Below are 144179 nucleotides of genomic sequence, written 5' to 3' on the forward strand. Positions count from 1 at the left end.
ATTAACCCATCTTTCAAAATAGAGCAGAGTGAAATTTGATATGGGCACATTAAGCGTTCGTAGAATGATATCACCCACAAGGGGTAATCTTACAAGCCTGAGCTGCTAGTAGGCAGCCTTGTCTGATGGCAGCATATAGACTCATAAAGTTACGCCTACAGCGTCAGGCAAAATGGTGAAGCCAATCATCTGTCGATAAAAAGTAATTACTATTGAATGCACTTCTCACAAAATCACTGGTTACAGTGTAAGCTGCAATGAACTTTATCTAATTTTTATCACCTGCAAAAAAAAAGCTTAATGTAGCAACCAAAACTGTTGCAGCAAAGCTGCAGGATTTAATTTGGCAGTTTATCGACCATCCTTTGCTTAAAAGAGAACCAAGCCCAACCTAACTACAGTGCTCAGTAATGCAAGGCTGTCTTTATATTATTGTTCTCGCCGACTAAAAACTAGATGCTACAAGCTTTGCTTTCAATGGAGCTAATAAACCAGGAGGTTAAACTAACAAACTTAGTATGATGTATGAAAAAAAATCTGTGAATTGAATTGTAAACAATGCCAGTGGCAGGTGCTGTCCCAAATTTGTTCCAGATGGAATTATTTGTTTTGTAGCTAAGTTTTTGAAACTTCTTTGTGTAAGTTAAGACTTCATTGTGCAGGCTAAATGAAGGCAACCCCCAGGCAAAGTTTGCTGCAACAGGTGTTTTAGAAGGCCATTTACACCTAACACTTTGATATGATTGGTGAATGACATCAGTCACCCGCAGAACAGGATGAAGAGCAAAAAAAAGTGTAAGAATTTGAGTGTTTCAAGAAGCTGTTTACAATGTCTACTGTATGATTTAGAGTAAATGAAGGGGACTGGGTGCTAAAAGTACAGTGCCTACTTAGAGATATTGTTGAGTGTAGACCTCCTTCCTCCTTTTTGTTAGTGAAAACTTTTGAACAGTGCTAGAAGTTATACACTTATGGGGAAAAAATTCGACTGGGCCTATTTTTTTGGCAAGGGAACATGATTCACAATCTGCTCACACCCCATTCCCTTGAGACAGGCAGCATGCAAGCTTCATGCTGCCTTCTCAAATCCACGCATTCTGCCTGTAGCCCTGGGCGACCCACGCTGCCAGCTGACTGGAGGCTACATCTGTTGCAGCTAACCTGCAACTCTTAAAGGCAGTCTTCCCTCATTAAGAGGCAGCTGCACTGATTCAGTGGAGCTGCTAACTGCCAATGTTCACCATTGGATACCAACAGGTGATCTACTGGCTCCATCAATGTCTACGGCATTTTGCGTGGCTTGCCTGTCCCCAGTGCCAGGGAAAGCGCTGTTGGGATTGCCTTTGGTGGGACCAGAAGATCCTGCCAACCGGAAGGGCTGGAAAGCCCCACCCAAAGAGTTTGATGCCGATGACTTGGCAGCAATGCTTGAAGAAGTTTAATGACCTCACGTAGATAATCAGTGTCAGTGAATGCATCCTTGCACAAAACCCCATCGCTCCTACACCACCAACCTCCCACCCTGCCCAATATACGTTTTCACCCGTCAGCAGTCCTTAGCATTCAGGACTAATATTCAGGTGTTCCGGCTCATCTTCAGACATCTTTCAATGATGCCAGCCTCACACCCACCTCTCACTTCCTGTACATTAGCTATTCAGTTACGTGGGTCACATCACCCAAATACATTACAGCTCATTAGTTGTCGTACTTTGCTCTCTCCTACAGGATAATAAGTTGTGGTGAAATAAAGGGAAGCACCAGCAAACTGCGTTGCGGAGGCCAGGCACACCTTCATCTCTGAGCCTGATGGAGGAAATTGTGCTCTATATCATGGCAAAGCCCGTCGCATCTTGCACCACTGAGAACTTTCAGGAGGGTGAAATGTTCCTGCCTTTTGCCCCTTCTCAATTCCTAGCTCACTCTCATCCTGGTATCTGACATAATGTCCAATCTGTAGCTGTACCACCTGCTCTACACCCCATCATCAATGCCCACCCCAACAACACCACTGACACCTCCCCACCCTGGCCCTAACTCTGATCTTATACTTGCAAAAATTCAGGAACTGCTGGCAGGCCAGTCACAGCAAATAATAGCGTCGCAAACACCTTGGTGGCAGCATAGGCACTGGATCAGCATGTGGTGAAATAGTGGGCATTAATGGGCTAATGGGCTGTGGCAAGGCAGTGGAAAAGAATAGCTCACTGGAGGGCGAAGTCCCTGACAAGTGTTGTTACATATGTCTCACATGAGGAGTTCAGGGGCAGCATCAAGGAGAATGTTGTTGATGATGTACTTTGAGATGCTTGGGTACATTGGCTAGCCTGCCAGACAGCCTACTGCAAATATCAGGGAACATAGGGGAGTTCAGCTCCATCAGACAGTAGCTGTCAACTCCGCATTAACACTAGCAGACCCAGATGTGATGCTGTGTCTGTTGACTGCTGTCTTAGCTTCCTCTGCAACGCAAGTGGAAGCTATCCAATGTCTCTGTGATCTATGTGTTGCAATCAAAACTAAGACCAAGGTCATGACATCCATGTTGCTGCTATGCAGATTCAGAATGCTGCTATCGTGACTGTAGATATCAGTCCTATCGTGGCGAACAGCCTCTCACATCAGTCCAGCAATCTGTGCTCCAGCAGATTACTAGAATTGCTGAGATGCTGCCCTGTGAGAGCAGCACATGTGGCATTAAGGAATACAAACCTCTCAGAATGATAGTATTCATGCTTCCACTACTGCCTTGCTGTTGCCCCTCAGAGAACCAGCCCAGAATACTGTTGCCAATGCCAAGATGTGCTTTCCAATATCAAAAGGCCACTGTAGTGATAGTTCGGGGATTGTAGTGGTTCACTATCAGACCTGTCAGTTTATTGAAGGATTTTAAATCTGGAGCTGCCAGGTAGAGTCTACTCTTCATGGTTTTGGAAGTTGGGGCCCTACAAGCTGTCAAGAGGATGATCTTCTTTGCTGGTCATCCCCATCCATCCGTTTTGCCTGGAAGAAGTACTGGGGCCTATCCTCCTCACCTACATCATACTTTATTTATTAGTCACAAGTAGGCTTATATTAACACTGCAATGACGTTACTGTGAAAGTCCCCTAGTCGCCACACTCCGGCACCTGTTCGGGTACACCGAGGGAAAATTTAGCATGGCCGATGCACCGAGCCAGCATGTCTTTCAGACATGGGAGGAAACTGGAGCCCCTGGAGGAAACCCGCACAGACACAGAGAGAATGTGCAGACCCCGCACAGACAGTGACCCATGTCGGGAATCGATCTCAGGTCCCTGGTGTAGTGAGGCAGCGGCGCTAACCACTGTGCCACCGTGCTGCCCATGGTTCCAACTTTCCGAAGCGGCATTTTCAAACTTCCCCATTACTTACCAGGGTTCGTTGAAAGGCAAACTTAAATGAAACGTTCCTTGTTCCTTGTCACCAATGTAAAACTCAAGAAGTATGACTGGAAAGGAATGGTATTTACTGTTAAACACAAAATTAAGCCACTGCTCCATGGCGTACATACATAAATCCCAACCGGGACAATAATTCTGCAGACCTTTCCCAGTCCCTCCCTTATCAAGGGTTCTGGTGACGGGTTCCACCAGGGCAGGCCATTGCCTCTTACCACGGGAACTTGTATTCACTGAGCCTCACAGGGCGATCAATTAGAGATTCCCCATGGAGCTCATGGGGGTTATCACACCTTCCCGCCGTGAGACTCCGCACCTACCTGTTCCTCACTGGGCTCCTGCCTTTAGTCCCAGCAGTGACCATCGCTTCTGATGCGGCTGCTGAAACTACAGAATTGCCAGCCAATCGGATAGGCCGGATGCTCTCTGAGGCAGGACTTTCTCCTGATTGAGGTGCAGAAATCCTACCTCGACTCAATCAACAATCCTAAATGGCTATGGGGAAGCTAGCATCAGAGTTCCCTGCTGACTCTTTGGGTGATGGGGTGGGAAACCCCACCATCTGTAAAATTCTGTTCCTGGTATTTAGCAGAAAATTTAGAAACTTGGCGTGTGGGGAATTAAAATGAATGGAGACAAAATGATCAAATGAACCATTTATTGGGATTATTGTCAAAGATTCATTCCAGCAACTCAACTTCCCAAGCTGCTTCTTTTTTACTCATTCAAGGGATGTGGACGTCACTGGCTAGGCCAGCATTTATTGCTCATCCCTAGTTGCACTAGAGAAGATGGTGATGAGCCACCGCCTTGAACTGCTGCAGTTGATGCGGTGCAAGTACACCCACAATGCTGGTAGGGAAGGATTTTGACCCAGTGACGGTGAAGGAACAGGTTATATTTCTAAGTCAGGATGGTGAGTGGCTTGGAGGGCAATTTTCAGGTGTTTCTGATCCCATGCATCTGTTACCCTTGCCCTTCTACATGGTAGAAGTCATGAGTTTGGAAGGTGCTGTCTGAGGATTCTTGGTGAGTTTCAGCAGTGCATCTTGCAGATAGTGCATATTGCTGCCATTGTGTGTCAATGAGTGCGTGGCATGGTGGCACTACTGCCTCATAGCACCGGGGATCTGGGGTTGATTCCTGGCTTGGGTCACTGTACATGAAGATTTTGCACGTTCTCCCCATGACTGGATGGGTTTCCTCCAGGTGCTCCGGTCTTCTCCCACAGTCTGAAAGATGTGCTGATTAGGTGCATTGGCCATGCTAAATTCTCCCTCAGTGTACCCGAACAGGCACCAGAGTGTGGCAAGTAGGGGATTTTCACAGTAACTTCACTGCGGTGTTAATGTAAGCCTTGTGACACCAATAAATAAACTAATAAACTAAACAGTGGTGGAGGGATTGAATGTTTGTTAATGGGATGCCAATCAAGTGGGTTGCTTTGATATGGATTCCAAGCATCTGACCTACCCTTGCAGCCACAGTATTTAGATAGCCAGTCCAGTTCAGTTTCTGGTCAATGGTAACCTCTAGGACGTTGATAATGGGGGATTCAGCCATGGTGATGCCATTGATTGTCAAGAGTAATGGTTAGATACTCTCTTATTGGAAGTGGTCATTGCCTGGTACTTGTGTGGCGCAAATGTTACTTGGCAATTGTCAACCAAACCTGGATATTGTCCAGGTCTTACTACTTGGATTGCTTTAGTGTCTGAATGGTTGCGAATGACGTTTGTTATAATCCAGGTCAGGCACTCCAAGGTATTTTATGAAGTCAGCCTAGACCATAAGTTTTACACTTTGAATGTGGCATGCATAAGCTTAAGATGCTTCACTGCAGATGTGATTCAAATAACCCACTAAGGAGCTTTACTCAAAGCTTATTTAAGAATACAGTTAATACACAGAAGGAAAGTTAGCAAAAACTTTTAACAATTACAAACAAGAAAAAGAAACATGATATTGTATAAACCTTAACAGCTAAGTGCACTGTTCCAGCACAGCAAACCTCCTATAAACATACACCTGTCCCTTAGGCTTAGTCCAGAAAATAGGAATGTTCACATGATGCTGAATTTTCTAGCAGTGCAACACTTGCTACAAGTTAGTCCTGTGGATAGAGAATTGAAACTCTTGACTTCCAGTCGCTGTAGCTACCAGCCCACCTCGAGGTAAAGATAGTGCCACTTTTGCCTCTAGCTAGCAAGCCACCACGAACAAAATTTTCACTCCAAAAAGTAAAAAAAACTACTTCCAAATTCGCCAGCAGAATTTCTGATACCAGGGAGACACACAGAAACACTGTTGTCAACTTGGCTTCCACACACCTTCTAACTGGCGAGCAACCAGACCTGAAATTAAGAACTCATGTGAAAGGAAACCAAAAACTGTCCCACCTGACCTGTCAATCAATTTTCCCACAACACTTCAAAAAGGGCCCTGAAGTCCCAGAGAATGCATTAGGTCCAGGTTAAAAATAAACAAAACCCCATTTAATTCATTTAGCAGCAATAAAAGGATATCTAAGCAGGCAGCTGGTGCCACAATAAAAAGAAACAAAACTGCTTATAACTGCAGAGAACATGATTTAAAAAAATACATTTCTTAAAGGCACAGTAGTGTCACATGCTGAACATCGCGCAATCATCAGTGAACAACCCACTTCTAACCTTATGATGGAAGAAAGGTCATTGATGAAGAAGCTGAAGGTGGTTGGGCCAAGGACATCACCTTGATGAACTCCAGCAGTGATTCCTGAAGCTGAGAAATTGGACCTCCAACGATCACAACCATCTTTCTTTGGGCTAAGTATGACTCCAACCAGTGGAGAGTTTTCTCCCTGTTTCCTATTAACTCCAGTTTTGCTAGATGCCATACTCCTTGATGCCATACTTGGTCAAATGGTGTTTTGATCTCAAAGGCAGTCACTCTCACCTCACCACTGGCTTTCAGCTTTTTTGTCCATGTTTGAAACAAGGCTATAATGCGGTCAAAAGCTGAGTGACTTTGGTGGAACTCAAAGTGAGAGTCAGTGAGCAAGTTATTGCTAAGCAAGTGCTTCTTGATAGCACTGTTGCTATCTGTTCTATCAATTCTTCTATCAGTTTGCTGATGATCGAGAATAGACCAATGAGGTGGTAATTGGCCTGGTTGAATTAGGCCTGCTTTTTGTTTACAGGAAACATACGGCCAATTTTCCACACTGCCAGGTAGATGCCAGTGTTGTAGCTATTCTGGAACAGTTTGACCAGGGGCATGTTCTGGAGCACAAGTCTTCAACCAGAATATGTCAGGGCCCATAGCCTTTACAATATCCAGTTCCCTCAGTTGTTTCTTAATATCGTGTACTGTGAATTGCATTGGCTGAAGACTGGAATGTGTGATGCTCGGGACCTCCAAAGAGGCTGAGAATGATTATCCCCTGGGCACTTCTAGCTGCTTGTTGCAAATGTTTCAGCCATATCTTTTGCACTGATGCACTAAGCTGCCAGCTTTGTGGAGCTGGGATAAAGGTAAACATACAATCTCATGTGGACTTACGACATTAACGCAAGCAACATTGCTTAGCCCTAAACTCATATATACCATAACTGAACGTCTGATCCCACTGAATAACTTGTGGACCAGCTTTCCAATCTGGTGTTGCCTTAATTTTGTACTGCCAACCATCATGCCGGTTTGGCATCGCAATCCTGACCCCAAGTTATTTTTAGACAGGCTAGATTGGGGTTGCATTGGCTGCTGGCCAGCCAGTGGCAGGTAGCTAATTAGGGGGAAATTAATTATGGACCTATGAAGGCCCTGTTACTGCACTAACTGGGATTTCCGGTCAGCAATATGGGTTAGAAACACCGGCCCTGACCACAGCCAGAAAGCTGGAGGGCTCACGTTGGGAAAATCCGCGATTGATCCCGTGAGGGACCTGCTCATCCCACACACCCTCCACCCACTCCTTCCCACTGCTGTATGCTCCCTCTGCACACACGACTCCACCTGCCCCATTCAGGGCACCCAAGCTACAGCTGCAGCTGCTGGCTATGCCTTGGAGAGGTTGTCTTTCTATAACCATGGCCAGGCAGCTATAGCCATTTTAAATTAAAGAAGAACGGACCTCTTCTTCAGAAGGCACATTCATGTTAAGGCTCCATTTCTGTCCTTGTCACAACATTCAGCTCCCATCTTGGCTGGTGCTGGATGGCTTCTTATTGCCCTGCCAGCCTGGCAGACCCAGGAGAATCTGGTCTCTGCCATTAATTCATCAAACCCTTTAACAATCCATTCTTGGGACACTCTCTGCAGGTTAAGACCCCGAAACAGGTCCCAACTTTGGGTTCCCAAATCCTGACTGAAAATCCAGCCCCTGGTATCTGCAGAACCTCCACCTTAGTTATGGCGACTCATTGCCATTTGTCTTGATCATCCATTTTCCAAAATCCATTGTAATGGGAGAGGAAAGTCCAAAGACTTTGAGTCACATTGTACAAATTAAATTGAATTGAATTGATTTATTATTGTCACATGTATTAGCATACAGTGAAAAGCATTGTTACTTGTGCATTATACAGACAAAACATACCGTTCGTAGAAAAGGAAATGAGAGGCTGCAGAATGTAGTGTTACAGTCATAGCTAGGATGTAGAGAAAGGTCAGCTTAATGCAATGTAGGTCCATTCAAAAGCCTGATGGCATCAAGAAAGAAGCTGTTCTTGAGTCGGTTGGAACGTGACCTCAGACTTTTGTATCTTTTTCCTGACAGATGATGGTGGAAGAGAAAATGACCAGGATTCTTAATTATGCTGGCTGCTTTGCCAAGACAAAGGGAAGTGTAGACAGACTCAATGGATGGGAGGCTGGATGGATTGGGCTACATTCACAACCTTTTATAGTTTCTTGTGGTCTAGGGCAAAGCAAGAGCCATACCAAGCTGTGATACAACCAGAAAAGATGCTTTCTAAGGTAGCATCTGTAAAAGTTGATGAGAGTCGTAAGGAAAAACATAGGATAAAGATGTTGATCGTTTGGTAGAGAAACTAACAGTCAACCCAAATTTCAAGTGTGATTTTAATGAAGATTTCCACTTTTCCATAATTGTCTTCTGCTGAAAATTCTTGCAAAGGTGACATTTTGTGCGGCTTTAAATGTGACTGTTTTGATGGGAAAATGTAAGAGGTTCAACAAGTGCTGCCTAAAATGCAAGAATTGGAAAGTGCCTTGAAAGACCATATGCAGTGTCTGTTTACCATCGCAAACCCAACGTGAGACTGTTAAGACTGGCCCAGTGTGAGATTCAATTTTTTAAAAATTACTCTGCTAAAATAAATGGTGTCAGTAACAGGAAGTCAGAGCAACTGTGTTGACAGATGTCTGAGTAAAACAAAATGATGAGGGTTCTTGTCTCGTGACTGTCGCACTAGCTTTTAGAAATCGAGGAGTAATGTAACAAAGATAATGTAATGTAACACTAAGGACCACTGACTTACTGAATTGATAACCATTCTGATTTATTTTTTGTCAAACAAGTATGCTGGCAAGCATAAATCTAAACTGAAATGGCTCAAGTGTGTAGACCTTGCTGCCATTTTTGCCACTTCCCGTGTTACTACCACTTAATGCACACTGACCAGTCTTTTCCAGTTATATTTATGTGGCTGGTGACTGGTCTCAGGAAATTTTGGTGTAGAATTCTGAGAGTTTTTTTTCCTTGAAATAATTGATGATGTTTTTCTTTTCTAAAACAATTGAAAAGTGCTTGTAGCTTCTGCTGGGTATTCTGAACTGAAAAGGGGCCTTGCACATTTTATTTCTTTCTTCATGGGTGTCCTCCTAGGAATTCCACTTTGGGAAGAAGAGTAGGAAGGCAGAGAAAACGGAGCCCTAGCCAGAGAGAGAAAATAGGCGAAGGTGTGCTCTCGGGAATTTTTACCCTCTCAACAGAGTTGACGGACCCAGTACAGCATATCTGTAGTTCTTTGAAAAGCAGTGCGTAGGGAAGCTGCGTTTCTTTAAGGAACCTGCAACGAAATTGGTCACCTCCTGCAATATTAGCTACAATCGGCTGCCACAGCTAGTGCAGCATTGTCAGCTCCAGTCAAGGTCACAATGGTCCTGAACTTCTTTGCCTCTGGCTTCTCTCAGATTGTCAGAGGAAATATTGGCAAGGTCAGTTAGTCTGCAGGCCATGTTTGCATGAAGCAGGTGACTGATGCTTCATTTTCCAGAGCAATCATATTCATGAGTTGCCTCCTCAATAAGCACTGGATAGTGCTCAGGGCTTTGCACAGATTACAGCATTTATCCATGCCCAGGCATCATCAACTGGACCCGTGTGATTTTACACACTCCTTCATACAAACCAACCATCTTCATGAATCGTAAGGGCTTCATTGTCAATTAATGTGTAACTGGTGATTGATCATCAGCAATGCTACCATGACCCTTATATACTGTATGAAACTTCAATCTTTCAACCTCTTGCCTCTGTGCAAGACCGAGAGTCCAACTGTGTGGACACAAGGGCTATCACCTGCACACTGAACCCATGGCTCCTGTTAGGAATCCGTGTTCAGCTGCAGAATGAATCGATTAGTCAAAGGTCAGTTCTGATGCCTGACATGTCTAGTGACAGTCTGCAGTACAGCCCAGAAGAATCCCTTCTGGGATGTCGTGATTTGCTGTGTGCCACACAGCTTTGATCCACTATCGTGACCTTCAGCGTGACAAGGAATAGGGCATTGATGACTTTAAGAATGTCCAGGAATTGCAAGTGAGAGCTTTTTAGAAGCAATTCATTTAAGAGTACTAGAATTTAGCAAATCCATCCTCCCTGCATTAACAATTGTCTGTCATCTCTCAGTCCTTTCAACCTCAAATCAACTGCATTCACCCACCAACTAACATTGATATTCATATTAACTAACATTGCAAGGTCACCAGCTATGGCAAAAACACTCCCTGTACAATTTTTTTTTAAAAATTGAATGTATTGGCTTATGGCAATACCCTATTTGTGAATTAGCTTCCTGGTGAGAACTACCAGTGCGAATATTTCCTCTTAATTATTATGGTGCTTGCCTCAAGCATCAAGGTGTTTCCCTCATGGCTTTAATGTGGTCATTGGAAGAGTGCTTTGGCTCTCATGAGATGTGCTTGGTAAGGATTCCTAGATACTCAGACTGGAGAGGACTTGGCCTCAGACAGCAGCAACCTTGGGCAGAATCTTCCACCTCCACCAGGAGTGAGAAGGTTTGTGGATGGGGAACTTAATTTTGCATGAGGCCAGGGATCAGTTCCAGATTGGCAAGGTTGGCTTGTTCCATGATTAGCAGTGAGTTGCAGTGCATTATCCTCTTTAGGGAGCACCTGTAAGTGCCAGCCTAGGCTTCAGACCTAGGTGGTGGTGGCAGTAGAGGATGACCAGAGGAGGGAGGCCTAATGGGAAAGGGTGGAGCAGTGGCCAAGCAAAGGTGGAAGGGATAGTGCAGGCTGTTTGGGGAGGGAGAGTACAGATTCTCCAGTGAGAAATAATACAGAATGCCTATGGCTAGGAGATCCACTCAAGCAGACATTGGTCATACTTTTGGCTGGGAGAGTGGCTGTCTGGATGATGGTAGTAGTGGCAGAGGAAAACATTTAAAGGATGGATCCATGGATGATCCTGAGAGTTAAGAGTGGAGTACTGGAGGCAGAGGGTATAGTTGGGGTGACAACAAGGGTGTCAGACCCAGGAGGGTGGCAGTGGCGAGGTCATGGTCAGGTATTGTGAGGTTTCATGGGGGTGATTGTAAAAAGTCAGGTTAACAGTGACCTCAAGGATGGAGGGGTCACGATCAGAATGGGCATCTAAATTTGGAAGGTTACGGGCTCGGGGGAGAGCAAAGATAAAGATATAAAGTATAATAGGGTGAAAGGTAACAGGAAGAGCTGCAAGACAAATGGGGGGAGATTAAGAATAATGGGATGTTAGTGAAGGAAGATAGAGGGAACTTGGTGGGTGACAGCAGGAGAGTTGAAGGTGCTGGACCTTCATCTATGGGAAACGCACAGCATTGTTTAACTCACAATGTCGCAATGCGGTTCCACGCTAAGTGTCAGGACTCAAGGTGAGAGGAGGTCTTCAATGATGAGTGAAGTTACTGGCATACTTAGTGGGCCAACTAATGGGGCGCTTAATAATCATTAGTCAGCTAGATGGAAAACCATGCTCAGGTGTGATCTCAGCTCAATAGTCAAACACCTGAGACAACAGCGTTCTTCCATAACTCATAGCTGTTATTCCAGCATTATTCCAAGGCAGGTACAGCTATGGAAGTGGGAAGTAGAGTTCAATGGGGTCCAGGTGGGGGATGGCCCAATGTGCCAGGCTGGGTAAATAATGGCAAATAATGGATTGGAAAGGACAGGGTCGATCAGAAGTGTCTCAAGGGTTTTGGAGGGCTGCTTAGTAGTGTCTGAGGGAGGGTGTGAGTACATAGCTTTCATGATCCTGGTCCAGGCAGCTTGTATCCATGCACACGGATGTGTTAATGAGAAGAGCACTGATATGTATCCCTCGAGTAGAGCCTTCACCATGCTGGGTGGGTGCGTGTGGTGGTGAGGGGATGGAGTTGAATGGGGCGTGGGCGGGTGGGGTGGTGATACAAGGGTAGAATGATGCGAGATACAGGCTTTCCAATTTGCTGAATTGATCAGGGACAGAAGGCAAGTTTCAGTCAATGGGATGACTACATGAGTCACTGCAGTGTGTTCACAGAGCACCTTAGGGATCCCTTGATGATGGCCGAGGGCAAACTTGGCATTTTGCTGTCCCTGGTTAACTGAGGAGAAACTGGCTCAGGCTGGACCAGCACCAAGAGCAGCAACAGCTGGAGCAGCAAGAGGCAGCAGTGGATGCTCTCAAAGCATCCTCAGGCCTCACCAATACCTAGGCCTCAATTCAAGATTAAGGATGCCTCCTACACAGCTCAGGAGTCCTGCACAACAGATGATGAGACAACATATGGTGATCACATAGGCCCACATCACCCATGGTTGCTTGGCAATGAGGTGCAATGGCCATAACCGCACAAGATCATTTTAGCAATAAGCAGCATAATGAGACTGCCACAAGCATAAACATGGTACAATTATACATATATTTACAATTTTGGTTGATATTTACAGTGTTTATATGTGTGACTGTTTGTGCCTTTAATGTTTCTTTATTTTTCTTTTCCTATTACTACATTTAGGCGCACTCCTGACATCCTCAGCTGAGTTGGAGGCAGCCTGCTGACTGCTATATCCTATTCACTGTGATAACTTTGGCTGGCATCCTCTGGTATCCCGAGGCCAAATGGGCCCTGGCCTGCTAGAAGTGATGGGTAATGGAGTCACTGTTAGCAGGGAGGTGGAGCAGCAGGACACTCTTGGAATATCTTTGGATGAAGGCCCTGTGGTAACTGGCTGGCCATGCTCCTCCTTGTGGGTACCCAATGTCACTTCTCTGACTCCTTGAGAAGGGGCACATGAAGGGTCGAGGTGCCTTGTCCTTGTCTCTTCTAGCCACTGCTGCATTGCATTCATGGCTAGAACGACAGAGTACAGGTCTGAGCACATATCTGGACACCACTGTGCGTCCTGCTGGAGTTGGGTCTCCAAGGGTGGCTGTCACCAGAAAGCACACCAACGCTTCTGCTTTCTCAGGAGGCTAAAGAAATTCAGCACGTTCATTACAGATGCACCATAGAGAGCATCCTTTCCATATTTATCACAGCTTGGTATGGCTCCTGCCCTGATCAAAACTGCAAGAAACTACAAAGGGTCATGAACGAAGCCAGTCCGTCATGCAAACCAGTCTCCCATTCATTGACACCGTTTACAGTTCCCTCGGTGCCTCGGAAAAACAGCCAGCATTATCAAGGACCCCATGCACCCTGGACATACTCTCTTTCACCTTTTTCTGTCAGGAAAAGGATACAAAAGTCTGAGGTCACAAACCAACCGACTCAAGAACAGTTTCTCCCCTGCTGCCATCAGACTTTTGACTAGACCTACCTTATATTTCTCTGCACCCTAGCTATTTCTGTAACACTATACTCTGCACCATCCCCTTTCCGTCTCCCCTAAGTACTCTATGAACAGTATGTTTTGTCTGTATAGCATGCAAGAAATAATACTTTTCAGTGTATTCCAATACCTGTGACAATCAAATCAAACCAAATCATCCTTTCCATGGAGGCAGTCAGACACTCCGATGCCTGGTCATGACAGCAGACAGGATGTGGATGGACTCCTCCAGCCTTTGGTCAAGCCTATTCAAGGCTTCTTGTATCTCTGCCTGGTGTTCCCCAGCCTGTCCCTGCATCACCATCAAGTCTCTAATGGCTGAATCCAGAGGCTTGTCATCTGTATTAGGCAGAGCAGAGGCTTGGTCTCCAGCAGTCCTCCATGTATCAGCAGTGTTAGTGATGTGCTCACTAGGTTATGACTCTGAGCCTACTGTGAAACATGCACCCATCGAGATGAATATCTGTGTTGGTGGAGGATGCTGGTGAGTGGTGCATCCTCTGAGGATTCAGAGGCAACATCCTCAGGGCTAGTCAGTGACTGGTCCAAAGATGTGTGAGTTAGGTTGATTGGCCATGCTAATATTGCCCCTTAGTGTCTGGAGATGTGCAGGTTAGAGGGATTAGCGGGTAAATATGTAGGGATATGGAGGTAGGGTCTGGGTGGGATTATGGTCGGTGCAGACTTGATGGGCCAGATGGCCTGTTTCTGCACTGTAGGGTTTCTTTTTATGGTCTTCCTTGTGGTCTCCCCCTTTTTCTTGCTGCTACCTGGAATAGAGAAATGGGAGATTTAATGAGTACAGGTTTCGTAATTAAAGCAATGTCTCAAATTATGGGCATGGCTGACAATGTCAGACTGGAGGCACCTTCACTAACTTCTTGATGAAGTGCTGTCTCACCTTCAACACAGGAACTGTCCAGCTCTTCCTCAGCTATCTCAGCAACCAATTCCTCAGACGGAATAAGGAATCTAATCTCTGGAATTCCACCTCCAGCCTTGGACTGCTCTTGCTTATCCTGGGTTTTTCTTGTCCTTTAGTAAGGCAGAAGGATTGAGTGTCATCCCAATGTTTGCAAGAAGCATGCGAGTCTATGGCAGCTTGCGAGTCCTTCCCAGTAAGTGATTAAGAGGCAGCATGCCCTGCAATTCATAGAAGATTAAGAGCATGAAGTGGCTGGCACACAATCAGTGCCAATGTCCCATCTGCTGGTGAGTTCTGCAACCCAAATTCTTATCTGGCATGCCTGTGCATGCACACACTTACACTGCCTAATGCCCTTATGATGTCTGTTTGCAGTAAGAGTAGACAATGCCAATTATCCTAACAGAGCGCAACAGATCATTCACCCTCTACTGACACTGCTTGGCTTTTCTCGAGTGGACTCCATAGTTGTTAATCTCTGCTGTGATGTCCATCCACGGCCAGATGGGAGTGAGTGCCTACTGTTGCCACCCTGGGGAGAGAGCACCAACGGCCTTTCCTGGATGGCCCGGAGGAGAGATTCAGGGAGCTTCGTTGAACTGTGGGGCTGCACTTTGTTGTGTTCTCTGGGTCATTAAGCACAGCCGAAGCTCCTGGCATGCAGAGTGATTGGCTATCCAGGTGCCCCTAACAGGTGACGTGGTGGCACAGTGGTTAGCATTATTACCTTACAAGTCCAGGGACTCTGGTTTAATTCTGGCTTTGGGTGACCTGTATCAGTGTGGGTTTCCTCCAGGTGCTCTAGTTTCCTTCCATACTCCAAAGATGTGCAGGTGAAGTTGATTGGCCATACTAAATTGCCCATAAGTGTCAGGGGGATTCACAGGATAAACATGTGAGGTTACAGGGATAGTCCTGGGAGGGATTGTGTTGGTGCAGACTTGATGGACTGAATGGCCCCCTTCTGCACTTTCAGGATTCTATGATAAACATGGCTTTCAAACCTTTGAGCCCATGAAGTAACAGTGGGGGCAGCAGTTTCCTGCCCGCCTGCTCCCTCCCTCCCACACAAGATTTGCCTGCTCATTGATGCATATGAAATGAGCTGACCAGTGGAAGATCGCACATGATCAGCTGTCTCACCACCTTTGCCATCTCCAGCAGAAATTACTCCACACCCGCCATTGAACTTGGACTCCAGAGTGGAAGATTCCACCCTTTGCCTTTGCTGTACAGTCTGGAATATCCGGCTTTCTAACATCAGGAAGACATTGGTGCAAGATATATAAAATCTACAAGTCTTCTTGTCATGAAAGGTGCCATCATGTTCTGTTCTGCCTCTGTTGTTAAGTTTCAGATCAAGAAAGTGTAGTCTTTGGGAAATCCAAATGAAGCCGCTATCCATTTAGTCCCGAAGCTTGTCAAGCCAGAAGATATGCTACTTATATAAGTAAGCCTGAGAATTGCTATTTGTGATGTAAGGACACCCGAAGTGGGGAAACTTAGTTGCTGCGTCCAGTGATGTGACTGCAAGCTATATGATTAACTGCAGAATGTTGATGCCATGTGCAGGATTCTGCCATACTCTACAAAATGTTTCTGAAATTTCCTGATAGGCAGTCCAATAAACTCAGCAATCACTGATGACTTGAAACCACCTTTCTTCTAAAGGCTAGACCCATACTCTGTGTCCTGTCCAGCAGCTCCTGGGCTGTTTTTGATGCCACTACCTGCCCCTGTTTACTTGCGTTTAGTGAAATCTGCTGTTCAGATCCTTCTAGTTCGCTAAGGCAGTCCAATAACATCAACCTGTTGAGCAATTCCTCTATTTTAAAATTCTTATCCTTGTTTCAAATCCTATAATGGCTTTTCTCTTCCCTATCCCTGTAAGCCTCGCCAACCCCACAAACCTCCACAATATATGCACTCCTCCTGGCCTTTTGGGCATCCCCGATTTGAAATGCTTCACCATTAGTTGCTGTGCCTTTAGCCGTCAAGGCCTTAGGCTCTGGGATTCCCTCCATAAACTTTAGCACCTCCCTTCTCTTTCCTTCTTTAAGATGATCCGTAACACCTCCAATGTTGACAAAGGTTTTGGTCATTTGCCTTAATATCCCCTTATGTGGCTCAGTGTCAATTTTTGCTTTATAATGTTTCTTGAAGTGTCTTGAAACATTTTATTTACACTGAAGGCATTATATAAATGCAAGCTATTTTTGTTTCTTCAGTCACTGCATAAAACCTATTATTTGGACCAAGCTTTTAGTCATAGTCCTCATATCTTCTAATATATCTTGATGTTTGATCAGGCTGTTGTGAAGTATAGGTCGCACCCCATCAGGTTACCACATGAAAATGCCCTTCAAATTCCTTAGAACTTATAGGAGATATCTTTCTTCCTATTGTAAAGAACAATAAAGATAGAATGCATGGTATCATTAATGATTGTAGTGTCTCATCAATAAATTGTTGAATGTGACTTTATTCTAGATTGTTAACAAAAGGCAGAGCCACAGGCAAAATGAAAGATAATTCCATAAGAATCATACTTGATATGCGAGATATGTTGAAGCATTTGCAGTACTACACATTGCAACAAAACATTACTATCTAATCCTGGTTGCAAAAGGAGAATATACATCTTAATTTAAGGCAGAATTTTGATTGCTTTAGCCTTCAATCCTGAACTGACAAGCCCTTTTTCTCCTGAAATGGTATTGATTTAGGACAATTGCCCATGGTATTTCAAAAAATGTTAAATAAATCACTTTTAGTACTAAGTAGCCTTTATTCTCAAGGCCTGTAGCAAATTTGCAATTCCCACTTCCTTCCATTTCAGAAATTACAGTTAACGATATTGGCGGACTACCAGTTAACACATTCCTCTGTATTATTTTCGCTCAGATCTTAACTTATTTGTTTTAAATGAATGGATGCCTGTATTTAGATATTGGAAAAAGGGATCGTTTGTGTTTGTTAATCATGCAAACTGTTATTTGATGGCTTGGGGATTTGAAAGTTAATCTGTATGTGGCTTGTTTATTTTGTTTCCTTTATTAATGTAATCCTTTGCGTTTTAGGGTTGAAATTGATCAATGCCAGGTAGACTGATTGTGATTCTACTGCCCATCTTATACCTCACCCAGTTTTCATTCGCTGTTGACTTCAGTGGAAATGAAAATCTGACATTGACCAATTACATGTTTCTTCTGTCTGAGTATGTTTTTGGAAAATGTTTCACACTGTCCATCATTGTTTTTAACCATATACTGGTGGGTTTGTTCCAAGATTGATAAGTGGAATTTCTCTTGGTGCTGGCTGGCTTCACGTTATCTCAGATAAGTGGAAATGGATTCGCGAACCTCATTGACACATTTGGGGCAAGCGACAGAGCTGCTTGCCCATCCACTCGAGGGAGATCGTCAAGTTGCTGTTAATTATGTCACCAAGCCTCCCCTGGTCTAAGAAACCTGAAGGTGACAATGCGAATTGGGCTGCCTTATGAAGTCTGTGGCCAGGGGCATCAAATGGCACAAGATACGCTGGGGATTGTTTTCCAAATGGCATCATTGAAAAATTAGCACCTTTTGTGTACATTCCAAATCACCATGACCAAAGATAAAATTCAGACACTGATATTGTTAAAAACCTTTTGTAATTTATATAGAGAACATTTCATATCGATTAAATTTTCGTAATCTAATATATTAAAAACAAAGCTTTTGCAATATAAATGTTTTGTAATTATCTGAACACAGAGACAACTCTTCATGGGACTCCTTAAAATTAGTTATTCACGCACCACAGCTGTTTTAGAATGTTCCATTTTCCTACTCTGAACTACTTTTCTTCCCAAACTTTTCATGATGTCAAAGCACAAATTTTCGCTTAGGTTTTCCACTTGAATTCTAACCGTCCGATCAGAACTCCTCCTGGATCTGGATAAATCAATTACAAATTATTAACTCCTCCCACACACAAATGATCCTAATAAGAATCATTGAAGAATCATAGAATCCCTACAGTGCTGAAAGAGGCATCTTTCTGCACTGTGGGACTTCCCTCCACCCAGGCCCTATCCCCGTAACCCTACATAGTTACCCTGCTAATCCCCCTGACACTAAGGGGCAATTTAGCATGGCCAATCCACCTAATGCGCGTGTCTTTGGAATGAGGCAAAAATTTGGCAGAGTTTTCAACTGAGGTGTGAACCATGCAAATTGGATCCAGCTACCACTAATGCACCCAATCCAAATTTTATTTAAAGGGATTTTAAAACATGTCTTATGCCCCCTGCCAAAGTTGAAAGTCCCAGCCTATGAGCATTGCAGATATGGATGAAATCATCAGGGCGTATCATGGTGTCAGTGAAATAAGAGATCATAATGTTCTTGCTTGCACTCAAACACCATGAGAAAATGTCTCAAAAACAATGGGCCAAATGATCACATTACTGAAGACTGATCCTTAATATTAGTGTCGTCTTGTAAGTTGCTTTAATGTGGTTAGTGCAGATCAGGACCTCTGGTCTCAGGAAGTCCTGACAAAGGTTGGTTTTTAAACAGAAGGCGCTTACTAGACCTGATCTATTGAAGCCCTGGGTCTGGCCTGTCAGTCATATCTAGCCCCTGAACTAGGCCTCAAGCTGAAGATAGTCAACAAAAGTTGGGATAGGTGTCAAGACCTATCCCTTAAAGGCTGGGCAACTCACTTCTATTTGTATTAAGATTTCATATTCTCTGGTTCTTCAAGTCAAGAAAGGGCTATTCTGTCATTTGTGAATAAATTCTAAATCAGGACAGTAAGATCAATTATTATCAACAACTTGATGACTTCCCTTGAGTAGATGGGCAAACAGCTTTGTCATTCCCCCAGATGTGTTGATGAGGCCTGACAATCCACTCCCAATTATCTATAGGTCCTTTAGTGTGGATATGTGCTGCTCATGAAAACGGCCCCAAATAAACCTCTACTTAAGATAAATGCAAAATACCGCGGATGCTGCAATCTGAAACAAAAACAGAAAAGTGCTGGAAAATCTCAACAGTTCCAACAGCATCTGTGGAGAGAGAGTAGAGCCAACGTTTCGAGTCTAGGTGACTTTTCATCAGAGCTGATCCTTGTTTGAGGCAACAGATACAGGCATAATTCTGTTTGTGTTCTTGTCAAGCAACTGTGATCTGGCATTATTAGAATGTACTGGAAATACACAGCATGCCCATCAACAGCTATGAAGAGAAAAGATAGGTCAACATTTCAATCAAGCTCAGGTGAGAAGTCCACATCCAAGTTATTCCGTCTTTTCACGTGCTGACAAACTTAATTGCTTCCAAACTTTTTTTTATTCTTTTCTTTGAAATTTTCAACTTTATTTTCATTTCTGCAATGATTTATCACACTCAAGGGCAGGGTTTTCCACGCAATCTGCTGCGCTTTTGGAGACAGTCCGCCATTGGCCAGCTCTCCTAATTCCACCATTGTCAACAGAGTTTCCTGTTGAATGCACCTCTCGCCACCAGGAAACCTGAGGCAGAGGTGCCCTACGAGCGGACCTGGAAGATCCTACCCGCAGGAATGGCAAGTAAGTTTCTGCCCGAGTTTCTCAACGTGGATTGTGTTATGAAGATTGCAACATCCCTCCAGAGTGAAGATTGGGTAAAATTATAATTGTACTTTTCATTCTCAGACCACAATGTGTTTTGACAAGAGCATGAAAATAAATTGTCCCATTTTGAGACTCAGTACCATGGCAGTGGCAGAACTATGGAGAGTTTCCCGTTATGGAGGCCAGAAGGAAAAATAGGTCAAAACCTCCAACATCGACCTCATTAATTACGCACCAGGTGTTTTACGCCATATTCAGCGGTGGGGCAGGCCTGGATGATGCGTAGTCTGCTGTCATGTCTGGGTGCCATATTGAAAAGACGTCCAACATCACCGACCCACTATTGAACAAAATGGACCACCTGAAAATAAAGATAGATCTCCAGGAGCACTCTGAGACCAAAAGGTGAACCTCCTGAGAATGAAGGTGTATCTCCGGAACGTTCTGAGGCTGGAAGATGGAACCCCTCCAGCACATCTGTTGGTGCTACCCCAACCACTGCTGTAGTGTTCCAGGGTCCTGGGTTGTGGGCAGCCTCTAATCTGAGCTTTGGAAGCAGCACCAGGCATTATACAGATGAGTCCCAGCATCCACATGCCACATTATTCCAAGTGTATTTCATGTTTCTGTGTTTTCCCGTTGGCATCACAGAGAGTCTGGCATGGAGGATTAGGTCTTCACCTGCATTCCATTAACGCAATGCAAATGAGGTTCACGTTGACCTCTGGCATGTTTTCTACCCACCGTGGCAGACACCAGCCAAAGATCCCACCACAAATTCATGCTAGCGTAAAACCAAATTCTGGGCCTCCCTCCATATTCTCCCACTGTGCCCACCATCAAACACACCGATGGGGGTTTGAGAGAATTCCGCCTTTTAAATAACAAAGTGCCTTGACAGGACTGTGAAAATAAAATGTCAGGTATCAGTGAACCTTTAGAAGACTCCTAAACATTAAAGCATTATAGCCAAAACAGAATGCTTGTTCAAGAAATAGGTTTTGAAAATCATAGTTTAAGGTAAAACCAGATACGTTTTAGTTCCACATCCGTACCTTATCATAGTTGAAACAGCTTTACTTGTTCAAAATTTTAACTTGCATGTTTTTTTAATTTACTTCAGTGATTAGTATAATTGTTAGTTATGGTCTTAGGCGTATAAAGCACTATTAAAAAATATATAGCTCTATCCTGAAAGTGCATTAGAACACAGCACTTTAGAGAAGGAACTGGCTTCAGTACAGTTGTGATGAATAATTCATGTTGTATTTTGAGTGCCTTCTGCTAAAATGGATAAAAGTGGTAGCTGCGTTTAAGAATTTGAATAAATTAGAGATCTGAGAAAGGAACAGTATAAAAATAAGACTTAGAAATCAAATGCTGGTCGAACGAAAAGGGCTATCATTGTGGAACCAGAGTGATACTAAAAACTTGAAAAGTACCATTGCACATAAAATACAGCATAGAGAGTAAAAGTACTGCACAAACATCACAGAGGAGGAAACTGTTGGAATACTAGCTCAGCATAGCACCTCTGCATAAAGTACTTTCACATCACAGTACAAGGCAGAGTGTGATTTGCATACAGATGCCAAAATCTCTGGCTCGGTTAAAGTTGAGAGTTGCATGTGTGGCCACCTAAATCCCCTGTAGTACATGAGCGTGCTGACTCAGGGTGTCCAGGTGGCTGGACAATGACCATTCATTTGGAGGCATTATTTTCCCTGGGGTTCCCCCTTGCTTGTAGTTGGTAATCCTAAAACCCAAGATGAACACATGGCGAGGCATTATGTTTTGGTCTGCGCTGATTGCTCTAGATTTTTATCGCGGGGAGGGGAGGGTGGAGAGAATGGGTGGAAGGCGGTGGTTAGTAGGAAGGAGACGTTGTTGGAATAATTGTCATTGGCTCGCAGGCTGACAGTCTTAATTCACTTTCTTCCATGACTGAAATTTAAAAGAATGCAATTTTTTTTTCTCTCTGAAGTGTGCCACCATTACTTTAGGACATCTGCTAAGCTGATTTATGGGGCTTAACTGCAAGACTATCAAACAGATTACGTGTCACTACAACTAATACAGCAGCAATTTCATTCTTTTATATGGGAGCTGGCAGCAAAAAGTTTGGTTCTTTCTAAGCACTGTGGTAATTTTCTAAAAGTACAGTGCATTTACTCTTGCAGAACAGTAATTCATTTGCCCTTGCAGTGCTTGCTTCTTTTAGAAAAATCAAACATTCATTAAAAAGATAGACAAGCTATTCAAAGAAATACTTCCACTACAGTTAATTCAAAAATTGGCTTGGGAGAAGATTCAATGGGTATGCATCATTAAAAACTATCTCTTTTATAAATAACAATTGGATAAAATATTTGCTTCATTTTTAAATCATATGGATATGACGGCTATTCAAGTTTATTCAGCCTACTTGTCACATACATACAGCAAGTGACAGTTTCTGCCCACGGTGAGCCATGTTAAACCCATACTGTGCTTTATTCCTAAAGTGCTGATTTGAGTAGTACCCTTGACCAACTAAATTTTCTTAGTCTCTTCTGATTTATCATTGGGCACAATCGGTAAATTGTGCTCAATTCATTTGTTTTTGTATTAATTGCTCCCTTTCACTGGCTGTCCTTAAATCCACAGTCTGGATCATTTTGCTATTCTATAGTGACAGCTGGTAATGGAAGCCTAGGCTTCTGTAGAAAGCCTATTAAGTATGCCGCTCACTCAGTGGCCTGTGGTCCGGGATAGAGAGCTCCTCCCATAAGTGTGGCAGGCTTTTGTCATTGTAATTGGGCACTGTTTGTAGAGTGCTGTCTGTATTTACTCTTTGCCAAGGCTCATATTTACACAGCCTGTTAGGGGGCTTGATGTCTCCCTGCCATGCCACAAATGCATGCAAATGCTGCTACAATGCCTTTCGGCACTTCTGCTTTCTTGTAGATCTGCTAAGTTACTCTGTCAAAGGGTACAGTATGTGTGCAGTAGGGGTAAAAGGCCTGGAGGGGTTGGGGAAGTTAAGAGGTTAATGACCCTTAGACTTTGGGAATAATATTAGAGGTGCCGGGCGTTATGGGATTTAAAAAAAAAGCTATCCAGATACATTAGCTGGCCATACCTCTTTCACTGAGCTCATTCATTCAGGAAGCAGAAAGCACAGAGCTAGCAAATTTAATAAGCGCTGCATCCATTACACATTTAGCTTCTGCCATAGCAACAGAGTCAGGGCCATTCAATCTCCTATGCTCAGCCATCATTATCTCCTGAGCCATCTGTTGTAGAGGAGTACAATTCCATCTTATTTAAATGAAGTGAAGCTAGCATCTATTTAGCAGGACATATGTCACAGAAAGCATGCAACTAGAAATGTAGCTGCATAGACTTGGCTTGTCCTTTCTCTCAAAATGTTTGCGTGCTATTGTATTTCACCTGACAGTCCGAGAAGAAATTTCAGGAGTAACTCTATTATAGTAAGGTGTTCATATACTGACGTAAAGTGGAATGTAAAATGAGTGTGTGGTGACTTTGCATTTAACTGTGGTGTGTGTCAAGTCCTGGGGAGTTGTCGTGTGAGCCCTTTGTAAACCTAAAAATCAACAAACAGCAAAATAGGAGAAGGGAAGTTTTTTTTAACGCCGATGGTGAGGCTGAATGTAGTTTTTGTATTGTATTCTTCTTGAATGACAATTGTGTTGTGTACACAGCATTGCTGCAACATGATTGGCTCCTGTGTGTTGCATTGAATTTTAATTATGTGCAAAATTGGTTGTGATTGGTGCAGCTGTCAGGCTGCGCTGCCCCTTCAACTGATAAGTTGCATGCACTTGGCAGTAACTTTCCAGGAATGATACTCACTTCTGTACTGTTCTTCCAGATATACAGAGACTAGCAAGAATGAAGCTGTGTGGAACATTTCTTGGTTTGTACAAAACATAACTTACTTACTTTTCTTACAGCTGTTTCTCTTATAACACAGCTGATAATTCAAGGTATTGGTCAAACTGTGATGATTAATTGTGCATTTGTTTGCAATTGCTTAAAGAAATAATTATAATTTGTTTTATACGGTTGTTTGCAAAACAAAATATGTACTTTTGATCTATTTCTTACATTAATTTATAGTCGCTTAATGATACATTCCAAATTCTTTTTGTTTGCACTTAAGAGTAGTTTGAAGTATATTAATTTACATTGGAGTGTTAGATTCTGTAACCTTGTGCTGTGGGGATCTGCAAAAATTTACTTTAAACTTTAGTTTTCTTAAAATTAATCCATGTGTTGAAATAGAAAAGGATAAATATTGTTCTCGGACTTTGGACAAAGAAGTTTTGTTTCTTCAGTGATGCTGATATGCCCCTGACAAGGATCATTAAGACAATGTTAGCCTGAAGGCTTATTAAAAGTTTCTGTATGCTGCTTCCATCTGCCAGGGTCTGCCACAGGCAGGTTTCACTCCAAATGCTCAGCTGTTACGTATACAATATTAATGCTGACCAGTTGCATCCAGCATACAACAGGACTGATTGTAGTCTGGTGAATTAGGGTTGCCCATCTGCATAGGTTCAAAATCTGTTGTGAGACCAACATGAAAAATGAGTTGAGTCCCAGCTGGTAATTGAAGAGTTACCTTGATTGACTATGCAAAAAGTTTAACTCAGAACTTGCTCAAAGTAAAAGTTCTATTTAGCAGTTATAGAACTGAAACTACTTCAGTTTATTTTAGCTGTAAGCAGATTAATCTCCATGTCAGTTTCTTTTAATTTTAATATTATGTATAAAATAATGTTTTTTCTATATGTATCAACTCTTTCACGATTACTATTACAATAGTGTGTGTAAAATATTCCATTCTAGCTACTTTACTGTGAAAACATTGAGGGAAACCCAAAAAGTAGCAGATTACTAAGAGTGGTTCAGAAGAGCACAATCTACTTTTGAACTATTAATTTAAAAGTATAGCCTAAAAATTACTACGGATAAAGCTACCATATGAATGCTTAAAATACGTAAATTAATTGCTTTCTCTTTCTAATAGAAGTATTAATCCATTTATTGTAAATATTATTTAAAAGTATTGTGATAATCGTACAATAACTAGTGAAAACTCATGTAACTTGAGTTTTTGAAAAGTTTGCGCAGCAGCTTTTCAACAAGTCTTCATAAAGTACTTTCACTTGTATTTTCACGATCACCCTTCAATAATTGATGGATAGCAATATTCATACTTTCTTTTTTGGCAATATTTCTGAAATTGAAGTCATGTGTACGGTAGCAAATTGAGGCTGGTGCAGGAAGTAAAAATCCCTGGAGCTGACTAAAGTGCTGAACTATGTTTTTGGCTTGTGCCGATCATACGGACAGAAAGGAGCTGTCCAAGGTGTCTGTCTGGCAGGCATTCTCTTAATAGGGATTCTTGTTTAAAAAACCGGTCTGGTTCAGTTGATACAATTAAAAGGCTTGCCGATTTTGTTGTAATTATTTTCATTTAAATTCATGGCTCATTTCAGACTCCTTCCTAAATGTGATATTGTGTGGAAATATGTGTACTTTGTCTCTCTCTGTGCTTTTATCGCAAACCGTGGTTTGTGTAATTGCACAGTCGGCAGTATTAATGTGAGTTAAAAGTATATTGTCGGAAACCAAAGTTTTCTTGCATCTAGAGATGTCCTTTGGTTGAAGCTTGTCTCTGTGCTTAGTGCTTTGTGGTCTCTGCTAGTTGTTTGTTTCTTTGTTATTCTTTTTTAAAATGGCATGATACAGCTGATCCACACCAGACACTGCTGATTGATTTCAGCCATAATGCATAACAAAAGAAGTGCAATGTATAATACTGCCTGGTGCTTTGAGATAAGAATTTAATAGAATTTTGGCAAGAGGAGATTGGCTTGTAGAAGCTTACTATATGCACAACCTGGTAAAGTGAGATAGAAAATGACATTTGAATGCAAATCTCAAATGATCTTAATGAATGGCTGCTGTCCTTTGCCTCTAATAAGGTTTGAAGCCAACAAAGGAAGTAGCTTTGATAACCTAGGGCATCTGTCATATCCTGGGCCGCTTACAGTGTTTCTAATAGGAATCCTAGGACTCTACCACAAGTATGGTTAGAGGGGGGAGGTTGACAGTTGTGACATTAACAAGCTTTAGTTCGAAGCATAAATTAAAGTAAGTAATCTTACCCATTAAATTTTAATCAGACTGGGTGCGTTAACCGGCGATGTGTGGTGTTCCTTTTTAGCACAGTGGGCACAGGAATATTTGAAACTCTAGCTCCGAGATGTTTAAATTTCAAGGACCACCTATTAGATAGTATACAGTAAATTCATTTCTCCTCATAGAGTAAACAGATATATTGCAACCCCAAGGGTTTATGGGTAGTGTATTTACACAGAAAATGCATCAAGCCTTCTCTGCCATCTAACTAATGAGACTGGTCATTAAGTAAATGACACACAGCCTTTAGCAGGCTTATACGACACACTGGAGTATCAAATATTTAATTCAACCACCACATGCCTCATACTCCGTTGTGGACTGCCGTGGCCCAGCCCCTGCTGTAGATTTCATTATTGCTTTCCGTGATGTCATTTCACCGAGGTGGACAATAGCTGTGGGGAAAAGGTAAGTCAATATTAATGTTCTCCTCCTGACAAAGGAAGACAAAGCTTGTGTTCTTGCCCTCTGTTGAAGTCTGATAAATATAACTGAAACTGCTTGTCCTGCCTTGTTGGGAAAAACTATTTGTTTAACTGGGACAGCTTGGAGAGAGCTTAATTTACAGCTACATCCAGTATGTTGTTGGATCTCTTCTGTTCTCTAAGCTTTGTACGAACACAGCTGATCTGTTTGTCAATAGAAGCCACTTCAGGTTGAATTTACATCACTTTAGCTGTATCTCGTGAACCTCCTTTTCCTCATCTGCTTCCTTTATCATCATCTTCCATATGGTCATTTTAATTTTGGAAACAATAGCCAACACATACTAATTCCAGAATTACCCTTTCAACGAAGTTGATCTGTGCACTCTGAAAGTAAAATAAAAAGGATTATGGTGCCGTTGTGATATGTCAGCTGTTTATTTGAACTATCAGACTCTTGATGCTACAAAAACTATACAACACAATGATAAGTTGCTTCAGTGCAGAATCAAAGCTGACTTTTTGATGTTCTTACTGTGAAGGACTTTTGTATTTGATGAATCGGGGTCTACCCGATTATATTTCAAAGTAAGGCAGAATAGTAGGGATCTCAGATAAACCTCGAGTCCCAGTGTTGGATTTTCTTCTCGGTTGTTCTCCGTGTTTTTGTTTGACTCCCTGCTCTTGGAGAAGTCATTCTGTGCAGTTTTTAAGCAAGATAGTAATGTCTGTTCAGATAAGAATTCATGAACAGATTCTGCATTTCTGTTGTAGTATTTGAAAAGAAAAGCTCCTTGGGAATTAGGCTTGAATTTAGGAAAACCTTGATGCAATCATGCAAAAATTTAATTTAGTTGACATACATTTCCTGCTTCCTGTAAAATGAATACATTTAATACATAATACATTTAATTAAATGTATTCTAAATTATTGCAAAGATCAATTATCTACTCCAATTTTATTTTGATACCTTAAAGTTTCACTTTTCAGGTGAACTTGAAATAATATTTTATGCACTCTGATCAACTGCAGTCAGTCTCTCAAACATGCAATGCAAAATCAGTAATTTCATCATGAATTGACACTGTAGGTTGGTCGCTTTTTAGCAAAGTGCAAGTTTCTTGCTAAGGGCTATTATACTTTGCTCTAATGTTAAAAAACAAAGACTGCTTTTATGTGGAAGCCTTGTTCGGTGTAAAATTGCTTGAATGCTTCCAATCTCCTAATTGTTTTGTGTGTTAGTTCAAAGCTATTTGGCAGAATGTTTACAATGCTGACAGATAATTTGGTGGAAGGTGTTTTCTGGGACCAGCTTTGCACAGATTTGTTTGCATGATTTGTGAGAAAGTGCTGATTTCTATCATTGATTACACAGTGACAGGAACAGGTGACTTGCTAATAAAGACCTGGAAAAAAAGCAATTAGCTGTGAGAAAAGAACAGCTGTTTCAAGCAGCTCCTTGTTTCCCAGAGAACCTGGTCAATAATCGGTGAAAAAAAAATAGTTAACCTATAGAAACGAAACCTATCATTGCAGCAAAGAAGCCCTTTATTGCCATTCAACTGCCCCTGCATTTGTCTCTTATAATTAACAAATTTGTTTCCCAAAATCACTTCATTTGCAAATTTCTCTTGAGGGATTTTCATTTTGTTTGGGGCGGGGGGGGTGGAGCTATACGATAGAAAATCCTTCATAAAGCATATAGAAGAAATGAAACTGCTTTACGTCTCAAACAAGCAATGAATAAATAACCATGTAACAAAGTTTTACCGAAGCTGTTTTGAGTGCTCTTAAAAGATTAGATCCTTCAGTTCTAATTTGAACTAATAATTTCACTGCCGCTGATTAAAAAGATTCAAATCCACGATGAAGTGTAAAACATGTGTTTTACTGTATATCTCCTGCAAGCTGTAAAGGAGCCATTTACATTTGTAAGAAAGGAATCACGTGGTTTCTGTGAGTGTAGTCAGCAGGAAGCCTTTGTTTAACCTCACCACTCTTGTCACATTTCAAATTGAAATCTGCCGAACATGAGAAGAGTCACAAAGGATTCATTTTTAAATGTGTACGCAATTGGTCATTTATTTTTAATTTGATCGAGTGATTTGTATATAAATGTTACTATGTTCAGCTGGTAAAAGTTTCCTCTTATATATTAAGACTTAAACTAGCTAAACATATTAACTTTTATGTATACACACATATACACACATGCAACACAGCGTAAATGGAACAACTTAGAGAACTATTATTTATTCCATACAACCACTGAGGAAGCTTGATTTTACAGTGTGAGCAAACTGGAAGGTTTGAACATTATTTATCTCAAACTGAACAGCCAATTTAAGATCACTTAAATCTTGATATAGGTTTGGTTCATCTGAGGATTAATGCTGTGCACATTCCTCCTAATGTCAGAGCTTTTAGATAAAATCAAAAATGTTTCCTGTTTTATTATGAAATTTTATAGCCCTTCACAGGACTTTCAAGACCATAGGTTCGAAGTTTAGCCCAAAACTTCCAAAAGCAGAAACTAAAGGCAGATTATTTTGCCCTCCCCCCCTGGTGAATTTGGTGGCGGAGTAGTATTTTATCAGATGGAAAGGTAGCAGGTGGGGTCCATGAATGGTCTTCCAACCCACCTTTAATTCAGGCCCTTAAGTGGGCCCATTAAGCATCTTAGTCTACCACCACTGGTATGCACCCAGCAGCAGGAGGGGTTTTGTCATTCAGCGAGTTCAAAAAACAAGCCTAAAAACATAAAAGCAAATAAACATTACTTGCAGGCTCCGGGGGGGGTCCCTTGCTCAAAGCTAGTAATGCCTGATCAAAAGACCCAGCATCAGGAAGGGAGTTGGAGGGATCCCATCGAGTGCCATCCTCTATCCTTGCTGTCACCATCGCTCACCTTGATCCAAGATCTCAGGTGGTGTTGTACTGATAGAAGCACTGCTGCTAAAGCCTCTGATTGGCTGACAGCTCTTGGAGGGTGGGAGTTCTACCCCCTGTGGTTCTTGATCCTAAGGAAGGCCCCCACTGTCTAGTTAAGTGCCTGATTGGCATGTTATTTATTGCCCTTCCTGAAAAGAGCTGACATGGGCCTCTCGCCTATCAGCTCCGTCAAATAATGCCCTAAATTTGTGGTTTCTTGCATTGACAGACAGAATCTGCCATTTGTCTGGACAAATTTGTAGATATTGGTTACTAAAAGTATTTAACAGTGACTGTGTAAGATAAAAGAAAATAGACAACAAGATGGAAAAAACTATTGTTAATTGTATTTATTTACATGTATTTGCACAGTATATTTTACCAAATTTTAATCTCCATTGACTAATCATTGGATAAGAAAGCTATATTGCAATCAGTTGTGTGTTTCATTGTGTAAGCACTTTGGTTGTGAGTGTGGTATAATGCATTGTGTTATAGTGGATTGTCAATTGGAGATAAAAGTTCCCTAAGTGGGTTTCAGCTCAGTGCAGATGACCAAATCCTTAATTTCCCAAAATGTAAATCAATACATACCAAAATGATGTTGCACAATAGGAAGATTATAAGTGAGGACGTGATCATCCTCAGTACTGATCAGGACTTGAAAATGATCATTAATTGCAGTGCTTTTAACTTATTGTGCTTAAAATACAACTCAAAAGTAGTGTAGACCGAACATACATGGTGACATGTATTCAGCAAGGTACGAATCAAAAACACATTTTAAATCCTTGTTCTGCAAATTTTCCAAAAATCTGGGTTATCTTTGAACTGCAACTAAAACTACAGAATTGATTCAAATTGGAGAGCATGTTATATTAATCGTAAGGATCAGCATTAAACAATATTGAGTAGTTTACTGTTAACGCTAAGTTTAAGAGCTTGAGTTAAATGCTGTAAAATCAGATAAGGCACAACTTGTTTAAGTGTTGTTGGTGCCCACAATTGTTATGCAGAAGGTGGTCATCAGCTGGGTCTTACTCGTTTCTTGTTTTCTGGGAAAAAGAACAGATGGGGTTGCAGCCAAGATCACTGTTGCATCCAGAAAATTGACCATATGCAATGTGTGAGAAATTATTTCTGGAAAAGTGGTTTACCCTGGAGAGGAACAAGAAAAAAAGTTGGTGGAGGTGTTCACATGGGAAATAAGTGAAGAAAAAGAATGTGGAATTATTTATACACACAACACAGAATGTGCATGAAATGGAGGAGAAAGTGGCCATCCATGTTTTGTGGATCATATACTGTTAATACGATAATTACAACAATATATGTCTACTTTTCCAACAAATTGGATTACTTTGGGGCAAATGTCAAATCTTTATACTGAACATTCCAGATGCACAACAATTGTTTTTAAGGTATATCAGTAAACAAATCCTGTGTATAGAATTTCACTTAATTAGTTGAACAGTGACTGTTGAGATAATTACAATAACTTAAGAAAGGGAAAAACATTTTTATATTTTTGCTAGTTACCAACACTCACTGACCTGTGGGCTTCACGACAAAATGAACCAAAGGGAGGAAAACTGCAAAAAACAAAATAAAAGTAATCCCTGGAAATTATTTCACCCGATGGAAGAAAAACGTTTTTTTCAGTCAGTGTTAATCAATGGAGCTAAATGCTAAATCTATGGAATCATGCATTGTGATCCCCAAACTGGTAAATAGCACAGAATCAAATTAGAATTTAATGTCACTGAATGGAATAATGGTCCTGGGTGTCAACAAAGAAGGGCACAAACAAACTATCCTACTACAATAGAACCAAAGGACATGTTAATTTTGCTATGCAGCAAAACTTTGGTGACTCATTAAGTTCTCCGGTTACTGTTCACCTGTCAAGTCTCATTGTTTTCCTAGAGAGAGTCGCACTTTTTAATTTTGGAAATCTGTAACTTGTTTTGAAGATTCATCATAAATAAACAGCTTCAGTAGTTTCAGCCAAGCTTGAATGTCATCCTGGACTGAGATTTGAACTGATAATGCCTAGGTAGGAAGGCAATGCTGCTATCAAGTGACCTCTCAGTTTGACTGTCTCAAACAAAATGCCAGCTCGAGTCCCATATCAGTTACTTTGTAAGCACTTGTTATTTGAATAGATGTTGACTATAAGACAAGGAAACATTAATTTTAACCTTTTTTTCCCAATTTATATGACATATCTGATCATACTCAATTATATTTGCAATAAGTGGACAAGCTGATTAGAGCTACAGTGGTTTTTAACCAATGAAATACAGTTATTGATGTCTGAGTTATGTCAGAGTCTAGGTCAACTGTATGGTTTCCATTTTATATTCTTCAGAATCGGCAGAAAAAAGCAACGTAAAACTAGAATATTGGAGCATTTCACAAAGAGGTACAGAAGTAACATTTTTATTTTTATTTTTCTTGAAAGCAGAAGGAGACATTGCAGTGAGTTTCCCACCTACAGGGAGCAATTTATAATACTGAATAGACAAAGAAGTTTGCTGAATTCTTCCCTCCGACTATCTGAAAGTTTGTTGATGCTTAGTTTGTCAGTTTGGCTCATGAAGAAACTAGGAAGGCAAATCTCTCAGCAAGAGCTGGAAATGTTGAAAAACACTTTGAATTTCTTATCTTTCTTCCAAATCAACTGTGCATGCCGTGCATCAGACACCTCCAAACAATTGTCTCTTGTGCTTCGAGAGAAATAGAGGTGAAATAGAGAAGTTAACTTTGAACTGAATGCAAATTCCAAGATCAGACTGTGTCTTGGAATTGAGTCCAAAGTGAAACAATCCTGGCCTCCCTGTCATTGAGTACCCCTGAGGAGCAGCCAGCCACAGAATTCATATGCCTCTTTGTCAAAAATCCTTCACTGGAGGACTTAGATAAATCAGTTGGAGGTGAGTATGCTTGGGGTGTGGCCCTGAACTTGGAAATCAGGAAAGTTAAAGGTGACTGGCATGTCACAAGCTGCTCCTTGCAGATTATCCACTACACTGATGCTGCTGTCTGTCATGCACCTTGTGAGAAAGCTCTCAGACTTGAGATGACAAATGGTGGAAAGTGTCACCTACAGATATATGATTAGGCTGGACAAACAACTGCTGCCAAAAGTCCACATCTCCAACTGACAAAACTTGTTCAGTGTGTTATGCTCTATGTCCTTGCTGTGATAGGAATTTGGTGGAAATGTGTGCTTAAAGATTTTATGGCGGAGTTAAGTGCCATTCTTAAGGAGATCCTAAGACAAGTTAAGCAGTTAGCACACTACTTATCAGTTGTCCAGTGACCAGTTCATGACTATCCTCTACTGCCAATGGGAGTTCAGAATTCTGTGGCAGATTCATTAATCCAGTACTTAACCTGGACATGTCTATAGTACTTAAGATACCACTGATTGACCTGACAGTCTGTTTTTCTCTTTAAGGAAAACTGGAAGGAAAATCTTATCACCGCAATCTGAGGTTCTTCCCATTTGTTTCCAGAAACGCTTAATTGTTCTGGTGTCTTGCCATTGCTCTTTGCTGGTAGATTATGTGATTGTAGCTGGCTGAACTGCCCACAACCAAATGTCCCTAAATCTTTGCTCTGCCAACTTGTATCAGTGTTTTATGAATTTGCATATATGCTCTATGTCCTTACTGGAAGAGAGCTGTTCATTCCATCTCAAGCAAATTGAAACTTGTATGGATTTCTCAATAACTTGTATGTTAGAGTTTTAAGCATGGCACTGGATTTAAACAGTAAGAAATCTCACAACACCAGGTTAAAGTCCAACAGGTTTATTTGGTAGCAAAAGCCACTAGCTTTTGGAGCGCTGCTCCTTTGTCAGGTGAGTAGGAGTTCTGTTCACAAACAGATCATATAAAGACACAAACCCAATTTACAAAATAATGGTTGGAATGCGAGTCTTTACAGGAAATCAAGTATTAAAGGTACAGACAATGCGAGTGGTGAGAGGATTAAGCACAGATTAAAGAGATGGGTATTCTTTCCAGTTGGAACAGTTAGTGAGATTTTACATGAGATTTTAATGACAGTTAGTGAGACACTAAGTGTCCTGGCTGGAGACAATACACATCTCTTTAACCTGTGCTTAACTCTATCACCACTTGCATTGTCTGTACCTTTAATACTTGATTACCTGTAAAGACTCGCATTCGAACTATTATTTTATAAATTGAGTTTGTGTCTTCATATGCTCTGTTTGTGAACAGAACTCCCACTTACCTGACGAAGGAGCAGCGCTTTGAAAGCTAGTGGTTTTTGCTACCAAATAAACCTGTTGGACTTTAACCTGGTGTTGTGAGACTTATTACTGTGTTTACCCCAGTCCAACGCCGGCATCTCCACATCATGACTGGATTTACACACATGTTGAACATTCAGCTGTCCGAATGAAAACGTCACATGTGCTTTGTGGCATTAGCAACTTGCAAACTCACTAGCAGAGCAACTAATCAAGCAGATTTTACGGAGTTCCATGTAGCAAAGAAAGAACTTCTGAGTTTTTCATCTCCACAACACTTTTACTTTGAATTACAACTGCCTAGCTTGTTGGAAGATACAATTACAATAGAGAGATGTATTTTGTGGAGCAAATGTCAAATCATGTGAGTAAGTTACTAGTCAATGTTATTGCTTAATATAGATTTAAAATGCTATTTCAATCATTTGTACAATGAGCTGGAAAAATAATTAAAAAGAGATGAGTGATCTCATTAATATTATGCAGGATTCATGGGGTAGCAGCTGTGCCATGATGGACAAATAGATAGTTTGCATGTTACTCACCATACATGTTTCTCTTATGAAGCTTGGCAAGTTTTCAAGATGTGTTCAAGTTGACTGTAAATTGTATTTTGAGCAGTTATGTTGTGATTTTTTTTTAAATCTTACTTTAAATCACACAGAAAATGAATTTAGAGGTGAGCTGCTGAATCAGACTTGGACTCAAGGAAGTGCTGAAAAGCTCAGAACTTGTGAAACACCCAGTAATCTGCATAACAAACACACCAAGGTGACAAAAAGGTTTCCACTCTCTCAGTGAAACATTTGCTGTAGTCATGTTGTAAATAGTAGTAGATAGAGCTCTGCAATGGCCCCTAACTGCTGCTGAGGCAGTCAGGCGCGATATATCAAAATGTAGCATGATATATCAAAATGTATAGTATATGTATTGCATATGATGTCCCTGGTTCCTGGCAAACTGCTGCATGTACTTGCTTTAGAATCCTATACGGAATAGCAATCTTAGAATTGTTGCATCTGCAGCTTTTCCTCCTTCTCATAATGTGGGACCACAGCGCACTGAAAATTGGGAAAGTTTAAAATCTGGGATCCTGATGTCTGACATCAATGAATGTATTATTTCCCATAATTTCAACATTATGCTTTCTTTTACTGTTTTCTCCCAGCCACCCAAAGAAGGATAATCAGTAGAATTGGATATGTAAGCTAATTTAAGTGGGATGCGCTTTTAAATCAGTGGCTCGCTTCCTGCAAAACAGCAGAATTTAAAAGGTCAAAGAGCGTCTATATCTGGAAAGTCTGTGGCCTTGTATTACTAATCTTGCTGCACATATAAACACTTATGACCTATGGAGCGCTTCAATATAAAATCTTTATTAACAACAATCCTTCTCAAAGCTCCTTTGCCTCTATTCCATTAATATTCAGGGAAGGAATGCTATCTTATTTGTTTCTGCCAGATCCATATATACATATAAGTTTAACAGATCGTGCGTACTACACATTAGAGTTTCATGTGGCATTTACTTTAATAATTTATTTGCTGATAACAGCAATTGCCAAGTCATCGTACATATCATTTGCATTGCTGCCAAATTTTGAGCGTATGTGCATAAAATGCTAAACAGAGATTTAGCTGAACTTAGGACTTCATAATGAAAAGTAATATGTCTATTGTGAAAAAAGCCTCTGAGATCACGGAATTGCTGAAGTCCTGTATATTGAAAGCCTAATAAATAGAATTGCAGCCTATCCCACACCTGCTCCACTGCAGTAAGTCAAGCCTTGTCACCAATGGGAATTATCACTAAAAATAGAAATTAATTGTGTTTTCTACTATTGCTGATGTGATAATACAGTATTCTGTCTTTCACATAACATATAACATAACATGCAATAGTATGTCATGTCCACAAAAAGCAGGACAAATCCAACTTGGCCAATTACTGCCCCATCATTCTACTCTTCATCAAAATGACATAAGGTGTGGTTGACAGTGCTATCAGGTGACACTTACTCAGCAATAACCTGCTCACTTACCCTCAGTTTAGTTTCCACCAGGGCCACTCTGCTCCTGAACCTCATTCCAACCTTGGTTCAAACATTGACAAAAGAGCTAAACTGAAGAGATGAGGTGAGAGTGACTGCCCTTGACATTAAGGGAAGATTTGACCAATTGAAGTATCCACAAACCCTACCAAAGCTGGAGTGAATGGGAATCAGGAGAAAAACTCTCCACTGGTTAGAGTCATGCCCTAACACAAAATAAGATGGTTTGGTTGTTGGAGGTCAATCATCTCAATTCCAGAACATTACTGTGAGAATTCCTCTGGGTAGTCTTCAGCTGCTTCATCAATGACCTTCCCTCCACCATGAGGTCAGAACTAGGGATGTTCGCTGATGATTGAACAATGTTCAGCACCATGTGTGGTTCTTGTCTATGTGCAGCAAGACATGGACAATTAAAGCTTGGGCTGATAAATAGCAAGTAACATTCATGCTACGCAAGTGCCAGGCAATGACCATCTCCAACAAGAGAGAATCTCTCCTTGACGTTCAATGACAGTAAGAATGTGATTCACCACCTCTTTCCCAAGGGCAGTTAGGGATGGGAGATAAATGCTGACCTAGCCAATGACACACACATGCCATGAACGAATATAAAAAAAAAACAATCTTAAGAATATCAGTTACTTTGAAGAGTAACTTACTCTGTAAAGTGAGTAAGCCTGAAACTATGTTACCCTAAAAATAGTTTGGAGACAACTGTTTAGATCTGAAGATCTAGAATTTCGGATCTAAATTCATCTGCTCCTCCACCTTCTTCTCCTTTATTACCCTCAGTAAATTCTACCACTTGGTCCAAGTATTGTTTAATCACTGTTTCTAATGCAAAGTGTGAATGTTACTTGCTATTTATCAGCCCAAGCTTTAATATTGTCCAGCTCTTGCTGCATATGTACAAGAGCTGCTTCAGTGTCTTGAACTGCGCGTGGTGCTGAACATTGTTCAATCATCAGCAAACATCCCTAATTCTGATCTCAAGATGGAGGGAAGGTCATTGATGAAGCAGCTGAAGATAGCTGGGCCTAGGACACAACCTGTAGGAATTCTCACAGTAACGTTCTGGAATTGAGATGATTGACCTCCAACAACAAAACCAACTTCCTTTGTGTTGTGGTTGAAAATCTCTTTTTTGCCTGATTACAAGTCTGTGAAGTTCCTTGTGCTGTCTTAGACATTAGCGGCAACTTGTTGCCATTGTTTGTATCAACTTCCTCTTTCTGCTATTTTATCAGATAAATAGATTAGAATAAATCGGTTGATAGCTCCATTAAAGGAGTGGAGAGAGGATTTTGGTATGAGTATCTTAAGCATTTGTGCCATAATAATTTAGAATAAATACTACAGTAATTCCTCTTTTATGTCTTTGGAAACCAATCTGATCATGCATAGTATAAGCTGCATGTATTTGAGGCAAATTAAATCCACACTCCATTAACTGCAGTTTTTTTTTGTTTTACAGATGAACCAAGATGTAGATGAAAAGAGGCTGCGCACCCGCTCAAAGGGAATCAGGAGTAAGTATAACTACCTTTCACTTTCTGTAGTGTTTCGGTAATCATTGGTAGCCGCTGGAAGTTTTGCAGTAATTTTGCTGCAAACATTATTACTGCAGGTTCACTAACCAATGTAGGTACAATGTAATTTAGTACAACTGACCTTACAATACCCTATAAAACCTATATCTACTGATGCTGCATTTTCCATCTTGCTTTGTAATGCAATAGCCCATTGCATAGATTTATCCATCTATTTCAGTGTTACTATTGTGGTACTATGTTTGAAACTTTATTGCATGATTAGCTGTAAATGTCTATTATATCACAATATATTGTATTACTGTTCATTAGCACTTATGTTTCATATCAAGCGCCTGTTAAAATCAAATCATGATTTTTCACTGTTCTTTTTCATCAAATTGCCCAGTACCCGTGGAGCCTGTGGGACAAGATGTAAGGTACGATGAATTCTGAATATTCAGTTGGGTTTTAGTGTGTTAGCTTTTTTTTAAAGTTTCATTAAGATTGTTTCAGAATAGACATGGGGGAGGTTTACACTGGTCCTGTCAAGCTGAAACAGAGCAAATCAGGAAAATCATGAAAATCTTATGGTCCTGTTCCCAATCCTTTATTCTTTCATGGGATATGGGCATTCATTTCTACGCCAACATTTATTGCTTATCCTAATTGTCCTTGTGAAGATGGTGATGATCACCTTCTTGGACCACTGCAGTCCATTGTGTGTTGTACACCCTGTCAGGAAGGGGATTCCAAAGTTTTGACCCAGCAACAGTGAAGAAACGACAATATGGTTCCAAGTCAAGATGGTGTGTGACTTGGAGGGGTACCTGCACGTGGTGGTGTGCCTATGCATCTTCTGCTCTTGTCTTTCTAGGCGGTAGATGTCATAGGTTGGAAGGAACCTCAATTAGTTACTGCAATGCATCTTGTAGAATGGTACTGATTGCTACTTCTGTGTGAGAGTGGTAAAGCAAGTGAATCTTTAAGGTGGTGGATGGGGATGCCAATCAAATGGGATTTTATTTTTCCTTGTATGGTGTCCAGCTTCTGAAGAGTTGTTAGAGCTGCACTCATCCAGGCATGTGGAGTGCATTACATCACTCTTGACTTGTGTTTGTAGGTGGTGGACAGACTCTGGGATTTCAGACCGTGAGTTATTCACCTCAAAATTCCAAGCCTCTGACCTATCCTTGTAGTCACAGTTTTTATATGACTGGCCCAGTCAGTTTCTGGTAAATGATAACTGCCAATGCCAGTAGTGGGGGATTCAATGATGGTAATGCCATTGAATGTCATGGGGAGATTGTCAATATTGTCTGCTCTCAGAATTAAAAAGCCTATTCGACCTATAAAGAAACGTGCTGTAGAGTGGGAAGGATAAAATCTCAGAAATAATAAAAGCCCAGTTTCTCCAATAACACTTTTATAAGATTTTATTCCACGATGCTTTAATTCTGACAAAGTTATGTTGTTAGCATAGTTGTTTGCCAAAAAATAAATTCAAACCTTGATTTGGGTGGATGTGGTAATTTAGCATGGCAAGGGGAAGGAGCCAAGGCACAGGTTGTTACTATAATCTGGAAAGTGAGTTGTGACCTCTTTTTAAGAAAGATGAGCGTAATTCCAATCTCGTAGGTAATCAATTGTCTTGGAGCAATGGCTTTTAAAGGTACAAATATTGCAGCAAAGTAAAACACTTTTAGAGACAGGCTGTATGAAATGTCTCCAAGTACTGTAAGGTATGTAAATAAGTTGTATCTTGGGCAATCATTCAAAACTTCAGGTCTACTGACAACCAAATAGTGGCAGAATTGAAATTTGTGGATTTCCTTGTGTATCAAGGTCCAAAGAATGAACAATGCTCAACACTAAAAATAAAAGGTTGAAAAATGAATATTATCTTTCACACATTTTTGAAACTTATGGCTAGAATGGACAGAGGTGTTGGAAATCCCATTTATATTTATCTCACTTTTCTCATTAAAATTATTGGCTGGAGCATTGCCATTCCCAAGAAGAAGATTGCAATATTGTATTGTTCTCTAACTTGCAAAAGTGTTGATCTTGCAATCATTTTCCTTGTTCAGCTGCCCTACTCCAGGATGTAACGGCTCAGGTCATGCGAGTGGAAAATATGCACGGCACAGAAGGTAAGTCCTTTCTATTTTTCCAAAGTTGAAGACCATGGCCTTAAAATTGCATCATGAGATACTGGTATGTTCAAATCGGAATAGCAATAATAAAAGAGCGGAGATTAGGTCAAGCTAATGTAATTTAGGTGCAATTTCAGATCCTGAGTTTACTGACAAAGTTTCTTCATTATTTAGAAACTTGGAATAACTGTAGAATCTATTTAAGAACATAAGAAATAGGAGCAGGAGTAGGCCATCTGGCCCTTCGAGCCTGCCCCGCCATTCAATAAGATCATGGCTGATCTGTCGTGGCTCAGTTCCACTTTCCCGCCCTCTCCCCATAACCCTTAATCCCCTCTCTTATCAAAAACCCATCAACCCGCTTCTTAAAAATATTTAGCGAGGCAGCCTCCACCACTTCAACGGGCAGAGAATTCCAGAGATTCACCACCCTTTGAGTGAAGAAGTTCCTCCTCAACTCCGTTCTGAACCGCCCCCCCTTTATCTTGAGGCTGTGCCCCCTAGTCCTACTGTCTTTTTTGAGCGGGAAGAGTCTTTCCACCTCTATCCTATCCATCCCATTCATCATCTTATACGTCTCAATGAGAATTTAAAGCAAGTATACTCAAACTTTTGTGTTTTTGAAAAAGAAGTGCCTTTCAAATAACTGAAATGATCTTTTTGTTATAAGTTCACAAGGGTGCCCTTTGGTCAAGAAAAGGAAAATACAAGACATCGATTCTGATCAACCTCTAACCAAAAGGAAATCCCATCCGTTGAAACTTGCTTTAGATGAAGGTTATAATGGAGATAGTGATGGAGTAGTTGAATTGGACTTAAAGGAGGAGTCGGTTGCAGATGAATCAGAAGAAGCACTTGAAGTCGAAGATGAAATAGAAGAAGAGGAAGAGGAGGAGGAGGAGGAAGAAGCAAAAAATATGGAAGAAATTGAAAGCGCTGAATCAGTAGCAGGTGCAGTACAAATTACAAAAATCCATAGAAATATTACAATTAATTTTCATTCAATGCTATAACATCATACACTAACTTCCAGATCACATGATAATTGCCACAAGACCTTGGAGCATTTACAACAGTTTAATGAGCACCTGTTGCAGTCCAGATGTTCCCATTCCTGCTGTTTTTTTTTCTGAAATGGGACCAATATTTTACGATCAGCTACTGTTAGCTAGAATTGCTTATAGTTAGACAGCTTCTGTGGAGTATGTGAGCATTAACCTTGAAGGGGCAGATCAGGCTAAACATGATTCCATTTTGGCAGACCCAAAAAAAAAGTCATGAGCAGCGCTACCAGCTCTGCCAGTATAATGACTTGCTGTAAATTATACCTTGCACCTATAAGAAGATCTGATGACTATTCTGTGCTGAATTGTAAAGGTAACAATGAAAGTCGGAGAGGCGATGGCCTAGTGCTATTATTGCTGGACTATTAATCTTGAAACTCACTTAATGTTCTGGGGGACCCAGGTTCAAATCCCACCAAGGCAGATGGTAGAATTTGAGTTCAATAAAAAATATCAGGAATTAAGGGTCTAGTGATGACCATGAAACCATTGTTGGAAAAACCCATCTGGTTCACTAATGTCCTTTGGGGAAGGAAATCTGACGTCCTTACCCTGGCTGGCCTACATGTGACTCCAGAGCCACAGCAATGTGGTTGACTCTCAACTGCACTTGGACAATTAGGGATGGGCAATAAATGCTGGCCAACCAGCGATGCCCATGTCCCACGAAGGAGTAAAACACTTGCCCATTTTGCTCTGCAAAAATACTTCAAAAGATCAGTGTAATGCTCAGAAACAGAACCTTCAACCTGTTTATTAGATTAATTTAGAACAATACTGCAGTGCATTTTGAGAACTGAACACACGTCTGCCACACTATGGGCACCACACTCCAAAGTGCTGGAAGTGTGAATGAAGAAAGACTGTCTTTCATTGCTAGCTTCTTCTGACCTGGAGCTAGGAATTTACAGTCACCTGACAATCTGAAAATTTTGTTCACCAACTTCTAATTTCTCTAACCCATCCTCAAGGTTTTCAGCATGTTTAAAGCCTTAAAGGGGCAGGCTATTTTAAGCAGTTTCATTTCAATAACAAAGGTAATACAATGCATGGATATCTGATATGACACTCCCATCATTATTGAATGGATATTATTTGACTTGCCACGAGCTGTGTCACAGGTGATTAACCAGTATAAGTGCAATAAACGATTTAATGATAATGGTTTGGGCTATTCTTCTGTGAATACGCAGTCGTAATGGAAACTAAACATGTATCATTTTCCTTTATTGCAGATGCCAGGCTTAAAGGGCAAGATGATAGGCATTATTGGGAGGATGGAGCCAGGAATGTCAGTACTCGAAAGGACGATTTTGTTAACTATCAGGAATTAGTTGCCAAATCACTTCTGAATCTTGGCAAAATAGTAGACGATACCGCAATTCCTTCATTCTCTGATAAAAAGCCAATTAACAGTGAGTCACAACCTACAGAGACTTGCATTTATACTAAAGACAACACACATCAGGAAACAACAGAAGAAGAAAGCGATTCTGGGAAGGAAATTATGGAAAGTGAGACTGTGACTGAAGATTCTGAATGTGAAAAAGAAGTTGACCAGGATCATGATTCGATCGAAGAAAACACAATCGAAAATGTGCTTCCATCCGCTGATGAAACAAATGAAGAAGAGTGTAAAGAGTTTAAGGACACGACTGATTCCTCCCACTGCAGCGAACAGACAATCGTTTTCCAGCAAGAGGTTGATGAGGCTGAAATGAAGCAGGATATGGAGGAGGAGAAGTCCACCGATGTGCAATACAAGGACAGTGCTGAAGTAATAGTGCAACTATCACAAGAGACAGAACAGGAAGTTCACTGTGAAGGACAACCAAAGTCAGAAAGTCCAGCACTTGCAGAGGACAATCTGGAGGAATGCACTGATGAGAGCGAGAGTTTACCTCCAAAGTCTGCAATCACTGAAGAGTTAGAAATTTATGATATGATGACAAAAGGAAATCTTGGGCTCCTAGAGCAAGCCATTGCTCTGAAAGCTGAGCAGGTGAAGATGAAAAGAGAAGATGTAAACCGAGAGCCCAGTAGGATATCAGGGGAACAAATGCGGCATATCCACATGGAAGACAAGCCAAATAAATCTTTGGATTCCATCAGGAAGAACCTTTATAGTAAAGGTAAGTGGCAAGTTGTAGCCTGGATGACAATTACTTGATTATTCTATGTACAGTGATTTAATTTTCAGTGCAGTGTACATTGTTATTCCACCACATTGAGCATAAAACGTGCTGTACCGTATGCATAAAATAACTGATCACACACTGAGCAAATTACACATGCTCTGCAGCTGTGCTAGTACTGAAGCCAGAGCTATTAACCAAACTAAAACATTTCTCTGAATTATTCAACCTAATGCAGAATAAAGACACAAGATATTGTAAAAACAGCAATTGATTCTAGCATTTTGGTAATTTACTTTTGTGAAAAGTGAAGCAAACTTAAAAGTGACTTATTACTTATGCATAACATATCCACCTGGTAGTTCACTGGATGACTTACTGGCTAAGTGCATTTAGTGATGCTGTGTAGATGAGGAATGCTTTGTTTCTCTTCAAAGTTTGCAGTGACCACAGGAAGGGTGGCAGTGGGCCTCTGCACAAGGGGATGCAGGAAGGGTGAGGATTTACCAGAGATCCTGATTCTGATCTCTTCTCAAGAGACCTCTGTTGAAAGTATCTGTGAAAACATTTGCCTATCCATGGTTAAGAGGTCCTGCTAACACTTTTAGTGTCCAGGATCATGCTGTTAAAAAGAAATCCTCACTCTTCGAGATACCAATGACTGTTGCTGTCAAATGCCACTATGAGCCACTGTGTTCACCAACTGAGGACAAATAGTGAGAAAAAATAAATGAAAGGTCCTGAAATTGAGATTGGTATATAGTACAAACCATCTATATTTTTTTTGTTCTGAATTTCCTGATCCTACTATTTGATGGAGTCAATCATCTGTTCAGAATCAATGGAAAGTGCCTTTGCTGAAATAGCAAAGAAGAATACAGACAAAGGCATTAAATGTTTATATGTTAGTGTCACGTTGTAATTTCAATATCAGAGACTCAATGCATAAAGGATAAGCCATTTGTGACTGTGGTTAGAACAATAAATTATTGCAGGAGACTTTGATACAATTGGAAGAACATCAGTAACGTAGCAATGAATAATGCAGCAGTCTATTTATTCCACATGTGATTTATTTTTAAGATTTAAATCCTTCTTGAAATAACCATTAAGTAACAAATTGCTGGCGTGAACTATATATTTTTTTTTAATTTCACGTTGCTGAATAGTGGAATTATAATTCACATCCTTGGAATAATGGACTTTTACACTCATTATTAACCATAATCAACTGCAACCCATGTAATTTTCCATATTTAATTGAATTACATTTTGTTCAGTGAAGATTGTATGAAACAATTATCATTTAAAATGTATCTTCAAATGTTCATTAGCATACAATTAGTTCAATGTTTTCATACTTAACTTGAATCAAACTTCTTAAAATACATTAGCAAAAAATTTATTTATCTTTGGAAATGATTGAGGGGACATTATAGTTTTGTACAAGATAACAAACAGCAGACGCAAGATCAGTACTGAACCCCATTTCAAGTAAAACTCGGATAATAGGAAAAGAGGAAACAAATTCAAGTGAATAAAGGATAAATTCATGGCTGATGTCAGGAAGTTCTTCTTCACGCAAAGCATAATGAACATACAGAATCATCTTCCGGGTAAAGGGGTGGAAACAATAAGCTTGGAATCGTGGCGCATGCCAGTGGGCGAAGAGTTGGGTATTTCTGCATGGATGAGATGACTGAAGAGTTGCTTGCACAGTGGTTAGCACTGCTGCCTCACAGCGCCAAAGACCCGGTTTGGTTCACTGTCTGTGCGGAGTCTGTATGTTCTCCACGTGTCTGCATGTGTTTCCTCCAGGTGCTCTGGTTTCCTCCGACAGCCCAAAAGACGCGCTGGTTAGGTTGATTGGACATGTTAAATTCTCCCTCAGTATACCAGAGTGTGGCAACTAGAGGATTTTCACAGTAACTTCATTGCAGCATTAATGTAAGGCTACTTGTAACACTAATACATGAAAAAAAAGAACGGACTTCACCATGTGAATCTATCTTGTGATCTTCCCGTGGCTTAAACAGTTCCAGTCAAAAGAAACAGATCTTAATATCTTATCAAAAATACCTTATGGAAAGAGGGGATAATGAACGTGACAGGCTCTGCAGCTCTCACAAAGCTGTACTTCTCAAGCTTCCTGTAACCTCAGAGGATAAGTTAATGACGGGGAGCACACAAGGGAATTCTTAATGCTGGTGCTTTTGTACACATGGTTGTATAGATCCCTCAAGATCAGAGAAGAGGGAGATCAAGTGCCCTACGCCAGGCTGTGATGGCACCGGTCATGTGACAGGATTGTACCCACACCATCGTAGTCTTTCTGGCTGCCCGCACAAGGATAAAATACCTCCAGAGAGTGAGTAGCTGCTTTTTTGTGAGATTGCTCCTTGTTTGATTAAACTTCACAGCGCTACCAATCGGTGTTCCCAACCCAGAACTTCATAGCCTTACTTAGGCAGTTTTACATGTTATTCATAATGGATGGAAAAGTATGGGAATTTTCACCCAAAGTCCCCAAATTCACCCCCAGAAGACAAAGCTGTGACCCAAGAGTACCAATTTGTAAACTTACCCTTGTGTGTCCTTGACAGCCGGGAGAACAAAAATATTGGCAACAATTATATTGTGCAAACAAATAATTTTCTCACATTAATTATCTCTCTGGAATTTTCTCTGGACGTGTGAACCCATTTAAAATAAACGAGTTCTTTCTTCCGTTATAATGCTGAAGGAATTTGATATGACAATGCAAAGTACTTGTTCACTTACATTTTGCTGACAGCAATTATAAGATCCAGCTTAGTAATTTTTCTGTGACTCATGGGTTTCAGGTAACCATGATGAATTATTATTTATAACCTTACAATAAAAAGTGTGTAAAAGTCAATACTGGCTCGATTACTGATAATGAAGATCACTTTTAGAACAAAAGCACAAGATTACAGATTAACTGTGTGAAAGCAGCCTGTTTTGTTAAGGAAGAGTAGCCTTAAATCAGCAAGTACTTTTTCATTGGATTACATAAAATGTGAAGCACAGCAACAGGCTATTTGATCCTATCAACCCACACCAGCATTTATGCTTCACTCAGGCCTCTTTCCATTTTCCTAGTCCAAATCTTTCAATTAACCCTTTATTTCCTTCTCCCTCCAGGAAGGAGATGACACAGTGTTATTGTCATTGGGCTAGTAATTCAGAGAACCAGGGTGTATGCTCTGGGGACCCAGGAGGTGAAATTTGAATTCAATAAAAACCTGGGGTTAAAAGTCCAATGATGACCATGACACCGTTGTCAGTTGTCACAAAAACCCATCTGGTCTCACTAATGCCCTTTAGGGATGAAAATCCTTACCTGGTCTGGCCTACACGAGACTCCAGACGCACAGCAATGTAGTTAACTTTTAAATACCCTCCGAAATGGCCTTGCAAACCATTCACTTCAAGGGCAATTATGGACAGCAACAAATGCTGGCCTTTCCAACGACACCCACATCCCATGAAAGAATTTTCAAAAATTTTATCTAACTTCCCATTAAATAAATATACACTATTCATCTCAACCACCCACTGCGACACGTGATAATAGTGAAATGTGCTGTGTGAACTGAACTATTTGGTAGAAGAAAGTAAATTACATCAATACTTATGAGTTTGCATTAACGTAAATGCATTTGTCCCAGTGGCGGACATGGTATTGTCAGTGAGCTCCTGTACCTTGATTAGTGAAAATAATTCCAGTAATGACGGCCATGGAGATATGATTCTCTTTTTGTTTACTTCCTGTTTTTTTAAATTGTTCATAATTTAAATTGGTACAACTCAGTGCCTCCATGGTTTAATTGTATGTAAAATAAGCTTATAACTGAGTCACACAGACCAGAAGGTTCCAAGTCCCCTTGCTAGCTTGTGCTGAGTTCATAGCAATTAGAAGTGATACACTTGGCCTCAGGGTTCCTGCCCTTGATTGCTGTCCAGTGACTCCTGTTGGAAAACTCTAAGTGCGAATCGTATGTGAGGATAGAATCAAATTCCCATTGTGAATTCCTCTTCCGAATGTTAAGTATCCTGCAGCATTCACATACAGGGAGGCGATGGTCCCAAAAACATTCTAGATACCGAATTCATGTGAAAACTGGAGTAACTCCTGCCGATCTTTTTAGCAAGATTTTCGAAATGAATCTCTCACACTCTGAGTACTGCAGTGTGCCCTAGTGAGATTCACACTGAAAATCAGTGGGCGGGGCCTATTCGCACTGGAGAGACCAGCAGCATAGCACTGAGTGGGCCACTGTGCATGCATCGATCTGTCAGTGCCGAGATCGGCGCACGTACAGTGGCCCCGCACTGCTGGCCTCCCAGTCGCTGGCCAGCCCAATCACTGGCCAGCCCCGCAACTCTACGTTGTCTCTGCATAGGCCCCACAACCCCTAGATCGTCCCTATGCCCCACCCTCTGGCACTGCCCGATGCCGAGCAGGCAATGCCCATTTATGGGGAGCAGGAGTAAATCCCGCTGGATTGAACCGTTCCTGGCAGGGGCAGGGGAAGAGACACTAGCAGGCTCAGAGACTTCAGTCTCAGGTCCACTACTGATAGGGAAATTTAAATTTAAATATTTAAATTAGCTATGCATCAGAAATGCCCAAAAATCATGGAGCCGGAAATGTACGAAGGCCTTGGTGCTCAGCGAGGTGCCTACTAAACAGCCTCCGCTGATGTCTCCTGACCCATTGCGCTGGGCTGGGAGAGTCGCCCCCATGAAGTTACCTGATACTTCCGCCATGAAACTAAAGCTCAGATGAAACTGGTCAAAAAGTAAAACTGCCCAAACAACTTACATTTTACAAGCTTCATCTGAATGCCAGCATGACCTGATGATACTACTTGTGAAAAGGCAGTCAGTGTTTGATACTTTTTGCTTTTCAATTGCATATTCAGTTCTTGCCATGCATGAAAATGTTTTGAAGTGTCCCACGCCAGGCTGCACAGGACAGGGGCATGTCAACAGCAACCGCAATACACACAGGAGGTAGGGGCACTCTCTTCATTATACTGATTCATTATACTTTGACATTACTTGAAAGTGAAAGATGCTGAAGAACTGTTGTACTACCTATGTCCTGGAGTGGATGTTAAATCGAGCTCAAATTTACTCTTGAAGTATTTGGTTGTTTTCAAAATCTGAAAAAAGATGGCTTGTGTCAATTCTTTTGGCTTTTTAAGGAGGATTGAACAAATGATTTCCTAATTTCCAGAGCAGGCAGGTAGTTGCCACATTAATGTTTCAGTGCACCACGCCATACAGTCATGGTTAATCTGTCAGCAGCTGCAATGCTGGACAGTTCCCCAATGTAAGGGAGGGGATTATGACCTAACAGCTACTAAAGGCAGAGACTGTCGCCTCTCACCTCAATAAGGTAATGATTTCTGAAAGAAATGAACAATAACATTAATTAAGGCAAAATAGTTTTTGTAGAGAGAGGGGAAAAAAGTGCCTACTCCCAAGACTCTGTCTCAGAACAGAATGATAGAAGCTGTGTAAGACTGGCTGGTTTAGACTTCCCTGGAGTAATTTCTGCTACCTAATGCCCTGGCCAATGTGGAACCCTCATTCTGTTGAATGCACCATGTGTGGCTGAATGTAAGTACTCAGTGAGTAGTTGAGCCACCCAAAACCGCAAGTTCCTATGTGCCTTATCTGGTCTGGCTTACAGAGCCACAGCAATCTAGTTGACTCTCAACTACCCTCTGTACATGGGTAACTAGGGATGGGTAATAAATGCTGGCCAGCCAGTTCCCACGAATGCGTACAAAAGATTACCAGAAGGTGGCAACTTTGATGATACAAATTTGGATCTATCTTATCTTGTGACCAGCCAGTGCGGACTTTGCACATCTCCACCAAGGTACATTTGGCCCCCCTGCCCTAGTTTAGGGGAGAAAGAAAAGAAATAGCTGTTTCTGATCATTGTCCGGTACCTCCTGGGAAGCATCACAACTGAACCTGATCTTGTCCTCACCTAACATTCAAGCACATACATCGGAGCAGAAATCATGGCTACAAGGCTTAGTCAGCTGGCCCAGTTGTAGTACATTCACCTGCATGTCAGAAAGTCATGTGATCAACTTCCCCCTCACCTGACCAGATATCCAGGCTGACATTGAGGGTGTGTTGCACGGTCAGAGGCTGTCTTTCAGGTAAGGACTGTAGTTTTCAGGTAGGGATGAAGGCATGCTGTCGGGGCCCACTTCATTGGGCGGCAGGACTTTTGGTGACATATTGCCTATGAAGTGTTTTGAGGCAAGCTGAAATAATGAAATGTGCTACACAAATAAATCTACTTATTTCTCATTACCATTAAGTTCTACAATTTAATATGGAGTTAAATCTACACAACCTTCAAGTTGACTTAATAGTTACCTTGCCTAATAAAAGGAAATACCGAATACAATCAGTAACAAAATAGTGTTGCAAATTTATTTACTTGCAGTATTCTAGAAATTAAGGAAACTATTTCTTGTCTGGTTCTTTTTTCTGCATGGCATGTTTATAACAAATGGGTTAATCCCTACATTCAAAGAATGATCGATGGATTATGTACAAGATTGTGAAGTGTTTGTACAAGACCATTCTCAAAATGCAGCCAAAATAGATATATCGTTTTTTTTAAGATATCTTTTTGATGAAAAGCTGTCCTCAAAAGTGTAGCTAACTTAAATTGCTGCTTTCTTTGTCCCAGCCTTTCTGGATGTCCCATCGCTGCCGCTGAGAAACTGGCAAAATCTCACGAGAAACAGCATAACAGTGAATCTCCCAAGAGCAGCCAAAGTTCTGACAGAGTGCTGAGGTAGGCTTGCTGCTCCAAAGGGCCTAAGGCAAATCAGAGAAAGCTGCAAAGATTAGAGCAAATTAAAGGAAACACCTTCTGTGCAGTGCTATTTAGATGATTACAAAATCAGATATCCTGCTTACACACACAGATCCTGAGATAAAATGGTCTGCAAATTACTCTTTACGTTTTCCAATGAAGTATTTTTGGCATTATCAAGTTTAACATGGGAACTCTACATAACATTTTGACTCTGAGTTTTAAAAAGCAATGTAAAGGGTATCTTAGAATATGCAAACACATACAGCTATGGGGATTCATCATAGAGTCTATGAAATGCAGTGAATCTATGATATGATTCACTGCATATCAGAATCCTACAGTGCAGAAGGAGGCCATTTGGCCCATCCAGTCTGCACAGACCACAATCCCATCCAGGCCCTATCCCCATAACCACTTGCATTTACCCTAGCTAGTCCCCCGATACTAAGTGGCAATTTAACATGGCCAGTCCACCTAACCAGCACATCTTTGGACTGTGGGAGGAAACCGAAGCACCCGGAGGAAACCCACGCAGACACAGGGAGAACATGCAAACTCCACACAGACAGTGACCCAAGCTGGGAATCAAACCCAGGTCCCTGACACTGTGTGGCAGCAATGCTAAACATTGTGTCACCATACTATCCATTTTTTTCACACTGCTTTACTAGACCAGGAGCACTTAATGGGAATTCGGGCACAGCAATCAGCACATCCTGCAGGATTTTCCATCCATTGGAGAATAATCTCAATAACCTTCATCCTTGAAATGAATTTCCAATATTCATTTCCACTGGGGAAGGTCAGCACCAAGTGTGCAAATTTGTAAAGTACCAGAGCTACAGATATTACAATAAACTCAAATAATAAATCTAATAAAATATGGATGGAGTGCATCAATATCAGCAAGTTTCCGCACATAACATTCACATGGCATTAATTGACTGGAATTAAGAATCCATGAAACTACTGTCGAATGTCGGAAAAACCCATCTGGTTCACTAGTGTCCTTTAGGGAAGGAAATCTGCCATTCTTATCTGGTCTGGCTAACAGAGCCACAGCAATTTAGTTGACTCTCAACGGCCCTCTGTAAAAGGGTAACTAGGAATGGGCAATAAATGCTGGCCAGCCAGTTCCCACGAATGAATACAAAAAAAATTCAGGTAGATTACTACAAGGTGGCAACCTTGATGATACAAACTTGGATCTATCTTATTCTTGTGACAGTCTGAAAGTGAGCTGACATCCGGAAATTTCCACTTCAGGAGAAACTGGCGGGCACTGTCAGCTTGATTGAATTTAAAGGTTATTTTACATTTTTGCACAAACTAATATTGTTTGCGCAAAATGAGTAAAACTGAAGACGACTTTGCTCATTCAAAATGACACCTCCAAATAATTGGAGTGAGACATTGTTTGGACCTTGCTTTGCAATTGAATTTTAACTCTGTGACTTACAGGCCAATGTGCTTTGTGAAGCAGCTGGAGATTCCACACTATAGCTACAGGCCTAATATGCTGCCAGTCACCCCTCGTGCTAACCTAGCGAAGGAGTTGGAGAAGTACTCCAAGGTTACATTTGATTACGCGAGTTTTGACGCACAGGTGTTTGGGAAACGTGTGATTGCTCCGAAACTTCAGGCATCTGAAAGCTCACCCAAAACCTTTAAATGTAAGTATGTATTTTGAAACCCAAAATGATCAAACATCAGGGTTGAATGAAAGCTGGAAACCACAGCCTCTGTCACTTGATATTAGGAGTGACACAAAAGCAATTTATTTCACACTTCACATTAAGCACTACTGAATTGATTGTGTTATTAGCAATTTTAGCATGAAAATTCTGCCAAACAAAATGACAAAGCTGATACTCAAATGGCAACATAAATAGTATCTTAAATATCTGCATTTATGATTATTTCCAATTGCATCTCAATCAGCCACAATTACCTGCATTACACCTGCAAAGGTTAAAACTGTTCAGAATCTAGATCTGCTGAAATCAGCTGTTCTCTTGATATGATCTACATCATTTCGTGAGCCATAGAATTAATGTTGAAATAATTTGAAATTGAATCTTGCCGATTTATTTAATATCCTATATTTTCCCATACAGCAAAACCATTCCCAAAGGCCTCCTCACCCAGTCACAGTATGTCTACTAACTACGTTAAAACCTCATCCTCATCCGGTGGCTACGACTACGCTCATGATGCAGAAGCTGCACATATGGCTGCCACAGCGATCCTCAATCTGTCCACACGTTGTTGGGAAATGCCAGAGAATCTAAGCACGAAGCATCAGGATCATCCCTCTAAGGTGGGTCGCTGCATTCCACTAACACTATTGCTAGATGTGTTGTTTAGAAGAAGGCAGGTATAATTCCAGGGTTGGAACATCTTTGGCGGCAGACAAAACCAACAGCTAAAGTTACCCAAATATAAGTGTTGCAGTTCATTATCATCATCAGCTCACATAGTTAACAGAAGTATATGCACAGGAATGTTTTGAGACATGACTGTCACAGTTGCCACAAATGCAAATTTTATGTCACATACTTAAAAAAAAACAAAATAAGAGCCATCCTGCAATCCCTCTGAGCTTAGGAAGAGCCAAGGATTTGCAAGCTGCCACCCTGTACAGAAACGTACATCCTTCCGTCAACCTCAGCGTAATCCTAAACGTGCCATTTTGACTTGGTGGCCTTTAAGGGATGAAACAGTTTACACACGGTTCCATTGTATGCCAGAATAATACATTGTATGAAAGGTTGTGTCACCTTCATGCCTTATATAAAACATTATAGCCAACAATTTACTGTGAGCAATGTGGAGATCCCATCATAATGTCAAACTATATTAGTCTTGCTGACCAAAGTAACGAAATCATATCATTGAATTTTCTAAGAATATCAGAAAGTAGTTTCAGTTGAAACCCTTATTATTTCTCAGAATATGGATATTGAGGTGGATGAAAATGGAACGCTGGATCTCAGCATGAATAAAAACCGCAAAAGGGAAAATGTGTTTTCTGCAATCAGCTCGAATGTCAGGTCAGCAGACTTACCTTCCTCCTACCTTCATGGAAGCAACAGCACATGTAGCAGCGTAATGGGTTCTCCACAGTCCAGTCAAACTTCCAAACAGGATGAATATGATGGCCCTATTGACTACACAAAGCCAAGCAGACCAAGGGAGGAAGAGAGTGAAGAGGTGAGTTCTTGGACAGGTCACGCTTAATTGACTGCTCCTGAGAAATGTGCTCTTGTTTCCTGGAAAGCCAGTGACACCAACAACGAAAGTTGGAACAAAAACACACCATTTAGTTCATGAACATATTTAGTTATCTGATAAATGAAACAACATAAAACATCACTTGGTTCAGAATACTTTGGATGGAACCTTCTGCTCTCACTGGTGGCGATTCTGGAGACGGGAAGGCCCTGTAATTAGGCAGCATGGTGACAAACCAGAATCCCTCCACCTTTCTGTCTCCACCAAAATTAACTTCTGGGCTGGAAAGCCCATGGTCCCACCACGGGGCATGGTCGCCCCACTGCCAATTAATGACTACTCATCCTGCCACCACTGGGATTAACCCAGCTGCCAGCTGGCCTGTCACCATGTGACATGCAGAACAGGTAAAGCTCGCTTATCACCCACTGGGTGGAGAGTTGGGGGGGGGCGGTGAGTGGCCACTGAGAGTTATCTTTTACCCAAGCTACTGCCCTCCCTTGCCTACCTATCCCTGCGTTCCCCCATATTGCAATCCCCTTCCCCACTCCCCACAGGCCCTCCATGATACTGTGACCTCTGATTGGCTGGCAGCTCCATCAGCTAGTGATCTTGGCAGTCCTCGATTGGCTTGTGATGGGCGGGGCTTTCCAAAAAGAGGCATTGTGGCTCTTTCGCCGCCCCTCCATCTGGCAGGCAAGGCCCTGACACTGCTCATGGATTCCACTCCTCATTTCAGGCCTGCTTTTATCAGTTCCCCTTTTTCCTTTATTCTCCTGCAAGTAATGACTGACTCATAAAGATGACCAATGTTGACTCAACGTCCAATTTCTCTCTCCTGCTTGATGAGTCAGCTCAGATCTAGAACTATCCATGTGGGAAATTTTGATTATTGTTATTCTTAGACTCAGTGCAAACATGTATAAGTGTCTTGCCATATTAGATCATTTTAAAATGTTTTATTTACAAAAAAAAAAGAAGCTTGCTACACATAAGTGAGCCTTAACTCTCTCCAATCCTGTCAGTGGGGAAATGTGGAATATGAAGCACAGTATGTGAACAGGTGCTCTGTTCTTTTCTGAGCCTTCAGTGAAAACACCTGCCAAGTATGAAAATCTCATTTTGCATTTCGACCCAGACCACAGCGGAGGGAAATTGGACCCAAGAGACTGTAACAGCTGGATAGAAGGTGTTTTATGGTGGCATTTACATTGTGTGCTGAGCTAACTTAAATTTCAGATCACAGCACCTCTCAACATGGAGCATACATGAATTAAAAATGAACTAAAGTAGAATCCCAAGAAACATTTAATTTGCAGTAAGCGCCATGAGTTTATCTACACCACAAGATCTGGAGCAGTTCAAAGAAGTGACTGACCAACATCTTTCCAAGGGCAATCAGGGATGGGCAATAAATTTTGGCTTTGATGTGAAGATGCCAGCATTGGACTGGGATGGGCACAGTAAGAAGTCTCACAGCACCAGGTTAAAGTCTAACAGGTCTTTTGGAATCACAAGCTTGCAAAACGCTGCTCCTTCATCAGGTGAGTTAGCGCTCCGAAAGCTTGTGATTCCAAGTAAACCTGTTGGACTTTAACCTGATGGGGTGAGACTTAATCCTGGCTTTGGCAGCGATGCCCACAAATGAACAGAAAATGCATACTGGGAGGATAATGCATGGAAGCCTTGATTCAAGTTTTATACTTGTTCTGTACTTCTGAGTACTTTCATATCATACAAAGCACTTCTGTATGAATACTAACAAAAAAGTGGCAGCATAATTCCATAACCCATCACCAATTGGCCTGCATAACATGTGGTGTATAACATAAGTGACAGGTGAAACCAGGTTTAAGCATGCCATCCTGACCAGCCTTATTGTCTCCACTTCTCTAACCTGAAGTATATTAAATTATTATGCAATATGCACATTGTGCAAATTATGCACATTAACACACAGTTGATCATTCTCTACACCCTAGCTATGACTGTAACACTACATCCTGCACTCTCTCCTTTCCTTCTGAATGAACAGTCTGCTTTTGTCTGTATAGCGTGCAAGAAACAACACTTTTTACTGTATACTAATACATGACAAATGTAAATCAAATCAAATCATTGTGTCCCACACAAATGCCATGTTGAGAATGTGCAGCGGTACGATATATGTATGAATACAGCTACTTCTCTCAAAAAAAAACTTTTTGCAAATTTATTATCTAAAATTGTTCATATTTGGGTCATTAATTGTTAAACATCTCCCTACTTTTACTCATAATGTATTTGTGTTATTTAGGTTCTTAAAATAAATATAGAGAAAGGAAGTACACTAAAAACTTACTGCAATTTTATTGCTTTCAGAATGTGAATACACCCATCTGCATCCTCAAAACATTAAAATCAACCAGTCAGTGAGCAGAGCCCTATTTCACATTACAATATTATTGAAATCAAACTTCCTGTGCTATATAACTGCACCTTAGATGTCACGAAGAGCAGGACCCTGGCACGTTGTGTTATTAAAAGAAAAACAGCCTTAGAAACAATAACATCTCCAAAGAAACTGTCCCAATGCAAATCATATTTAAATACTGCAATCTTAATCGCCTACCGGTCTCCTGAACCAACAGCTGATGTTGTTTGGACTTGGTTCTAGATTGTTTAGATTGTTTCATAGGCTCCTGGCTCCCAACTATCCCTAACCTTCTACTTTGCTCCACTCCCTCTTAAACAGTGTACAATCAATCACATTTCTCCCTCTCTTTTACTCTGAAGGACAGTCACACAGACTCAAAATGCTAACTCTGTTTCTCTTTCCACAGATGCTGTCAGACCTACTGAGGTTTTCCAGCATTTTCTGTTTTTATTTCTGAAGGCAGAGTACTTAGAAGACAATTTTAAAATGGTTTTGGCATCAGTTGAAAATAGGAAGTTTGCATAGCGAATTTCCATTCTGTAATAAGGCTGTTATGTAGCTGTCACTCTGAGAAATTCAAAACTTAATGGATCATCATCTCTGACAAGAGGCAGCCAACTCATGATCATCAGATCTTTATGAAACAAAGGAAGGGGGAAGGGAATGTAGTGACTAATAAAGTACTTTTGAAAATAATTATATTCTGTGATCCTAGATGGAACCTGCCACCTCTTCATTCCCCTCATCAGAGGCAGGAGATCTGGAAGTGATGGATGAAAGTATAGAAGATAAAAAGTACCCAGGAGAGGTCACGAGCTCCAGCCTCAAAATGAAATTTTCATGCAAGGATGCCAAGAAAGAATTAATAACGTAAATAACCGCGCTGCTTGAGAACTTTGTTACCTGCAGACAGTGAATAAACAAGAAGGATTGGCATGCCTGAAATGTTATGTTAAGTTTCTCTGGGTGCCACAGTGATAGAGTGTCTGCTGCCAAAGCAAATTGTCACGGTTCTGAGCCCCTGAACTGCCGTGGTATTTCAGCATCCCTGTCATTGAGACTGAATTTCTACATGCCTATTGCATCACTAATGATACATGGATGTGTTATCATGGAGAAATTGAGATGGGCAGCTCACTGTATAGTAAGCACCTTTCATCAAATCAGTCATAGATATCATACCGTCCACTCATTCAAGCTGTAAGTGATAAACAGCTCTTCCAGTGTGAAAAAAAACGAAGAAAAAATACGTTTTGTATCTACAAAAACATTTTTTGGAGAGAAAAGCATTGTTATGTGATTAATTGGATCAAGAACTGAAGACCCCAATGGATAAGACAGTTTTATTTAGTTTTGTTCAAACACATTTCTTTTTTGCAGTTAGTACAGGTAAAATTCTAACTATTCGGTGTTTCTTCAATTTTTTCTCAGTTGCCCAACCCCTGGATGTGACGGCAGTGGTCATATAACTGGGAATTATGCCTCGCATCGCAGGTATTTTGTTTTCTTTTGCAATGCAGTTACCAATCAGTTATTTACAACGCAGCAAATATTTAGTAAATGACTCACTTGATGTTTAAAAATACATTTTATGCAATTCTGTTGTTTTCTATTGCAGCCTTTCTGGTTGTCCTTTAGCAGATAAAAGTCTAAGAAATCTCATGGCTGCCCACTCCTCAGAACTCAGGTATGTTTGGTGTTTATAACTTCTGCATTTCAGCCTCATCACATCATTTCCTTGTACTTCTTGCAACCATTTGACATTTGAATCATTTTCTGATATCCAGGAAAATATATTTGCTGCAACTCATGACGATTGTAAGTGAGTTACATTCAAATTTGTGTAGGTGCAAATCTAAACTGATCAATTTTTTAATTGATTTGTGCTTTTTTTCAAAGCTCTCATATAAAAAATTGTTCAACCGTTAACATTCATAGGTCTTTTACACATTTTTATTATGTTGTATCTGTAAATGGCATTGCTGTTGTATCAAGCTCCTATTTATAAAGTTTTGCTGAATGGTTAAATGCAGTTTTTCCATAATTTGGCAGAATTGCATTTTACCAGATCAATAAATCCTTTGTGAGTTGAACCTCAGCCATTGCTGTTGTAGCTATTCTTGTGTGATTCAACTTATAAGCAACTCTTTTGTCTGTCCTGCCTGATTGCGCGTAAAAGGATTCTACTAAATATGCTAAAGTAAGTTTCATTTCATTTTAAGGTGCCCAACTCCTGGTTGTGATGGGTCTGGTCATGTGACAGGGAACTATACTTCTCACAGAAGGTGAGGCCCAGAACACTGATCAGCTAGAGTGCTTTAATATCTGGTGGGTTGTCTCTTAACCAGAGATGCTAATGTAGTTCATCAGTTTTTAAAACCATGGTCTGCAAACCCTACGGGATCCATCTGATCATGCGCCAGAAACATTCGAGAGCTCTGAATTCGATATTGTTTTTCTGTACTTGTTGACTGGCTTTTGTTGTTGTATATTAAGAAAATTAATTTCAACAATGAAAGCATTGGTTTCCTTTAGTTAGCTGACACTGTCTTTCCCTGAGGTTAGAGGAGAGGATATCAAAAGACGTGGTCGGTATTTTAAGAGAGTTCCCCATATTGAAACCCCTTTGCAGCTTTAAGTTATGTGTTGCAGACAGAACCTGAATCTGAACTATTCTGTGCTGAACAGTTTAAAATACAAGCGTGAATCAAGAAATGGAAAGAAACCTTCCAATCTTTTCAGCACTGACAAGGTCTAGGTTTTATGGGTGATGATTTTCCTTGAAATTAGTGGTCAATTTTTATGTAAATTCTGTATATATTTTTAAACTGTTCAAGTACAGGATGGTTTAATTATCTTACCAGCCCCTAATCTGCCTTATTAATAGATGTCTTGAATTCAATATTCACTTTTAAATTAATGACAAGGCATTAAAGTAGTTTGGTATGAGATATCTCTTCTGTACAATCTAGGGATCAAAAGCTTAACAGAATGACCGACTACCCTGAAAGGCTTTATGCTGTAACTATGGAGTGGAAATGACTGTTGGCAATAATAGCACACTAACACTGAACGTCATTGTACGCTCATTATTTCAATGGAGATGGCCTGTTTCATTTAAATGGGTTCACACGCTGACAGAGAAATGTTACTCAAACAAATTGGGACCAATTTTAACTTGACCTACTTGGCCTTGATGGCGCAATAGACTGCAAATGTAGGTGCTCTGGTCAGCACATTTGTAAGGGGCCTTCCACTGGGCAGCCAGAGGACACACTGTTTAAGACCATAGGCCTCTTTATCATGCACGTCAAGATACTATGACGTAGTTAGGAGGCCGAGTATTTTTCAAGGACCCATAGCTGACGTGGGTGTCACCCATTTGTTCTGGCGTTCAGCAGACTTAAAGGCAGTAATGCTGTCTGCTCCAAAAGTCTTTAGGTTAAAGTTTTTGCAGGGCCAAAAGGACTTGGAGTGCTCGCCGTGACTCCACAACGAGACTCTGGATCATTGCCCCATCCATAGTCAGTTCCCTGGACTTACCTGTGGGCTAGAGCGACTACTTGACATTCCACTGACCCAGAGTCAGCAAGATGCAGCAGGACGCACATCCAGTACCTGTTGCTCACCAGTGCCATGGATATGAAGCCCGGTCCTCTAACTGACCCAGGCTTTCCGATAGCAGGAATGAGCAAGACATCAAGTGCACGCCACCAGACCGCCACCCGAAAGTTAAAATCTACTCCACTAAGTGTTTATAAGCTGTTATTGCAAACAGTTTCCACCCATATATCTTCTCAACTATCACCACAATTATTCATTTGTGTGAGATGCGTTGGTGTCAAGCAGCAGCAGTTCATACCCTTCACTGTGAGTCAGTCCCATTCTGGTTGTTTTTACAGCTTGTCAGGGTGCCCACGTGCAAAGAAAAGTGGACAGAAATTAACACCGACCAAGGATGATAAAGAGGACCCTGAGCTTATGAAGTAAGTTTTGAACATATTGCTGGCTCTGCTCTCCCGTGGCAGAGGCTAATTCAGTTATGTTTCATAACTTGCCCCCGCTAGAAGCTGAAAAACTGCTACAACTCTGAACTACCTACACATCCTGTAAATAGTTAGAGACCAGTTTGTTTTTCACTAATCACACCAGTGCTAGCTGCAGGTCAGTCAATAATACAACAGCAGCAACTTGAACTTGAACGCGTCACCACTGACATAACAAAATTTCCCGAGGCGCTTTACAAAACGAATCCGGGAAATGAAGAGACGCAGAGGGTAGAGAAAGTGCCCTTAAGGTTAGGTTACTGAGATGGATCTTGGAGATGCACTTGACGGAGAGATGTAGCGCGGTGCAAGGGCTTTACTGAGAATATTCCAGAGTGCAAGGCTGCAGTGGTTGAAATCGTTGTCACCGCGGGGTGCACACAGCGAGCGTGAGTTATGGGAACAGGGCACGTGAGCTAATTCTCATTATTAGAGGAAATTGTGAAAGTAGAATGGAGTGTGACTGTGGAGATTTTTAAATAAGGATGCGGGTTTTAAAGTCATTCTGCTGGTGGACCGTGGCGATTATTTAGTGGTCTGTAAAAATTCCATTGGCAAAAGCTCGTGGGGAGCGAGGGAGAGGGGGTGAAAATGAGAAATGTTTTTAAAAATAGAACTGGTACGTAGAGCATAGCAATACTTGATTTTAATAGGCACGCTTCATGACGATGTTATTGGAGGCCCCAAAGTAAATATAACAATCTTTAGAGGACTGCCACCACATTATATCTTGAATCTTTCTCTGATCCAGTTCCAGCAACTTCCTAGAGATGGTAAGCTATGGAAGGAAAACAGGATACGCTTTACGTCTGGTGAAGGTCAAAGATGAGGTGGAGATCAGGCACAAATAGTTGCATTGCAATTATCACTGAACCAAAACATTTTTAACGACTGAGGTTTTAAATCAGAACACTGCAACGCTTAAAGCTTTGCCCCTTTAAGCAATTTCCCATTGCAGACCGCTGAGAAACATTCACTAGATCCTTGCATTTACAGTTGAATCCATTTTCTCACTAACCTGCATTTCAACCCACGTGCAGGGATTGAAACTGAGTTGCTTGAACATTGTGGGTCAAATTGACAGAAGCTCATACCTGCAAGAAACCTATGGACCACAGTTTAAACATCACACTTGGTAACAGTTATAGAGATATTCAAATCTGTAAAACTGAGCTTTATTATTACCAAAATGTACCAAAACAAACACTGGTTTGTGTCACAATAATGAAGAAGTTGATTTCCTTAGCAGTTCCAGTTTAGGACAGGCAGGAAAGGTAAAAAGAAGCCTGATGTGAAATGGGTTATAAATCATCATTCAGCACCTGGGGCAGCACAGTGGGTTAGCACTGCTGCCTCACAGCGCCAGGGACCCAGGTTCGATTCCTGGCTTGGGTCACTGCCTGTGTGGAATCTGCATGTTCTCCCCATGTCTGTGTGGGTTTCCTCAGCGTGCTCCAGTTTCCCCCCATAGTCCGAAAGACATGCTGGTTAGGTACATCGGTCACACTAAACTCTATCTCAGTATACCCGAACAGGTGCTAGAATGTGGCAACTAGGAGATTTTCACAGTAACTTCATTGCAGTGTTAATGTAAGCCTACTTGTGACAAATAAATAAACTTTACTTTTTTTAGGATAGCCTAGCGGTTATGCTTCTGGACGAGCAAACCCAGGGTTCAAAGTGCCCCATTGTAGGTTGTGAAATCGAGATAGTAAATTGGGACATTTTGAGGCTGGAGGCAGCTAACCAAGAGTGATTGTCAAAAACCTGGGTAACTAGTCCATGTAATTATGTGGCTCAGATTCCACATTATGTGGCACCTCTTAACAGTGTCAGAGCAGCCAGGGCTGCACAATATCCACATACCAAGAGCCCATTTTAAAAGAATTAAGAAAGATGCTCATTTCAGAAAAGGATGGATAATATGGTAAATTAGGTGGGAGTTCAGGTGTTTCCTGCGTGCCTTTGTAGACTCTCCTGCATTGTATAATTCTATGACTTGAGGGTCAACTTTTTCACACAGAGAGTGGTGCATATATGGAATGAGCTACCAGAGGTGGTGGTAGAGGCAGTACAATTACAATATTTAAAAGACATTTGAACAGGTATATGGCTGGAAAGGTTCAGAGGGATAAGGGCCAAATGCAGGCAAATGGGACCAGTTCAATTTAGGAAACCTGGTCGGCAGGGACGAGTTGGGCTGAAGGGCCTGTTTCTGTGCTATTTATGACTCTGGGTCGAATTTTATGAGATTGATTCTAAGTGTCCATTTAATGTGAAAGTGGGAGAGTTCCTGAACCATTTTTGGGTGAGTTTTCACACCCAGTCTTCTGCACTTACTCATTGAAAATATGGCTTAGATTGCTGCAGGCAGTGGGCTGGGCTTAATTTGCCCATCCAGCCTGCAAAGGGAGCTATCACGCATGAACAGACCTCTGAAGCTGCACATGTGAAATAACAACCACAGAGGGAGCTACTGCTCATATTCAGACCTCTGGTGTAGCACATGCGCATTCGAAACAGCCTCACAAACTCTCCCCCCACCACAGCCGTGGGATCCCGTGACTGACGGGAGAGAATTAGGAAGCATTGGTTGGACTAGGAGATTACAGGGACTAGGAACGTCTGAAATGTGGAGTTTGTTCAAGGAGCAGCTACTGTGGGTCTGTGATAGGTATGTCCCTGTCAGGCAAGGAGGAATTGGTAGGGCTAGGGAACCGTGGTGCACGAAAAAAGTTGATTTGTTGGTTAGGAAGAAGAAGGAGGCTTATGTTCGGATGAGGCTTGAGGGCTCGGGTAGTGCAGTAGAAAGCTTTAGATTGGCTAGGAGGGAGTTGAAGAGGGAGTTAAGAAGGGCTAGAAGAGGGCATGAGATGACTTTGGCTGATAGGATTAAGGAGAATCCTAAGGCGTTCTATAGGTATGTCAAGAATAGAAGGTTGGTCAGGGCAAGATTAGGGCCAGTTACAGACAGTAGGGGGAAGTTGTGTGTGGAACCGGAAGAGATTGGAGAGGCATTGAACCATTATTTCTCTTCGGTGTTCACACAGGACGATATGAATGTAGCTGAGGAGGTCACTGGGGTGAAGGGGTGTAAAATAGAAAGTATTGTAGTTGATACAGAGGATGTGTTGGATATTCTAGAAGGGTTGAAAATAGATAAGTCCCCTGGTCCTGACGGGATTTACCCTAGGATTCTATGGGAGGCAAGAGAGGTGATTGCAGAGCCACTGGCTCTGATCTTCAGGTCGTCGTTGGTCTCTGGTATAGTACCGGATGATTGGAGGACAGCGAATGTTGTCCCATTGTTTAAGAAGGGGAGCAGAGACTTCCCTGGGAATTATAGACCAGTGAGTCTTACTTCTGTAGTGGGCAAGGTTTTAGAAAGAATTATTAGGGATAGGATTTATAGTTATTTGGAGAGTAATGAATTGATTAGAGATAGTCAGCATGGTTTTGTAGCGGGAAGGTCGTGCCTTACTAACCTTATTGAGTTCTTTGAGAAGGTGACCAAAGAGGTGGATAGGGGTAAGGCAGTAGATGTGGTATATATAGATTTTAGTAAGGCGTTTGATAAGGTTCACCATGGTATGCTTCTGCAGAAAATGCAGATGTATGGGATTGGTGGTAATTTAGGTACTTGGATCAGGAATTGGTTAGCAGATAGGAGACAGAGGGTGGTGGTTGATGGTAATTATTCATCATGGAGTTCGGTTACGAGTGGTGTGCCTCAGGGATCTGTTTTGGGGCCACTGCTGTTCGTAATCTTTATTAATGATCTGGATGAGGGTATAGTTGGGTGGATTAGTAAGTTTGCTGATGACACCAAAGTCGGAGGTGTGGTAGATTGTGAGGAAGGGTGTCGAAGTTTGCAGGGTGACTTGGACAGGTTGCAGAGCTGGGCCGCGAGGTGGCGGATGGAGTTTAATGCGGAGAAGTGTGAGGTAATCCATTTCGGTAGGAATAACAGATGTGTTGAGTATAGGGCTAACGGGAGGACTTTGAATAGAGTGGAGGAGCAGAGGGATCTAGGTGTATGTGTACATAGATCCCTGAAAGTTGGGAATCAAGTAGATAAGGTTGTTAAGAAGGCATACGGTGTCTTGGCGTTTATTGGTAGGGGGATTGAATTTAGGAGTCGCAGCGTCATGTTGCAACTGTACACAACTCTGGTGCGGCCGCACTTGGAGTACTGTGTGCAGTTCTGGTCCCCACATTACAGGAAGGATGTGGAGGCTTTGGAGAGGGTGCAGAGGAGGTTTACCAGGATGTTGCCTGGTATGCAGGGGAGGTCCTATGAGGAGAGACTGAGGGATTTGGGGTTGTTTTCACTGGAAAGAAGGCGGCTAAGAGGGGATCTTATAGAAACATATAAGATGATTAGAGGTTTAGATAGGGTGGATGGCGATAGCCTGTTTCCTCGGATGGAGAAATCTAGCACGAGGGGGCATGGCTTTAAATTAAGGGGGGGTAGTTATAGGACGGATGTCAGGGGTAGGTTCTTTACCCAGAGGGTGGTGAGGGACTGGAATGCCCTGCCTGCTGCAGTTGTAAATGCGCCTAGTTTGGGGGCGTTTAAGAGATTGGTGGATAGGTTTATGGACGAAAAAGGAGTGGTTTAGTTTAGTGGGTCAATGTTTTTTTTTAAAAATAAGACTGGTCGGCGCAACATTGTGGGCCGAAGGGCCTGTTCCGCGCTGTAATGTTCTATGTTCTATGTTCTATGACCACGAGCCCCACACCACCCAGTATGCAAAACCCACTTCCCCACCCACCATCCAGACTGATCACACCATCCCTCCCTCAATCCAACTGCGTAGCAGAGGACCCCCCTCCCCCACTTCAGGCCCTGCCCCCTTCTGGACGTTACCCCCATAGGCCCCACCCCAGGTAGACAGTGCCAAGGTGCCTGGTGGTCATGACCCAGGTGCCAGGCTGGCAGTGCCAAGACTGCATAAGGGGCAACCCCACGCCCCCCAACTCTCGACCTCCCCATGGTGCCTCAATGGCCTCCAGTCCCACCAGCGAGGCCAACACGCTTATTCCCCATTTGCGGGGAGCAGGTGTTTTCCTCACCGGAGAGAACCTCTACCAGCGAGGCCACAAAGGCAAGCGAGCTTGGATGATTCAGCACCAGGCTCACTAAAGATGGAAATTAACAAATGAAATATATCTCAATTAAATATTATTGAGCCTCTTGCCCATTTCTGGCACGAAGCTGACCACGCCGGAAATCTTGTAAAACCTCGACAGCTGGTAAATTGTGCGTGATGATGACTTCTCGGCTCTCGCGCGATTTTACCAGCTCTCTCTGCCCAGCGATGGGCGGGAAAAGCCAATAACAACCTGGCCTATGACTCCAGTAGGGACTACTTCCTATTATAAGATGAACTGACTCAGGTTGTATCAAGATCATGGGCTTTCATTCAAGATTTAGAAGCAATAGTTGTTACAGAATAAATATGTCATTAGTGAATTGAAACATCTCCTGGCGATCACTGTCTGCCGAAACCAGGGCTGCATTGTCGACTGCCTTTGCTGCTGACGTGTACAACAGGCCCACTAAAAATAAATCAGGATCATTCTACTCACCAATATCAAATCTCAACATAATCACTATCCAAAAAATAAACAATGGTCGGATATTTCAGCTGCTTATACCGGTGCAAAATCGGCAGTCATTTGCATGTGAAGTACATGCAGTATATGCAAAGTGTGGTCCACGTACTTTGAATGTGAATGTGAACTTTTTTAATGTAAATGTAAAACACTTTTATTAACAATAGTATTTGCCTCAAGCATGCGAACGGCCTTTTTGCGAAACTGGCTTTGAGATTATTTTGGGATGGGAAACAAATCTTGCTCTTCTACATAATGTTTGACTCAATCTGCAAAGTGAAAGGTTTTGAAATACGTGCTTGCTTATAACGTGATGCTATTAGTCAGAAGACTGATATTTAATCACAATGCACAGGTAATAATCATTATTTTATAATTTCGCAAGCAGCTGCTGACTCATTCAAACCACTGAACATTTCAATGTCCGTTAACCCAGCTGTGAAGCATGCAGCTGAGCTGTTGTGTTAAAAGATTGAACAAAAGTTGAGTTGAATTGAATAAAACCTGGATTAATCTTAGGAGGCACTGCATTTCCACATATAAAAGGGCCTCACACCTGTTGTAAGGGCAGACAGATAAGTGGTCTCGCCCATTATCAGTGCAGGCATCTTTCAGGTCATCATGAAGCGCAGGATTGGTTGCCCCCATCAATTGGCCCATCTTACATTCTTTCTATACCATCAAAATGTAATCAGATTCCACGCTCCACACACACACACACACACCGACCACACCACCACCACCACCAGAGCACACACTTTCATCAAATCAACACTTACAGAACCACTTGTTCTTTTGTTTGAGAGGTAAGTTAGATTACTTCCACGCTGAACATGTTCACCGCAAGACTCACCTGTTCGGCCCTTCGACAGCAGCTTGCATTTTTATGTCCACGCTTTTTTTTACATTTTCTGTGGTTTGTATCTGTGCAGTTGACGATAATGAAATAGGAATACCGTTAATGTGACCTTCACACCCAACATTTCCCCAAATTAATGAAAGTGGTTAATAACTGATTCGAGACTCCAGCCTTGAACTCGCTCCCACTCTGCTGATTGATGAATTTCATTATTAAAATTCCATTTTGAATTATACTGTTAGAGTTACTAAACTGCATGACCAAACGTTCCTGACCAAATTATATTCTAAAGCAGGTTCATACAAGGTGCAGGATAAAACTCCAAATTCAACTGATGCGCTTTTGTACAAAGTACTTTTGGTTATCTCATGTGGCTTTACAAAGCACATTTCATCTTTGAGCTCATAACATGTAAATTTATTAAATCAAGCGTCCAGACTGACTATCAATTGCAAGGTAGTACGTTTAAAGTAAAGCTTATTTATTAGTCAAAAGTAGGCTTACATTTACATTGAAATGAAGTTACTGTGAAAATCCCCTAGTCGCCACACTCTGGCGACTGTTTGGGCACACTGAGGGAGAATTTAGCATGGCCAGTGCACCTAATCAGCAGGTCTTTGGACATGCAGGTAGGGAGGATGTGCAAATGCCACACAGACAGTGACCCAAGCCGGGAATTGAACCCAGGTCGCTGATGCTGTGAGGCAGCAGTGCTAACCACTGTGCCACCCCATTCACTAATTGTGAAGCTTCAAACTTTTATTTTCACACATTTTGCAATCTTAATTTGTACGATTATGAGGATCTGATTTTCTTTTGCCTCCCCCCCAACAATGTGCTTTAGTCTTTATTGCCACTGTGAACCAAGCAATATTATGCCAACCACTAATGCAATATATTTTAGAATTGCAGTAAAATGCTATAGTTGAGTCTCAAACTGAACTACATACAGCAACCTCTTTCTTCTGAACCACAAACTGTTGCCATTTTCAGGGGCATTTCCTACTCACTTCTGTTATTGCAAAAGTTCCACTTCTCAATCTTTCTCCTTGTTTAGGCTTGTTTCAGAGTTCCACACAATGTTTGATTTAACACAGTGGAATGCTACCTCTCAACAAAGCTAAAACCAGCAATAAAATAGACACATTGGGATTTTGCGCCCTTCTGAGAGGGTGCTAGTTAGATAATGTTACTACCTAAGACCGATTTCACCTCTTCTCACTCATAGAATCAGAGAATTCCTACAGTGCAGAAGAAGGCCATTCGGCCCATTGAGCCAGTGCTGATAACAATCCTATCCAGGCCCCAACTGTTTACCCCAGCCAATGCCCCTGGCAGTCTGGGGCAATTTAGCAGGGTCAATCAACCTAACTCGCACATCTTTGGAGTATGGGAGGAAACCAGAGCACAAGGAGGAAACCCACAAAGACACAGGGCGAACGTGCAAATTCCACACAGATAGTGACCCGTGGCTGGACTTGAACCCCAGGTGCCTGGTGCTGTGAGGCAGCAGTGCTACCCACTGCATTAAACAGATGTTGGTGTCCTCTTTTTACTGACATCAGACCCTTCTTTTCTTTTTTGCTAACACAAACGAAAAGAAGGAAACTCCTACCTGTGTTAATTAAGGCGGAATGGTGCTGCAGGTAATGAACACAGCAGTACTGTAATATCTGACACAGTTATCTTAAGATAGATTACCCTGTACTATATGAGGGGGGCAAACATATGGATGAGCAATGTTTAACAGCCTCTTTCCCAGTTGCAACTCTCAGTGCATTTTATATCAAGGGACTGCTGTTTAATTAATCAATTATCTCTGTGCATGCTAAAGGAACAATTTGCACCAGATGCTAAATATAACAAGTTTAGCTTTTCTAATTGCCATTAACATGATGCAAGGTTTTCCATTAATATCTGCTATAGCTGCTATATATATCATAAAGCAAGCGTAGTCTTCACGTGAAGAAGCCTTAGAGGATGATTTAAATAGACCAGAACACATAATTCAAAGCAAATTTTCAAGTCATACATTCTGCCATTTTATTTCCATTATAAATTTTTATGTCCACGTTCAGGAGATGATCCTCTGCTATAGTGAGTTTCTGTATCAGCTCTTGAGGACATCTTCAGCTGCTTCTGTCAGAAGCAGCAAATGTCATTCCCTTTTATGCATATATCCAGAAATTTGTTTAAATAAAATCTTCTCGGTCTAGCCACCCTACTGGATTAGCATCTACGAGAAGATCTTCTGCAGTGTTGCATGTAAACCTTGCTTCCCTGGTTCCTTGATCCTCCACCACATCTCTATTCTCTAACGTATATAATAATAAAGCGGGTAATCCCCATGGGGGAATCCATACAGCAAATTTTAGGGAAACTTTCCTAACAACAAAGAAATGTCTCAAGTGATTGTTCTAGACAAAGCTGGAAGCCTCAAAAGTAAAGAACAAAGAAATTTGACAAAAGACCAGTTGAAAATAAAATTAGGCATGTGCTCAGTAATGTAAAGCTATTTACTTCCAGCTTCCTCCTTTCCCTCATCCACATGTCTCCCTTGGGCAACCTCATCCACAGGAATCAGTGTCCGTAAGTATGTTGGCAACACTCAGCTCTTACTTCTCCACCACTTGTCAGAACCCTTGACACATTCCTATGTTGAAAGGCTGCAGGTGGAATCTTCCATTCTAGAGAATAAGTTGGTGGTGGGAGTGGAAATGAGAGTGATTTCCACTAGAGGGCATGATTGCTGGCCCCTGTGATCTTGCACAGTTCAGCTAGTTACCATTTCATTTGTAATGAGCTTGACAAATCTTGGGGTGGGACAGGCAGGAAGTCACCATTCTCCTCCTTCCACCACCACCCCCCCACTCCCACCCCACCTTTGCTCATCGGGTTGCAGATCCTGGCACCATATCTCGAGGGAAGGGCATCCTGACAATCATTCCACTTACGGCAATCCAGCAGCATCAGTCGAGCTATCGTTCCAAAGGGTGAGACATACTGCAGATATCAAAATGTCGCAGTGCAGACAATGGGTGGAATTTTACGAGATTGATTCCAAGTGTCCAACCAGCGTGAAAATGGGAGACTCTCTGATCCATTTTTTGGGTGTGCTTTCGTGCCTATTCTTATGCATTTGGTCTAACTCATATTTGCAATGACTGTTTCTAGCTGCTGCAGGCAGTGGACTGGGCTTAATTTGCCAGCCAGACTGCAGAGGGATCTTTTGCATATGTGCAGACTTCTGCATCTGCACATGTGCAACAACAACTATAGAGGGTGCTATTACACATGTGTAGACCTCTGATGCAACACACGTGCAATTTCAGCAGCAGTTGTCTGACATACAGAGAGCCATCAGGCCTCTGCTGCTGCAGGCAGCCTCAAAACAGCCCCCCACACTCCAAATCATGGGGGCCCACAGTCAATCGCGAGCCCTACACTGCCCAAGATGCAGCCCTTGCCACCCATTCCGAGCAAGCCTCCACCTCTGCTGATCCAGTCACATTTCAGAGTGGCAGCAAGCCCCCCCCCGCCCTTGCCAAATCCGATCATGTTTCAGAGTGGCAGTGGGCCCCTCTCTATGCCCATCAGGCTGCCCCTTCAGGCCCTGCAACCATAGGCTCTGTCCCATAGGCCTCACCCACCCCCAAAGGCAGTGCCAAGGTGCCTAATGAGCATTACCTAAATGCCAGGCTGGCAGTGCCAATGTGCCAGTGTGGCACTGCCAGGCTGGCACTGCCCAAGTTGTCCTTGGCCTCTGGTTGTACTGGTGAGGCCAACACGACTGTTCTCCATTCATGGAGAGCAGGTGTTTTCCTTGCTGGAGGGAACCTCTCAGGGCAAGGTCAGAAAGGCAAGTGAGTCTGATCTATTCAACACCGGGCTCACTCAGATGTTAATGAAGATTTCAATAAATTTGAAAAATTTATTCAGCCTCTCGCCCATTTCTAGTGAGAGGCTGGCCTCACCGGAAATGCGGCTCATGAGAAATCGGGCATCATCTTGATTTCTCGCATCTTGTGCAATCTTACCGGCTCACTTCACCCATTGATGGGCAGGGTACACCACCAATCTGTGTCCGTACAGTTCAGCGATGCCTCCCTGGAGGATCTGCTCCATGTCGTGCAAGGAAAGGCGAGAGGTCCTGTTTCCCAGAGATAGCAGCAGGAGTAAAGCAGTCTTGGGCAGCAGTCAGCATCTGTGGGGCCCACTCCAGAACTAGCTCGCAGTGCAGGAGAAGGGCAAGTGAGCTGCTGCACTTCGCCAGGGTGGTCTACTCACTTCAAAGTGACACTCATAAAGGTGTCAGGCAATGGAAGTGTGCAGAAGGATGTCGGACAAGACTTTGGATTGCAGAACTCAGCAACAGATGGGATATGTGCACTGAATGTGTGGCAACCGCTTCATGCTGTCAGTGCTCTGTCGGTTGCAGGACATTCTGCTGACAAATCGCTTGCTGAGAAGAGCTCAGGTGCTTTGAGTCTTGTTGCGAATACCTGCATGCTCCTAAACTGCTCTTTTCAGCCACCGGGTGACATTCAATCCTTATGTCTGTCTGCGGGATAAAAACATTCACATTCTCCACTGGTTCCGACTCCAGCCGATCTGTTCCCCCAGCCAACAGCTGGTCTGCATATCACCTTCAAATAACCTCATCTCTGGTCTGGGCAGCATAACAGCCAGCTCCAGTCTGTGCCAGAATTGGTGGCAGGAACCCATCTCTCTCTCTTGTGGAGTAATTCCGCGCCAAAATCCCTTGTCCTTGGTGGAAAGGTCTTTGATTTGATTTGCTTTCCTGCTGTCCTTGTTGATGTTGTTGTACAATTTTTTGGTTTTCAGAAGTTTCAGCAGATCGAATGCCAATCGTAGTTGCCTCTTCATCATTAGTAATGCAGGAGAGATCTTGGTCGTGGAATCACAGAATTCCTATACAGAGTTCGGAATTTGCAGAGCTACATGACCTGTGAACTTTGTTCCCTGGTCACTCTCAAGGGATATTTCATAGTTTGGACGAAATGTTCCGCTAATCTATTGCTAGTAGGATGATACAGTGCGGACCTAATATGTCGAATACCATTCTCTTATAAGAAACGTTTGAATTCTTGTGAGACAAACTAGGGTCTGTTATCACTTACTGGTTGTTCAGGGAACCCATTCTGACTAAATACTTCTCAATTGTCTTCTCCAATAAGGTAAATTACATCTCAGTGACCTCTGGTGACTTAGTGTGAGCATCAACCATTGCCAAGGACAAATGTCCTTCAAAAGTTTAACTGATGTTTTTCATGCCCACTAATTCTCCATTCAACACATCATTGTGCTTCTTTAAAATTTTCCTGAGGCCTGATTCTCCATTGCTCAACATGCTGGCTTTGGCCTATTTCAGTTGAATCTTCTCCAGCCATGAACGGCCCATCAATGCTGGATAGTTGTCCTTTACCACGTGTAGAGACAAATCTGCTGTTTGCCCGTTAGGTTGCGCAGCTATTTTGATGCAACCCTGCAGTGGAACCACCTTCATCTGTGTATGTCTTCAGAACTATTCTTGATGACTTCAAGGGAATATGTCTAAGTTTTTCCTCAGGCGCTAGCAAGACTGCTTTCCCCAGTGTCAACTTCCATCTTACTGACTGTCCATTCAACAGTGTAGTGACCCAGTATCAGTGTGTCTCACCAGCATGGCTAGTACATCCAATGACAATTCCCCTTCAGATTGAGTCGCTACAGTTTTCTCAACCCTTTTGTACAGTATAATCATTCCTCCTTTTGCCACCTGGTATTGACACCGTGGCCTGGTGCACTGGGCCCGGAGGGGGTTAAAGGAGGGGGGGCCAGTGGTCATTTGCCCCTCAGCTGCTGTCATACTTCAAAGGAAGGGTCCTTCAGCGGACTGGGAGGAATTGGGTGAGTTCAGGTTGGGTCAAGAAATTGACTTGACCACTCTCCCTGGCAGACTCGGAAGATGGTGACTTCAGGCAGCCCTTTGATCAACATTAGCATTCCTGCCTGTCAGTTATGAAAATTATGAAGTGGCCTGCTCCCTTTAACCTCCATGGCCATTGGTCACCTAGCAGGATTTTAAAGCATTGCAGCACTCCATTTTGCAGCGGAGCTTTTCTTTTCATCCTGTCAAAAGCTGCAGGTGTGAGCAGACCCCTTTGAAGTCCGCTGCCAGTTTTGCCTCAGGGGGGCAGTGGAGTGTGCAGCCACAGGTTCCAGCCTGCACAGCTGTCCACACAGCTCCAGAGTATGCACACAGCTTTGATTTGAAGTCTCTGAAGCTTTCTAGCGATTCAAATTCTTTGAAACCTTCCAGTGGAACCCTTTGATCTCTAACAAATTCAATGTTCAGTGCTTTGAGAAAGATTCCACTGGCAGCTCAATGGATTTCTATCATCCCTCAAGCCATCAGTGTTTATGTTAATTTCCCTTCATGCTTGAATGGATCTCAAGTATTTCATTCATCCTGACCACAATGTTGACAGAGTCTAAGCCCAATTAACAGGCTGTGATTTCTTCAAAATGGTTGTGGTTTGGAGAAGAGAAAGTGAAATAGGAAGTGAAGAAACATGGCTGCTTCTTCTCTGCCTGTTTCCCTGCACTAGGGATGTATGCCATCACATCCGATGAATACAGAAACATTAATACAACAGAGCTTCAGTAAGCCAGTAAGAATGAATACAAATACATAAGTCTTCCTATCGAGTCACTTCTCTCAAATGGCTGGCATTGTGATTACTGAACATTGTGACATAAGGATGATTAAACACTGGCCATTGTTTCTGACAGTACGACCTGGGGTGGGCACACATCATGCAATCCATTGCTCAGAACCTGATGAGCTGCAAGTAATGAGAGAGATGTCAGCAGAGGCGCTGCATCTCCTACTGCTGATGACCTGATGTGAAGTGGATGCAGAGTCCCCAGTGGGTGCTAAACAAGCTTTGTGAGTGGCATGGAACACTGTGGATGTAGTTTGAGGATTAAGAGTGAAGGTCTCCATTCTGGCCTGAATAACTGTAATAAGTCTTCAGAGGCAGAAATCCCTTCACCAAAATCCCTTTATTTACAAACTCTAACAGCAGTACACAGAATGCAAGTCATTAGCACTCTATCCCTGTGGTGCCAGAGGAATAGGCACTCTCAATTAAGTACATGGCAAAGACTCCCTGGTTAGCCCAAGAATTGATTCCTTAACAGGGAGTTCATACTCCAATTGGCCAACCTCAATGGCCTGATTGAAACCATTACAATAACAGAAAGGCAATGGCTTCCCTAAATATTAGGAAAATGATGAGGTGTGTGCTTATATTTTCTAAAGTTCAGAAGAATGAGAGGCAAGTTTATTCAAACCTAGAAAATTCAGAAGGGGTTAGATAAGGTGTGTGCTGAGAGATTCTTTCCGTTGGTCAGGGAATCTAAAACACAGGGAGTCTCTCTCAAGCTGAGGAGCCAATCATTTAGTTCTGAGATGCAGAGAGATTACTTCACCTAAAAGATTGTGAATCTTTGGCATACTCTACTCCAGAGGGTTGTGGATGCTCCCATTAATTAAAGCACTAAAGTCTTGGATAGACAGATTTTCGGTATCCCAGGGAATTGAAGGTTGTGGGGACCAGGTGGGAAAATGGAGTAGAAACGCAAGATAAGACCTGGTTGTATTGAAAGGAGGAGCAGATTCGATGAGCTGTGTTGTCTACTTCTGAGTCTATTTCATGTATCCATTTGTCCAATCCTTCCTGGTTGTCTTTTTTAAATTTAATATTGAGCCAACATGCAGCTGAAGGCTGCAAGTAAAGAGGCACCCAAAGGGGAAAAAACAGGGCAATAGGAATACTGATCCAAGCTGCTTTCCCCTGTGGAAATGGATAAGTTGGCCTTGAAAGCAAGAGAGATTAAGTGTAGGAGTGATGAGGTATGTGTGCGGTTGACTGCAGCCTTTGTAAGAACCTCACATGGACAATTGTTCACCTTGCTGGTCTGCTTATCATGCGATTGCAACCAAAGCGCACCAGATTTCATTAAAGGACATGTATTATCTCATGAGGTGAGAGCAGGTGGAGTGGGCCTGTGTACTGGCCCATTGAAAGGCTATCCATGTGAAACATCAAGAGTTCTTATGAGGCTCTGCAGGGTCCATGCAAGAAAGATGTTTGACTTAGCTGAGGTGTCCAGAATGACAGAACACTGTCTCACAGAATTACTAAAGCCACCTGGGACTGAGGTGTGTCAGATTCTGCAGTTGGAGGGTGTGAATGGCTGGACCTCCAGACCCCAGAGTGCAGTTGAGGCACTTTCATTGGGTGGACTCAAAACTTATTTCAGTATTTTTCAGAATGATAAAGATGTCAAGGGATATGGGGTACTGAAGGAGACTAGCAAGCGGGGGACGAGTTACAAGAACTTGCTGTATAGTGGAGCAATCTCAAGGAACCAAACAGTCCACTCATGCTGCTCTTCCCTATGCACTTGTGTTTCTGGTTCCACCTGGATGATCTCTCTGCAAGGTATGCCTCCCACTGGGGGAAGGTGTGAGGGCGACATGATTGCATCCTTGCCAAGATGAGAAATCATGATGCTTTTTAATGTGCCATGCATGAGAACTTCCTGAGGCCATGGGAGAAATTTCATTTCTACTTACAGGTGCCTGAGCTTGAGGAAGAATGGAGTGCTGTGCAGGTTCTGGTGTGCTCATTTGGCACAAGGGATCTGTGTAGCAGTACAGTTTGGTGTATACAAAAGATCACACCACCAGCAGGGTTCATGTTAAGTAGCACAATTTAATTCATGCATCATAAATCAGGGTACATGAGAGTAAATATAACATGTGTTCTGCATAAGGAGCCATGGCCTGCCAGCCAGCAGAGGATTGAAAAGAACATAGTAAAGAAAATATCTTGGCAGCCTACTCTGCTTGATATCTATTAGTGATTATATTTGTCAAGGGCCTGTCTTCAGCATCGTACCTTTGCACTGGCCTCTGCATGTGCCTTGGTGACATCCTGGCCCTCATCACTGTCATCACCTTCCCCATTCTCATTTTCAGAGAAAACTTCTCAGTCCTCCCTGTCTCTCTCTCTGCAAAAACATGCCCTCCTTTGTTAAGCAAGGTTGTACACGATGCAGCAGATAATGACAATCTGAGACACTGCAGGGAATATTGGAGTGCTCTTTCTGAGTGGTCCGAACATCTAAATCGCATCTTTCCAAAGCCTATCATCTGTTGCAGAGACATGTGCGGCATTGTACCTCCTCTCGGAGCAACTCTGAACAGCGAACTAGCATCATCAGCTGGTCTTCTGAGGGTAACCCTTGTCCCAAAAAGTCAGCCTTGCAGTCACCAAGGTCCTTCAAACATTTTTCACATCTAGAAGTGGTTCAGGTTGAAGGCAGGCAAATCTCCAGGGTCTGATTACCGACATCCTAGAGTCTTAACAAGGAAGTGGCATTAGAGATAGTGGATCCACAGGTCACAATATTCCAAAATTCCCTGGAATGGTTCCACTGGATTGAAAAAATGTTCATAAAAGCCCTTGTTCAAAAAGGGAGGGAGGCAAAATATGGAAGCTTTTTAAAAACTTATTGTCACAAGTAGACTTACATTAACACTGCAATGAAGTTGCTGTGAAAATCCCTGAGTTGCCACACTCTCGCGCCTGTTCGGGTACACTGAGGGAGAATTTTAGCATCCATTGCACATAACCAGCACGTCTTTCAGACTGTGGGAGGAAAACTATAGGCTAGTTAGTTTGGGATTGGACTTTGCTGCTGTTCACTACCCATGTCGCTTGGAGGCATCCACATGTCTCCCTCCTTCAATCCCTTCTATATGGACATTCCTGCTCGCCACCCACCCCCCCCACTCCCCCACCCATATCTGTTAACATACCCATGCCCCTCCTTAGACTGAGCCGTCCCATTCTCAAGGCCAGCTATACCGTAACTTCCCATAACCCATGAGACCATCCATTACCTGCCCATAACACTAGCACTTCCACCCAACTTGATCCAATTTTTTTGCTGTACTTTCTGCCTCCTTTTACCCTCATTTAAACAGTTAGGATATCACCGACCCCTTCCTTTAGATCCATCTCTCTATGAAGCTCACAGCTTACACCCCCCTACAACAGGACAAGGTGTAAATGACCTGCTTACCTTTCTAACATGTGCCGACAGGCTGGCTTCCTGCTCCAGACTCATTCTAACATGCACCAAAAGTCTGGCTTCCTTCTCTGAAACCTTCCTAACCAGACTTGGATAATATGGCATCCTTCCCCAGACATTCTCTTAACCAGATCCAGGTATCCTTATTCCCTTCCCCGCTGACCCTGACTCCTTTTCCTAGCTTCCACTTCACCCTTCCCCTCTGACCATGCCTCCCTTGACCAGCCTTCACTCTGCCCTACCCTGTTGACCCTGCCTCACTTGCCAGTCTCCATGCAACTTGGACTACCAGCATCAGATCTCAAACAATAGGCTGTGATTTACAAGAAATCCCCAAGAATGACGAAGCGGTGGCTACACCCTCCGAAGTTCAGGAGGAGGACCAGCACCAAGGTGCATGCCACTTAGATGCAGTCATGAATCTGAACACACCAGTTTCTGGCTTGTGGAGGACAGAATTTAAAGGGGGCACTTAACTCTGGTGAGCATGCATGACATGCAAATGCATGCAAAAGTGTTTCCTGACACTGACCACCGGGAAGCCCGACTTGCCTTTAAAGTTCCAAGAGCTTAATTGCAAAAGTTCAGGATGCAGTTCAAGGTTCTACGAAAATCATTTACACACTTACAAATATAAAATCATCCATGAACCAGTGTAATTGGCCAGTGTAATAGAACATAATTGTTTCTTTTTTTCCCATTAAAAGGCATTCCATGATGTATTAATAATGGTAATTTAATGCAGTGTTATTTATACAGCTCAAAATGGATTAATTACCTAAACCCAGCATTTTTTAATCTGTGTGCCCAGTCCACCACGTTTAAATAACCTGATTTGAAACCACTGAAGTTGACTTTGAAAAATTACACTGAACAATTTGACAGGCATATCGGTATACGCTAATCAGTTTCTTAGTGGATTCAATAATTTGTGATATGGAAAAGCTTTTCAAAAGTCCGAATTAGTGCCCAAGCACTTAAGATAATGAGTAAAATTTAAAGAGTCTTCCTGAACCAGCACAGTTGGCAGAATCTCCAAAGTCAACCTGGGGTGTAGCTGGCTCGTAAGTTCATAAGACGTAGAAGGAGAATTAGGCCAGTTTTGTGGGTGAGGTCTGTTCCAGGCAAATTGAGCATCAGATTAGTGGGAAAGTTCATGGAACACGCGGAGATAAGCGGCTTTGAGCATAACTCGCATTTAAAATTCCTCCATTGTTTGCGTTGGTTCTGCCAACCAGTTGGGCATTCAAAAATCAAAATCAACCCCAGCAGTTATTGTACACCAGGCCCTTAATCTAACCTGGGATTGTAAATTGACAGGCAATGGCAATCACCCAACTCCACCTGCTTAGTCCATTTTACCATAGGGACTTTTGTGCAGTGACCTTGCAGAGGCATGTCAAATTAAACACAGCCCCACCTGAGCACTGATCATCACAACTTTGCCTGTCAGAAAAATCAGACACATATACAAATGGATTGACAGCTTATTGCACCTTCTTCTGAAAAACATGTTTATGTAAAGCAAAGTTATACATCTTATTTGCTTATGTCAGAATCATATATATATTTGGATTTAATTTTAATTCAGTTCACTGTAGCTATAACATATTGCCTACTTTTAATTATAAAGATTATTATCAGTTTATTTGTGTGTTAAATGAAAGGTTATTGTATAATGAAAGGTAATTCAATGAAAGTAGCAATTTAGTTTTTCTATATTTTTAATCAGCGTCTATAAGATGAATGAGAGCTGGAAATGTAGTTTTCATGGTACTCGTCAGAACTGCGAGAGCTTCATTAGCAGCCAAATTCTATTCAAATTAGAGCGTAATGAGACAGGCCCTGATGTCCGTGATCTTGTGCATATCTCCAAACTCACCCATTTATAAAAGGCATTAAAGTACAGCTGGGTTGTAACTTCTTAAAGCAATGGAATGAAAATCAATGAGTTATATAAGGTGATACATTCAGCTCTATTTGATTATCGCTCAAGCAAAGAAGGTGATATTTATCCCTTTTCCTAAAATAACATGACAGGAAATTTCCATTTGGAAGAGACACTAATAGTGCCATTTAAGGTCAAATGGCCAATGCAGAACACACATAAAAACGGCTGAGAAATTCCAAATGAGTAAATATCTTCCAGTTCAGGAGTATGGTTAGATATTACACAGGTATTAAGGCTTTACATCCTGTACTCATCCATCACACAGCAGGAATCAGGTTTCAAAGTGATGCACTTTAAGGAAGCAAAGCCAGGTTTTAAAAAGAAAAAAGAGCCTATCTGTTGCTCCAGAGTTTGAAGTTCACTTGCTATTTACTAACAGTTTCTTAATATCAGTTACAAGCAGTACATTAATCCTCTTGGGTAGAATTGAGCAGGAGGGTCTTCAGACACTGTTGAACATCAGAGTCATACTCCAAGCCCCATACTAACCGTAAACAACACATGGTAGATCTGCATCAGAAGATCTCGTCTTTCACATTTGCACTTGCATAATATTTTGATTTTTTTTGTCCTGATTTAAGTTTTCCTTCATGTTTTGTAGCATTTCTGCTTCCAGTTTGTTGGAGTTATGAGCACAATTAACCAGTATCAAATCTTTGTTTACCTTTAGATGCCCTGTTCTTGGATGTGATGGGCTCGGGCACGTAAGTGGCAAGTACGCGTCACATCGGAGCGCATCTGGCTGTCCTTTGGCCGCGCGCAGACAAAAGGAAGGATTCCACAATGGGTCACCATTTACTTGGAAGCCTGTGAAGGGAGATGGACCAGCTTGTCCAACTCCAGGGTGTGATGGCTCAGGACATGCTAATGGCAGCTTTCTTACGCATCGAAGGTATATATCATTAACCTGATAAGTAAATCAAACAATAGTTAAAGTGGATTAAGACCTCCACTGAAGAAATTTCAGACAAATGTGCTGAATATTAGGACTTAGATTTATTTTTCACTTTTTGTCAGTTGACATCAAACATCTGTATGATACTAATCTCCCAATCCTAACATTGCAATATTTAACACGAAAACAGAAAATGCTGGAGAAACTCAGCAAGTCTGACAGCATCTGAGGAGAGAGAATAGAGCCATTGTTTCCAGTCAGGATGACCTTTCATCAGAGCAAAATTGCAATATTTAATTTCTGATGGGTGAAAACTATCAAGATGACTAGGAACACTGTGCAGTCGGTAAGCTAAACACATGGAAGAGGAGTGTGGCAAACAGCAATAAGTGAGGTAGTGGAGCAGAATTAAACTTTAGAATAAAGAAAACATTGATGAGGCACTGCCACTTTATGATCCGATTAAGCACCCCCATCATTACATTGCCAGCAGCTCTGGATGATACTGCTGTGCTCCCTAGACTGGCCAATTGTTAAAAATAAATTAGTTCACAACGTGTAGCACTGAAATAAAAAGTTATAAATCTTTTTAATTCCCCAGAGTAATTTTATTGCTACCGTATTAATCCTACAGTATTGAAGAGATACAGCTGTTCACATACCCTGGTAGAAATGTTAACCCGTGTAAAATCATTGAGTTACCACCTGCATCAGAAATTACAGGCAGGAAAAGGCATGGGAATTCTTTCCACAACTGATGAAACTAAGCACATTGTCTAGGCTCAAATGGTTCAAACACTGCTTCAGCTCTGTTTGCATTTAGAAACTAGAAGCAGAAGCAGGCCATTTGGCCCTTCGAGCCTGCTCCGCCATTCATTTCGATCATGGCTGATCATCAAATTCAATATCCTGATACCACCCCCCTAATCCCTTGAATCCTTTTAACCCCTAGAGTCATAACTAGTTTCTTTGTGAAATCGGACAACGTTTTGGCTTCAACTACTTACTGTGGTAGTGAATTTCATACATTCACCACCCTCTGGGTGAAGGAATTTCTCCTCACCTCAGTTCTACAAGGTTTACCCCTTATCCGCAAACTATAACCCCTCGTTCTGGACTCCCCCACCATTGGGAACATTCTTTCTGAATCTTCCCTGTCTGACCCTGTTAGAATTTTACAAGTTTCTATGAGATCCCCTCTTGCTCTTCTAAACTCCAGTTAATTTTATCCTAACAGACTTAGTTTCTCCTCATATGACAGACTTGAGAGGAAGAGAGATAAAAGGAGAAAATTCCAGGCCTTCGGCCTTGATAGCTGGAGGCATAGATGGTAGGTTAACTAAATTCAGGGATGCTCAAGGGGCTGGAATTGGCAAAGCAGAGATATCCCGAATGGTTGTCGGACTGGAGGTTACAGAGATAGGGAAGTGGGTTGCAAGGCCATAGACAGATTTGAAAATTAAGGATAAGAATGTGCACTGAGACAGTAGCACATTCAGGGAGCAACAGTTTGCAAGAATAAAGCGGTTAAGCATGTTTCTCGAGGAGGGTGGGGTAATAACAGCAGATGTATATCAACTGACATGTAATGGAATATAGCTGAAGACCTGCATTGTTTTAAATTCATCCAGAATTTACTGAAAAAAAAACAATTGCCAAAGTATTTGGAATAAACAAATAATGCAAATCTCAGGAGCCAGAGTCAATCTGAGTATCAAATCAGATCAGTATCAACAGCAAGTTAACCCGCTTAGTCTGTATAAAGTTAGTGCAGGCAGAATGTAGCATTGAAGTGTCAACCATTTAAATGTAGGTTTTGTTAACCAAATATGTCTGACCTATTCTTTTCATTTTGTTAAATGTTTAACAGCTACTGACAGCATTATAATTATTTAATTCCGATTTCGATAAATATGCATCCCTAAATGTGTGCACAAAATTCTTAGTCCTGAATTTTGCAGGTGGTGGGGCCTCACTTCCCACCATCCGAAAAGCAGGTGGGGGGGATGTGTACTTGAAACAGCATTAAGTGGCTACAGGTGGGACTTCCACCCCTTAGTCGGGAGGCAGTGCCACCTTAGAGAGCTAACAGCCAGACTGATTGGCCAACAGTCTCTGCAGCAATACCACTGTTGGACGATGCCTGAGACTAAGCCTGGGTACCAGAGGCCCAGGTATGTTCAAGGGGTCCCAAAACAAGGTTGGTAGGAAGACCTAGAGGCAGCACAAAGATGCTGATCAGGGTCTCAGGGGAGAGGCCAGGAGGAGAAGGACGTCCAAAGGTCACCGGACCTTAAGGGGGGAACACCCAACTTCTAATGGAGACCACCTGTTTCCCACCTGAGATGTAACTCTGTTCCCACACACAAGTTCAATCCCCCCCATCAGCTTAATATCAAGGCTGGGTGGGAAACCAAATAATCGGCCATTTAAGGGTCTCAATTGGGACAAGGGTGGACTTCCCAACTGAGGCCTTGCCTCCCCCAGTGTGAATTCCATTCTGTGACTGGGGTTGGCAGAATCCTTTGATTTCACACAGCATCCCTCCTTCCTCTCCCCACCCAGCCCCCCAATGGCCTAATACACACAAGTGAGGGAGCACTTTCAAACTTACCTTTGTGACTTATTCAATCTTATATCAATTTTTTTCTTTTTTTTCAGTCTTTCTGGCTGTCCAAGGGCTACTTTGGCCATGAAGAAAGCAAAATTCTCAGGGGAGGATCTACTAACTACCAAATTCAGAGCTAGTGATGGTAAAAATTAAAATAAATTGAAAATCAATGCAGTCTTCCAATTTACTGGTAAACAATGTAAATACAATTTGCAAAGCCATTGATTGGTGGCTTTCATAAGAAATGTATGGAATCACAAGACTGAGATCCTCCTGTGCCAAATAATGGTTACCTAGAGTAAAAAGAAAATATAATTTACCAGGTAGAGATAAATGGCCTTGTATTACAAATGAATTTGAATGTTGTCTACAATTATAGGTAAGCATAGCAAACAACATTTATCTACCTGAATCCAAGTAACTAAGTCCACTTTAACCCTAAACCATTGGCTAGACGGCTGGTTCATGATGCAGAGCAATGCCAATAGTTCCCATACCACCTGAGGTTCTTCATGAAGGCCCAACCTCTGCATTTGTCCCTCACCTGAGATGTGGTGACCCTCAGGTTCTAGTTATCATGGGTAAGCGGTCCCTCTCAAACAGGGGGAGCAGCCTCTGGTTATCTGGGACTATGGCAACTTTACTTTTACTAAGTACCAATAAGGACTGCTTTGTAGGATAAAGCAAGCAGTAGAATAATGCTGCTTATTGCTGTGATCATAGAGTCCCTATAGTGCAGAAGGAGGCCATCCAGCCCACCGTGTCTGCACCAACAACAATCCCACCCGGGCCCTATACCCATAACCCCAAATTAGCTTGGCCAATCAACTCAACCAGCACATATTTGGAGTGCGGGAGAAAACCCGGAAGAAACCCATCCAGATACGGGGAGAATGTGCAAACTCCACACAGGAGGCCAGAATTGAACCCAGGTCCCTAACACTGTGAGGCAGCAGTGGTAACCACATTACCACTGTGCTGCCCTAATGTGAATAAAATTGCTGGGGTAGTACTTCCCGTTTGCATACAAGAATTATACTCTCCACAACTGTTATTTTTAAAATTGTCAATTTTATGTCCAACCAAACCTTGAACTTAAGTTTCCTTCTGCACTCAACCTTGGTGGTGAGAGCCATGACGAAAAGCCATCTTAAAGTGGCTCCATTGTTTAACTGAATGGGGAAGACCAGATCAGCCTGAGAGCTGTTCCAAAGCTGACCAAACCTAGCATACAACCAAGTAAATTTGGGGTGACTTCACAGAGTCAGTCAGCTCCAAGTCAGCCCATGATCAACTTACCAGAAATTAAGCCACTTAATTATTTTCTATAATTGACATCACTGGGGAGGCTGAAGAAGAAAGGAGGAAAGGAGATACCATTCAGTCGTCCTCTTGGTGTTTTTTATTAATATATAGCATGATAAAAAGGGAGGGTAATTTGAAATACAAGCACTCTTCCAACATTTTAGCTCTTTTGATGACTGCATTTCCTGTCTAGGGGCCAGAAATAAATAACAACAGGCAAGCACATAATACATTCTTATCAGTCATTTCAATACAAAGTCTCCACTAAAAGAAGTAGTTAGTGGAATGTCACACAAACAGCATTTTCTAGATTTTGTAGGATAAAGACTACTTTCTTAAATCCATATTTTACTCGCAGCAATTGAAAATGATGAAGAAATTAAGCAACTGGACAAGGAGATCAGTGAACTAAATGAATCCAACACAGAGATGGAATCTAATATGGTGAAATTGCAATCACAGGTACAACTATAAGAGGGCATCTTTTCAGACTCTTATTTCAATCCAGATGATTATTGTTCAGTGTTGTTACAACAGAAATGTGCCAATAAATTGCTCACATCAAGACATGCTCATTTCAGTAGAACTGGGCGAGTAATTTAGTATGGAAATTTGAAATAATGAATGATACAGTTAACATTTCTGGTTGATAGCCTTTCATTAGAAAGCCAATTCCTTAATCTTTTAACCTGTGAAACGGTTAATGAAACACAGAATAAAAAGGTTGAGAAATATATAATTAATGTTTGACATCTTTTACATATTATGGGGGTGGTCTGTCATCAGCCTGCTCTTGCCAGAGAAACATTGTAAGGAACCTCACCTGTTTAAGACATTTTTGACTTGGCGACCTGGAAGGTGTTCTTCTGTGATCATTCCCATCCTGTGCAATTTTTGTAAAGCGCTCTGTACTCAGCCTTAGAAGAACACTTTCTACTGTAATATTTCCCACACCAGCCTTGCTTGGACTGGTCCTAGTGACAGTTGCAATTCATGCTAATTTTATGTCCTAAAACCATACCCTAGGAACTGAATTAGGACTGCTCAAACTTCTGTCACATTGGACCATTGCAGTCACAAAATGGAGGAGACTTTTATCTTAATAGTCTGGGTTGGATTTAAAGTAGTGAAGAAAGTTCATGGTTGGACATGTACCTTAGGACGCTCTGCCATCAGCAACGTGCTTGCCACTGGCCCAACCAGGATTTCATGAGCAGTAAGGGTGGGTTGCCCATCTGTGGGCCAATTGACACCCTTAAGTGTACAATCAATTAAAGGCCACATCCTGTCTCTGTGTTCATTATACACCCACCATTAATCCTAGTTTAACCCAGTAGGCTGCTGGCCAGTTAAAGGGATGGAGGGGTCCTGTTGCTGGTCCCCTGGTGCCATTCTGGGCTCCTCTCTAAAACTTTTCTTCCCCACGTTCATCCTCCCCACCACTCCCCTGCACCGTGTCCAACATCCATCCCATTATCCCTCAACAGGGATCAGTCAGCCTGGCCCCACTGAGATCCCAGTGTACCTGAATATGCAGGTTCAGCTCTGAACTGACTCATCTGATGAAGGAGCCTGAGACTCTGAAAGCTGGTGCTGTCAAATAAACCTGTTCGACTTTAACCTGTGTTGTGCTCCACCTCCTTGGCATGCCTGTAATACCGGCAGTGGCCACTGCTTCTGCTGGTACTGCCAGATCTGCTTACCTCTGAATGTCCGGCAGCTGGATGAAGTGGGATTTCTTCCTAGAAATAGACTGAAGTCTCACTTCATACTAATTAAAGCACCATCATCCAAGGCATTACAGCAGGGTGAGTCAGCTAAGCTGAAGCCAACCCACCCCTATCATTTACGGTGAGGTGCATGGGGCCCGTGCTAAGAGTATAATCCAAGCAAATATCCCAGAAATGAAAAGCTCACTAATTATCCACTTGACCTACCAATTGATCTCCTAAGTATGTCTACATAGTAAGCAGCAACATCTCATTTGTATGTAATAATTTTAAATTTCTTCATGTAGTTACTCTCCCATTTCATAGCCTCTTTATGTGGCAATGGTGGTTAAAAATAATTTATTTGCTGTGGAATAATACATTCCCATGATGTAGAACTTTCAGAATCTGTTTTGCTATTCATGTGCCCTGTTGATACTTCACTGCATAGAGGAATGCTTATTATTGTGGGACAGGTTATTCACAATGTACACTTCAACGGCCACATCATAGTTGTTAGTAAGAGCAGCATTTGTTGTTTTCACATGGTCTTTAACATGTTTAATTTTTATTGGTCTGAAATAATACTAGGAGGAATTGAAATCGTTGTGGGTGTCAAATTAAATGCATGAATTAACTGGGTTTGAACCAGAGTTAAAGATCTCTTAAAGGTCACTGAACCACTCTGCTAAAATTCACCACTAATGCTTTTTTAGATTTCCAACATGGAAAAGAATTTGAAAACCATCGAAGATGAAAACAAAGTGATTGAAGAGCAAAATGAAGCCTTATTCAAAGAGCTAGCTGGGTTGAGTCAGGCGCTGATACGTAGCCTTGCTGACATAAAACTGCCTCAAATGGTAAGCAAACTTACTCTGCATTTTATTCTCTTCTTTTTTTCTGTCAGGGAGTTTCATAGCTGACTGTTATTCTGATGATATTGCGGATAATTTTATACATTTGTGCTGCTGATGCATGCTTTCGCCTGCTGTGAGCACATATTGGGAATTTTAACATAGAAATGAGTATGCCCACAAGATTTTCTGTCAATAAGATTATTCATAGGATGTAAAATTTGTGAAATGTACCCTTGCTTTTTCCTTCTTCAAGCTTCCAATAATAAAGTCAAAGTCCTGTGCCATAATTTTGCAAACAAAATGTTTTCCTTTTGATGAAAGGAGTCATTGGAGCAGCATTAGCATTTGAATCTGATTAATTGTAGTTCTGATTCCACAATTCAACTAACATACCTTGGAGTTCAGAATAATCTTCAATTTTTTTCCTCACCTTGTGGATTTAGGCTTGAGTCAAGATTTTCTTGTGTTCAGTTTTGGGCTGTGGACTTCACTGGCTAGGCCAGCATTCATTGCCCATCCCTAATTGCTCCTGAGAAGGTCATGGTGAGCTGCCATCTTGAACCACTGCTGTCCCTGTGGCTTAGATACATCCACAGTGCTATTTTAGGGAGGGAATTCTAGGATTTAGACCAAGTGACAGTGAAGGAATGGTGGTATATTTCCAAGTCAGGATGGTGAATGGCTTGAAAGGGAACATCCAGATGGTGGTGTTCCCAGGTATCTGCTGCCCTTGTCCTTCTAGATGGTAGTGGTGTGGGTTTCTAAGCTCCTGCCTAAGAAACCTTGGTGATTGCAAACAAGATAAAACATTTGTCTACTAGACTGATGTCACAACCATTGTGGACACTTATGTTTTCAATACTATCATTGTTTAGGTCTATTTCCCGTTTTACTCGTTTTGCCTTTTGGCTGTGTGCCATTAACTCTGTGAAACATGTTTGCTGTGCTTGTTTTGCAGCCATGGTCTCAGAAATATGAGCTGGGTCACTTCTCCCCATTAATGGTCTTCCACTAAATCAGCTACACAGAGGGGAAAGTGTTCAATGTACATGCATGATACTCTGGCCAGTGATTGCAGAGTAAATAACATTATGTTGATTTGTCAAGACATCATTCAAATATTATGGAAGCAGTTGTGACTGAATGCCTTATCAGTGCAATAGGGCCTTCTCAATCCCAGCAAGACTGGCAGCAACCCAGAAGACTCAGCAAAATATTGTCCTGTATTAATTCATTTATGAGATATGGACATTTCTGGCAAGGCGAACATTTATTGCCCATTCCTAAATAATCTTGAGAAGACGCTGCAGTCCATGTGGTGTAGGTACATCCAAAGTGCTATTAAATACTGAGCTCCAGGATTTTGAAACAGCAAAGATAAAGGAACAGAGAAAACAGGTGGCATAGTCGTTAGCACTGCTGCCTCACAGCACCAGTGTCCCAGGTTCAATTCCGGCCTCGGCTCACTGTCGGTGTGGAGTTTGCACATTCTCTCCATGTCTGTGTGGGTTTCCTCCAAGTGCTCGAGTTTCCTCCCACACTCTAAAGATGTGCGGGTTAGGTTGATCAGCCGTGCTAAATTGATCCTAATGTCAGGGGGATTAGCAGGGTAAATATGCAGGGTTGCGAGAATAAAGCCTGGGTAGGATTGTCAGTGCAGACTCGATGGGCTGAATGGCCTCCTTGGAGGGGAACTTGCGGACAGTGATATTTCCATGTACCTATCGTAGGTGATAGTAGTGTCAAAGAAGCCTTCCGAATTTACTGCAGTTCTTGTCAATGGTGCACATTGCTGTCACAGTGTGCTAGTGGTGAAGGGAGTGAACCTTTAAAGTGGTGCTTGGTGTGCTAATCAAGCGGGTTGCTTTGTCCTCAGTGGTGTTAAGCTTCTTGAGTATTGATGGTGCTGCTATCAGGCAGGCAGGTGGGAAGTATTTCATCACATTCCAGGCTTGTACTTTCTAGGTGGTGAACAGGTTTCAGAGAGTCAGGAGGTGAGTTACTCACTGCAGAATCCGCAACCTATAACCTGCTATTGTAACCATTGTATTTGGGTGGCTGGTCCAGTTATATTTAGGAACACAGAGACATAGGAGCAGGAGTAGGTCACTCGGCCCCTCAAGCCTGCTCCATCATTTGGCTAGATCATGGCTGATCTTCTATCTCAACACTATCTTCCCACACTATCTCCACATCCCGTGATATCATTGGTTTATAGAAATCTGTTGACCACTGTTTTGAACATAACATAAGAACATAAGAAATAGGAGCAGGAGTAGGCCATCCAGCCCTTCGAGCCTGCCCCGCCATTCAATAAGATCATGGCTGATCTGTCGCTGCTCAGTTCCACTTTCCCGCCCTCTCCCCATAACCCTTAATCCCCTCTCCTATCAAAAACCCATCAACCCGCGTCTTAAAAATATTTAGCGAGGCAGCCTCCACCACTTCAACGGGCAGAGAATTCCAGAGATTCACCACCCTTTGAGTGAAGAAGTTCCTCCTCAACTCCGTTCTAAACCGCCCCCCTTTTATCTTGAGGCTGTGCCCCCTAGTCCTATTGTCTTTTTTGAGCGGGAAGAGTCTCTCCACCTCTATCCTATCCATCCCATTCATCATCTTATACGTCTCAATGAGATCTCCCCTCATTCTTCTAAACTCTAACGAGTACAAGCCCAGTTTATTCAGCCTCTCCTCATAGCTCAACCCCCTCAACTCTGGTATCAGCCTAGTAAACCTCCTCTGCACTCCCTCCAAGGCCAAAATATCTTTGCGCAGGTGCGGCGCCCAAAACTGCACACAGTACTCCAGCTGCGGCCTCACCAATGCCCTATACAGCTGCAGCAAGACCTCCCTACTTTTATATTCAATCCCCCTCGCTATGAAGGCCAGCATCCCATTCGCCTTCCTGACCACCTGCTGCACCTGCAAGCTGGGTTTTTGCGACTCATGCACAAGGACCGAACATACTCAATGACTGAGCCTTTGTTGCCGTGTTGGGTAGAGAATTCCAAGGATTCACTACCTTCTGATTGAGAAATTCCTCCTCATTTTCGTCCAAATGACCTATGTCCCTTTTTTAAAATTTACTTGTGGATCTCACTGCCAAGCTACTTGCCAGTTGTTCCACTTACTTATTTCTACTGCTTCAAATAACTTACCTCCTAAAAAAAATTACCATTAAAACATTGCTCCTAACAGAAAATAGATAACTCATGATCTGTTTTAATTATTTCCACGACTTTATCCAGTGAAGGCTATAAGAAATGATGTTTCTCCACCACTAAAACATTTCAAAGGTTGATTTAATAAATGTAAAAGCATGATTTTCTCTTGGGCATTAGATGGTCCAAGGAGCCTTACAGTTCTGCACAAAGGTTAAGTCAATCATAATAATGTCCATGCATTTGAAGTTGCTGATCAATTAATTTGCTGTGCCAGTGCTAGACTTTTCTAAATTCCCAGTGTTATGAACCAGATCAAAAACTCCCCAAGATAGGTTATGAAGCTAGCCTAGACCCCAACTTTATTTGATTTTTGGCATTAGTGCGAGAATAAGGTGTTTCACCCCAGGTGTGATTCTATTAACATAATAAGTAGTTTTATTTATTAAAACAAACAGTATTTAAGAACACAATTACAATATAATAAAAATAATTAACATAGTTTTTACCAATTAAAATATTTAAACATGACAAAGGATAATTCTTAACATCTAGCTGTCTATCCCTATGGTTCCAACTTAAGCAATATACTCCCAGACATAAATCCTACTTCAGAGCCAATTGGCAATGAGAACAGATATACTCATGTGGATGCTAGATTTCCAGCCTTGTAATCCCTCTGGACAAATACAGAAAGACACTTGCCTTCTGAGTCCCATATAGCAACTTCCTGAGAAAGGTCTACCATCAAGCAGCAGAACTTCAGAGAAAGAGACCCATTTTCTGGCAGATCCCATCTCCGAATCCAGAGACTGAGAGTTATTTCTTCTCTCTACAGCTCCCAAACAGAAGCTGAGCTAGTTTTCTCTCTGTGAGTTTAGTCCTGCCCAGTCACATGACCTTACTTATCAATCAACTTAATCAAGCCTAACCCTGGGAAAAACACTAAAATACCAACCCTGGGTTAGCCCTACCTAATGCAATCATTTAAGCAATTAAGAGCAATTGTGTTGCTGCTGTAACAACAGAGGCTGCCAGTTCCAGACAAAGAGGCACTGATAATAAAACAAACTTCTTAAGAAAAGTCCTGCACAAGAAACATAACACAAATACATTTCTTAAAGGCACAGTATCTTCACACCTAGATTCATCACATTGAAACAAGACAAACCAGCAAATGAGACAGAGTTATCTGCCTAGATTGAAATGCCAGGGTTTAAGGATCACATGACCCTAAGCCCACATGTTAACCTATTACACCCCTCGCCCCCTAAGTTCAGAAACTCGTAAATGGTTCAAACTGATGCTGAACAAAAAACCAAGTCAAACTTTGCACTTGATCAGGAGCTAACATTCACATTAAACTGCTTAGAACAGCTCAATTCAAACTATTACATTTTGGATGGCAGGACTTTTGTTCCCCATATAAGCAAAATTTCTGCCAACAGCTGAGAAGATCTTCAATTAAGTTTTGGATTTAATTTCTCTGAAAGGAGTATATATTCTGGACTGATAGATCAGTGTAATGTTTCAGGAGTACTGCCTTGGCAAGGGTTTTTGCTTTACAAAATTGATGCTAAAATGATTACTTGTCTATCTGTTCTACGGGAAACAAAAGATTGCAAGACACTACTCAAAGAACAGCCAGGGGTTCTCTGTGCTGTCCAATATACATCACTCAACCAATATTTCCAAACAAGACTAAGGCTATTTAAATTGTCTGTTTAAAGTCTGTGCTGTTTGCACAACCACTGTCATATTTAGTGGGATTTCAGAAGTACTTCATTGATTCTGAAGTACTTTGGGGAGTCCTGAGGACATGAACGGAGCAACCTGAGTGCAGATTATTTTACTTCACTTTGTTGCATTAATCCTACTGATTAAAAAAAGAAAAGACACTGCAGATAGTCAAGCATGAAGAGCATTTGTAAATGCTCAAGTACAATTTCTTCCCCAGTGACAAGTTTTCTCCTTTATGCACATTTTTTTCCCTTTCGCATTCATTTCCCCAACTGCTTCACACACCACCACAGTGAATCAGGCAAAGAGAAAGCGTAGACTAAGCAAACCTAGATGTTTGGGCCAAATATAATTTACATATTCTGGACATCCTAGAACCTTGCACATCAGTAAACTTTTAAGCTCCGTTGGGGGAAAGCTTGAGCCTGCATTCTGCATCGGGGGGGGGAATGACGCTGGGGGCTCAAGATTCAGCGAAAGCCAGAGGTAGCAAATCTAGCCGGTGAGATCATGATTTCCAGTTTCCGCTATCCCTCTCCCCATGACAGGCATGAACCTGATTTAATACATTTAAAAATACTTACATTTTATTACTACCCAGCCTCTCGCTGAATTTTCAATATTTTCAAACCTTGTCGATATGACATCACATCAGCGAAGCTTACAACAGGTTCACTCAGATGTGAATCTGTCGTGGGATTTTCCCCAAGGGCGTAAAGGTCAGTATAGTCCCTGGGAGTGAGGGATATGCCATGCAATATCCTGGCAATGCCCCCATCACTGCCACTTGGCACAGGTTTGGCACTGCCCAGGGTCATAAGATCTGGAGAGAAAACCGTCCTGTTTCTCTGGAGAGAAGCACGCTGGTTTTCAGTCAAACCTGGACACTTTGCCATTTGTTGGTGAGATTCTGCCCACCCATTGTCATTCTCCCATGTTCCTGCTGCTGTTTTTTGGTGTGCCTCAGTATTGCAGCTATGCTCCACACCAACAGAAACCGGGGATTACGAAAGTAATGCTTGCCAAGCCCCTTTTGCACGTCAACTACGACTAGTAGGACCATTAAAAAGATGCACAGATTCCATGTGAGAAGCCCATGAATGGAATTGTACACTGGTGGGAGCTTACGGACCTGCCACAGCCCATTGACTTTTGAACAGCATGACGCATTTCTGCGATGCTCAGAGTGTTGAAGAGCCGCTCTGAACATCCTGCTAAAAAATCGGGGGGTTTTTTGGGAGACTCCGGGCCAGGGACTCCAGGCATCACCCATCTTTTCTTGTTTTGATATCTTGTGTAGAACTTTAGACCAATAAAAGCTTTGTGTGACAAAAGGCATTTAATTTTTCGGCACAAAATCAAAACTGCAGAGTATACTGCACATCACTCCTCAATCCATCACTCACTCTGCCCTATGCCCTTGGTTCTACTTCAGTTACTGTTTCTGCTAATTATAACCTGCAGGATATTGATGCGGGATTTTGGGGTGGGGAGAATAGCAAAGGCCTAGGGCTTGCCTGCCAGGGACAATTGGCTTTCAGGGGATAGACTAAGGGAGCCAACGGGATGTCTGCAAGTCACCAGGCCTTAAGGAGAGGGCATCCCCAGTCAGAAAGTCAGAAAGAGGCTTCTGATGGTGAAGATCTCCCCCACACCCACCCCACCTTCCAGGTTGGAATCAAACTCCATTTGTTTCTGACCTTTATCCTCTGTTATCCACAGCCAGCCTAAAAGTTGAGGCTGGGCCAGCAAAGGACATGAAGTAGCCGACTGGGTTAAGGGCATGCTTCCCCTCCAAGGCCCTGGCCTCCGCAGCGTTAAATAGGAAAGGGCGGAAACCTCAAGGTGATCCCTTCTCCAAACACCTACCTCCGCCCCCCCCCCCCCCCCCCCCGACCCCCCAGCCCCCTCTCCCTGGCCCAACTTCCACTTCAGAACCTGTGAGAGCTGGGGAAGAGGGGTGAGAGTAAAAATCCTGGCCAGTGTGTGGGGATTGGTACCTGAAAGTGTTAGGTCAGTCATTTGTCACGCCCTCCTGCTGGATTCTCTTGTCTCCAGTCTGAAGGGGCCACACTGCTGCTGCTGACAAGAAAGAAAGAAAATTTACCAGCAGGAGTAATGGTGTTGGTCTGACTTGCTGGATTTCACACTGTTCATCATCATCCCCGTCCTAAACACCAACAGCCTGTCCAAAATGGAAAGCATAGTTTCTTCCTTGAATCCATTACGGAGACCCTCTGGTCTTATAGGGGTCGAAACTTCTTCTCATTGTCCTTTTCTACCAAGTGGAAATTAGGGGCAAAAATGACAAATTTCAGGGTGCACTCTTCTATTCTTGTGCTGTAGCTGCTGCCATATTTATGAAAATAGCTTTGCAGGTATCCAGGCCTGAAACAGGCACCGTGTCCCTCATGTACATTTGTGAAAAGGTCTTACAGGTGTTTTAGACCTCCCAGCTGTAATTGGTTTAGATTGAGCAGATCAGAAGCTAAGCCTGTTCCACCTAGGATTCATAAGCAGCTATCATCACCAAAAGATAAGTTCTCTAAAAATGTAGATACAGAGTTGCCATGGAGCCATTCACTGTCATCCACCATCACCCTCATCCGAAGCAGCAGCAGATGCCCAAAACTGAACTAAATGAGGCCTGACAACTAATAATCCGAGATGGATTCAGGCCTCCTGGTTAGGATGAGGCTATCTGTGCCCTGCTGGTTATAGACCTGTCAATGGACCGTAACCAATCCACCTCTTGTGTCAGTGAATATTATTTGAAAGAACTACAGATGATGATGCCCAAAGGGGGAAATTATGATGAGCTGTGGAGCTGATGTGAGTTCTGGTTGAGGCATTTCTTCAATACTTTAAATTCAGATTATCCTACATGCATTTCCTGCCTTATGTTCTCAGATGGGATGTGAGGTATGTCTTTATTAAAATAAACTGCTTTTAGAAGAGAGTAATTGGCCATTTCACTTGCGTGAAAAATAAATCAGTTTATGCCATATCAAGTTAGAGATAAACATGAGTTTATAATGGTAGGACAATGATGTTAGCTAATTAATATAGTTATAATTGGATTTTAATTAAAGCTACCTTTGTGGCTTTTCATGTGAAAGTTCAGATAATAAAGCTTGATTATACTGGCCTGATTAAAACTAGCAGAGAAAGTAAAGCAGTAAGTGGACTCTTAAGCATACGCCGTCGAAGTAAATCATATTTAACATTACAAGAACAAGCTAGCAGCTCTTCCAGCAGAAATTATTACCAACTACTAAGACTGCCATTTCGAGTGTTAGCTTGGCTTAAATGCAATTTCTAGGGAGTAGATTTTAATTTCCAGAGTGAAGATTACTCCACTGTGGATTAATAACCAGTGTTTCATAACCAAGATATTATTGTAGACTGTATTTGTGAAACAGGCCATGTGTTGAGTTGGTGTGTACTGTAGCAGTGAGAATCTGAATCTTATTCATGGTTGGCAGCAGGTGTATTCTTGTACCAGCTGGAAATTAGGGGCAAAAATGACAAATTTCAAGGTGTAGTCGTCTATTCCTGTGCTGTAGCTGCTGCCATATTTATGAAAATGGCTTTGCAGGTATCCAGGCCTGAAACAGGCACCGTGTCCCTCATGTATTTTTGTAAAAAGGTTTTACAGGTGTTTTAACAGGTGTTTTAGACCTCTCAGCAATAATTGGTTTAGATTGAGCAGATCAGAAGCTAGGCCTGTTCCACCCAGGATTCATAAGCAGCTATTGTCACCAAAAGATAAGCTCTGTAAAAATGTAGATACGGTGTTGTCATGGAGCCAACAAGACCAGTTGTGTTCACCTGATTTCATAGCATTCACTGTCATCCACCATCACCCTCATCCGAAGCAGTAGCAGATGCCCAAAATGGAACTAAACGAGGCCTGACAACTAATAATCTAAGGTGGATTCAGGCCTCCTGGTTAGGATGAGGCTAACTGTGCTCTGCTGGTTATAGACTGTCAGTGGACCATAACCAATCCACTTTTTGTGTTAGCGAATATTGTTTGACAGAACTAAGGTTGCTTGTAATCGCAACACGGTTTCATTAAAGGGAAGTCGTGTCTGACAAATTTACTGGAGTTCTATGAGGATGTGTCTAGGGCAGTGGATAGAGGAGAGCCGGTGGATGTGGTCTTTCTGGATTTTCAGAAGGCGTTTGACAAGGTACCTCACAAGAGGTTATTGCAGAAGGTCAGGGGACATGGAGTTGGGGGTAGGGTGTTAGCGTGGATAGAGGATTGGTTGTCAAATAGGAGGCAGAGAGTGGGGGTCAATGGGTGCTATTCGGATTGGCGGTTGGTGACTAGTGGGGTGCCCCAGGGGTCGGTGCTGGGGCCTCAGCTATTTACCATTTATATAGATGATCTGGAGGAGGGAACCGAGTGCAGGGTGTCGAAATTTGCTGATGACACCAAGATTGGGGGAAAGGCAAATTGTGCGGAGGGTGTGGAGAGTCTGCAGAAGGATCTAGATAGGCTGGGTGAATGGGCCAGGAAATGGCAAATGGAATTTAATGTTGGCAAGTGTGAGGTGGTCCACTTTGGTAGGAAGAATGGTAGGAAGGACTATTACTTACGTGGCGAAAAACTGCAGCAGGCGACGGTGCAGAGGGACCTCGGGGTCCTTGTGCATGAGTCGCAAAAACCCAGCTTGCAGGTGCAGCAGGTGGTCAGGAAGGCGAATGGGATGCTGGCCTTCATAGCGAGGGGGATTGAATATAAAAGTAGGGAGGTCTTGCTGCAGCTGTATAGGGCATTGGTGAGGCCGCAGCTGGAGTACTGTGTGCAGTTTTGGGCGCCGCACCTGCGCAAGGATATTTTGGCCCTGGAGGGAGTGCAGAGGAGGTTTACTAGGCTGATACCGGAGTTGAGGGGATTGAGCTATGAGGAGAGGCTGAATAAACTAGGCTTGTACTCGTTAGAGTTTAGAAGAATGAGGGGACATCTCATTGAGACGTATAAGATGATGAATGGGATGGATAGGATAGAGGTGGAGAGACTCTTCCCGCTCAAAAAAGACAGTAGGACTAGGGGGCACAGCCTCAAGATAAAGGGGAGGCGGTTTAGAACGGAGTTGAGGAGGAACTTCTTCACTCAAAGGGTGGTGAATCTCTGGAATTCTCTGCCCGTTGAAGTGGTGGAGGCTGCCTCGCTAAATATTTTTAAGAAGCGGGTTGATGGGTTCTTGATAAGAGAGGGGATTAAGGGTTATGGGGAGAGGGCGGGAAAGTGGAACTGAGCCACAACAGATCAGCCATGATCTTATTGAATGGCGGGGCAGGCTCGAAGGGCTAGATGGCCTACTCCTGCTCCTATTTCTTATGTTCTTATGTTCTTATTTAATACTTTCATGTTAGAATTGATGAAATACAAGATTAATTTTCAATTATATGTCCTTTGAAATTCTAAAAACATGGTGGAAATAATCCTAATTAAACATATTTTAAATAGCAATATTAGTTTTGCTCGAACATATATCTAAGGTAAATATCTTGATCTTGCCATATTATTAGTTATTAATGCATAGGGATTGGAATTATGTATTGTTTTAAGAATGCATCATTTTTCATCACATGTAACAAGTGTTCAGCCAGTCACGGTACTATTAGTACTTTAAGAATTGTCGGGTTAGCTATGCAATCAATCACCTTCCCAAAGGTGACATCACCTAGCTACCATCACCTTCTTCTCCCAGTTCCTGCACATTGCTTATATTCACAACATTGAATTGTTTTGCTGCATTATGGTCACAATATAAGAGAACATTGTTATGTAACATTTTTTTTCAAGTGTTACTACACACCTGAATATTGTTGCACCATTAACCCAGTTTGGAAAAACAGGTTTCTTACAATGAGGAAAGATCCCAAGATGGTTCACAGAGGGGTACCACCATAATATTATGGACATTCAGAGAGATGACCAGAGATTTGAATTAGAATTTATGGAGGATGGAACCTAGCAAAGTGGGTAATGAACTATGGTGGTCAAAAGTGTAGATGAGAGGTTCCGTGGTGGTAGGAAAACCACAAGACCTTTTCACACTTTATAAAGATCACTCTGAAAACATCCAGTTTATCAAATTTACAATGTCACTTCTTTGGGAACTGTAAGAATGCCATTCATGTTTTGACATTCTTTTATTATTGTTCAGCAGGAGCCAATCAGCGAACAGAACTTTGACGCCTATGTTAATACTCTCACAGATATGTATACCAATATGGAATGCTACCAGAACCCAGAAAACAAAGCACTACTGGAAAGCATCAAGCAAGCTGTAAAGGGCATTCAGGTCTAAAAAAAATAAATTGTATATGAAATGTTCACCTACCCTGTAAATACAGTAAATTTGTGATTGATATTGATTTAGAAATATTTATAGCAATTACGAACATAGAAATTGCACTTGTTTAGAACAAGTAGTCCGTAATCTTATTGTGTAAATTTTAAAATAACGTTTAAGATGAATCTGGAAAGCAAATATGTAAACTATTCTGAATTCTGTATGTTGACTCTACCTATTTATTTAACGTTTGTCTATTTATTTAGCTTTGTTTTTAATCCAGATAAAACTGAATTTTTAAAGAAAACACAAGCTTCTGGCGTGCATGAAGGCCGTAATATTCCTTATGCTACTCCAGCACAAGCTTTTATGAATTTAATTAACACAAGTCAAGTTATTTTTGTATTGTATTATTTATTACTTTATTAATGTGATTTATTCCCTTTTTATGTGGAGTGAGAATATTTTATAACTGACATGTTTTGATAATTTTTCAGAAAATGTTTTGATTTTGTTAATATTTTTTCCTATTCATGAAGATATTTTTCAGACATTTACCACTGCTAAAGCAAAATTATGTATTAACTACTATTTATTTGATATTTAAGCAAATTAATTTAAAGAGTCCTTACTGTAATACTTAAGAGCCATTTTTTGTGATTGATGTATATTTATTTTGTAAGTCAATGTGTCTGTTATGTGACATTGAGTTTGGAATCAGCATAGTCTGCGAACTTAAATGTATTGTAGAGTGACGCATTTAGAAGCCTTCCTCACTGAATAATTTGAACAGCTTCAAATAGGGGTGTAATGATCAGAAATTTTAATAAGGGATGTTTACAGCCTTTTTGCAGCAGCAGCAGCAGGTATACAGAGTTATACTGGGGCTCTATTGCATTAATCCTCCACTGGCCAAAATAGTGGAGTTATTAGTGGACTAAAAATAGTCAATGGGGCAAAGCACTCATTATTTATAGGGCAGAGATACAAAAAGAAAGAGCAATTTCAGACTTCTGTACAATGTACCGGAGTCCAACTGTAGTTTAACACATTCCAGGTACTAAACTGTGTTTGAATTTGTTGAAGTCTCAGGTCATTCATACTTGAGATCAGGGCATTAGTGGCGCTTTTGCCTCACCGAAAGAAATGTAATTTATAAGTGATGTTTGTAAATCCGAAAAGAAAGCTGAACTTTGTTGCAGTGCTGAGTATTGTAATTATTTACGGAAATAAGCACTGTTCAGACACTGTTTTAGTGCAATTTTTGTTGTGATTGTGCATCCAAATGTATGTATCTATGTTAAAAGACAAAATTACTGTTTACTTGGTTAAATACGTACATCTTGTTGTTCCACCTACATAATGAAATAAAACAAAGCTGATAAAAAGAGTTACCTTGTGGAGCTTAATGCAGTTTTCAAGTACAGCACCTTCTATGTTGATTTATTTCCATCTTTGGCAGGTGCTGTGACATAATGGTCACATTATGCCCCTTGCCTCTGACCCAGAGGCTCTGGGTTCAAGTCCCACTCCAGGACTTGATGGTCAAGAAAGGTGTGTTCAAAGCCTGGTCAAGCAGGTTGAGTATCAACTTGTAAATCCTTCCAACATATGCCTACAGCAAGTGGTAAGAGCACGAGAAGTCCAGCCATGTGGTGGGAAGAAATTTGAGCGTCTGCCATCAGTATTTGTAGCTTCAGGTTACAGCATGCATGTAAAAGTGTAAAGTGTATGTCTACCACAGCAACTTGGACTCCTTGGGAGCTGGTTGGTTCAGTTGACTGGATGGCTGATGTGAATCAGAATTGGTGCCAACAGCATGGTAATTCAGTTCTCATTCTGGCTGGGAGGATTTGTAATCTGCCTCCTTGTCCTGATTGTCAGGAGGTCATGCTATTGTGGTTAGACCTACCTTTAAATAGAGAACTCAGCAATGATTTCCATCTTTATTGATGTATCTCCATGGCATTTCTCAGTTCAAACACTGAACTACCTTCAGATAGTAACTACTTTATGACAAGAATGAAGCATACAATGTATTTTTCTGTTACTGGTTTGCAGTTAAGTTTAAGTTTACTTATTTGTGTCACAAGTAGGCTTACATTAACACTGCAGTGAAGTTACTGTGAAAATCCCCTAGTCACCACACTGTTCAGGTGCCCTGAGGGAGAATTTAGCATGGCCAATGCACCTAACCAGCACATCTTTTAGAATGTGGGAGGAAACCGGAGCACCCGGAGGAAACCCACGCAGACATGGGGAGAACACAGAGACTCCAAACAGACAGTGACCCAAGCCAGGAATTGAACCCGGATCCCTGGAGCTGTAAAGCAGCAGTGCTAACCGCTGTGCCACCGTGCTGCCCCACCTCACCTATAAGGCCATAGCTTTTAATTATTGAAAGTATCAATAATCTGAGGTCATGTAGAACTTAATTGCTGCTGATGAGGGAAGCTGAAAGATTGGCAGTCACTTTAATCCGAGAAATGTAAAAATTTTAAATATACCAATAGATCTTTCATGGTTTATTTGCAGTAAATCAGAAGATAAGGTATTAATAAAGATAGAAGTATTGCACTGTGTTACACAACAAATATTATTCTTTAACATGGATTTGTGTAGAAGATAGTCTGTTCCTTGAAAAGCTAATTACTGTAATAAGTGCATTGTGAGATCAATTAAAGGCTGATTGTTCTTGGGTGACCATGAGGTCAATTGGAAGTATTTTTGGTAGATCAAGTTGTATTTATAGATTGGTAGATGCATGAATGTCCCAAGCCTCTCTAAGATCCAAAGAAACCAACAGGATATACTTGTTTTTTTTCCTGTTTTTCCTGAGTGTGGCACAAAGATTTGCAAATCTGACATATACTTATCAAAAAGGTTGCATATTGGATGATCTTCTTTGTTTTCCATACTTTTATATTTTTGACACTTTGAAATATCCTACACTCAAACCTTCTATATATTTTGATGAAATTCCCATTGCTTTAAGTCAAATTTTTAAAATCCATGATTAATTGTTTGGCTGCTTAAACAGAACAATGTCCCTTTGAAACCAATTTTTTTTGCAAATAAATACTTTACTCATAAAATATCTAAAAGAACATTACAAACATTTGTGACTGTGCTGTGCCTTTAAGAAATGTATTTGTGTCATGTTTCTTGTGAAGAGAATAATTTAAACTTCAACTCTGATCACTGTGCTAATTTGCCTGCAACCGGCAATCCACATACTGAGCATGTAAAAGAACAATTTCTCCTGGTTATTGGGGTGTTTTAATGTGAGCTAATGCAGTTTTGTTATTTTTAGGGCTTTCCCCTGGAGTTTCAGTTGGGTTAGTTAGGTTGATTGACAAGAAATTGAGTCATGTGAATAGACAAAGCTAGGTTTACAGACAGAAAAGCAAGCAGTTGTCTGGATTTGCAAGAAGCAATAGCATTTCTCCCTCTGTCTGGAGATTGAAGTCTGGGACCTACTAGAAAATAGATATCTCTCTCCAGAAGTGTTAAAAACCATATAAGCCTGTGTGTTTTTGCTAACTGATTTGAAGAGGAGTTCACATCTATGAGGAATATTGCTTAAATTAGAACTAATAGAGACAGCTGGCAGTAAAGAATTAGCTCTTATTTAAGTATTTCAATTGGTAAAACTTACACTAATTAATTTGTTATAGTCAGACTATTGTTAAATGAAGTAAGAAGTCTCACAACACCAGGTTAAAGTCCAACAGGTTTATTTTCAAGTCACGAGCTTTCGGAGCAGTGCTCCAAAAGCTGGTGATTTTCAAATAAAACTATTGGACTTTAACCTGATGTTGTGAAACTTCTTACTGTGCCCATCCCAGTCCAACACTGGCATCTCCACATCATTGTTAAATAAAGTTTGTTTTGATATAAGCTTCCTGGTGGATCAATAGAATCACACCTGGAGTGAAACACCTTGTGCTCACACTAATGCTGAAATCTAAAATAGTTAAGTGTAACTTCATGGAATTTCTGATCTGGTCACATTTCAAAATTGCCATCACAGAAAGTGTAATAATATTCAAGTTTTCTACATAGATCATATCGAACTCTGATACTTCAATGCAACCAAAAAACATTTCAGACATTTCAAAATGGCCATTTCCACTTAAGTTAGCTAAATAAAAAAACCAAAAAAATCCCATGGTCTTTATTAAACCTTGGCATAGATCAAACCTTATTTAGCCAGGAAGCTTTGGACATTGGAAAATCTTTGTTACTTTCAAGTTACGTATCAGAAGCAATAGGATTAATTGTCTCTGACTTGGTTCAAGTCACTAACTTTGTTTGTGTCAAAGTTGAGTTAGGTAAGAATTACTCATTATTAAGGAATGTTTTTTCCCTTTATTTTAAAGTTTTCCAGCTGCAATATAATACAGGCGGTTATTGTCCTCGGCGCTTCACCTGTTCAATTGCATTTGCTGCTAGAGACAAATTTGTAGCTATTGTCTTTGTGACACTCATAGGCATAGAACCTATATAGGCTTATTAGGGGACATGACAGGTACACACAACACATATGGGGATGCAAAGGTTGTGGGAGACGTCACATTATTGTTGATGAGCTCAGTAACAGCAGGGTGGGCGACCTGCTTTCTACCTATTTTCTAGGGTATTGGTATGCAATTTGACCCTCAGCTAAAGGCCATTAGCTCATGGAGGAAGTATGATCTTGCTTAATTCCAGTACTTTCATTGAACAGATTTGATGTCAGCAGCGGAAAGCTCCATATAGGTTCTCAGGACATAACAAAGAGCTATCTTGACAGCTTGAACATACAGAAAAGTTAGTAATACGGTGGTCAAGCAGATAGATCCATTTATTACAGTCCTCACCCCTCTTCTGACAGGCTAATGCCTTCAGTACAAGCTAAATGGTCTGCATAAATATAGGTTATTTGTAAGCAGAACTGAAGTAGCTTTAATTACAAACTGCCTCCATTAACTTTCAACGCAGACTTATTTACATCAAGAATGTGAACATGGCTCTTAACTACCACTTTAGCATGTAGAAGCCCTACAGTGCTGAAGGAGGCCATTCAGCCTATCAAGCCTGCACCAACAACAATCGCACCCTATTCCCATAACCCCACGTATTTACCCTGCTAGTCCCCTTGACACCAAGAGGCAATTTACCACAGCCAATCAACCTAACCCGCATATATTTGGGCCTTGGGAGGGAACTGGAGCACCCGAGGAAACCAATACAGACACAAGGAGAATATGCAAATTCCACACAGACAGTGACCTATGGCCAGAATTTGAAACCAGATCTCAGACACTGTGAGGCAGCAGTGCTAACCACTATGCCACCCAAATCTTCTATTTATTAACTAATTAAAACAATGCAACTGAGACTTGATAGCTACCCAGTACACATATGTCAATCACAACATGGTGGAACAGTGACCTTGCTGGTATTGTCACCCACTGCCAGGTTCTGGTGTTCCCAGAGCTGACCCACTTTGTGTCTGTTCCAAACCCACTAACCTGAGCATAGCTGGCTTCCAAATCAGGAATGCCATTGAACAGGCTGAGAGATTTCTAGGTACCTTGTATAGTAAAATGGATTGACACGATGGGGATGATCCTCCCAGCCCACTGCTCTGTCTAGTGGCGCAGCGGACAGGGAGACATAGGCAGCAGCCATTTCCCAGGCTTCCCACTGGGCGTCATTGTCTCTGCTACCAAAATTTCCAGTGTAATTAGCTCCATGCCCGAAAATAGCACAGAGCTGATTACAATATGGAAATCCCCACTTGCATCTGATTAGCAGGCCCGGGACAATTCAGCAGGCCCGGGACAATTCTCCAGGCCTGCGTGCATCTCCCACCTGCCCCTCCCACCGACCTCCAGCAGGATTTACTCCCACTCCCCACTAAAGGGAAATAAGCGAATTGACCCCACTGGAGGACAAAGAAACCATCAAGCGCCCCCCACCTTCAGAGGTCCAGGATAATCAGGTGCTCCTTGGACAGTGCCACCCTGGCAGTACCAGCCTGGCCCAGGCACTGCCCAGGAGGCACCTTGGCACTGCCCATCGGCTTTGAGTAGTGCTAAGGGGGCAGAGCCAGTGAGGGGGGGGGGGGGGGGCAGGGCCTATTGGGGTAGGGTCTATTGGCGGGGCAATTGGTGGGAGGTGAACAACTGCCTCTCTGTACTGGGATCGGTGGTAGAGGGAGGAAGAATGACAATCAGGGCTGGCCATCAGTGTGAGGATGGGGGGTTTAAGGCTGCCTGGGGGTGAGGGTTGGTCATCGCTGTGGGAGGGGAATCGAGACTGTCTGTGACAGGGGGAGATGGGGAGTATCTGGAGGTGGGGGTTCAGGGAGATCAGGACAGGCAGGGATGGGGGCTGGCCCAGGGAGGTCCAAGAGGCCAGCGACCGGGGGGGCGGGGGTCAGGCCAGTGATCAGGAAGCCAGTAATGTGGGGGGGGCTGGGGTGTGCTACTGCACATGCATCGATCTCCACACTGACAGATTGGCGCATGGACAGTGGCCCGCTCAGCGCTATGCTGCCAGCCTCTCCGATAGGCTTCATCCCCTGACTTTCAGAGTGAATCCTGCTCAGGCACTGCATGATGCTCAGAGTGCCAGAGATCCATTCTGGAAATCACACTAAGAAAACTAGCAGCATTTACTCCCATTGTTTTGGGAGAATCCCAGCCTATACATCTTCGGCTAAGGTTTCTGTGATTAATATTTGTTCAACTCAGGCGGAATCAGCTGAAGAAGTGCAAAAATTGGAGAAGTTTGCACATAAATGAGTTGCGTTCAAAATCATTTAGTGCAAGCTTCCAACCTTGTTTTACTAGTTTATGTCAATTTGCCATTCCAGGTCCACAAGGGCTTATCATGTGTCCATGTTAAAATCTCACTGATTGCACTGGTTCAGGAAGGCTCTTCAAATTTTGTTCATTTTGCAGGCACTGGTGAGGGGGTTTTAGGAGTGTTCTCATTTCAAAAAATATTTAATTTATAAATAAAGTGTCTAGTGTGTGCCAATTAAATCGGTATAGTTTTTTTTAAGTCATCTTCGGTGATTTGAAATCAGGTCACTGATGAGCGGAGGACTGACATCCTTCTTGAAAATGTTTATTTTTAGTGATAAACCCATTTTAGCTGTGTTCATGCTGTACACACATCCTCTTACATACATCAAAAATACTCCTTAATGGAAAAAAAGTTCTGTGTTATTACATTATCTGATGGCACTGCTGCAGGAATGTTTGTGATTATGTAAATGAATTTTAATGCACACTTGCACTATAACCTAAGCAGCGTCATTTCAAGTGTATTTTGGCCGCAATTTCATGATTGCACCCAGTGCGGTGGCTCTACCCCTTGAGCTCAAGAAGTTTTTGATAAATTGACAAGTGGAAGGCTGTTGCAAATGATTATGATTAGAATTGCTTATGGTTGGAGTTTCAAAATCTGCCTCCACACAAAGAACAAAGAAAATTACAGCACAGGAACAGGCCTTTCGGCCCTCCAAGCCTGCACCGACCATACTACCCACCCAACCTAAAACCCCTTACCCTTCCGGGGACCGTATCCCTCTATTCCCATCCTACTCACGTATTTGTCCAGACGTTCATTAAAAGTCACTATCGTATTCGTTTCCACTGCGAGTTCCAGGCACCCTCTGTGTAACAAAACTTGCCTCGTACATCTCCTTTAAACATTGCCCCTTGCACCTTAAACTTATGCTCCACACCTTTCAGTGAAAGATTATAACATTTTTCCGGGAATCCTACCAAAGCTCAGTTGCAGAATCGGGAAGTTCCATCATCGATCTCATTGCATTGTTAAACAAATATTATTCTGAATAGGTTACAGGGTAAAATATTGTAGGCAGTAGGTTATCATTATTTGCAGTGGACTTGAATGCAGAAAGGTTACAAGTGGCGTTCTACAGAGCACCATGTTAAAACTACCGTTAGCCATTATCTTCTCAAATGAATAGGATAAGGGGATGAATAAAACAAGTTGCAAATTTACAAATGATATGAAAATATGCAGGGCAGTTAGTAATTTAGTCAGATCAATATGTTGTCTGCCAATTTCCATACATACGGAGTATGGCCTCTTTAGAAACAAATGTCCTCTAATGTGAACTTAACTCAGGATCTTCAATTAATCAATAACAAAAGCCCAGAGTGGGCCATCTGCTTTGGGTTCATACTTCAGCCCAGGAAATGCCAAAAATCCAAAAACTATATAGGTCAGAGATTACTGTCAGTAACAAATCAAAGCTCAACACATTCGTATGACATGCCTCTGGTGCTTTTCTAAAAGGTCAATGTATTTATCATACCCAATGTATTAATGGTTGTATTAAAAGAACAAACAAATGCATTTAACATCTATTAACAGCAATTTATAACTTTATAAAACTCCATGCATCAACAAAATACCAACGGTAGCTTATATGTATGTGTATGTCTAGATTTTATAGATTTTGTCATGGACATTTTAAAGGTGTTTCCTCAATGTTACCTGTGAGCAATGTATTTGTGTGCTCTTAGTCATAGGCTGGAATTTTAATGCTTTACTGATTCCAGGACGGGCGAGATTCGCTGAACGGAATTCCCCATTGGCCTCAGGCGGGATTTTACGAGCCTTGCCCGAGCGAGGTCGTAAAATCCCACTCATGGAGTGAGAAATATAACTTAAGATCACCCAGAAGAGGAGCATTTATATTTAAAAAAGAGAAGGATTCATTTATTCACCCTATTGCTCTGGAAATATAGAAGTTACTAATACACTGACACCCAAAGACCACAGTCATTTGATAGTACAGAACTTGAGTATTGTTGAAAAATTGAGACATATTTTGTCAAAGCTATTTGTTTTGCATATAACAGGAGAATTCGCAATAATACCAAATGTAAAGGAAGCAATAACCACACTTCATGAGAAGAGAATGCTGATTGGTTGGCAAGTGGACTCTGATTGGTGTCATGAACATTGCACCAGTTGATGGTGACTCACAGTTAATTGCAAAATATTGTTTGTAATTTCAAATCAGGCAAATTAATTCTGATTGGTCAAGACATTATCTTGAGGAATGTACCAGCAAATGGCTGTCACTTATTTTATTTAGCTGAAACAGGCAGAATGTATGTCCATGGATGTGGAGGAAGAGAGAAAGAGACAGTTTGAAGACTGATGGGAGAGACGGGAAAGAGAACCTAGACCCTGAAACTTGGGGTGTGAGAGGAGAGAGTTTAGACCCTCAGACTCCTGGGGGAGTAGAACGGTAGAGGAATGTGACGTATAGACCCTGAGACGAAAATGAATTAAATTTTTTGGGGATCTGGTCAAGGCCAGGGAGAGAAATTATGGGTGTGATGCTTCTCACCCTTCTGGTCCCCTCACTCACCACCTAGACCCCATCTCCACCTTTAAATTCTCAATCATGCATGATATTTTATACCTTTCAAGATTCACATATCAATCCACTAATCACAGCAAGGTCCCAGTGAAATGATGACATAAACTGTTAGCATCTGGTTATAAATATCATCTGATGCATATGCAACATGAGTCATTAATATTAAGAGCAGCAACAGTATAATACAGTGTCAATTTGTGTGAGTCCTATAGGTCATCCACTGCGACTATTAAACAAACCAGACAGTACAAATTTTATTGTATTGGCATCATACAATATTATGAATCTGAATTGAAAAATATCCCATTGGTTATTTATAACACGGTGTAAATGATAACTTTGATTTTAGTGGCTGCTTCAGATCTCATTAACATGTTATGCACATTGCACGATATGAACACAATGACAGTGAATTCATATTTGGAAACAGGATTCAATACTTGCATGTGATTGTGTCCATTCTGTAGAAGAAGTGGAAGACTTTCTCCTGCCCTAAAAATAAACCCTAAAATTTGACTTACCATTTTTCAAGCAAGAACTCTTTGAATTGCTGCACAGATGTTTCCAACCTTCAGACAGTTCTGCGAGTCTTTTTTTAGCAGGCTTTTCAAGAAGATTAGGCCAACAAGGCTGCTTTAAGGTTGGAAGCAACAGTTCAGCAACTCAGTGTGAATGGCCTAAAAGTGACAGACCAGCTTTATAAAAAATTGGAAACGCCTGCCTGAAGGTTCCAAAGTTCTTTAAAGCCAGTCTTTCAGTTTTAGAGCTCTGCGTCTGGCTGCTCAGGCTGGAGAACAACAAGAAATTCTGTTTAGTGCAGCAAGCCTGGACATGCTCTCCCCCTCTAATCCTTGGCCCTGGCGTTTGGTACCATCCACACAGCCCCCCTGGTGACCTTCCTTCCTGGGCCCTGGGTCTGGTGATGCTCTCAGTGGAAGGACTATTGCATTGGATGATCAACCATGATCAAAATCAATGCTGGAGCAGGCTCGAAGGGCTGAATGGCCTACTCCTGCTCTTAGTATCTATATTTCTATGTTTCTAAATGAAAAACTGAATAACTTCAGACATTATTTTAAGTAATTAATTTATTTGTATTTTACGACACAGGTGGCTGAGCACATTTTCCATTTTTGAGTGATTTGATTATTTTATGTGTAATTGATAGCTTTGAGAACACTTGATGCCTTTGAGCGCCTTTTGCTATTTGATCAGATTTGATGCCAAAGGTAATAAAATGCAGCTGACTGCAAAAACTCATACCAAATTAGAACATTTGATGTCACTGACCATATTTCAGCGCACTTGAATGCAAAGTTATTGTCAACATTTGCAGGTAGGGCTACACTTACCATCTCGCACAGTAATTCACTATGTAGAGAATTACAGGCTTAAAGCAACACCCCATTAGGTGATGGCACAACATGTTAAATCTCACCATGCTTTGTGGCCACATGACTTTTTAAAAGAAGTTGTCTCCTGAAAGAAACCTTGATTAGTAGTCACACTCAAATCCTCGATTTACCAACTGTTTAAGCCAAAAATTCTGGTTCTGTGGCTTTTGTAACCTACTTAACTGGAACAATACTTCTTGGCAAAATCTCTTAATATTTAGTCCCGATGGTTTTTTGTTATGCTTACATACATGTGGAAATTCAATATGAAAAATTTTAAAGTCTAATTTATACAATAAATCAGAGATTTCAGTACATTTGCTTTACTCATCTCTGTGGCTTATTAAAGCACACATGCAAAAAGCCTTGAGTTATGAAAGGAAGATCTTCAGGTCAATCAAAATAGTTTTAACGCATTCATCGGTTGTAGTTGACAGATGGCAGATGATGTCAAGCTTTCATGAGAAAAACCTTGAACAGCAGTAGCACCAGACTTCTTACTTACACCTCATCTGTTAATGTGCATATCTGTTTATAACTTGTAACTAAGGTTAACACAACATCCCTTGACAGTCAGTTCTCGATCAGCTATGGATTGGGAATTAATACCAAATTTAATAAAAACGCTGAGGACAAATGGGTGGGATTTTCCGGCTACATGCCACCCCCCCCCCCCACCCCCCACCACCAAGGCCAGGAATTCCAGCCTGAGATCAACAGACTTTTCAACTGTCCGCCAAATTTTCTGTCCCACCTGCTACAATTCCCGAGGCAGGCCAGGTGGGAAAATTCCATCCACTGTCTACAGTCAAGGATAATGGGGGTGAAATTTCCTGTCCCGCTTGCCATGGGGATCAGAGTGGGTGAGGGATGGACCATGGAAGGGTCTGTTGACCTCGGGCATGGCTGGAACAACCCACCCAATGTTTGAAAATGTCACAATTTCAGGAAAGCTTTAAACAAAGAAGTTTTTATTTACCGAGTACCCAGTCATATCATCAAACCACCTCAATGTGCGTCACAAAGAGTTAGTTACTTTTGAAATGCAGCCACTGCTGTTAAATGGACAGGCATGGCAGCTAATTGTTAGCAGAAAGCTTCTACAAGCAGTGAGTAGAGTGACGTGCTTTTAGACAATGATTATTGGTTTTGGACACCAGGTGAGTTCCATGCCCACCTAAACCACTGAAACAGGCATGTAGGGTCTCAGTGCAATCTCTGATATTGCAGCACACCCTCAGAGCTCCGCCAGGGGATCAGCCCAGACAATGTGCTGGAGTAGGTAGAAGATTGTGAATAATTTTTGATTCACTATGATGAACCATTAGCAGCAGTCACTCTGCCTGGCTTTATCTATTATTTCTACAAGTAGAAAAAACTATTTTTATTTAATTAATGACGTTGGCTGGAATTCTCCCAAAAAAATTCTGTGTGTCGAATTCACGAGAAAACTGGAGTAATTCACGTTGGGTTTTTCAGTGGGAGTTCAGAGAAGAATCTTCCGCAGAGGCCGCCGGCGTGAATATTATTATAAAGCTGTGGGCGGGGCCTACCCCATCCAAGAGGCCGGCAGCACAGTGCTCAGCGGACAGAGATCGGAACAATGCCGGCCTCCTGATTGATGGCAAGCCCCACGGCCCCTGTGTTGCTTGCTCTGCAAGTACCCTCCCCATGGCCCGCTGGCTCTCCCGACTATCCCCAGGCCTGCTCCCGCCACAGCCCTCGCCACCTCCAATAGTTACCATTCCCCACCGCAGTGTTGACCCCCCCCACCCCGCCGCAGCCCAGACCCCCATCTTCACACCCCCAATCCCCAAACAGGCGGACCCTTCCCACCTGTGCTCCCATGCACATCCCGATCTCTGGTCTCCATCCTTCCCCCACTGATCTAGTCTGCAGAGTGGCAGGAGGAACCCTCCCCCCCTCACTCCCGCCAATCACCCCACCAGGCCCTGTCCCCGTCAGCCCCCCAGGCCTCACCCCCTTGGCATTGCCCATGGCAGGTGGTGGGGGATGCTCCCTGGGCATTGGCACTCTGCCCCTTGGGCAGTGCCGGGGGCACAGGCTGGTACTGCCAGGGTGCCAATGCCCAGGGGACATCCCCCCAACCACCCAACCCTCTCGGGGGGGGGGGGCCTCGATTGTCCCCCTTTTCACTGCTGCAGGGCTGGGCCACTAGTTCCCCGAAAGTGGTGAGCCGCTGCAATCCACACAGGAGTGAACCACACTGGCGGCGAGCAAGTTACTAGTGGGCCCAGCAGTTTCAGCCCCAGGCTCGCACCAGGCTCCCAGTCCCAATCTCATTTAAATCATAGTAAAATGAATATTTAAATGATTTCTTCGCCGCCCACTTATTTCCAGTGTGGAGCTGACACTGCTGGACATCCAACTCTGGGAGATGCTATCAGGGCGGGAACACAAATCCCACACATCAGCAATTGCAAGATTGCCCCAGGATGGGACAATGGCCTCCGCAATTTCTTGAGTAAATATCAAAGTTTCTATTAAATAAAATGACAAAGGCCTGAGGAGAAATAACTCTCCTCAGTTTACCTGCGCTGTGGTCATCATTTCCCTTCAATGTTATAAACTGATTTTATAATTGTAAGTCCAGTTTTGGTTGCTCTGTCATATTTATATCCTAGTAGGACAGTCAGTATCCTTTTAAAATCATGTGCAAAGCAGGCCCCAGTATTTTACACCTGTGCTGACTGGCAATGGCAGTATCATGTGCAAAATATTTAAAGTTTAAGTTTATTTATTTGTCACAGGTAGGCTTACATTAAGACTGCAGCTAAGATACTGTGAAAATCCCCTGGTCGTCACAATCTGGCGCCTGTTTGGATACACTGAGTGGGAATTTAGCATGGCCAATGCATCTAACCAGCACGTCTTTTGGACTGTGGGAGGAAACCGGAGCACCCAGAGGAAACCCACATAGACACGGGGAGAACATGCAGACTCTGCACAGACAGTGACCCAAGCTGGGAATTGAACCCGGGTCCCTGGCGCTGTGAGCCAGAAGTGCTAACCGCTGTGCCGCTGCAGATATTGGCATCATGATAACAGCAGCCTAAACTGAAACAATGGGCATGAGCAAAGGAGAATGTCATGACTGGAATCACGGAAGAATCTGCTGAAATTGGGAGCTTCTTTATCCCAAGAAAACCAGCAGCGTGAGAAACAGATATTCAGGACCACCATCTTCAAAAAATCTGTTCTGCTTAGCTATTGGCTGCTACCAGTTATGTGATTCCATGGATTGACATAACAACGTAAAAACAGATGTGTTACTCTTTGGGCCTGATTTGAACTCCATACAAGTGGATGAACTCTAACTGGTTAAAACCTCATCTCCTAATTCTATTCTAAGATTCTATTTTGGTAATTATTGGATGTGACGTTTATGTTTGATGCAGACACATTTAGCCTGATCGCCCTCAAGAAATGGGCCTGTACACATAGTGACCACGCATCATGGAAATGACCATTTTCGATCTGTCATAGTACATGCAAAGATGTGGGGAATCTCTTTCAATGAGGACCTTTCAGTGGTTGCCATTATTGACACTTGTGCACGTTGGAAAGGCTTTCCCAAAGCCTGTTTGTAAATTGGATGGGAGCTGGGGCCGATCACATCCACGCAGTTTCAATTGGACATATTTACATATTGTAAATGATAACCAATGATATGGAGTTTCTTTCATCTGCTTCGCTGGGGGTAAGTCAGACTGAGTTTGGACAGCCTAACACAAATCTGTGGCAGATCTTTGAGCACATTCTGAAGGCGGCAATCCATTTTTAAAGCAGTTTTCATTTCTGCTTTCACCCTGTGAACATTTGCACATTTTAAACTTCTTCTGAAAGGGTTAACTTGGTAGCTTGATGCTGCCTCTCGCTCTCGACTGTGATGATATGAGGGGAACGGTTGGAGACCTGGCATATGAGAGACGGCAGCTGCCAACTCCTAGTTGGCATCATCCCCTTCATCGTTAGCTTCTCCTGCTGCGAACCTCTGTTGTTCAATCTGCAGGAGGGAAATGTGGAAGCTGAGATGGATGAGCGTAACCCTCTTGAGATATAGACGACAGAAAAGCAGCTGGAAGGTAGTGGCTATGTGACAGTTCAGCAACATGTTACGGCAACAGTGCGGGTACCACGGGCAGTAATCTGGTGCAGAAAGCGCTGAACACTGGCCCCCTCCCCCCACCCCTCACAGGCTTCATGGCCTTTTCACAGGGAATGAGGTACTTAAGATTGAAAAAACATCTCCTTGAGATCTGTCCCTGATGTATGGTGTGCATGAATTTATCTTGCAAGATGATAATAAAGATAGCACTTGAGGAATGTGTATGACAGGCGTAAAGTAAAAATGTTCATGGAATACATAGGGGAGAAGGAAAGGGTGCAGAATGTAGTGCTACCGTTATAGCTCAGGTGTAGAGAAAAATCAACTTAATATAAAGTAGTGCTTTCAAAAGTACAATGGGAGCAGGGAAGAAGCTGTTCTTGAGTCGGTTGGTGCATGATCTCAGAATTGTGCATCTGTTTCCCAACAGAAGAAGGTGGAAGAGAGTAAGTCTGGGGTGTGTGGGGTCTTGATTATGCTGGCTGCTTTCCCAAGGCAGCTGGATGTGTAGACTAAGTCAGTGGATGGAAGGCTGGTTTGTGTGATGGACTGGCCTTCATTTACAACCCTTCGTAGTTTGTTGCAGTCTTGGTGAGATTAGGAGCCATGTCAAGCTGTGATACATCTGGAAAGGATGTTTTCTAAGGAGCATCTGTAAAAGTTGGTGAGAGTTGTAGCAGACATGCTTAATTTCGTTACCTTCCTGGGAAAGTAGAGGCATTGGTGGGTTTTCTTGACTAAACCATCAGCATGAAGGGACCAGAACAAGTTTTTGGTGACCTGGCACCTAGAAACTTGAAGTTGTTGACTATTTCCATTTCTTCTCCGTTGATGTAGACAGAGACATGTCCTTCACTATGCTTCCTGAAGTCAGTGACCATTTCCTTTATGTTGCTGACATTGAGGGAGAGATTATTATCATCGCACCATTTCACCAGATTCTCTATCTCTTTCCTGTACCCCATCTCATCATTGTTTGAGATCTGACGATGATGGTGTCATCAGCAAACTTGAAAATCAAGTTGGAGTGGAATTTGGCCACACAATCATAGTGTATAAGGAATTTTGTAAGGGGCTGAGTACAGTCTGGAGGGGCACTGATGTTGAGGATAATTGTGGAGGCCATGTTGTTGTCTATCCTTACTGATTGCAGTCTGTGGGTTAGGTCGTCTAGAATCCAGTTGTTGAGGGAGGAGTAAAGTGCAAGGCCACACAATTTAGAGGTGAGTTTTGTAGGAATAATGGTGTTGAAGGCTGAGCTGTAATCAATAAATAGGAGTCTGACATTGGTGTCCTTGTTATCTAGGTGTTCCAGGATTGAGTTTAGGGCCAAAGAGATGGTGTCTGCTATGGATCTGTTGCGGTGACAGGTAAACTGTGGATCCAGGGCAATCTGGGAGGCCGGAAGTGATTTATGCCATGGCTAACCTGTTGAAACACTTCATAATGGCAGATGTCATTAAGTGATAGTCATTAAGGCACACTGCCTGGCTTTCCTTTGGTACAGTGTTGATGGTCATCGTCTTGAAGGAGGTGGGGACCTCAGATTGGTGTAAGGAGAGGTTAACGATGTCTGCGAATACTCCCGCCAGCTGGTCCATGCAGAATCTGAGTGCTCATCAGGATACCCGATCTGGGCCAGTCACTTTCTGTGGGTTGACTTTCAAGAAGCTGACATCTGCAATGGTGATCTCAGATACCATTTTAGCTGAGGCTTCTGGGGTGGGAGACATCGTCTCACTGACCCCTTGCCCAAAACGGGCAAAGAGCGCATTGAAGTCATTGGGGAGGGGTGGATTGTTGTCCCTGATTCTACATGCCTTCATTTTGTAGCCTTGCAGACCTTGCCGTAATCAGTAGGAGTTGGTGTGGCTAGCCTGAGATTCTAGCTTGGTCCAGTACTGTCTCTTGACATCTTTGATGGTTCTCCATAGATCGTATCTGGGCTACTTCTACAGATCAGGGTCACGTGAATTGAATGCCTCAGATCTGGACATCAGGAAGTAGTGGATATTCCTGTTCATGCGTGGTTTCCGATTGGGAAACACACAGATTTGCTTCTTTGGCACATAATCTTCTATGTATTTACTAATAAAGGCAGTGGGAAGTTCGGAGTCTTGCTTTTTGTTTATTTTGTCAGCAATTCCCACATCCTGCAAATGAATTGAATGTAAATGTTCTGCAAAGTGGACTCCCCAGTGTAGAAGAGACTACATCAACAGCAACAAATACAGTCGCTACATTGAAAGAAGTATAATTAAATTGCTGCATCACTTGGAAAGACTATTTGGGTCCCTGGACAGTCAGGAGGGAGGAAGTAAAAGGTTAGGTGTTGTGTCACCTGTGCTTGTATGGAAAAATGTCATGGGGATGGGAGAGGGATGACAGAGGAATAGATCAGGGAGTCACAGAGGGAACAACCCCTCTGGAATGCTGATATGGAAGAGAAAGGGAAGGTGTTTCTGGTGATGGCGCTATGCCAGATGCTGTAGAAAAGGTGGACGGTGATCCATGGAATGTGGAGGCTGGTGAGTTGGAAGGTGTGGACAACCTAATGTGGTTCTGGGAACAGTGCAGGGGAGGGGTGAGAGCAGCAAGGCTGGAAATCAAAATGGTTGGGAGCCCTGAAAACTATGGTGGAGGAAAATCCTCAATTAGGTTCAGTGTAGGCATATCAGAAACATACGCAGCATCAGAATAGATGCAACGGGGTCAGAGAAATTGAGGGAATGAATGGAAATGTTATGAGAAGCAGGGGCTGGGAGATGAAGTGTGGTCAAGGCAGTGCGGGAGTCAGTAGGTTTATAATGGATATCAGTTGATAGCCAATCCCAAGAATTAGAGCCAAAAACCTGAGGAAACAAGAGCAAGAATCGGAAATCATAAAATTATAGAATGGTTACAGTGCAGAAGGAGGCCATTTAGCCCATTGTGTCTGTGCTGACCTGCTGAAGAAGCAATTCACCTAGTGTTGACTCAAATACCATTGGCTTTTCCCGGTAGCTCTACAATTTTAGATGATGATCTAAATCCCTTTTGAAAGCCGCAGTTGACTCTACTCCACCACACTCACAGCTACTGCATGCCAGGTCTTGCTGTGTGAAAAGCAAATCCTCATGTTGCCATGGCTTCTTTTGCCACCTACCTTAAATCTGTGCCTTCTGGTTCTTGATCCTTGCACCATTTGGGAACAGTTAGGCCATGTGAAAGTGAGGGAGGCGTGGGGAAAAAGAAACCAGGTTGATAAAATTTTCCAGTTTGGGCAAGAGCAGATAATGGAGTGAAACAGCCATCAACGCACCTGAGAAAAGTAAGACTGAGACCAAGACCAAGACCAAGACTGAGACCTGAGACCAAGTGAGACTGGAACAAAGAAAGCTCCACATATCCCACAGAGAGGCAGCCATAGCTGAGACCCATACAGGTCCCAAAGCAACATCCTTTACTTGCAGAAAGTGGATGGTGTGAAAGGAGAAGCTCTTTATTGTCAGAACAAGTTCAGACAGGCTGAGGAGGGTGATGACGGACAGGACTGGTTGGACCTCTGCTTATGAAAGAAGTGGAGAATCCATCGGGATGAAAGGCATAGAGGAATTAGACGCTGATGATGAAAAGGAGATAGTTAGGGCAGAAAACAAGAAACCATTCAAGCGAAGGGGACTATTGGAAAGGTCATGGATATAGGTGAAAGGAGAATGAACAAGGAAGGAAATCTAGGGTTGATAATAAGAAGTAATTAGTTCAGTGAGGCAGGAGCAGGACACTAGAATTTACCTTGGCAAAACTGTATGTGCGTCTCAATGGAAGTGGACAGGGGCATTGTCAAGGTTGGGGAAACTATGAGATTGGAGGTCATGGAGGAGATGAGGTGACAGTTTTGGAAGCAATAGTTTGTCGTGAGTCTATGGTGCAGGAGAATGTAGGGCAAAGTGTTAGAAAGATGGCATTCAACTTCCACTAGGTGGAGCTCATTTCATTAGACAACAACCAGTTTAAAGGCAATTTAGAGGGTTGGACTTCAGAGAATGGAGCTCTTCAAGCTCAAAGGTTTGAGTGAGGGAGGAGAACGGAGAAATCTTGAATTTTGCTGCTACATCAGCAATTGGGGGGAGGTCCAGATGGAACAAGGACTCTGTAGAATGGGAAAAGGGTCCTCTGTGTTGGGGAGGACTCCATATCGGCTAAACACTTCCAGTGTTTCATTCTTATTTCAAATTTCACAGCTTTTGCTTTTAAAACAAAGGTGTGTTGCCTAGTCTGCCCTGTTCAGGAACATTTTGTAGCATTATTCAGCACTCACTGGGGAAGGCATTTGCAGTCAGTGGATGCACAAGTGACCATTCTGGCTGGTTTGGTGGTGTCCCGAGCCAAGAGTCTGCTCCTCTTGCTTTCAGTGCCCTCCAGTAATTTGAGTTGTAATTATTCTTCTTTGCTTTGGTACCATGCCCTGCTACCTTCTAGGCACAGATGGTACTTGAGCATTCAACATTCTTTCCAAGCCGAATAAAAATATTGCTAAGACTTGTGGAAAGTCTCTCAGAGCCCTTAAGCGAAAGTGCCAGAACTGTTGCTCTATTATCAATGCATCCGTTCAGTTTACTGCTGAATTGAGGCTGAACTCTTGTCAAATGCTGCATAGAACTTTCTAGGTAGTTCAACCATGATTTTTTTTTAAATCCTTTCATGGAATGTGGGCATTATTGGCAATGCCAATACTTATCACCCATTTATTTATTGCCTCTTTCTCTACGGGTGCTGCCAGACTTACTGAGATTTTTTCCCCCAGGATTTTCTGTTTTTATTTCAGATTTCCAGTGTCTGAAGTATCCTTTTTTATTACCCGTCTGTAATTGCCCTTGAGAAGGTGGCGTTGAGCTGCCTTCTTGAGCTGCAGCGGTCCATGTGGTAAAGGTACACTCACGGTGCTGTTAGGAAGGGACCTCCAGTGATAGTGGAAGCAAAGCAATGCGGTTCCTTAAGTAAGAATGGTTAGCGTCTTGGAGGAGAACATGTAGATGATGGTGCTCCCACGTATCTGTTGCTGTTGTCCTTTTAAGTGGTAAAGTTCACTCTGCAGCCATTGGCATTGGTCATGGAGAGAATGAATATTTAAGGGGGTGGATAAGATGACAAACAAGTGGGATGCTTTATCCTGGATGATGTTGAACTTCTTAAGTGTGTTGGGGGTACATTTTTTCGAGCTAGTGGGAAGTATTCTATCATATCTCTGACGTGACTTGCAGATGTTGAGAAGTTTTGAGAAATCAGGAAATGTGTCACCAACTATAGATTTCCCACTCTCTGAACTCCCCCTGCAGCTACAGTATTTATATGGCTGGTTTGGTAAAGTTTCTGCTCAGTGGTAACTCCCATGATGTTAATGGTGGGGCATTCAGAGAAAAAAGTTTTTAAAGTTTATTTGTTAGTCACAAGTAGGCTTGCATTAACACTGCAATGAAGTTATTGTGAAAATTCCCTTGTCTCCAGTGTACCCTATTCAGGTACACTGAGGAAGAATTTAGTGTGGTCAACAAACCCAACCAGCACGTCTTTCAGGCTGTGGGAGGAAACCAGAGCACCACGCAGACACGTGGAGAATGTGCAAACTCCACACAGACAGTGACCCAAACCAGGAATCAAACCCAGGTCCCTGGCTCTGTGAGGCAGCAGTGCTAACAACAGTGCCACCAGAAGGTAATGCCATTAAATGTCATGGGCCAGTGATTAGATGTTGGAGACGGTCATTACTTGACATTTGAGTGGCACGAATATTACGAGTCACTTGTCAGCTCAAGCTTGAATGGTGTCCAGCCCCATGTAGGCATGCAATGCTTCAGTAGCTGAGGAATTGTGAATGAGTGTTCGACTATTGAACATCCCCCATTTCTGACCTTACGATGGAAGGAAGGTCATTGATGAAGAAGCTGAAGATGGCTGGACTGTGACACGACCCTAACCAACGTCAATCCAAATGGAAATAAGCAGATCCTGTGGACAAGTGTGTAGCTCCCTCTGGAGGCCAGGAGTGGATACCACGCATTTTATAAAAGTGTAAATAGCTTTAACAGTCGTGGGCGGTGGTGGTGGTGGAGGGGGAGGCAGGTGGGTGCTTTCAGCCTGCATTCACAGTCGGAGAGAGTCACGACATGGGCAGATAACCCAGCGAGAATCAGAAAATGTGATTCTTGCTAGTGAGATGGAGTTTCCTGGTTTTCCATGGACCTTGCCAGTGACATCAGGAGGCTCACGCCCACAAAGGGTGAGAAACTCATTCACATATGTTTGAATATATTTCAGTCTATTTACACAGCCCCATGTTCTGCCATATGATACCCTTTCACTGAATATTTATATCTCACTGATGACCCCAGGGACACAAAGGTAAACTAAAAAGGGAAAAAGAAAAAGCCTGGTCAGTGCCACTGACACTGCCCTATCCTTTATAGTATTTGGGGGCGAACGGGATCAAAGGTTATGGGAAAAAAGTACAACTAGACTATTGAGTTAGAGATTAGCGTTAATCGTAATGAATGGCAGAGCAGGCTCGAAGGGCCAAATGGCCTCCTCCTGCTCCTATCTTCTATGTTTCTATGTTTGCCTCTTTGACACAGGTTGGCACTGCTAAGTTGGCACAGCCAGGTTGGCACAGTTCAGCTCTGTAACACCCTACTCAGTGGGGTTGTTACACTGAACCTGCATTTAGCTGTCTTGAATTTGAAAGAGGCAAAGGATTTGATAGAAAAGGAAGGAAGCGTAGCCATTCCTCTGTCTCAGGAGTCAGGTGTCTATTTACACTGAGAAAAACATTATTCCTTTCTCAGGGCAGTTGCAGGGCAATCTCTTAAACCATCACTTTGCTCGCTCCAAATACAATTCAATTCAAACTTCATCAGATTCATGGTCTCCACAAAAGAGACATAGTAGATCCAAGCGGACAATATCCAGCAACCGCTTACAATCAGCCTAGAAATGACATTTCCAGAATAAGGCACCCCTGTTTGACCAGTGACCTGCCTCCCCTTAACCACTTCAGGTGGGATTCTTCATTCTGCCCCCTCTCCTTTTCTCCTCTACGTGTGGTATGCTTTGTCTGCATAGTGCGCCAGAAACAATACTTTTCATTGTACGTTAATATGTGTGAAAATAATAATTTAGCTCAATACCGGGAGAGAATTTTTAAAACAACACACCATGCATCCTAGAAATTAAAAATAAAATCAGGAAATGGCAGACAAAACCATCAGTAAGTTAGGCACAGAATCTGTGTAGAGAAGTGACCAGTGATAAAGAAGATGAACTGTAAAGTGATTCAATGGAGAACTGTGAAGTGCGTAAATGAGCTGCTCTCATTTCCCATGATCATTGAATCACCAATTTAAATGCAATTAGCCAACAATTAACCTCACCGTCAACAGGCAAAGCAGAAGGACAAAGAGACAATTGGAGCCCAATTCCAGAGCAGACTAATGGGACCCGCCGTGATACAGTGTCTGGTGGCTACGATTTCAGCTTCCATAGCAGCACAGGCAGAAGACACTCAATGGACGGAATTTTACCCGCACGTCCGCTCAAGTTTCATACAATCTCCCCCGAGATTGTAAAATTCTTGCCATGTCCCAGAGCAGTAGTTCAAAGTTTTTAAAAATTTATTTATTTATTAGTCACAAGTAAGGCTTACATTAACACTGTAATGAAGCTACTGTGAAAATCCCCCAGTCGCCACACTCTGGCACCTGTTCGGATACATTGGAGGAGAATTTAGTATGGCCAATGCACCTAACCAACACGACTTTCGCACTGTAGGAGGAAACTGGAACACCTGGAGGAAACACACACAGGTAAGATGAAAATGTCCAAACTCCACACAGACAATGACCCGACCTGGGATTTGAACTTGAGTTTCTGGTGCTATGAGGCACTGTGCCACTGTGTGGTGAAACTCAGACACAGGTCATGGGATCTAAGCTTGTTTACATGCAGGCTCACACTGCTATCACCATAACTGCAGATGCCAGTGGTCAAATGGACATGCAAATTGTCACAGAAGTTTGATAATCTGTTCTCCAACAGTTTTGCTGGGAGTGTCACGGGCATCATGGTGCACAAACCTGGCGAGGTAACGGGGGGGGGGGGGGGGGCGCGTTGGCATAGGCTCCCAGTGACAGCTACTTTAGCTGTCTCAGGTTAATATCACTTCAATCACTGTTCACATTGTTATTTCATCTCCTGCGTATATGTGTTATTATGATCCAGTTAGGGACCAGTGACTTTCTAAAGTAGTTGAAAACCCAAAGTACTTACTAAGAGACTAAAGTCACAAGATTCCATGATTTAAATAAAAATAAACTTTGCTGTACAATGGCAGAAAAGTAAAATAATCTACAATAATTAAAGCTGCTCACCTCCAAATGGTTCAGTCTTTTCTCCTGGGACAGCATTCCATGAATTCACAAAGCTGTATTTCCGCCTCTAATTCCTTACACAATTCCAAGTCATTTATGAACCATTGGCTTCTCAAAGCTGGCAATGTCCCTGGGTTTCTTTGAATTTCAGTTTCCCACCTACACTGAGCTAATTATAATTTCCAGGCCTTCTCTAACTGCCTGACATGGAACCATTGACCATCCATCACCTTCTCTGAGCCCTAATTGCCAGGAGCCTGCTAACAGCTTCCAGGGCTTCTCTGTGAGCTGCACACCACACAAGGCCCAAACTGCAACCACCCCTCTTTCCCAGCAAACACACTGATCAATTGGAACCAGAGAACCTTCTTAAGCTCCACCATCTCAATGAAGACATAAGCTTTCAGGGTTACATAGAAACGTAGAAACTAGAAGGAGGAATAGGCCATTTGGCCCTTTGAGCCTGATCCGCAATTCATTTTGATTATGGCTGATCATTAAATCCAATATCCTGATTCCCCCCTTGCCCTCATATGCCTTGATCCCTTTAGCTCCAGGAGTTATATCTAATTCTTTTCCTGAAATCAGACAACATCTTGGCCTCAGCTACTTTCGGTGGTAGTGAATTCCACACATTCACCACCCTCTGGGTGAAGAAATTTCTTCTCACCTCAGTTCTAAAAGGTTTATCCCTTATCCTCAAATTATGATCCCTAGTTCTGGACTCCCCCACCATTGGAAACATTCTTTTGAATCTACTCTGTCTACCCCTGTTAGAATGTTAAAAGTTTCTATGAGAGCCCCTCTCACTCTTCTAAACTCCAATGAATATAATCGACCGACTTAGTCTCTTGTCATGGGAAGCAGCCTGGTAAACCTTCACTGTAGTCCCTCTATAACGAGGACATCCTTCTTCAGATAAGGACATATAAACTGCACACAATTCTCCAGATGTGGCCTCACCTACTCCCTATACAACTGCAGCAAAAAATCCATATCCCTATACTCATATCCTCTCGCTATGAAGGTCAACAGACCATATGCCTTCTTTACTGCCTGCTGTACCTGCATGTTTATTTTCAGTGTGTGATGCATGAGGACTCTAAGGTCTCGCTGAGTGTCCACCTCCCTCAATTTACACCCATTCAAATAACAATTTGTCTTCCTATTATTGCCACCAATGTGAATCACGTTACATTTGTTCACATTATACTGCATCTACCATGCAGATGGCCACACATGTAGCCTGCCCAAATCATGCTGAAGCATCTCTGCATCCTCATCACAGCTCACCCTCCCACCCAACTTTGTATCATTTGCAAATTTGGAGATAATACATTCAGTTCCCTCTTCCAATAATGTGAACAGCTAGGGTCCTAGCACAGATCCCTGCGGAACTCCACTCGTCACTGACTGCCAGTCAAAAAAAGACCCATTTTTGTCAATTCTTTGCTTCCTATCTGCTAACCAGCTTTCTATCCATCTCACAACATTACCTGCAATCCCATGTGCTTTAACTGCACATAGCAGCCTGTTATGTGAGACCTTGTTGAAAGCCTTCTGAAAGTCTAAATAAACCACATCCACTGGTTCTCCTCAGTCAACTCTACTAGTTACAGCCTCAAGCAATTCCAATAGAATCGTCAAGCATGATTTCCCTTTTATAGATCTATGCTGACTTGTCTGATTATACCACTGCCTTCCAAATGCCGAGTTATGAAATCCTTGATAATAGATTCCAGCAACTTCCTCAGTACCGACATTAGGCTCACCGGTCTATGGTTCCCTGTTTTCTCTCCACCTCCCTTTTTGAATAGTGTGCTTACATTAGTTGCCCTCCAATCTGTAGGAACTATTCCAGAATCCAAAGAATTTTGGAAAATAACCACCAATGGATCTACAATTTCCAGGCCACTTCCTTAAGTACTCTGGGATGAAGATTGTCAGGACCCGAAGCTTTACCCACCTTCAATCCCATCAATTCCCCAAAACCATTTCTCTACTAATGCTGATTTCCTTCAGCTCCTCAGTAAAACATGTTTCTCTCAGTACTTCTGGCACATTAATCATGCCTTCCTTTGTGAAGACTGAAGCAAAGTACAAGTTTAATTCCCCAGCCATTTCTTTATTCCCCGTTACGAATTCCCCTGTTTCTGACTGTAAGGAGCCTAAATTTGTTTTGTCAATCCTTTTTTTCTTGATATATCAATAGAAACGTTTACAGCCAGTTTTTATGTTCCCTGCTAGCTTATTTACTCTATTTTTCCCTTCTTAATCAATCCCTTGGTCCTCCTTTGCTGAATTTTAAACTGCTCCCAATCCTCAGGCCTATTGCTTTTTCTTGCCAATTTGCCCGCTTCTTTCTTGAATCTGACATTATCTCTAATTTCTCTTGTAAGTCGTGGTTTGGCCACAATTCCCTTACCACTCTTGCACCAAACAGGAATAAACAACTTCTGGAGTTCACCAATTTGTTCTTTAAGTGCCTACCATTGCCTGTCCACTGTCTTCCCCCTCAGTAATGTTCTCCACTGAATACCTCTAAACAAATTTAGTTTTAATTCCCGAAACAAAACATCTCTCTGGACTGCACTTTTTTGCAAACTGTGTCGATATCAGGGGTAAGATTTTCTGGCCACACTTGCCCCAAGGCTGGAAAGTTCCGCCCGAAGACCTTTGCATGGTCCACTTCCCGCCCGCTACGATTCCTGGGGCAGGAGGGATGCAAAAATTCTGCCTCACATCTCCAGTTTTTCAGCAAAGTTACCCCTCCTGTTGTTGAATGTCTCCATCTCTACCCTGATTCTATTAACCAAACATAGGTAGCCTTCTGAACTGCCATTTCCTCTTGGGTGTTCCAGCAATCTCTAAAGCCCAGCGTTTCAATTACCTTACTTTTATAACAATAATCTTCCCAGAAATAAACACATTACTATGGAGAACTAAACACTACCTTTAAAATATTAACCAGAACCATGAACTAGATATTTGCTGCAGTGTGTTTTTTTCAGCTTTACCAGGTGTTTGCCTTTAACATGTTAACTTGTCTTTACACAAATGCTGTCTGCCCCATTGAATACTTCCAGCAATCCCAGATTTTGTTTCAGACCTCCAAAATCTGCAGGATTTTGTTTGCTACTGATGTGTACAAAACATTCTGTCTCAGTGATGTGAAGAATTCCTCGCCCTATGTTAATATTAAAAGGGAACACATAAAATCAGACAAAATGCCAATTACACACTTCTGCGAAGTTTACACAACTATTAATATTGCACAGTCAGAGTTGGGAAACGTGTTTGACTCCAGAAAGTTCATCACTTTCTTTTAAAACACTGACACCTTGTGGTTGCTGTAATATTGGTCCAGTTTCTGGAGGAGATAAATCACCCGACCAATATCGATGAAGTTTGTTAACAAGGTGAATCGCCAGGAACAATAAAAATCAAATTAGAATTTCAGACCGAATCTCTTTCGAAAGAGCGATGGCACAAACTGCAAAGACTGGCAGGAAACAAAACTTGATAAAGCCAGAAGAAGTGGTTCAAGCAAAGGTCTTAAAATTCTGTCGGTTACAGAATGAAGGCAGATTAAGGGAACATTCAAACAATTTAACAATGTCAAAAGCCGTTTATCATTTTGGGGCAAATCTCAGATATGATCCAAAATTTCAATGGTTGCCATAGTAAAACGAGATGAATTACAGAAGCCAAGTGGGTTGTGACATTTCCTGGCATTTCCTGTGTGCATATTTTTAAAGCTATCTATAGCTGAAACTCACATGCATGACTTTGATGTGATCTTTGTTTCCTTTTTAATAATATTGCAGGACTTGCTGTCTTTTTATATCGTAATGCTTGATCATTTAAATTAGTACTACTTGCATAGTCAGAGGCCCCATTGTGGGGACAATTGCATTTCCTCCTGCACACTAATTTTTTTCTGCTAGTGTGGAAAATACCTTTAGGATTTGTGACTACTGAGGGGAAGTCAGGAACATTCTCAGTTTAAAATGTTTTGACACTTTTGAATGTCACCATTAGATGATGTATCGTAATATTGGAATGTCTTTAACATAATAATTCGTCATCTGTTCTGCAAAGGTAAGTTGACCCTTACAGTGACCACCAATGTGTAAGTGTCATCAGTTGGAGAAAGTGCCATAACAGGACTTGCTGTCGTTTTATATCGTAATGCTTGATCATTTAAATTAGTACTACTTGCATAGTCAGAGGCCCAGAACTTATTTGTAATATTTAGCCACCAACCTAAACTAGTCGATTAAGAACAAAGAACAAAGAACAAAATCAGCCCGGGAAACAGGCCCTTCGGCCCAACGAGCCCACGCCGCCATCTCAACACCACCAGTCCCCCTCTCTACCCACGACCCCACGAGAGTGTAACACTCCTCAGGGTTATTGGGGAAGTGGTCAAAGTAAGTCTTATCAAGGTTTGCCTAGGGAAGTTTATGGATTTCTGGTACATTTCTGGCTACAAGTCAAAAAAATGTATAGTTTGGGTTTTTGGTGCCTTGCTTTGTATTTTGACACTCTGAAGTATGATACCTGGGCTGGGATTCTCCCGGCCCACGGCACAGCTTGGATGATGAAGCTGGGCAGCCATTTCACAGGATTTACGCTGGTCGCCCAGACCTCTGCGCAGTTCCCAGGCTAAGGCCCGAAATCGGCACGCAGCTGATTATCAGCATTTCAGTATGTTTGGTGTGCCTAGGACAGAATTCTCCAGGCCTGCTGGCGCCTCCAATCCTAACCCCACTGAGACTGATTCTCTCCAGTAGTGTTTAAGACTGCTCCACACTAATGGGGAACAGGCACCAAACCCCACTGTAGGGGACAGAACCTGCTCCCCCCTGCAGGAGATGGAGGGTAAGGGGGGGGGGGTGTTCCTTGCACTCTGGCACTGCCCAGGGGGCAAAGTGGCACTGCCGACTGGGCATCTTAGCACTGCCCACTCAGGGCTGGGCAGCGCCAAAGGGGCGGGAGAGAGAGGGCATTTTGTGGGGACAGGGATGCACTGTCACTCGGCAAGCGGGATCATTGGGAAAGGGAATGAGGGCTATTTGGGCTGCCTTCGAGATAGAAACATAGAACATTACAGCACAGTACAGGCCCTTCGGCCCTCAATGTTGTGCCGAACTATGTCTAAGCCCAAGATCAAGCTATCCCGTCCCTATAATTCTGGAGTGCTCCATGTGCCTATCTGATAACCGCTTGAAAGTTCCTAAAGTGTCCGACTCCGCTATCACAGCAGGCAGTCTATTCCACACTCCAACCACTCTCTGAGTAAAGAATCTACCTCGGATACCCCTCCTATATCCAATATATATATAGATGGTGGGGGTCGGGGCTGGTCATCGGGTGGTCAGGACAGCTGGGGGTTCAGGGCTGGTCAGCAGGGAGGGGTTGTCAGGACTGTTGGGGTCACTCGGGTCTGGCCAGTGGTGGGAACACAGAGGCCAGCCTGAGGAAGTCGGTAGGCCAGCAATCGGGGGCTTGCGGGGCTGGTCAGCAATCAGGAAATCCAGCAATCAGGAGACTGACAGTGGGGGCCAACTGCAATTTTGGCGCTGACAGATTGGCGCATGCACAGTGGCACATTCAGTGCTATGCTGCCGGCCTTTCCAGCAGGAATGGGCCCCACCCATTGCTTTCCAGAGTGAATCATGCTACAGCACCCTGCAGTGCTTTGAGCGTTGGAGACTTGCTCAGGTTGGTAAGCGAAAAGAAACAATGGAAGTTACTCTCGTTTTCCCACACTTTGGGAACTTAGATTATTTTTGGGAGAATTCCGGCCCCGGTACTTGATATTCTGTGGGGCATTTGCTCGAATCCTGCTGTAACTTGAGCTGGGTACCAGTGGAGCTCATGTGAATAAGTCAACAACAACTTCTATTTGTTTAGCACTTAAATAAAGTGTGACATTGAACCACATAAGCAGATATTAAGTGAGGTGACCAGAAGCTTGGTCAAAAAGGTAGGTTTAAAAAATGATTTAAAAGGGGAAAATGAGGTGGAGAGGTGGTGAGGGGTAGGGAGAGTATTTCAGAGCTTAGGCAATGGATACCCATCAATGGCAAGGTAACTAAAAGTAGGGGTGCACAAAGGCCAGAATTAGAGTGCAGATAACTTGTAGGATTGTGAAGTTGGAGGAGTTTATAGAGGCAGGGAGGAATGAGGCCATGGAGGGATTTGAAAATACAGATGAGAATTTTTAAATTGTAGAATCCCCACGGTACTCAGCCCATCAAGTCTGCACTAACCACAACCCAGGCTCCACTCCCATTCACAAACCCCACAAGTTCACTCTGCTAATCCCCCGACACTAGGATCAATTTAGCAAGGCCAATCAACCTAATCCACACATCTTTGGGCTGCAGGTGGAAACGGGAGCATCCAGAGGAAACCCATGCAGACACGGGGAGAATGTACAAACTCCACACAGACAGTGACCAAGGCTGGAATTGAACCTGGGTCCCTGGTGCTGTGAGGCCACAGTGCTAACCACTGTGCTAGCATGCTTCTTAAGTGTTGCTGGACCAGGCACCGATGTAGATCAGCAAGCATAGGAAATGCAACTTGCAGGGAACTCATCGTACTGTGTTTCTCCCTTTGCTGCATTCTCCAACCAGCTTGTAAATGGTAGAATCTCCAGCCAGCACTTTCCAGAGAAATGACACTGAGGTGAAGTTTGGATGTAGAGCTAGGGAGGGGGATTCCCTACACTCAGAATTCTCACTCCCCGTGTTCATTCGGAATTGAAGGCAGCTTTATCAGATGAAGTAAAAAACACACCAGGGGTAATTGTAATCTCTATTTCACTTTTCAACCAAGTCAAACACAGTGAAATTGGCCAGGGTGGGAAGCAAATGGTTGATCCAATCCTGTTGGGTTCCTTCCCAATGGGTTAGGGGGCTGCACGTGTTTTCTCCGCATGCTCCAGTTTCCTCTCACATTCTGAAAGACATGCTGGTTAGATGTATTGACCTGAATAGGCATCACACTCTGGTGACTAGGGGAATTTCACAGTAACTTCATTGCAGTGTTAATGTAAGCCATACTCATGACTAATAAATAAACTTTAACTTTAGCTAAGAATTCCCTTCACAAACCTCCAATTGACCGCTGCTGGCAGGGCCCAAGAAAGAGAGCCAAAGTAAGGTGTGGGGTGTTCTTTTAAAAATCTTATTGGACCAGCCTCCCTGCACAAGCTAAATGGGGCATGTAAGCAATAGATTATCTGATTGTTACACGTGGATATGTTTGGAGTAAGAACCTTGCCAGCTCCATACAAATAATGTGATTCCCCACTGAATCGACCAACTAAGCAGGTTCAGCACTGGAAGCCACCAAAACACTTAAACCCAGATCATGGAAATTTAAGGAACCTGCTTTGTGCATCTGTTCTACAAATCTGTGAGACTGACATCTTTATATTAATATCCTGTACCTAGTGAGACCTAAAGCAGACTAGGCAATCAATTTGCTGAACATCTCTGTTCAGTCTGCAAGGCAAACTCTGAGCTTATGGTTACCTGATATTTCAATTGTCCTTCATGCTCTCACTCTGACATTTCTGATTTCGACCGTTCCATTGAAACTACTGGAAACTTGAGGAAAAGCAACTTGCTGTAATATGTTTTTAAGGGATAGCAGCATGTCATCACTAAAAGGGTAGTTTGTCATGTGATCCAGTCTTAGTTGCACTTTTGCTTTTGAGCAAAGCACACACAAACAGCTTTTCTGTCAATGCCTTCAAGTTTTCTACCTCTGTATAAAATGTCCGCACGTGCTAGTCTAAATAAATTAATCATTGGTGCCTTTATATCATTACGACAACACACACAACTCATCTTCTGATTAAAATAAAACCTCTGAGGAAGAATCATGCAGACTCGAGACATTAACTTTGCTTCCGTCTCCCCACATGCTGCTGGACCTGTTAGGTTTCTCCAGGATTTTCTATTTTTATTTCATCTTTCAGTTAGGCACTTTAGAATATTCTGGATACAACATCCAATTCAACAATTCCAATTCATAATCTCAGCTGCCACATTTTGAGCAGCAGGCATATGCTGTTGCCATTCACACCCTGCCATGACACATAATTTGTTTATTTACATGTCCCTTTACTGCTCTGTTTGCCATGCATCATCATCCCTTTGTATTATTTAATCTCTCCTGCTTTCCATTCTATTCCAATCACTCCCTTTTGTCATTTCCTCCTTCCCTTCTCTCTTGCCACTTGCTTACAATCAAGTTTTAACTTTTTCAGTTAGAATCCCTGCAAAGCAGAAGGAGGCCATTTGGCCCATCAAGTCTGCACTGACCACAATCCCACCCAGGCTCTATCCCCATCACTCCATGCATTTATCCTAACTAGTCCCCATGACACTCAGGGGCAATTTTGAATGGCCAATCAATCCCACATCTTTGGACAGTAGGAGGAAACTGGAGCACCCAGAGGAAACTCATGCAGACACGGGGAGAATGTGCAAACTCTACACAGACAATGACCCGAAGCGGGAATTGAACTCGGGTCCCTGGTGCTGTGAGGCAGCAGTGTTAACCACTGTGCCACCGTGACCTTAAATTTTTAACGCTTTCCCTCTCCACAAATGCTACTTTTCTATTGAGTATTCCAAGCATTTCTGTTTTATTTCCCCAGATTCCCAGCATGCACAGTATTTTAGTTTGGCTATATCTTTAAATTAGTACTTACTTTCCTCTGAATGTGCTTCATTTATCTAATTCTAAATACACCCTCGAAGTCAAAATGCTTCATTAACTTTTAGTTGGTGTGCTCTGCTGTTGGCGCTCCTGGATATTTTTAATTTTCATTCTATAGACATAGGTATCGCTGGGTAAGAAAATTGATCAAGCAAGTGGATGAGCTTGCAAAGCTTTGCTGGAACACGTTGCTTTTTCACCTTCATGGGAATGGAAGCTTTGCTAGTTGAACCTTCAATTGCCTTGTCAAACGCTTCAGTCATTGTCAACGCCCATCAGTTGTGAAAGTGAAGAGATACCATTGTAGATGAAAGTAGGCGGTTGCATTAAGCAAGTAGACTAATTAATAATGATAACTAAGGGGAAATGATTCTGCTAACAATAACCACTGGGATTGTCTATCTGTAAGCACCTTTCACTTCTTTTCCCCCTCCATCCCCTAACAAATGCAGCCCTGTTGCAAATATATTAACTTGATATGAAATAAATGGTGATCTGCAAAATGTATCAATAAATATTTTAGCATAGCATTTAACAGGAGTGTCAGCAGAAATAATAAAACACATGAAGAAAACCTCAGCCTTGGTTATTTCACATCTTTTCATTCTGGTCATTTGTTTATAAGAACATAAGAACATAAGAAATAGGAGCAGGAGTAGGCCATCTGGCCCTTCGAGCCTGCTCCGCCATTCAATAAGATCATGGCTGATCTGTCGTGGCTCAGTTCCACTTTCCCGCCCTCTCCCCATAACCCTTAATCCCCTCTCTTATCAAAAACCCATCAACCCGCTTCTTAAAAATATTTAGCGAGGCAGCCTCCACCACTTCAACAGACACTGAGGCTCATCAGGGGGAGAGAGGGTGCCATTGTCAATGGGGTGCAAGTGACATCCACCCCCTCTAGACTGTCTAAATCTAAGGGTCAGGAACAAAAGGGGGCTGCTGGGAGGAGGAAGGGGGGTGAGGAGCGGAGGCCTCAGCCTCTTAATCTGCATAACAGGTTTGAGGTTCTTGCTTCCACTCTGGAAGAGGACGAGGCAGGTGAGGTTGGTGAGCAAACTGCACACGGTACAGTGATGCAGCAGGACATAGGCAAAGAGAGGGGGAAAAGGAACGTAGTAGTGATTGGGGATAGTGGGGTGAAGGGTATTGACACTGTCCTTTGTCACAATGACAAAGTGCACAGAAGGGTGTGTTGTCTGCCTGGTGCTCGGGTACAGGATGTCGCAGCTGGGCTGCAGAGGAATCTGGAGTGGGAGGGTGAGAACCCGGTTGTGGTGGTACATGTGGGTGCCGGCGACGTAGGCAAAGTGCGGACTGAGGATCTGGGGAGGGAGTATGAGAAGCTGGGAATGGAATTAAAAAGTAGAACCGACAAGGTGGTCTTCTCTGGGCTACTGCCTGAACCGAGTGCAGACGGGCGTAGGGTTGACAGGATAAAGGAAGTGAATGGGTGGCTCAGGGATTGGTGTGGGAGGAATGGGATCGAATTTATGGGGCATTGGCACCAGTATTGGGGTAGGTGGGACTTGTTCGGGCGGGATGGGGTTGGTCTGAATCGTGCTGGGACCAGAGTGCTGGCGAATCGAGTAAAGAGGACTGTAGACAGGGCTTTAAACTAATTAGGGGGGGGGAGGGTGCGAGGGTAGGTGATGTTAGGAGGTCTACAGTTAAGGATAGGGTACAGGTAAGGGAAGAGGCTGAGGATGTCCCAAGTGGTGGCGTTACGGCAAATAGGGTCCAGAAGAAGGCTGGGATGAAAGCGCTTTATCTGAATGCACGAAGCATTCGGAATAAAGTGGATGAGCTGGTGGTGCAGATCGACACAAATGGATACGATCTGGTGGCCATTACAGAGACGTGGCTGCAAGGTGACAGGGACTGGGAGATGAATGTACAGGGCTATCAAGTGTTTAGGAAGGATAGACAGGAGGAAAGAGGGGGTGGCGTAGCTCTGCTGATTAAGGACAGCATCAAGGTGGTAGCAAGGGATGATATCGGAGCCAAAGAGCAGAAAGTGGAATCATTGTGGATGGAGATTAGGAACAGCAAAGGGAGGAAGACGCTGGTGGGTGTCGTCTATAGGCCCCCGAATAATGATCTGGAGGTGGGGCGGGCTGTTAACGCGCAAATAAGTGCGGCGTGCAGGAATGGGACGGCAGTAGTTATGGGGGATTTCAATCTGCATATTGATTGGTCGACCCATGTTGGACGAGGTGGGCTCGAGGAGGAGTTCTTGGAATGCTGCCGGGATAGTTTCCTGGAACAGTGTGTGTTGGAGCCGACGAGGGAGCGAGCTATCTTGGATCTGGTGCTATGTAATGAGGCGGGTAGAATTAGGGACCTTGCGGTGAAGGATCCTCTTGGAGAGAGTGATCATTGTATGGTGGAGTTTCTGTTGCAGATGGAGGAGGAGAAAGTGGGTTCCCGGACACGCGTCCTTTGTTTGAATAGAGGGGAGTATGGTAGGATGAGAGAAGAATTGGCGAATGTGGACTGGGGGAGCGCGTTGGAAGGTAGGTCTGCTGAGGAGCAGTGGAGGATCTTTAAGGAGATCTTTCTTGGTGCTCAGCAGAAATTTATTCCGATGGTTAAAAAGGACAGTAGGAAGAGAGGTAATAAGCCGTGGATAACGAAGGAGGTGAAGGAAAGTGTTAAACTAAAAGCGGAGGAATTTAGAGTAGCTAAGAGCAGTGGGCGAGAAGAGGATTGGGAAAGGTTTAAATGTCAACAAAGATTGACAAAAAAGTTGATAAAGGAGGGTAGAAGAAGCTATGAAGCTGGGCTAGCGCTTAATATAAAAAAGGATAGCAAGAGTTTTTATAAATATATAAAAAGGAAGAGGCTGGCTAGGGTGAACGTTGGTCCCTTAGAGGATGAGAAAGGGGACCTAGTGGTAGGGGATGAGGATATGGCTAAGGTCTTGAATAACTTTTTTGTTTCTGTCTTCACGGAGGAGGACGTGAATAATTTGCCGGGTGTTAGCGATGGAAAGGTGGTAGGACTGGAGGGTCTTAATGACATTACTGTTACTAGAGAGGTGGTGCGCGACAGACTGGAGGGGCTGATTGTGGACAAGTCCCCAGGACCGGATGGAATGCATCCGAGGGTTCTGAAAGAAATGGCGGAGGTTATAGTGGATGCCTTGGTGGTTATTTTCCAGACGTCGCTGGATTCCGGGGAAGTGCCGGAAGATTGGAAAACGGCTAATGTTACGCCGTTGTTTAAGAAGGGTGCCAGGCAAAAGGCGGGGAATTATAGGCCGGTTAGTTTAACGTCTGTGGTAGGTAAAATGTTAGAATCCGTCATTAAGGAGGAAATTGCGAGGCATCTTGAAGGGAATTGCTTGATAGGGCAGACGCAACACGGTTTCATTAAAGGGAAGTCGTGTCTGACAAATTTACTGGAGTTCTATGAGGATGTGTCTAGGGCGGTGGATAGAGGAGAGCCGGTGGATGTGGTCTTTCTGGATTTTCAGAAGGCGTTTGATAAGGTACCTCACAAGAGGTTACTGCAGAAGGTCAGAGGACATGGAGTTGGGGGTAGGGTGTTAGCGTGGATAGAGGATTGGTTGTCAAATAGGAGGCAGAGAGTGGGGGTCAATGGGTGCTATTCGGATTGGCGGTTGGTGACTAGTGGGGTGCCCCAGGGGTCGGTGCTGGGGCCTCAGCTATTTACCATTTATATAGATGATCTGGAGGAGGGAACCGAGTGTAGGGTGTCGAAATTTGCTGATGACACCAAGATTGGGGGAAAGGCAAATTGTGCGGAGGGTGTGGAGAGTCTGCAGAAGGATCTAGATAGGCTGGGCGAATGGGCCAGGAAATGGCAAATGGAATTTAATGTTGGCAAGTGTGAGGTGGTCCACTTTGGTAGGAAGAATGGTAGGAAGGACTATTACTTACGTGGCGAAAAACTGCAGCAGGCGACGGTGCAGAGGGACCTCGGGGTCCTTGTGCATGAGTCGCAAAAACCCAGCCTGCAGGTGCAGCAGGTGGTCAGGAAGGCGAATGGGATGCTGGCCTTCATAGCGAGGGGGATTGAATATAAAAGTAGGGAGGTCTTGCTGCAGCTGTATAGGGCATTGGTGAGGCCGCAGCTGGAGTACTGTGTGCAGTTTTGGGTGCCGCACCTGCGCAAGGATATTTTGGCCTTGGAGGGAGTGCAGAGGAGGTTTACTAGGCTGATACCGGAGTTGAGGGGGTTGAACTATGAGGAGAGGCTGAATAAACTAGGCTTGTACTCGTTAGAGTTTAGAAGAATGAGGGGAGATCTCATTGAGACGTATAAGATGATGAATGGGATGGATAGGATAGAGGTGGAGAGACTCTTCCCGCTCAATAAAGACAGTAGGACTAGGGGGCACAGCCTCAAGATAAAGGGGGGGCGGTTTAGAACGGAGTTGAGGAGGAACTTCTTCACTCAAAGGGTGGTGAATCTCTAGAAAGGCAAAAAGCAGATAATTCACAATGTATTTCTCCTTGTTCTTCAATCAAAAGCATATTCTTATGTTCTTATCAAAAGCATATTCTTCTTATTTCTACAACGTTTAGAGAATTCAGGCAAGAAACGTGTCCAAAATTTGAAGATTCATGCAAATTTAGAGGTTTTCTTCCCCTGAGAAATGAATTAGTTAATTCATTCAGCATCAATTGGCATCTTTTATAAAGAAACTGGGTCAACGTCTTTTGAAAAGCAGACTTTCAGGGTTATGGCAACAACATTAACAACACTAATTGATTTTGGCTTCTCAAGAGATGCCAGGAAAAAAGCTTGCTGCCACACCTTGTTTCCCTCCTTTAAGAATTTGCTTAAAGCCTATCATTTAGACCAAGCATTTAATCACCAGTCTTAAAGTCTCCTCCTTTGGTTCAATGTCAATTTTGCACTTATTATACATCTGTGAAGTGCCTCGGGACATTTTTACTATGTCAGATGTGCTATAAAAATGCAAGTAGTTATTAAGATTGGGGATCAACTGTTGAGCTGGAAAGAAGTCCATGGTAGAATATTCATTCATGTCTCTAGGTGAAATATATTTGATAGGTCAAATGACCTTTCTTTCCGCTGAAGCTTCTTGCATTCCTATTATTTAACTTCCAGAATATATTAGTGTTCCCTCCCAATAATGCCCACATATCATAGAACCACAGAATGCCTACAGTGAAGAAGGAAGCCATTCGGCCCATCGCGTCTGCACCAACAACAATCCCACCCAGGCCCTTTCCTCATAACCCTATATATTTACCCCACTAATCCCTATAACCTATGCATTCTGGGTCACTAAAGACAATTTAGTATGGTCAGTGCAGCTAACCCGCACATCTTTGGACTGTGGGAGGAAACCGGAGCACCAAAGGACTTCCACGCAGACATGGGGAGGATCTGCAAACTCCACACACGGTGAGCCAAGCCAAGAATCGAACCCAGGTCTCTGGAGCTGTGGGGCAGCAGTGCTAATCATAGTGCTACCATGCCCACCATGAATGAATAAAAGATAATGTCACTATAGTCCCAAATGACCATAAGCTGTGGCTACTGGTGGTTTAACCTGAAGACCACCATACCTCAGGCAAGGTTGAGAATGCAGGCCTTCATAAATAACCTCAACTGATATGGGAATTGAGCCTATGCTAATAGCCTCACTCCATATCATGAACCAGCTGTCCAGCCAACCGAGCTAATCTCAAAGTGGATGGATACCTCAAAAACTATAAATTCAACACAAGGGCAGAGGTTTTTGTTGCATCATATGAAGTAAAATGCCCCAAATGGATTACACGGCACTCCTCATCTATTAAATTACAAGTTCCTGGAGGGACTACGCTAAAAGTGAAAGGCCAGCTCAAGGCAATACTGAAATATAGAGGTTGAGATTCTCGAATCTCTCAATGTCATCCAAAATCATGAGTGTTCCCAACAGAACAGAAAGGCATGCCTAAAACTGAAATTAACCTGTAAAGTGGATGAAGTCATTGATGAGAATTACAGCATTGAATTCCAAAGCAAGTTCTCAAAAACGTTTGTAGAGTTTACAAGACTGATGAGAAATGACTCCAGCGCATAAGGAAAATGACAGTATGATGTCAAGTGCACCATCAAAAAGACATGAACAAGAGTATTTAGACTTCATCTCAGAGGTTGAAGTACATTTTTTTTTAATTCATTGTATATGGTTGCTGCTGGCTGGGCCATTATTTATTGCCCATCCCTAATTGCCTCTTGAACTCTACTGTTCAGAGAGCAGTTAAGAGTCAACCACATTGCTGTGGATCCGGAGTCACATGTAGGCCAAACTTGGTAAGAATAGCAGATTTCCTTCCCTAAAGGACATTAGTGAGCCAAATGGATTTTTACAATAATCACTTAGACTTTTAATTCTAGATTTCTATTGAATTCAGATTTCACCATCTGCCATGGTAAAATTCAAACCCAGGTTCCCAGTATATCACCTGGATTCCTGGATGAGGAGTCCAGTGACAATACCACTACATCACTGCCTCCTCTTAATATGCCATTAATCACCCAGAACTTACCAGCTATTGCAAGAAAGTCGCAGGAAATAAAGCAAGCCCAGAAATGGGATGAAGAATTTCTTTGAATCTGACAATGTTGTCTGAAAGAATGATCAGACCCTACTCTCGTAGTCAGACAAAACGCCAGTGTTTTGAACAAGGCAAGCACCTCACTGTCATTGGTGACTTGTTAGTCTTCAATGAGAGATTAGTTACATGGAGAGCCCTTTGACATGATATTCTTTAACAGCTTCACCAAGGACATTTAGGAATTACAAAGTATTTGTGTGATGGTGCAACAATCAGTCTGGAAGCCAGGTATTATTCATTCTACAGGAGAATTGATTTCTAACTGTATTACTAATGCTGTAAATAGCCAGGAATTAAATAAACCACTATTACTTTTTCATCATCAAGGGCATTGGAGTAGCTGGCAATGGACTTATTTATATTTAAGAGGAAAACCTTCCTTATTGTTATTGATTATCATTCACTATAGATTGGAGAAAAGCGATTGCATAGTATCATGGCAGGGCAGTCATTCAATCTCTCAAAATAATTTATTCAATGCATGGCATTCTGGACATTGCAGTGTCCGACAATGGACCACAACTGCCCCCCCAACACATAAGAGGAACCCACACCATAGGGCTCCCGAGAAGACCTGTCCCGGCACAGGCTGGCACTGCCAGAGGGCATTCCCCAGCATGTCATCCTCTCCCCAGGGGGTTATACTGATCTTTGCACCCAGGGTGTGTTCCCTTTGGCAAGCTTCAAGTCCCATCCGGGGTTGAGGGGGCAGAGGGGGAACCTTGTTGATCACTGATGAGGGGTGGGGAAAATCCAAGAGTGAGATCTCGCTGGTGAGATTCTTGTTTCTCCCAGCACTGCCATTTTCACACGTGACAAATGCGTTTAAACTCCCCCCCTTCCAGCCCCTGTAAATGCTCCTTACTTATTGGGCGAACCTCCACTTGCTTAATAGGAGGAGCTCATTCTCTATTTGATCTATTGATGATCCCCCGTGACCATCATAACATCAAGGAATGTGCATATTGGCTATCAGATAATATAGCAGAGAAACAGTAGGCATTCTAACATATGAGCACAGGAATAAGAGTAGGCCATTTAGCCTGCAACCTAACTCCATGCAACACATTAAAAATGAAATAATTATTAAAGAGTTTCAGCTCTCTTGGGCAGAAGGGTAAAATCTCTATGTTGTGGTGTTAAAATTATTACAAATGATGGAGCGAATGAGGCGGATGTGGGATAATTGTTTGAGGTAACTATAGGAAAGGGATTGGTCCTGAATAAAAATAGTCAAATTCAAGGTGGATAAAGCATAAATGATATGAACCCAGGACAGTTAAAGAAAGGAAGGAGAAGGCTGGAAGAAGGAGAATGTAAACTGATTCATAGAATGGATAATGCAATGTGGAGCAATGTGAGTGAATGCTTTTGAAAAGAAAAAATAAAGATTAGGATTATAAGCTTACTAGAGAAAAGCTGAAGAGGGTAAAGAAACAGAGTGATCTTGGAATTCAAGTACGAAGGCTGGAATTCTCTGATGCCACCACCGATAGTGAGAACAGAGAATTGGGCACCCAGCGACATGACCAAAGAATCTCAGCCACAGTGAATTTGGAGATTCCGGGCACTCATATGAGTTCTAGAGTCATAGAGGTTTACAGCACAGAAACAGGCCCTTCGGCCCAACTTGTCCATGCCGCCCTTTTTTCAAAACCCCTAAGCTAATCCCAATTGCCTGTATTTGGCCCATATCACTCTGTACCCATTTTACCCATGTAACTGTCTAAATGCTTTTTAAAAGACAAAATTGTACCTGCCTCTACTAGTACCTCTGGCAGCTTGCTCCAGACACTCACCACCCTCTGTGTGAAAAACTTGCCCCTCTGGACACTTTTGTATCTCTCCCCTCTCACTTAAACCTATGCCCTCTAGTTTTAGACTCCCCTACCTCTGGGAAAAGATATTGACTATCTAGCTGATCTCTGCCCTTCATTATTTTATAGACATCTATAAGGTCATCCCTCAGTCTTTGACGCTCCAGAGAAAAAAGTTCTAGTCTATCCAACCTTTTCTTATAACTCAAATCATCAAATCCCAGTACCATCCTAGTAAATCTTTTCTGCACCCTTTCTAGTTTATTAATATCCTTTCTATAATAGGGTGACCAGAACTGCATACAGCATTCCAAGTGTGGCCTTACCAATGTCTTGTATAACTTCAACAAGGTGTCCCAACCCCTCTATTCAATGTTGTGATCAATGAAAACAAGTATGAATTGCTTAAAGTAAGGACTCATGTCAATAAAGTTTATTTTGAAAAGGCCAATAGCAAATTAGGCTTTATAAATGCGGCATAAGTAGAACAATTGTAAAGAACTAAGGAAGATCTCATACGAATGAGGGGAGATCTCATTGAGACGTATAAGATGATGAATGGGATGGATAGGATAGAGGTGGAGAGACTCTTCCTGCTCAAAAAAGACAGTAGGACTAGGGGGCACAGCCTCAAGATAAAGGGGAGGCAGTTTAGAACGGAGTTGAGGAGGAACTTCTTCACTCAAAGGGTGGTGAATCTCTGGAATTCTCTGCCCGTTGAAGTGGTGGAGGCTGCCTCGCTAAATATTTTTAAGAAGCGGGTTGATGGGTTTTTGATAAGAGAAGGGATTAAGGGTTATGGGGAGAGGGCGGGAAAGTGGAACTGAGCCACGACAGATCAGCCATGATCTTATTGAATGGCGGGGCAGGCTCGAAGGGCTAGATGGCCTACTCCTGCTCCTATTTCTTATGTTCTTATGTTCTTATGTTCTTAAAATGATGATGTCACAGTTAAAAGTCATTTATATAGTTTTAGACAGCCATTTCTCATAGAAAGGCTATTAATGTAATATTGTTTAGATACCAGAGATAATAAACTATAGTTACGAAGAAAAAAAATGGATTTTTCTGTAGGAAGAGATAGGAGGTTCCTTTTTAAATTACAAGTAGCTGATGTAACAAAAACAGCAAATGCTGGAAAATCTCAGTCGGTCTGTGGGGAGAGGATAGAGCCAACGTTTCGAGTCTAGTTGTCCTTCATAAACCGACGTAATATTGTCTTCAGTATGATATAAGCACACCAGATGGGCAGAGGCAACCCCAGTATAAACGTTTTGAATTTTTTAAGACCAGCACTGGGATGGATCTGCAAGGAATGTGTCTTTCCTGGCACCAGGAATATTCATTCATTCTCGTGACTAACTATTAACTTCTGACACTGTCCTCAACAAAAATAACAAGGTGCCACACTAAAAATAAAGATAAAGGCTCATGGTGTTACGGGTAATGTATTGGCATGGATAGAGGATTGGTTAACTAACAGGAAGCAAAGGATGGGGGTAAATGCATGTTTGTTTGATTGTCAATCAGTGATTATGGTGTACCTCAGGGTTCAGTGATGGGAGTACAATTATTTAGTTTACATAGATGATTTGGAGTTGGGAACCAAGTGTAGTGTGTCAAAGTTTGCAAATGGCAGTAAGATGAGTGGTAGAGCAAAGTGTGCAAAGGAGACTGAAAGTCTGCAAAGGGACATAGATAGTTTAAATGAGTGGGCGAGGGTCTGGCAGAAGAAGTACAATGTTGGTAAATGTGAGGCCATCCGTTTTGGTAGGAATTAAAGCAAAGTGGATTAACATTTAAATGGTAAAAAATTGCAGCATGTTGCTGTGCAGAGGGACCTGGATGTCCTTGTGCATGAATCACAAACAGTTGGTTTGCAAGTGCAGCAGGTAATTAAGAAGGTAAGTGGAATTTTGTCTTTCACTGCTACAGGGATGAAATTTAAAAACAGCGAGGTTATGTTGCAGCTGTAGAAGATGCTGGTGAGGCCATAGCAAAAAGTGTACAGTTTTGGTGTCCTTACTTGAAAAGGGATATACTGGCACTGATGAGGGTGCAGAGGAGGTTTACTAGGTTGATTCCAGAGCTGGGAAGGTTGACTTATGAGGAGAGATTGAGTAGATTGGGACTGTACTCATTGGAATTCAGAAGAATGAGGGCAAATCTTAGAGAAACATATAAAATTATAAAGGGAATAAATAAGATAGAAGCAGGGAGGTTGTTTCCACTGGAATCCAGAACTATGAGGCATGGCCTCAAAATAAGAGGAGACAGATTTAGGACTGAGTTAGGATGAACTTCTTCACCCAAAGAGTTGCAAATCTGTGGAATTAAGGGTATGGTGAGCAGGTGGGTAAGTGGAACTAAGTCCACAAAATGATCAGCCGTGATCTTATTGAATGGCAGAGCAGACTCGAAGGGCCAGATGGCCCACTCCTCCTCCTCGTTGTTATGTTCTTATACGGTGCCTTTTCCCAAGATGTCCCAAGGTGTTTCATCTGATGAAAACAAATGCTGATACAGAAGTGACATTAGGAAGCATAAGGAAGGACTAGGAAAGCTTCAAAAGGATGTAAACAGAGCAGCAGAATAGACAACTTAATGTGGAGAAACTTGAAGGAATACATTTGGGAAGAAAAATAAAGATTAGAACTATAAAACTAATGGAAAAAAGCTGAGGAGTGTGAAGGAACAAAATGATTAAAGGATTCAACATTGTGCTTGGATGAAAAGAGCTGATGTCAAAAATGTTCTTTGTTTAATACCTCATTATAAGAACATAAGAACATAAGAAATAGGAGCAGGAGTAGGCCATCCAGCCCCTCGAGCCTGCCCCGCCATTCAATAAGATCATGGCTGATCTGTCGCTGCTCAGTTCCACCTTCCCGCCTTCTCCCCATAACCCTTAATCCCCTCTCTTATCAAAAACCCATCAACCCGCGTCTTAAAAATATTTAGCGAGGCAGCCTCCACCACTTCAACGGGCAGAGAATTCCAGAGATTCACCACCCTTTGAGTGAAGAAGTTCCTCCTCAACTCCGTTCTAAACCGCCCCCCTTTTATCTTGAGTCTGTGCCCCCTAGTCCTACTGTCTTTTTTGAGCGGGAAGAGTCTCTCCACCTCTATCCTATCCATCCCATTCATCATCTTATACGTCTCAATGAGATCTCCCCTCATTCTTCTAAACTCTAACGAGTACAAGCCTAGTTTATTCAGCCTCTCCTCATAGCTCAACCCCCTCAACTCCGGTATCAGCCTAGTAAACCTCCTCTGCACTCCCTCCATGTTTTCCATAATATATAGGCATCATACTGGCCTTTAAAGAAGGTTAGCTACAGTGTTAAGAAGATGAAGATGATAAGGACGTATACAATCAAGCAGCAACTCAGCACCAGACGCTGGTTGCTTTTAAATGGTAATGTGTGTTTACGTTGTATGTAACCGAAAGCACTGCAGTGAGGTAACTTTGTGTGAAATAGCACATCACATGTTCTGGGCAGTTAACTATTTTAAAATGCGCTTTAGTTGGAAGCAATAAGTGTAGAAGAAGTACATCCCTGAGAATTCACTGACACCCAATCTTTATCTACTTCTCTGGCTGAAAACCTCACCTTCCCAGCTTATTGGAAGCACTTAGCATTGAATGCACTTCTGTTGGAAACAGTAAGTGTAGAAGTTATATATCCTTGTGAATTTGATGGCACGCAAGCTTTTCTGCTTCTCTTGCTAAAGGCCCAATGGATTTGCCAAGAATGTGCTGTGTTTTGCATCCACAATAAAAAGCACATTCAGGAGCACCTTGTGTAGGCATGGGCCTTGTGATCAAATGTCTGGTCAAAATGGTAGGTTTGAAGAGAGCAGTGGGGCTATGAAAGATTTAGAAACAAGGATGATATGTTTAAATTTAACACATTCATAGAATCATAGAATCCCTACAGCGCAGAAGAGCCATTCAGCCCCTGAAGTCTGTAAATTTTTTATAATCATCCCCCTCACGATAAAGGCCACTATTCCATTTGCTTTACTATACTGCATGCTAACCTTTCGTGATTCATGTATGAGGACGCCCAGATTTTCCTATACCATAGCATTCTACAGTTTATGCTTTTATATTCTTCCTGCCAAAGTGGATAACCTCACACTTGACCACATTATATTCTGTCTGCTAAATTTTTGCTCGCTCACTTGACCAGTCTGTACCTTTGCAGACCCTTTCTGCCCTGTTTATGCCAGTAATCACAATTCTATGGAGGCTATCAGATCAAGTCCATTAATTTCTTTGCTGTTTATTTATGCATTCTGTTCAGACTATTTCAGGCATTAAATATTGTGCCTCTAGATACTCTGATTGAGTACCTTACACAGGCCCTCTCCCCTGCCCTATATCCATAGTCCCATACATTTTACTATGGTTAATCTATCTAATCTACACATTTTGGGACACCAAGGGGCACTTTTTAGCATGGCCAATCCACCTAACTTGCAGATCTTTGGAGTGTGGGAGGAAACTGGAGCACCCGGAGGAAACCCACAGAGACATGGGACAAACATGCAAACTCCACACACAGTCACCCGAGGCCAGAATTAAGGGATTAAAAGCCAAAGTGGATGAGCAAACACAAGGTGATTGGAACTTGGTGCAGGATAGGAAATGGGGAGAAGGGTTTAGGTGAACTTGAGTTTGCAAAGCACATACAATGGAGGAATGGTGGCTATCTGCGAGTATGTTAGCCTCAAGATGGAAAAAGCATGGATAAGATTTAAGGACTTGAGACAGAGGCTGAGGCTGGTGATGTTTGGAAAATCCTTGTGATAGAGAGCACATGGTGTCAGAAACTCAGCTCACGGACAAATAAGATACCCAGATTGCAAATAACCCGATATGAGCTGTCAATCAAAGACACTGCCATTTGTATTGCACAGAAAAAGAAATTAATTCCCATTGACAGAAACTAATTCTACTTAAGTGATCATTCAGTTGCAGAAATAAATAAAAGTCTGCTCAGAAACCACATTAAAGATTGATTACCCTTAGGAAACATCAGAACTGTCAATCGAACTGTGTAAACAACTTCCTGCTGAGTTAGGTGTCAAAACAAACCCTTGCAACTCTGGACAATGCCACCCATCGAATCAGGTGTTTTCTACTGCATGCCAAAGGGCCTGTCAATCAAAAGAGTGCAGCAGGTGGCCAGATCCTTCTCCATGTTTCAGCAGCACGGCAATTATTTTTTCTAAATTAGGGACCTCTGCCCTTTCACTACAGGAGGCATGACAAGTACTTCTGCTGTTTTGAATGATAAATTGTCCATTAATGTAAAAGGGATTAGCAGAGTAAATGTATGGGGTTACAGGGATAGGGCCTGGGTGGGGTCATTTGTGGTGCAGGTTCAATGGGCCAAATGGCCTCCTTATGCACTTTAGGGATTCTATTTTTCAATGATTAAGGCACCTTTTCAAATGGAAAAAGTGCTCTCAAGCATTTCAATACTTAAACTATGCCGGACAGTGTAATGACTAACTTACCTTCATAGAACTGAGCCCTGTGATCAATCATTGCAGTTACAACACATCTATCTTATAATACAGCATCTAATACTGAACTTAAAGTTGTCAAAACATATCACACATACCTGTCAGAATGTTCCCAGCTCCTCAGCAGGCTTTCCCTGGTATTTCCAAACTCTCAATCAAGGCAGGTTTTCAGAAGATTCCAAAACCAAGCCGACCTGATAAATACACTTGGGACTTGAAAAACAAATTTCCCCTCAGTCCATCAGTGGTGACGTTGACATCAGAGGGATGTGTGCAGGATTGTGATCTGACCCTAACCTGACCTTGTTGCTGCGTATAGAAATATTTCTTGGGTCCATTTTTATGTCAGAATTTCAAATTTGTTACAAAGAAAAACAAATATTGGGCAATTCACGACCCATTTCCCAACTCAAAAAAGACATAAATATCTGGCCCCTAGCTTTACTTGAGGTGCATTATTTTCAAACCTGCCTTTTTCTAAACCTGTGCTTACACTGCAAGTCAAATAGGTTCCATAGAAATTTAATAACATAAAGGCTCCCCATTTTCTTTTCACCAGGAGAAGAAAATAAATCTTTTGGCCTCCCTTCATAATACTGAGAGGGGGATGTGCTATGTGTGTTGAATATGTGACAAAAATATTGATCAGTTTATGAACTGGATTTATCATTTTCATATACATTATACAGAAAGATATCATCCTCTTGACATCATGTGTGGGATTCTTCAATCTTGCCCCACTGCAAGTGAGAATGGAAAATTTGGCATTCCAGCTAAAACTCCATTCATTTTTAGCGGCACTGGAGAATTCCAGCCGCGAACAAGGACGGAAGCTTTCCAAGTGTATCTGGCCAGTCCCTTAATTACCTTTATTGCGCTCCTTTGAGTTATAATGATTAGTTGAACCCATATGCTTGGATTTTTGTCTCCTAATGGAGGTTATGAATTGGCATGTAAAACACTAAGTTTAGTTTTTTTTATTTTGGAAGAATCAATTTCCCTCTGCATGTGCATATTTTCTAAAGGTTGGGGTCCCCATTGCAAGGACAACAGAAAAATGACAACACAATTGTCATGTGCTGGTTTGGGTTTTGGAAGCCTTAAGAAAATCTATCTCTTTGGAGAGTTCATGGCCACTAGGGAACAACTGCTGAGGAGTCGGGAACATTCTGAAAGTTAAAGGTACAATGTCTTCAACACCTTCACATGTCACTATTAGATGCTTTGTTGCAATGTAAATCTGGTTATGATGTAGCGATTCATCATAGAGATCTGTTTTGCAAAATGATATTAACTCTTATATTGACTACCATCCTGTAAGTGTTATCATGCATTGAAGTACTTTGTCCTTTGAAGAAAGTGTCATAAAGCATGAAACATGGAAAAAAAGTCCTGTCAGCCTCTGCTGTCACCTTTTGTCCTGTGGATTAAATTGACTGATAGCTCCAGCTGTTAAGAGTAAACTCTTTTGAAAGTGGAAAACATTTCTGCACCAGGTCCTCTCAATTGATTGACAGCCGCTCTGATTTAAAATGAAAATGGAACATTATGTTATTCTGTCT

The 144179-nt window shown here is 42.4% G+C and overlaps 1 protein-coding gene across 7 annotated transcripts; it reads left to right on the forward strand.

Annotated features, from left to right (window-relative positions):
- The first annotated feature begins 23317 nt into the window (after positions 1 to 23317).
- LOC145353892 (myelin transcription factor 1-like) lies at positions 23318 to 97953 on the forward strand. 7 transcript variants are annotated; one of them, XM_080204838.1, is made up of 23 exons: positions 23318 to 23470; positions 34520 to 34626; positions 37384 to 37438; positions 37848 to 37878; positions 39529 to 39591; positions 40265 to 40545; positions 41894 to 42790; positions 45027 to 45161; positions 47743 to 47833; positions 49545 to 49652; positions 51138 to 51349; positions 51794 to 51996; positions 52629 to 52889; positions 56042 to 56196; positions 56758 to 56820; positions 56945 to 57013; positions 57549 to 57611; positions 59229 to 59312; positions 78642 to 78863; positions 81528 to 81619; positions 83141 to 83244; positions 85208 to 85351; positions 96435 to 97953. In XM_080204838.1, exons 3-23 carry the CDS (start codon positions 37384 to 37386, stop codon positions 96576 to 96578), a joined length of 3477 nt encoding a protein of 1158 aa, XP_080060964.1. In that variant the 5' UTR covers positions 23318 to 23470; positions 34520 to 34626; the 3' UTR covers positions 96579 to 97953. The 7 variants fall into 7 exon arrangements, with proteins under 7 accessions (XP_080060964.1, XP_080060960.1, XP_080060961.1 ...); XM_080204834.1 differs by lacking the exon at positions 23318 to 23470 and adding an exon at positions 23846 to 23919; XM_080204835.1 differs by lacking the exon at positions 23318 to 23470 and adding an exon at positions 23846 to 23919 and having other exon boundaries at positions 96438 to 97953.
- The last annotated feature ends 46226 nt before the right edge of the window (positions 97954 to 144179 follow it).

This window comes from Carcharhinus amblyrhynchos, chromosome 16 (assembly GCF_965287045.1).
Source record: "Carcharhinus amblyrhynchos chromosome 16, sCarAmb.v2.hapA, whole genome shotgun sequence".
Classification (NCBI taxonomy): Eukaryota; Metazoa; Chordata; class Chondrichthyes; order Carcharhiniformes; family Carcharhinidae; genus Carcharhinus; species Carcharhinus amblyrhynchos.

Excerpts from the sequence above, each read along its gene's own strand:
- LOC145353892 (XM_080204834.1), top strand. The coding sequence starts at position 23,895 with ATGAAGCTGTGTGGAACATTTCTTG. Across the intron at positions 59,313-78,641 it reads GAGGACCCTGAGCTTATGAA|ATGCCCTGTTCTTGGATGTG; the intron begins GTAAGTTTTGAA and ends GTTTACCTTTAG. Across the intron at positions 78,864-81,527 it reads AGCTTTCTTACGCATCGAAG|TCTTTCTGGCTGTCCAAGGG; the intron begins GTATATATCATT and ends CTTTTTTTTCAG.